At 41.3% G+C, this 121896-nt stretch overlaps 2 protein-coding genes across 5 annotated transcripts in view; one reads left to right on the forward strand and one right to left on the reverse strand.

Annotated features, from left to right (window-relative positions):
• Nucleotides 1–12398, reverse strand: part of nyap2b (neuronal tyrosine-phosphorylated phosphoinositide-3-kinase adaptor 2b) — a 17132-nt gene extending 4734 nt beyond the window's left edge. The window contains exons 1-4 of one of the 2 annotated variants that reach the window (XM_010731184.3): nt 11453–12398; nt 8943–9145; nt 4834–5150; nt 478–1551 (exon numbers count right to left, since the gene is read on the reverse strand). In XM_010731184.3, the coding sequence (XP_010729486.2) occupies nt 478–1551; nt 4834–5150; nt 8943–9121 (1570 nt within the window). In that variant the 5' untranslated portion in view covers nt 9122–9145; nt 11453–12398. Of the gene's footprint in view, nt 1–477; nt 1555–4833; nt 5151–8942; nt 9146–11452 lie in introns of both variants that reach the window. The other variant, XM_019262118.2, reaches the window with a different exon arrangement.
• A 5288-nt stretch (nt 12399–17686) lies between these two features.
• On the forward strand, nt 17687–119251 carry gpc5c (glypican 5c). Of its 3 annotated transcripts, XM_027285683.1 has the most exons (10): nt 17687–17855; nt 18757–18819; nt 30859–31020; nt 44922–45625; nt 59641–59804; nt 60956–61012; nt 61713–61835; nt 85667–85787; nt 100579–100714; nt 116980–119251. In XM_027285683.1, exons 3-10 carry the CDS (start codon nt 30870–30872, stop codon nt 117165–117167), a joined length of 1644 nt encoding a protein of 547 aa, XP_027141484.1. In that variant the 5' UTR covers nt 17687–17855; nt 18757–18819; nt 30859–30869; the 3' UTR covers nt 117168–119251. The 3 variants fall into 3 exon arrangements, with proteins under 3 accessions (XP_027141484.1, XP_019117850.1, XP_010729477.1); XM_019262305.2 differs by lacking the exons at nt 17687–17855; nt 18757–18819 and adding an exon at nt 21158–21661; XM_010731175.3 differs by lacking the exons at nt 17687–17855; nt 18757–18819; nt 60956–61012 and adding an exon at nt 21158–21661.
• Nucleotides 119252–121896: the final 2645 nt, after the last annotated feature.

Here is a 121896-nt window from a genome sequence, read left to right on the forward strand (position 1 = left end):
ATTAAATCATACGATCTGTATCAGACTTGGCTCGCTGGGCCTAGATTAAACAAATGGAAGGTTGCAGAGAGTGACACAAACACCATGCATGGCAAAAGTGATGCATTCTCTGCACAGCTTCATAATTTAGCAGGGTTAAACTGGGTAACCCAAAACAGGGATAAATGACACTATTACTGATTAGGGAACTGAAGACTACTTATTTATGTTTGCTAGAGACAGATCATTTAGACAGTGACATATTCCATAGACACTCTGGAATGTTACTTGTTATTCTGAGACTTAATGCTAATAGTGTGGTCAAGGTACAATCTCTTATAAAATGTACTGACACAATAGGATTTTACAAAAGAAGGTGCAGTTATAACCTGCCTATGCTTTGTAGTAATCAATGAGACATTAATAAATATGATCATGTTTGTACCATTTGCTTCACTACGTTCCAAAATGATCTGACAAATTTATGAAGTGACTCACTCTCTCCGGGTTCTTTAGACTTCCTGCCACTGGAATTTTTCTTCAGCATGTTCCTGCCTGTGGTGAACAGGTTGGTAAGTTCGTCCAGCGGGCTTGTGGGTGTCCGAGAACGCCCTGTTGATACGTTCTGCATAGAGCCATGGAGTCGACCCACACCATCTTGAGGTGGCGAGCCTTTGCCGTGAGGGGTGGCGGAGGCACTCCGCGGCAGCCCCCCAGGGAATGGCATTGGAGTGTCAAAGGGAGGTGTACGCATGAGGCTGAGAGGGGTGAGACAGCGACCCATGCTGACCGGTGATGGACAAGCAGAGTGGCTTCGCTGATAGGAGGATGAAGAGGAGGATTTGTAGAGGGTACAGGGTAGAGGTGGCGCAGAGGAGCGGCCAGATACGGTGAGGGTTGGGGTGGCAGTGAGCTCCCTGCGGATGTGTGCAGAAGAAGGTGGCTCGGTGGAGGATGTTGGGGATTTGCTGTAGGATTGGTTCTCCAGCATGGGCAATTTGGTTACATCTAGAGGGGTGAGGGGAGACTCGTCTGAGTTGGGCGAGCACTGGGCTGGAGCTGGTGGGAACACCAGCAGCGGAGGCCGATGGGTAAGTAAATTAGGAAAGGGTGCAGGAATATCACACAGGGGAATGTTTCGAGGTGTGGAGCAGCGACTGAGAGGTTCAGGGTCATAGGGCGCTGGGGTCGGGCATGCGGAGCGACATCCCACAGGGTCAGTGCGGTACTCCATATCATCAAGAGCTGGGTACTTCATCTCTTCGTACACAGATTCACCCGGCTCCTCGTCCTCACTCTTCAGGGGTTCTCGTGCTCCGACGTCAATCCCGCCCATCTCTATATAGACAGGTTCATCTTCACAGTCATCTGTGGGGCTCTCATCACTCTGTGGAGGCGAGGGGTTGCGTTCACAGGGGGAAGTGACGTAATGGAGTGGTTTGGAGGGGCAAATGCTGCCGCCTCCGTGGCTCTTGATGTAGGACTCATCGAAGGAAACACTCAGTTGTGTGTTGGGGTTCCTCTTAGGTTTGGGTGGCGGCACCCGCCTGCAGTCCTCGCTGCATCCTTGAGCTGCTAAAGGATAGAGAGAAAGAACGTCTGAACACAAATCCATTGAGAAAAATCACATTCACAAGCATGACCTGATAACACACAAATATACACTATATTATTTGTGTTCTGGTTTATTCATTCTTTGTTTGTCATGCTGACCTTTTGTGGTACTATTCCCATTACTCTTCTGTTGCAATCACACATACACACTACTGAATTTGACAAAGCTCTATTTTTGTGAATTATTTATCATTAATAAGTGGACCATTCTTATTAATATAAAGCCTACTGCAGTTTTGTGGGTCAGATGTAGGTCAATGTGTACAGCTTTGAGCAATATCTTGAGTCAGAAATGTGGGAATAGTTGGGGCATATGCATGTTTCTAGGTCACATATACGGCAGTGGAGCAGTATGTGAATATAGTATCTAGGTCACACACACTGTGGAGCTTCTTTCTGATAGTCGTGACGTAGCATTGCAGTGTGAATCTCTTTAGATGTGGTGCAGTGAGGCTATGGTACAGTGTTCACATTGACCAGATACTACAGTACAGATATAATACTACTCATAGTAGACAGCGCTCTATAGTACTAAGTTGAGCAAGGTGTATTTCTAGGTCAGAGGCTGAGATGTTTGGACAGGAGTGTCCTTTCCTTGGGGGGGTGGAGGGGATAGGAGGGGGGGGGGGGGGGGGATAAGTGTAGTTAAGAGCTGGACCATGTCTGAAATCTCCAAACTGCAGATTTTACACCTTTAATAATTCAGATGCCAGATGGCTCAGACACACACATACTTCCCATAACTGTATGACTCACCACCAACACTACATGCACACATGCATGCACGCACTGCACATGCCTACACATCCACAGAAGGAAATTAGGGCAGGCATGTACACATTTTAAAGCACATAGTCTCACAGGGCTATGAATTCAATCTTTCCGGAAAATGGAAAGTTTTCTCTTGCATCTGTTGCAGATATGTTGCAGAAACAGGTTGATATTAGATGATAAACAGGTATTAATAGAAAGATAAAAAAATAATAAATTATTTTATTGTTATTTTATTTATGTTTAAGTTTATTTAAGAACAACAAGAGAATGAATCCAAAGTCAAGAAAAATCCAGTGTGTGGAAGGAAGCAAAAATCAAATGAGAACCTTTTTTTTTTATTATGATTATAATGATATTAAAGATATTTGTGCATGCATGCATTTTCCCAGGTTGATGTTGATGAAGCTAATTTGAACTTAGGCTGAAAACAGGCCTTTTGGTTCCGCATTTTCTCCTCATTAACACTAATTAACAAGGTGTTAATAGAAGACTGGGTTCATCCCAGACGTGTTTCTGGCATGTGTTTAATTGGACTGACATGATCCTCACATTGTTGCGTACTCTCTTTCTCTCTCTCTCTCTCTCTTTCTTTGTGTGAATATGTGCACACAGTGGTGTAACCATGCCTTTTTTTTTAACAATAACCAATCACCGGTTTGCATGGTGGATCTTAAGATCTGTTTCAGCATTGATGATGAATCCATCCTTCCAAACATGTCTTACTCCCTTCATTATTCCTCCCTCTTCTCTCCCTCCCCCTGTAGCGGATGTGTTTACCCCCTCCCTCCTCCTGGGGAAAACGAATCTAGGTCAATCGCTCCTCCTGAATGAATTCTACTCTGACAAGCTCCTCCTCTTCCCGCTACAGTGCCAGCTACAGAGCACGCAACCCTCCCCTCAGCCAGGGACACCCCCACACTCTCACTGTGATTGGCTCACACGCCTCAGACTTCGGCATCTCTAGAGCCCCATTGGCTTGTGCTGCTCAGTGATTCTGCGATTGGCTGGGCTGCAGGGGGTCTTGTTTCTGTGGGATGGTTGCCGTGGTGCCCAGGAAGATCTGTGTGCACATAGAGAGATCCCCACCAATCTGAGCCAGGCTCGACGACTCCCTAAACATCACGTTGGCAACGAAGCATCCAAACTGAAATGGAGTCAAAGCTTCCTGCAACCTCTAAATCTTTTTTTGCTCTCACAGCCACCTGCCTCAAAGACTACTATTATACTCTAAATGTCACTTTAATTTTGCAGTGCTTCTTTGTTTGTTTTGTGCTCAGCACATGTACTGATTTTTTCCTAATAAAACTAATGAACAATGTGCATTGTGCATTTGCCACAGTAATGATTGTATCTGTGGTGTGTTGAGGGAAACATTGCTTTAGCTCAATTACTATTCCGTCCTATTCGTTAAAGCTTTTCTTACACCGAGTTGATGTACCATAATTATGTCCTCTTTTTCATTCATGGCCAAGCAAGCATATTGTGTTTATTTATTTTGCTTCAGAAACTGAATGACATTGCTGCAGGGTGCTCTTCTACTCGATCTTAATTAAGGCATCTCTAGATGTTGGCCTTGCCAGTTATAACTGGAAGAAAATTTGTTTGATCTATATTGATAATTTGCCTTGCAGAAATATTTAAGTATGCCAGTTTTAAATGGAGTAATAGGACTGTCAATGACCTTCTGCCATCTTTATGTGCATTCAGAACATCTTTGACAATTGACTGTGTGACCAGTAATCTTCTGTAAACCTGCACCAGGACTCATCCATCTACTGGGGTGAAGTTACTGGAGCTTCAACAGAGTACACATATACTATATCAATTATATTATGCTCTCAGCAATAGAAACTGCGATAGTCAGGGCGGATAACAACTGGTGATTACATGCACAAGGATCTATATGAATGTAGCACTCATTCATATAAATCACAACATGTTAGTACACATTTCTGAATGTTATACTAATCTGATGGGGCAAGTGAGAAATGTGCAAATTCGTTTATCTGACAGTAACAGAAAATACAAGAGCACAATGGAAAAACAAAACAAATTAATATTAGTTTTTCCAACTTTTCTTCATAGATTTTGGCATCTGCAAATGTGCTAGCCTGTGTACTCAGTTATATTGTATGTAGTGTACGCTGCTACAGTGATTTCACATAACAAATAACGTTGTTTTTTTTTCACAAAATAATCAAGATTTCCAGACTAATAACTGTAGCATAGTACAAAGCTCTTTTTCTTTCCTTCTAGTGCAACCTGAATGTTGAACCATGTTTTAACCTCACTGTACTTATAGCTCATTCATTTTATTTTTATATCAATTGCCCACTATGGTACTTAAAGTGAAGTATGCAGTGAACAGCTAGATGTCATTGTAGGAAAACCAGTTTTGAGGAGGGCACTGCAGAGAGCAGCTATATATAGCGCAGCAGTTTGGTGTGAAGTGCCACCACCACTCACCGTCACATCTCTCCCCACGGCAGGTGGACATGGGACTGTGGTCCACCGCCTCAGATGACATGCTCAGCTTGGTGGCCGGATCCCTCCTGGGCTTGGGTGGGGGCTGCTTCCTAGAGGTCGGGCTTCCCACTTCCTCCTCTCCTCCGCCCCCGCTGTTCCCACCACCGACAGAGTGGAGGGACTGGGAGCGTACGGAGAAGCCCTGCCCACAGGCGAGGGCATGCGGGTGGGGCATGGGCATGCGTTCCTGGGGGTCTGGCATGGTAATGGAGCCCATACGCAAGTGCTTGCCTTCAGTTGCTATGTCTTCACCCGTCCTGTACCAGGGAGAGAGGATAGAAAGGTCAAGGGAACAGAAATATTTATGTAAATATCAATGAATGACCTATGAAATATCATATTGGTTCACATCATTGCATAAAAATCTTGACCCAAGTCCCCACATCATCCCTGGAAGCTGTTCCTGGTCAGGAGACAAAATGTGAGCATTTATGTAAGCATATATGTGTGTGTGCATGACTTCCTGTGCCACTGGCTTAAATGATGAGAGCACTAAGTTAATAATACCAGACATGTTAGTGCCAGTGAGAACAGGGTCTCGTCAGGGCAAAGCATTGATTTGAGCTTAACCCTGGATATGACCGATGTCGCTCACACAACCACAGACATAATGACACCACAGCCTGTACACAATCAATCCTATAAATGGATGATTGGCCTGAATGGAGCATTAATGATGTCTGAGTGTTGTGTTGTAATGGGGGAAAGGAGGGCTGTGTGTGTGTGTATGTGACAGAATAAATGAGCTTGAGATCTGACTGTGTTTAGGGAAAACGATTTGTACAAAAGACATGATAAATTTGCAACGTATACACACTGGATCTCTGCACATGACGTGTTTATTTGTTCTCACATCAGAGAGTCGCAACTAAGCTTGGAGATTTGTTTAAAACAAATGGCATAAAACAGGATGAATTTGCATGTGCGCCTCCACAAATCTCCATCTTGCGTCAGTGTGTGCACGCATGTGGTTGTGTGTGTATGTGCGTCTGTGCGTGTGTGACCCCTCAGTGTGTGACTTTGCTGACTCTGACTCCCTCCAGGGCAGCTGCTGAACAGAAGGTGCTTGATGCGGTGGGTTCATTGGTCAGGGGCTTAACTTTGCCTAGCAACAGGGTACCCATAGAAACCAGACACAAAACCAGCTGCCGGCGCACAATAATAATAAAGCGCACGTGCACATCATGTGCATATCATGACCACATCACAGTTTGTTTGAAGATGACAGTGGTGATACGAGAGAAACGTGCCTGCAGAAACCTGTGGAGTGGAGACATGTTTAAACACATGTCAAGTGGATAATTATTAATATTCTGTGTAGAAAAACTAATCATCCACGTTTGGGCTGAAACGTCCCTGAAAGAAGTAGGAAATCTTCGTCTGCTGCATTCAGCCACAGGTGTCAGCAGCACAGTATCAACAGTCTCTCCCTCTTTTATGTTTTCAGTGTGACTGTGTGCACGCACACCCAAATACATGGGTTGCATGTGTGTGGGTGGGTGTGACTGGAGTAGTGGTGACTGGATTATTTATAGGATATTTGCCCAGTGATTGGCTGGAGGACAGACCACAGGTGCACTTGGACCAGTTGGAGTTGACTTGTCGTCGGGCAGCTCTGGTTCTCTCACTGTGACACCATGCGACAGAAAAAAACATCACAGAAAAAAAAAAAAAACAACAAAGAAAGAAAACAAGGAGAAAGGAGGAAGAGAAACGATATGTGTCTATGTGTGAATGCAAGCACATCACAAGGGGTAAAGAAAGAGGGAAGCAGCCGTTTGGAATTTGCAAACGTATGTAAATATAAGTAAATGTAAGTGTGTTTTTATGTGGCTGTGGGATGTGTGTGTGTGTGTATTTTTTAATACATTTGCATGTTTAAGTAAATTTGTGGCCATCTGTGTGTGTGTGTGCATGTATGTGTGCGTGACACTGCGAATGACTTCTTCTGATGAAATACAATAAAAGAAACCCAGAGCCAGATAGCAGCAGGCAGGAAGGCCCGCCTCACTCAAACCTAACGTGCTGATCTGATTGGCCTATGGCTGTTCCAGCTGTCACCAGGCAGAACACATCTCCTGCAACCCAGCTCACACTTAATCTCTCTCTAACAGGTTTTTTTTTTCCTTCTTCTTTTCACCCCACTCTTAAACACATTTGCTCTAACAAGCTCCTTCACCCTCACACAATCACGCAAGCCATTTGTTCTTTTCTAACCTCTCTCACACACTAATATATTCTATTTTCCTGTTGTTTCCAGTCCATGCATGCACATAGGCACAAGTACGTGCACATGCAAATTAAAGCGAGCACACATGAATCCTCACACTCTCTCTCACTCTCAGTCAGTTACTGTAAAAATGGGTCGTCTCATTGACCTACTTATAGGCCTCATGAAAAATCCAGTTATTTTTTTTTAGGCTTTTCCTCCAGTGACTGTGTATTAATATTTTAGCTATAGCAACAGCTGAGAGACTACAGAAGGATAGCAGGACAGAAGAGGCATCGCCCTGTCCCATTCACCAAGTTACTATACATGACTGCATCAGACTAATAATAAGAATGGAAGAGGGAAAGACCACAGAACTGTAACTTAGATGTCTTTCTGATGCCCGAGGTATAAAGTTGAATACAGCTTTGATCATGCGAGTGATCTACAGTATGCAAGGCACTAATATTCACAGTGGCAGGGGAGAAACAGCTCCTTTTGAAGCGCATGCTCCTTTGACCGAAATGTGGCAGGGTTCAAAGTGGTCCTGAATCAATCAGTTAAGAAGAACCACATCTGGTCACATATGAATGCTCATCTTTCAAAACCACATCAATGTAATCATCTGATGCACAGCTAAAGCTCTGAGCAGCTGCTAAAATACTTTGTACTGTGTCAGTCAGACCGACTGACTACACACAAATGATTTTTAGATCCATCGTCGGACAGTATTTTCAACGAGCCTTTCCACTGCAAACTGATGTTTATTTAGCATGATGCATCATTAGATGAATTCTTTCACTATCAAAGTCTTTAAGTCTTTAAGAAAAAGACAGCATAATTGTAAGTGAATATTCCTTGTTGTTTCTTGATCTTGCATGAGTCATCAGTCCTAAGACTTGATGAAAACACATTATTCTATATTAGAGCATAACAAAAGAAAACAGAAACAATAAGTCAACACAGTGACTATTGGTGTCACTTTTACTACCGTATACTGCTCTCAAATTTTTTTGGGAAACAAAGCAACATGCAATGTCCATGTCGTCGCACAAACACATTTCAGTGTTCGCTATTCTACCCCACAACACAAGCACGCCGTAGCCACGTGCTTGTCACGTTGTAAGTGTGCGCCTCTTATTCGCTCAAGTTTTCGGGATGCCATGCAGTGGTGTGGAACTGCGCAGTGGAACTGCTTTAACTGCTTGCTCATCACAACATGTGAAACAGGGGTACAGTGGCACATGTGACTGATTGTTGTTGAGGTCAATCGGAGAAAACAGATTTTCTTTAATGGATGTTACAAAAACTGCTTGACAATGAGACCACTTCTTCACAACAGGACATTTTCTTCCGTTTCTTAATGTGCCTCACATGCTAACACACTTTCTGTCACAGCCCATCCCATTCCTTCTTAATTCGAAATGCTCTCCATCTCAAAAATGGAGCAGCGATGACCTCCATCCAAGGACAAGTCCCAAATAAGTCTAAATGTGAAAAATTAATTATCCTCCATAGATCATGGGGTGCATCAGTCCACACTAGCAATCCCCCAAAATATGGCAACCTGCCATTGCCACAGGGACCCTCTGGCCACTTGTCCCAATTCCTTACAACCTCTCCCTGAAGTGAACCCAGTGACATCCTTGAATTTACAAAGCAGAATGCTATCACCAAGATCTGTGAGTCTGCTTCATAAGATTCTGGACATTCTACAGCTATCCCATCCTATCTGAACCGGACTATGAATGTAAAAAATTTTTACAGTCATCTCTGTGCAAAGTTTTTATCAATGAGTCTGTTGTATTTCTTTGTGTGAAGCACTTTGCTTTCTTCCTACCTCCTTATGGCTTCCTCCTGTTTTCTCTTCTTGTCGTTTTTCTCCTGCAGGAATGTCCTATTTCTCTCATTCCTGGCGTGGTCCAAGTTCTGAGCTATCAGGCCGTTGTAGGCTCTCAGCCCATTCTCCTCAACATATTGGAAAAAACGGAGAGTTTCTTCCTCTTTGGAGCTCATCATTCTTCAAGTGTTTCCCACAGCATTCTGATGAAGACATAAAGAAATGTCAGTAACAATTATATACTAATAATAATATGGACTAATAAGGGAACATTTATGAGTATAGTTTAAATGCAAAACAAGCAAGTGGTTACGCCGGTAATCATCCTCTTAACCTTCATTTTTCAGCCATGTGAGATGAAAACCCGATGAAGGAAGACTGCATTTACGTCATAATCATGTCACACAACTGAGTTTGTGTTATGTTACTATTGTTTTTAATGTCCCTGACTGCTGCTGTGCTTTTCATAGCCAATGAAAGATTCATAGACTTTTATCACGCCTGTATCCACAAGTGTAAACATTTTCCCTGGAGTGTTGCAACATCTTTCACTGTCGTTCATTGTATACACACACATACACAAACACGCACACAAAACGCTCACATGCACATGTAAATATGCATATAACACTCAAGGGACTCATCATCTACCTACTGTTACTCACATTCTTCAGTTTCAGTTTTCTGATTGGCTGTGGATCAGTAGCAGCTTCCCATTTTCTCAGTTGTGTTTGCACATTTTCTGGCTGAAATTATTGGCTGTAACCATGTGAGTGTCTGAATGAAACTGAAAAAAAAAGGCTTTCATCTTCTGCAGTTGTAATATGTGCGGGCCTCAGATGTGAAAATATTGTACTCCTGGGACACACCACACAGAATAAATGAAGCAATCTTACTAGAATGTGATGCATAGTTTTGCATATGCGGGAATCAGCAGCAATTTTATGTTTAAGATCTAAAACTTGAGTTGTTCCTCGCTGCCTTTTGATTCTGTAAAAAGACAGTCACTGACAGCATCATTGCCTTAAGAAAGAGTGTGGATGGTTCAACGAGAAAAAGACTCTCTCCCTGTGATTCAGCGTGCATGAACGTACAGCATGCATTCGCCTTTGCATGTGCAACTGCATGCAATATGGCAGATACTATGTGCAACAGCCGGACGTGAATTTGGAGAGGCCAATGGTGGAAGAGTAGAAGACAGTGCATGCTTTTATGTAGGTCAATGTTTTCAGATCAGCCTAAGACTCATGCTTGTTTATGTGTGTGAGAAGAGCACTGAGTGTGCGTGGGGGGAGGGGGAGGGGGCTTGTGATAACTGTATGTATGTTTGTGTGCTTATGTGCGTGTAGGCAGGCAAGAGCAGCGAGGGGGTGAGGGCGGGGGGCTTGCCAGATGGAGATTGCAGGGCCAAATGAGAAACTGGCCATTGTCTGGCCATCCTCAGCATCCCTCTAACTCGTGTCTGTCTATCACTAAGTCCAGCATGGGGCCTAGGTCAGTGGGTTTATCTGCCGGTTCGACTCCCCTATGATGTATTCTCGCTTAGCATAAGGTTTTACAGGCACAAGGAGAGGGCTGATAAGAGCCGATGAAACAGACAAATTCATCATCTCGGAGCAGAGTTCTTGGGCACAGAATCCTGGTGTCAAGTGGTTGTACAGATTTTTTTTTTTTGCTCCTTGATTATCAGGTCTTATCAGTGATGCACAGGCAGAGATCTGACGCTGTACAAAGGAAATAAATCTTGGTTTTCTGAGAAAAAAACGAGGTGTGCCAGTTAGTTATGTCAAGGATGCAGCAGTAGGATGGCACAGTTCAAACAGTGTTTGAGCTGAATTAAGCCTGCCTGCTTAATCCCTGTAAGCCTGCAGCAGCACTATGCACTGGAATCAGCTTGTTTATCACACTGTTTTTACCAACCAAGCCTTTCACATTGGATTGTCCTCCCATAACTCATTGATGTAAAATGCTATTCTTATCTGCTAATCTCTATAAGACCTGTCAATTTTATATATTTTACAGTCAACCAAGCTTTATTTTCCTTTCCCCTTCTCTTGATGCATTTTTTTTCTTTTTCTCTATCACATCCTTTCCCTCCATCTTTGCCCCAATTGACATGGGCTGCAACAGTTGGAACACAGAGGTGCACAGTGCTTTTTAAAGTAAATCAAAGTGGCACACCGTTTCTGTTTCCAGGCAACCATGTCAAGGGAGAAGGGCAGCATGGATATTCTAGAGACACAATGTCAAAAAGATTGCAAGGCCAATTGTCATGCGTGGGCGCTTGTGCACGCGCACACACATCAGTGCAGTACAGTGGACCAAGAAAAGATTAACCTGTAAACCCTGACACACGGATGCTACACAGAGGCAGCTCGTTTTGGAGATTTTTATGCAGACTTGATTAAAGAAAAACACTTTTGCATGCACTATGATGTAACATGAGCATTTATCTTTGTGGGTTTGTGGGTCATTGTTGTGTATAAACAAGTCTTCCAATGCATACTTACAATGGGGCTGTGTCCCTGCTGGTTTGTGGACCAACGTGTCTTCTGTTCTCCCCTGAGAAGTCCAGTGCACGCTAGTGAACTCTGACCTACGCTGGAGCACCAGTGCACTATTCCACTTAGATCCACATAGACTTCCATCCATTGTATGGCCCAACTGACTGATTTGCTAGAAGGAGTCCCTGTGACCCAGGATAAGGCTGGTGCTAGAGGGGAGGTAGGCCATTGGGTGCCCAGCCCAATGCTCCCTCCCCTGGGCACAAAAGGGAGATGCAACCCCTCCAGTCCAGATGGTGCCAAACTCCAAGCCAGGTGCCAGCTTCACTGCTTCACACATCTGCACATGCTAGAGACAGAGGGAAGACGCAGCGTAGCAACAGACCGCACCCGCAACCATGTCACAAATACACACTGACACACTCTCACATCAAACTCCTCTTGCAGTTGCAGACCAGGCACTCTTTCTAATGCTTCTTTCCCAGAATGTCTCTCCTTCTGCTTTAATATGCCAGAATGTCTCAGAGTGTCGCACAGATGAAAGAAATCCTCATCCACGGGGCCATGAAGGTTAAGCAGAGTGGTATGCGCTTCCAGTCATGGCATTCCCTGCCAGCTCTCTCCGTCCTGCTTGTCCACACACCGGTCTGTATAGTCGGTCTGTGCTTAAGCAGATGACACCGGGCTTCCCAACTATAGATCACAACAAGAAGAACACGCCCACTGCCTACTGTATCCACCTTCTACTAGAGCGTCATCCACTCTCCCTCTCCTTTTCTTTTCCTACACCCCTAGTTCTCTGGCTGTGTGCCTTTCATCCTCACAAGCACTCATACTCCAGTCTCTTTCTCCAAGGATTCGTTTTATGTTTTTGTCTCGTGTGTGCCGCCTGCCTTCCCTTTGCAGCTGCACTGTAACTGGAGCCTGGATGTGTTTTTCTGCTTTCAGCACCACGGAGAGCTCTCTCTGTCAGAGGGTGAGGAGGGGGGTGGGGGGCTGAGTGGGTGGGCACACTCGGAAGGGGCCAAGTCGAGAGATGTGTGGAGGGGGGGGGTGAGTGGGAGGAGTCACTGGGTTGCCAGGGTGTGACCTCATTAGACACAACCTCCTCTTCCCCCGGCAACCACAGCGCTAACCCTCCCCGACACCACCCCCGCCTCCCTTCCCTCTCTCTTACAGCTCGTAAACAAGACCACGACACAAAAACACTTGCAGTGAATACACCGTCTTGCTCTCAAGTGCATTCATTACACGTACTGTGACCAAAACAAAAGCCAGAACAAAACAAAAGGGGTGCAAATGCATAAAAGCAAAAGGGAAAACAGTACTTTGCAATAATTTATTAATATACACACATTGACCTGCTGATGCAAGATTAAAAATATGTTTGCATAAACAAACAAAAGCAAGCAATCCAGAATACAGACTTGTTCCCAGTGGCCACAAAGATGAACAGAATGAAAGCAGGGACAGAGTTGAGCTTGAGTTGCATCTTTGTCAGGGGGCTACTGCGCCTGCCGTTTACTTCTGCCTGACTGTCTGGGGGATGAGTATTGGTTTCAGTAGTGCTGTCGGTTGTTTATGTGGTGGGAGTGCCTGGAATATGGTGCAGAAGCAGGGGTTGAGGGAGGGTGAGCGGTTCGGGTGGAGTAGGGTGGTGTGTGCGTGTGTGTGTATGTGTGTGGTGTGTGGGGGGGGGGGGGGGGGGTTCGCTCAAATGGATTAACACCGTCGACACAAAAGGATTAGGGAGCAGAGATCTGTTGTTTTCATCAACCCTTCCCTCCATTTCTCTTAACCCCCCCGTCCTTCTGCCCCTCACTTTCCCCCTCCCTCTATCCCTGATTCTGTCTCGCACTTTTTCAAGAGGGGGTGGGGTACTAAAATCAGTTTTTACAAACATGTGGTGGTCAGTTTAGAAGAGAGAATGGGGATTGTGGGGTTGTTAAAAATAAAGCAAAAGGGGGGGGGAGCCAAAAAGAGCAATAACACACTGGTGAGTTCAGCAGGGCTAGGGGATGAACCACTGCACTGGATTGCACTTGATTATTAAAATAGGCACCTGTTTTGGAGTGAAGAAAGGAAAGGGAAAAATTAGTTCAAACACCAGTTCAAACACGCCCCTCATAGCAGCATGCCACATGCCATAAACAGCCAATTGCTATGATCTCACTAAGATAAAATGCCATGTCAAAAAGGTAGTCACCCCCTTTTTCTGCCTATTGTGAGAGATGTGGTCGACTGGTCACGCACAAAGCAAGTCACTCTATCCAGACCAAACTCAGCACACGCACCCATGCACATACACATATACACAAAAGCGCCGGTCTTTGACCTCATGTGTCCATGTGTACAATCTCAAAGGAAGTATTTAGATCCTATCAGAGCTCAATGAACACAGACAGTGAGGGAATCTCAGGGGTGAATGGGTTAAACACATTTTTCCACCTATGTGCACAACAGTACTTTTGTTTTGTGAACAGTGGAGGACACTCCCTCAGGGACAGAATGAAGGGTGAAATAAGATACAAAGCCTGCTGTAACTTTTCGGTTCACACACGCTTACAGACACAAAGACTTGCATACAGAGAGAAAGGCATCCAAACTACCTGAATATATTATTAAATTCATGGTTTACCGTAATTCAAAATAACTTGTAGCTGGATTTTGATAATAAAATAATTTTTTTTGTAACTGTTACTACTAATTTTATTATATTTGGTGTTATTACATAGACTGCAATCGGCCAATGAGCACTTAGCAGATATAAAGGTGTAATGCTAGAACTTAGAAGCAAGCCTCACACCTTCTAGTGACCATATAAGACACAGATCATTAGGCAAGAGATGACTTCAACAGCAGGCACAGCACATCACAGCACATCTGATCAATTTTGTGGTTAGATAATATCTCCCTCTTTCATTTACTAACAAGCCACTAACATGTAGTCAACAGATCAGTCTGACAAAGAAACCTAGTTCATGCATGTATTCAAACATTGTGACATTAATGACTGTTTACAATACAGACCAATGTGCCCTGGAGCAAGCGCCTGGTACTCCGTTCAATCATGCATGTAATGATGTTGTATTGATCCACTGCTGTAACAGGCTAATGAAGAGTCTATAAAAACCATTATACCAATCAATTAAATGCCACGGAGGAAACAGAGTCATTAGGAATAGAGCAAGGACTCCGCTTTGTTAAGTGCAATTGACACGTGGTGCTACTGTAAATGGTTTCTGACTCTTAAAAGTGTCTGTGAGGCTTAGTGACATTCTCTGTTTTCTGTCCTCCCTGGGAGTGCCATGCAGGTGAGGAAGATAAAGGCACTGGCCGGACAGATAGTGAGACAGAGGCACTGAATATGTCAGACTCTCATTAATGATGCAGCACGCCTTACTTCCACTCCTCACATCTCTGCCCAAGAGAAATGGAGCATAAGGTTCTTGCTCTGACCAGCAATGTGCAGACATATGACCACTCTACTGTACGTTTCATGTATATATATATGCACATACAGTAAATTGGTGCACCCCTTTCCTACACAGTGCACAACATACTCTATTTAGGGATATTGGAATGCAAGATGATTCATTACCCCCCCCCCCCCCAAAAAAAAAAAAAAAGTGTTTCCTAGAAGTGAGCTGCACACCATTAGGTAATGTTCTACTTAATCAAGCTTCTCAACACTCATTTACCACCACTTCCTCCCACCAGAGATGTCAAGCTGAGGCATGTCTCTAACGACCACCCTCTACACTTCCCGCTGTTCCACCAAGACAGAGAGGTGAAAATGAGAGACTGAATAGTGTAATCTCTCAAACAGGCGGTTGAGGGCTCAGATCTTGGGGGTTTAGCCCCCTGAAAGCCCCTTAAATCCCCAGTTTAGAGGGCCAGAACTGATGGGCTGAAACCCCCAGAGATTGTCTACTAACCACAGGACTACAGAAACAGCATGAGATCACAGAATGAAGGATGGGCTTAATTGGCATCAGAGATGCCACAGCTACACTCCTGATCATAATCATATTGTTGGAAGAAGGTCAGCATGAGGATGGTTTTCGGATTATGGTGCAAATACTGATGGATATTGTTCTTCAGTGGTAGTAAGTTTATGTTGTTTTATAAGGATGATAGTGGTGACTGATGACCTACTGCCAACCATTACCAAGGAATACAGAAGATTATTTTAGTTCAAATAAGCTGTGGCTTTGTTGTAAGGTCTATACTGGCTGGAGGGAAAACAGTGACGTCCTGTCACCTCAGACAGAGAAAAATGATTATCACCTCCTATTGACCTTATTATCAGCTCCTATTGACCTTATTTTGAACTATATTAATGGTACTTGGCACAGAAAACTTAACCTGCATAAATGAGCATCAGGCGTGTGTGGGGACTGAAATTTAGGGATACTGGCGCCATCTGCTGACCAAGTTCACCAACACTTGAAGTGCAGCTATTTCAGACGCACATCAGTTAAAAACATAAACTCCCTCACATAGTTTCTACATGTATTTGTGTAGAGAAAGATGTTTGACTATGCTACTGCTGGTAATCAAATGCTTTCACTTTCCCTAAAATAGTCCCACTGGATCCTAACGGATAGGCCTTAGTTGCAAATATGATAAAAGGCAAACAGAATTCGCAAATCACTTTTTCTTTTTGTCTGTAAATGAGTATTGTAACTAATAGTTACCTAAACACATATACATAAACACATACATATGCATAGCTGTGTGGCATTTGAGGTTTCAAGAAAGTTAATATTTGCTATTGACAATTTACTGCATTATAATGTTCATGATGATGCTTGTACTGTGGTGCAAGAAAGAAGCTGTGATAACAACACATAATCACAATGTCAATGTACATCTTACTTTGGGCCTGTCGGCTGATTCAAGTCCACTGTAAACAAAAAACAACAACATGTTAGCTCTAATCATTCTAATCATATACAATGCCAAACAATGTTAAGCACACCAAAACTCAAATAGCAAGTGGTCAAATGAAAATATGCCATTTATATGGTATTTTAAAAGTTCTGAACTTCACCCATGCAAACAATCACACTGCAAGTACATTGTCTCAAGCCCTCAAGGAATAGCTGAGGCGACTAGAAAAAATAAATGATGACCTTAATTCAATCCAATAGAGCATCCCTGCAATAAACAAGCTGTAAATTTTGTAGCTTTAACATTTTTGTTGAGACAGTTTCAGAGATATAGAAATACAGTAAGTTATGTAGCAAGGATTTTTTTTCCAGTCATGGCCTTTATTTTCATGAGTTATGGGCAGAATTACTGCATCAGGGCTGGACCATATATTAATAGCTAGACTTATTCAAGTTCAAAACCAGCATTTTGAGTTGTATTCTTTTAACTGGACACCAGTGTTCCTGCAACCTTTTTGTAGAGTAGGACACTTATTACCCCCACTCACCTTCTGTCATTGTGGATGCTCATTGAGGTAACTTGGCAACACCTGTAGCCAGTAGTGGAATAACTATTTAGATCCTTTGCTTAAGTAAAAGTACGTATACCTTACTGTGAAAATACTCGAAAAAAGTAAAAGTCCTGTATTCAAAACCTTACTTAAAGTATCTTTATGCAGAAAAAAAAAATGGTAAAAGTTAGAGAGTAATGGTGCATTAATATATATGCTGCTTTTACTGTTTTTATTCAAACTACTTTATTGCATAGTGTAATCTACAGAAAAAACTTCATAATGAATAAGATAATCAGATTACATTTGTATTTTCCTGAGAGAAATCAGACACACACACAAAAATGGAGATGGCTTTCACTGGACAGGTAGAGTTTGAAAAATTGTAAATGTAGTTGAGTAATAAACACACAATATTTGACCCTGAGATGTAACATTAGTGGACTTGAAGTGTAAACTTACAGAAAATGGTAACACAGTAAAGTACAAGTGGCTCAAATTTGTACTTTGCATTATGTACAGTAACGTTACTTGAGTAAATGTTAAGTCTCTAGTGCTGCGTAAAGACGTCTGACGGTGGCGTCCGACCATATGAAGGAGACAGCTCCTTACATACCTGCAGACAATACCTTACCAACAATACCTTTGTTGCAGGCCGTTCATTTCAGATAGTTATTGTTGTTATTTCGAGATAATACCTGGAGAAACCAAATAAAAATGAACTCGTTGTCACGAGGAAACGGTGGAAATAAAAGGTATGACTGCGCAGGGCTTCCGTAAGTTAGCACCATTACCTGTTCTTCTCCGTCCTTGGCCAGGTGTAACTCAATACTGGTCCGTATCATGCGCTAACCTTATTGTACAGCATCAGTAACGTGGCATTGCTGTGCCAGCACAAGAGTCATGCACTTTATACCGTGATATCATTTCTGCCTTTTAATTTAATTTGACCGGTAATACCAGGTGAGAAACGTCACAGTTCACTTGACCTTTCTTCCTAACCACCACAGTCAATGTGACCTAGGTGAATTGTTTATTTCCGTCGCCCATGGTGGACCTGAAGCAACATTCGAGACTGCAGAGTCAATTCATGACACAATTGTGTGTGTGTAAAATTGAACCAAACCTAATCTTTTGAAAGTAATCTTCCAAAGGTTAGACTACCCAATCGTTCCTGAAGGGTGTTGGACTGAGTGCGACATGTTATATTCACAAATAAATGTATTGTTAAGTCATCCATCATGGTGGTGTCTGTGGTCAACCAGGTAAATTGCTACTCCTGGGTTCATCAATGACCAAATATTTTTTTTTTTTTTTTGACAAACATTTCGCCCATGTTTATGATTTGATGTTTTAATCCTTATTATAACAGATGCAACTGTGCGTTACTTTTATTTACTCTTTAATGTCTTTTCCATTCATGTCGAGAGTGTGAGAGAGGAAATTGGGGCATATAAATTCACAAGAAATGAAGTGTCTGACACTTCAGTTCTCATGGGTGAGCAATCCCTGCTTGATTTGTGTCCCTTGTGAATGACACTGGTGGCAAGGCGACCCTTATTTTTCCACACTGAAGGTAGCAACCCTGATCAGATCAGATGTTCTCCTGTTTAAATCTTCATCTCTTAGTCCTGCTGAAGCGATGCATAGTATACCTATTTAGTCTGACAGCAACTTTAGTTACCCAGATAGTTTTTCTGCCAAGTTCATGTCCATTATAATTTAGAGACACAATATTCAATTCTGACACTGACCCAAGCTTTAGGTCTTACTAAGACTGCCTGGATCTTGATAATTCATTTGATTTGGTGATTGTCAACATAAAACATGTTGAAGACTAATTAAGAACATTCTTGCCTTGCAGGAATCCAACCTCAGGAACTTCAGCACATCTAAATGCTGTAACCTCTGCAAGGGCATCCTTCAGGTAAGTGGAATCTGAGCCCAGAGGTAGTACATCATCTGGAGAGGATACAGCAGGAGGAGATAAGCAGTAGTGCAATCACCTGCATAAATCAGAATAACCTGTGATCAGGTCAACATTCAGCCTATACTTAACTCAAGAGCGCAGTCTACTGGGATACTTTAAAAAATGTAAATAAAGTATAAATACTAGTAGACGGAAACTTTTAAAGTGTAAAGGCAATTCCAAGATTTATTTCAAAATACATTAAATATGTCGGAAAATAGTTGCTGAAAACATGTAAAAAGATTTTGTACGATACATTTATAAAATGTGGAGTTAGAGGTTAAAACACCAGTTTGTCAGTACCCCCAGTGGACATGCCCCCACAGTCCTGGAGCTGAGAATACTGCTCATTTTTACCTGATTTTGACACCTAATTTCCTAAACTTGTTGATATTTTTAATTATTCAAATTTGGCTGGATGTACTTACAGACGTTGTTATAGTCACTCCCAAATAAAGGCCTTTGAGTTTTAATATCTACGTATATAGTTATAAAGACTATAGATTTAGTCCGTGTTTTATGAGTCATATCTCCACAAAGATCAACCGCTGTGGTCCTGCGTACCTCCTTTAAAACTTGTCTAAGACACAGTGGTCACACCATTTAAACCCCTAGACAAGACAAACCCATGGAGACTACCTTGTAAGCTCTGACTTTTTCTTCCCTGTTGCATGCACAAAGTGAGCTGCATTGTTTGTTGTCCTTGTGGTAATCCTGATTCACGTGGAGTCACTTTGTGAACTCATTTATTCCGAAGAGATCACTTCTGAACCCTGGCTTCTATCACTACCAAAGCACTGGAAGGAGAGCTAATGTCTGTCTCCGTGCTGTTAAAGTTCTTAAAGCGTATATTGTTGCATCAGCTGTTTGTGTGTTTTGGACGCTCAGGCTTACACACTCAAGGGTGTGCAAGAGCATCAGCTGTTATTTGATCAGGACACCAAGTTTTGGCCTGCTCTGTAAGGATTCAGTGTTTCAGTGGGTGACATTTTGACTTACTTGGCTATCTTGACCTACCGTGATTGAGTTTTGAGGGACAGGACCAGTCTTGGCCAGAGTGTGTCATTTGTATTGATAATTTATTTATATAGCAAATTGCTTGGAACAGATAACTCTTTGTACCCTATTAGTTGGCAGCTGACCACTGGTGCAGTACCGTGTTTATCCAGGAGAGTATTTAACCTAAAATGTGTAAAAGTGAACTTAAAAAAGTAACTGGACAGGGTTACATTTCAAAAAGAGGTGACAAACTGTCAAAAAGAATGCAGAACATTTGAATGTGTTATACTAATATGACCCTACCATGCTGCATGAGAAGTCAACTTTTGTGTCGTAAACTAATTACAGTTATACAATGGTGTGCCCAGGTTAGTTATATATGTGCGGTAGCTTCATAATCTGGATTTGCTGCAACCAAAATGGAAAAAACATATCTTTAAAACAGGGTAACAGCAATTAAATTGATGAATAATATTTTTTGATTATGTGTTTTAACTCTTTAAGCCCTCTGAATAAAACTTGACATCAAAGGCTGCAAAACTTACAAGGAGCATCATACTGTGACAGACAAATCAGTCTGTAAAAAAATCTTATGTGGGTACTTTTTTCATTAAAACATTTTTCGCCAGTAGATGGCAGTGATGTAAAAGTATTGGTATACAGGCTCCAGCAACAGGACACACAGGATTGTCCCTATTGCAGGGAGAATTGGTTGCCACAATTATTATACTCTAAACTAAATAAAAACTCAATAAAATACAGTGTCCTGTTTAACCCATTTAACACATTTGAGATGAGAAATCAAAGTGTATTAGCCCAAAAGCCATTTGCTTATCATTCTAGGTCTTGTTAAGAGGTGGGAGAACCAGATGGCAACTTAGTGCCCTTTTAACATTTTTATTATTTAATACTTGTATCTCTCTTAGTTTAAAATTAGTGTGTTACAAACAAACAAACAAAAACATTAAGGGTAAGGTAGGTTATATTTTAATTTCATGTTGTTGTTGTTTTTTTTTTTTTACTTGATCAGTAGTAGTGGAATTGAAATATGAATTAAAATGATGCTTAATTTTGTGTAATAGTGTTCTGTTCTGTTTTGTATTAAAAGCTTGGATCATGTTCAGAAGGACGCAAAAAGAAAAAAAAAAAAACAATTATGATACAAATGCTTTGTTTTGTTTTATGATACCACAAGAAATTGTTTAGTTGTAGGGATTTAAAATATTGGATCCTGACACTGCAAGTCCCTGTAGGGATATTGTAGTGAGTTTTAGTCGGGGCACTTAGCTGAAGTAAACAGAAAGGGAGGGGAGTGTGCGCAAGGCTTTGGAAACAGGCATGCAGACAGCCGACCACTGCAAAGTGTTGAGCGCGGGACACACTGGCTTTAGCCCACACCACTCTCTCCCTCTGTCCAAGAGAAGACCCCAAACCTCTGCTGTGAGGCGCTCACACTCATCCCAACCAATAATGTGAAAATCAGACGGAAACGTTTGTCAGATGTTCAAACTCATCGTCGCTTCATTGTACTCCAGTGTCGTCTCTTTTCAACAGTGTCACACAGTTTGCAGTCAGGCTACAGTAGGCTATCCACAAGGATACCTGGTGTGAGATGCGGCAATGTCCCGAGGAATATGCCCACGCGTAAACTCTTGCGGATCCTTTTGGATTTTGTCAGCGGTCATATTTTTTGCGGCGACTGTGATCGACGTGGACGCGTACAGCTGTCATGAAGTGAGGACCGCTTTCCAGATGCGTCAGGTCGGCCCGCTGCACCGCGTACCGGAGACACCTGTCCCAGGTGAGCCAGTGGGTTTGGCATCTCAGAGTGAAGGAGCACTTTGGCTGAAGCGCACTGTAAACATCGGGGATTTTACTAAGGCATCCGCAGACAAGTTAAACATTTCGCTAAAACTACAATCATGGCGATTTCAGCAAATGTGTACGTCTCTTTATAAAATAGTCTTTAATTCATGTCCAGTACTTTTAGCTTGTCTTTGCTTCTGTCAAAAGCACACGTGGGTCTGTACACATGCACTGTGAGTGGTCTCCTAAAAGCAAAAAAAGCCCATTCAAGTGACAGCAGAAAGAGGCTGAATGGCTTAGAGACAGAGTAGATCATGTTTTTTCTCTCTTTGTTTTTGTCATATTCTCTCTCCTTTAATTAGTCATGTCAGTTAAAGAGGCTTTTAAAGAGCTTTGACCATAAAATATCTGTCTGATGCTGATTATAGGGGAAGCTATTGGTTATAATGTGCTGAATAATAAACGATATTGCATTCTGCCAAATCTGAAAGTAAGTGAAATATTGTTCTATCCATTTTCATTAAATGCTAGGCGTCGCAATTTCCCAGCATTGTACGTCCTGAACACCCTGAGATTTTTTTTCCCCTTCCAAAAACATGTATCTGTGTATTAGTATCTAATATTACATGTTTAAGTTACCCAGAATATGTGCCCCATCTGATCTTTCTGGTTTAAAGCACCGCAGCATCTCGATTTTCTCCACAATTTGCAGCTTCGCATACCACCCAGCTGCTTATCACACGCAGGCTATTTGGAGAGATTAAACAATTATTTTGCAAATTTCTTTTGGCAGAAAGCCTTTCGAGCACATTCACAAACTGCTGAGACGGGAGTTTTGAGCCAGAATAAGTCTAGTGTGATGTGGAGGTCTTGTATGGTTTACTCTCTGTGCATAAACAGGCTACAATATTGTGTCAACAATAGAGGGAGTGATTGATTTGCAGTTTTCAGATTCTTGATTTGACAGTCTTCAGATTCAGTCAGCCACCACCAGCATTTGAGCAGGAGCCACAGTTTATGACAGCAGATTGTCCCGACTCCAACGGGCCTTTAGATTCTTTTGGCACCTCTGCTGACATGGTTCCCAAATTTCTCCTGTCTTCTGTTACATTTTTGTCAGTGTGATGCTTGAAAGCAGCTTCATATGCCTTGAAGGTTTTGTGGTATGTGCTTTCCTCCTGCACACTGAGGAAAAGTTATTTTATGAGGATAAACATTGGTTCCAAATCTGTTTTGGAGGCAAAACACATTTTGAGCGGCTTTAGGCTTTGGTTCAACTATGCTAGTTTTGCTCGAAAGTTATTCTGCAAGCATTGTAAGAGACACAATCACTTGTCAGCTATTATGTCATATTCCTTCTATGTAGGGTCATTTCAGTTGTGTAATTCAGGGTGTATACTCCAGTCTTTTAAATCTTAGTAATAGTTGCTGTAAAACTCTTTTAGTCTTTAAGCATCAGGAGTCTCTAAGATTGAAATGCCCTTTCCCTTGTAAATACTCAAATACCTGTAGATGTGCGGCGTGTCTGCAGACCAGAATTCTTGCTGCAATGGTGTCACATGGAGGTTGGTGGCAGCTTAAGTATCACCCAGTCTGAGACTGCAAGCTGTAATAGAGAGAAGAGCAATAGATAGCTGAGTGGGAAACATACCTAGAGGTGCATCCAAACCACTTGATATGTTTGTTTAGCAGGGTGTCACTACTAGCAACAGAAGATGTCGATTTCATTGCAAGCAGTAGTTTAGGGTTAGCTCTTAAAGACAACGGAAGGACCTTGGTCTTCTGAGGATGTCAGCAGTCTGGGGCACGGCTTGCGTGTCTAGCTTTTACAGTCTGCAGTGCATTGGCAGAAGCCACATTATGAGTATCTCTGTCTGCAATTGCAGCTGTTGATGAGCATTTTACCTGACAGTGAACAAACAGACAGTGTAGTGTGATATGCGATTGTTTTTCCTGTTAATGAATTAGATTTCCCCGCTTCTAACCTCCCCCAGTATGATATTTTTTTTTTTTCTGAGACAAATCTGTCTATCAGGAAAAATGGGGCTAATATGATCCAGATACAAACTCTGGCTCCTTGGTCTGGACTATTAATTGATATAAATATTTATGTTTGTTTACAAGGTGTGGTAAACTGCATTTTTTTGTGCATTTACACTCCCACACTTCTCTGCTGTCCCTTCCCCTCACAGCTAATCAAACATTGCTGGAGCTTCACAAGTACATTTTTGGGCTTCGATCTTATTTTGCTTTTTATTTGTACATGTCCTAGAGAGGTTGTTTTGGGTCAGACAGGAGCGATCTTGTCTTCAAAGCGCTGACCAATGAACGGGGGTGTTAGAGTGGGAGATTTGGGGTGTATGTATGTGTGTACACAATTATGCTACTCTGCTTCAGTTCTCAGATCAAATGCCAACAAAAGCAACGCTTGAAATTTGAAGTGGCAAAACTTCGGCCCCTTTTCACAGTCTGATGTTTGTTTTAGGATACAGTGCTGCATTTCATTCATGTGAGGTGAACAGATTTCTCACCGAGCACCAGGAGTGTGTGGCAGCAGGGAACTGAAGAACCGGCCAATTGGATAGATCTTATATAAAACAATTGCACATTTACTGTACATATATTTTGCAGCATTTTTTTTTTTCATTTTTGTTTCCAAAGAAAGCAGGAAGTGCAATAAGTAGTGATAAAGCCTAATGATCAAGAGCACTATAATTTCATAAAGCAGTAGTAAAAGTAAAAGTACTAGAATTTTTACCTAAGAAAATAGGAATTACTTAAATGTAGGAATAGCAATATAAGTCTTGTCCGAATAGATCCCTACTATAACTTTACTTTCATTCCACTTAGTAGGAATAGTAGGATAAGCTGTGTCAATAAATGTAAAGGACTCTGGACTGTTTTACCAATACTGTATGTCTTTGTGCTGAATTATTTCAGACCAAATTATTTGCTTTGCTTTCAGTAAGTGTTTGTTCCCTGGGCCACACTTTATAAAGAGAGACTTTATCTCCATGCCAGATTCGGCATCACAGGAATTTAGATAATGACTGACATGAAGTTGCTTATCCTGTGATTATTTTGAAGAGTTATGACCACTTTGGTACGGTGGTACACAGCCAAACACTCCATACTGAGATTACTACGGGGTGCTGATATAGCCCTTTGGAGATAGGTCATTTAGAAAGCAGACAGTAAGCAGCGCTGTTCACAGACACGCTACTTCTACTGTAGGCTTCCCGGATAATGTCCTCAGATATGATCAACCTATTTTACAGCTCAGTTACGATTATCTGATTGAGCAGGGCTAATCTGATTGTGTACATACCACACACAGAAGCCTCTTTTTTTCCAACTTGTTACTCTGTTGCCATTCTCTAATTTACTGAGTCATTAAGTGAAAGAGAAAGTGGGTTATATCTTTAATAAAAGGCGTGCAGGGTCATGTGTTAATAGAAACAGAATGGGAACACAGTCTGTTATCATATGTCGCCACATCCTTAACCAGTTACAGTCAAAGGCCTTGGCAAGCTCTCAAAGCTCAATATGGTCTTTGATTGGCTGTAGTTATTTTGATTCCCTTTTTAACTCGGCCTTTCTCATTGAGAGAGAGCAACACATGGTGCACACCTACTCTACACACACTTAAAATCATTGAGCATCTGTGTTTTCTTTTCCTGGCCATCCCTCAACTACACGTCTAATGTGATCTCCAGCTAGTTTTGTAAAATAAAGCTACTGTGGTGGTACACAACAATCAAAAAACAACAAAATCTCAACAATGTAAGCAATGTAAAGACACCGTAAAGATTATTGAACTGTCATGCACCTCAGATGCTCTTTCTCCACTCCACCCCAAACATACCAGCCGTACCAGTTCAGCCCCAGTCTGAAGCTGATTATTCTGTCTGCTTGTACACAGCATCTCTGATTGGATTTCAGCCTAAGTCTGTCTTGCATTTTAGTGGAGTGTGTGCAAACTTACACTACTCGATTTCTACTGCGTTAGAGGTGGATGCAGTTTTATAAGGTTATCAGACTGCTGAGTATATCATCCACCTCTCCAGTACAGCCATCTAGAAAAGATTAACCTTCTTGCTCTCTAGGAATAGAAATAGTACATGAGAGGAGAGCTTGTTTCTGCAAAGGAGCGTTCAACAGATTATCTTAAATGTTAACATAATTACTCTGCCAGTCTGTGGCTAAGCACCCCTCTGATATAATGCTGCTTCACCAGGCCTGCATCCATCTGCCCACCAGCCTTCCACTTCTCTCTTTAAGCTCTGTCAGTCCAACCTATGCCCTCTGGCTTGGCTTTGGACCCTGTGCCAATTGCTGTAGGCAGTTCCAGCTTGGGGTCTGGGAAATCTAAACATTCCTGTTGAGTTTCAAGGGTGTCCAAAAATGCAGGTATGCGGCAAAGACCCTTTGAGATGTGTTTTCATTCAACGCGGTCCATCCAAAACACAGCAAATCTGTATTGGGTAAATATCCTGTACGTTCAGTGGATCTGAGAACTTCAAAGTTAACTGGCTTCCTGAGGCAGGAGCAGGGTAACTGCATTAATTGCCTACTTTCTAACAAAGTTATTCTTGTTCTCGGAAAAATATCAAAACAGCAGCATCAGGAAACCACAAACCCTCCCGGTCATCAACACATTTCAAATCAAAACAAAGTTTCCATACCATATTGAGGAGATGTGAGCTGCATATAAATAATTTAATGAGTGCAGTAATTTATATGTGTGTTTGAAAAGGGTGGTAATAACATCATCATCTTCTCAGCAGTATTAGTACTGTATTTTGCCCTGCTACTGTAGTACTACATATTGAGAATGGCATGTGTGCAAGCTAGGCAATACAGTCATAGATTCTCCACTCAGGAGTTTTGACTTGTGCAATGAAGGGCACTGAGGTGTTGCTGAAGGGATTGTGACTAACAAGTCAAGACCCCTGAGCCGTGGCTTTAATACGGCAAATTACTCCAGAGGTATTTGTCACCTGAGGACGATTAAACGAATTAGGATTCAGAGTTGACACCCAGTCTGGAGAGCAAAGCATGTTCGTCCAGGCAGAATGAGTAGCAGACACACTGTGCACTAATTAGGACCTGTGGAGTTCAGTCTTCTTGGACCATTGGAGTCCATTTTAAGTCACATTAAAGCCAGGAGTTGTTTGAAACAAGAACAATAGCTCCAGTGTGTAGACATGACATTTATCACATTCATGAATATTATAGTCATATTTTTTAAATTGTAAAATACCACAACAAATGCTGATATTAATACATACTGTACCATGTTACATTGCCAACTAGCTGCATTTGTCATATTCATTATATCTTTGGCTGGTTTTAGAACTCAGTTCTTATATAAAACTCACAAAAATTGCGTATGTTTTCACACTAATGGAACACCTTAATCATTGCTGGCACAACCCGACTGCCCTTAGAAGGGCGTGATAGTTGAGAAAAAAAATCACTGTTGAGATAAACTCCACAACAAGGTCGTTCAAAAGTACAAAAGAGTTAGGTGGTAGCGTACGAGAAAACTTCCAAGGACTCAAAGGCACAGGAAGGTAAACCAAGAAAAAAAATTAGTCAAATGCCACAGAAGTTGCTGAGCAGAGATGTAGTGAGCGAGGCCACCGAGACACCTGTGTAGCTGCAGTGTTCCATGGCAGAGATTGGAGGGAACGGCTGTAGCCATTGACTGTAGTTGCATTGCGTTTGTTTGCTGTATTGCTGATTAGCAAAGTAAAGTCAAAATAAACTGAAATGACAACAAGCCCAAACCTAAAGCCAAGCGTATGCACCAATGTCTTGAAAGCAATAATGTTGTTTTCCTGTTGTAGTCACGTCAGAGGCCATTCCAATCGAACAATTGAAGCAGGGCTTGAAAACTGTTGTTGAGTCATGCTCCCTAAACAATTTGTCAGAGCTTAAGTAGTTTTGCAAAGAATAATAAGAGGAAATTGCAGTGTCCAGATGTTCAAACTTGTTACTTTTGCCAAAGGTGCCTACTATTTTTTGGCTGGAAGAGGATGAGAATCTGTGCAGATATTTAGAGTTTGTAGATATTTTACATTGAATTTAAATATCCTGTTAAACACCAAATGATTTAATATCATGCAACAAAGAATGAAATAATTCAAGGAGTATGGTTAAAAAAAATACATGTGTTCCTCAAAAACAAGGCAGTCAGATATTAATAGATATGTCCTACATTGCAGACTTCAATGTCTCTTAGAGTCCTTGGAAGACTGCTGCCCTGAGACCTCAATACATATTTTAGTTTACCCTTCAGGGAGCAGCCACTAAAATGATTTTTGTTAATATGCTTCACGTAAAAAATATTTTCAAAGATGCAAAAGAGCGCAGTCAGCAATAAGTTTGCTGTTGGACATATAAGCAGTGACATGGCCTCTAATGATTCCAGAAAGTGGCCTGGTATATTCGTGACACAGTCAGCCTGTCCTGACTGCTGTGGTGGCTTTAACAGCCAAAGTCTTTCTGAGTATCACTTACTCCATGCAGCTACTCACAAGGGACGGAGAGGCCAGGCTGGATTCCACTGTGAGTCCCTGGATATTAGTTTCATATCACAGATAACACACAAACACAAAGGAGAGAAAGAGCCAGCCAGTGAGGAGAACAGGGTCAGGGACAGAAGGGGAGATAGGACAGGCACCAAATACGGTGAAATGACAACACTGAAACAGAATTAAAACAATATATCATGCTTTCAACAAGCAATTCATATTTGACAGCAGGGAAACCTTTCCCACGTGTATTTTGTCAATACCTATTCAGCTTAGAGAACAAAGTTGAGCTTGTTGTTATAGATAATATGTTCCATGCTTTACACTTTTCTGGTAGTTTAATTGAAGTTTTGATATTGATAAGACAATTGGTGGTTTTAAGTACCAAAAAACATCTCAATTTTACATCTCCTCTCTCACACTTCTCTCCAGTGCTTCGGGAAGAAGAAGGCATTTTGTGTTGTCTCATTAATATTAATGAGCCTCTCTTCTGATTGGCTTACTGTTTTCTGAGTGACGACTGGCCAGGACAACCACTGGTAATGGATTGTAGGGCCATGCTGGGGGCATGTAGGGCCATGTTAGGGGCATTACAACCTTATGGAAATCCTGACAGCTCTAAATGGCACAGTTTCTGAACATGAGGGATTGAGCATTGTGATACTGTTTACAGTATTGATATAGCACTTAGACTTGTTTTATCATCAGACAACGTAAATTTCACTTTTGACAATTAGGACCCACCCACTGATATTTAATGAGTGATTGGTAAACATTTTCTTATTTTCTTTAGTAGTTGGTGGACATCTAAAGAATGTGAATTGTTGGATTGCTACATGCTACATAGTAGCACTTGACAAGTAAAAAAGTAGTTGAAATATGTTCTTGACTTATTTTGGTTTTTGAGGTGGGTCTGCTTTCACCAAAATACTCTAATACACTAATCCATCTTAAAAAGCTAGTGTCATTAAATATTTTACGGTTAAGGATTTGATGACATTTAACCAAAAAATGAGGTAGACTGTCAGCCATGTTCGCTCATTCTTGTGTCTCAGTGATTGAGACTGAATACATAAACTGACCAACATACCATTATTTGCTCTCAGCTCAATAGTTAGACTCAACTAGCTTTTGGAAAATGTCATAAATATGGCTGCTGATTCGTTTAAGAGTTCATGTAAATGTATGTTTACACCTGTAAATATTCAGTTTGTATTTTAAAAATTCTTTAAAAAATTTGCAATAGAATACTATTAAGCCTGGTAGGTGGTACTTTGATATGTAGGTACATGTGAGTCCAAAACAAGTGCATTTCATTAGAATAATGGTGTTCCTCAACACAAACACACACACAAATACAGGATTGGATTCTGCAGAAACAGTGTTAACAGAGAAACTCGGTCAACAGAGACACAGTGTCAACATAAAAAGAGTGGACTGCTACAGAGATGGAGATAATGAGCTGGAAGGGGCAGGACAGCCAGTTATGACTTCACTCGCCTGGCTCTGGGATGGGAACAAATGGAGCCTCGCTGGGTAATTAAGAGACACCCGGGCCTCACTAGGATATGCCAGGCAAATGGGAGAGAGGGAGCAGAAAGGGAAAGAGGGATTGAGAATGCAACCCTATTGTGTTTCATGGAGGGATTTGGACAGTGAGGCACTGGTCTTGCGGTCTGTCCTAAGGCCATGCTTTAGGCTCTGGTTACAACACCTGCCTCCAGCCACCCCCGTCCTACCCTCCCCCCTGTAAAATGAGTTATCATATCAGACTTCTGCATTATGGAATTGTCCCTGTCCGAAGGAAATGTGTGGGAAAGGACAGTTTTAATAGCCCCATGCTAATTGTGACCAGTCTCAGTGATGTCATTGCTGTGTCTATATGTGTAGCAATGGTGAGAAGCAGGTGACACTGGCAGGGCAGGGTGGACTCCGTTTCAGCTGATGTAATTGTGCTTGATTGAGCTGTTCTCTGGATCATAGTATTTGCAGTTAGGTCATTGCCTTCATGTGGTTGTAATGAACTGCAGCATTATGGGTAATGACTGTTTAGTTCTTGGGGTGATTTCACACAAATTGCTGTGTGTGTGTGTGCGTGCGTGCGTAAGTGACGGCAAATTTAGCATGTTTGCATTGCACAATGTCAGTGCATGCATGTATTTTTGTACTTTTATGGGACACACAGTATACATGCATGCACAAATGTATGTCTTGACGACGTGTGCGCAATTGTATGAGTCAAAGATATTTATATATTTAGCAGAGACAGTATTTATAGCAGGAAACGTGGATGAATTCTTGGTCTACTTTCTCACCCTCCCATGGTGCCTCCTCTGTCTCCCAGTGGAGTTATGGCCTGTCTATCTATGTGCATACTCAGGACACTATACATATACTCACACATATTTGCACAGCACAGTGTGGAATCATATATGTATATATATCTCATGAGATAAAACAAATGTACTGTATATTCTGTGCATTCATTTGCAGTAAGTTGTTAACTCATCCAAAGTTAGGTACCACAATTCTTGCCTATGATATGCTCAGCTGTATGTGTTAGCACTAAGTTGAAAAAAAAAGAAAAGAAAGGATGAATGTTGATTTGAAAAAATAAAATAAAAACATGTCAATTTCTGCTTGATTTTCCTAGAGACGGATCTGATGGTTTGTAAGCACCAGGGTCCGTCCTGCTGCAACAGGAAGATGGAGGAGAGCTACCAGTTTGCTGTAAAAAGAGACACCCTCCACAACATTCACTCCTACAGCTATGAGCTTGAACACCTCATCTCCGGCCACTCGGATGCCTTCCAGGGTAAGTGTTTGGACAAAAGGGCCAAGCTTGTGGCTGGATGTGATTGGCCGGAGATACTGGCTTGTTGTTGATGGATGGGAAAGAGATGTTCCAATTCAGTGTTTGGGTAGTTACCTAACCACCCACTGCATGGGACTGATACTTCAGGATGATATCTTCTGCAAAGTATTTAATAAAAAAAAAAAAAAAACCTGACCCAACTTTGGCTGACCTCTAGCTTATTCCACGAATTCCACAATAAAAACAAAATAAGTTTGTGTTTATTTTCTTGCTTGCAAAATATATTTATTTGCCCACTATTCAGAGAGTTTTTACTCAGTTCCCCAGGGTCACAGTAGTTTACGTACAGGCTTGTGTGCAATCCAGAAAATGGGCATGGCTTCACTTTTCCCCCTCTTCCCTTCTTCTGTGGATTTGGCAGCAACATTACTGTGGAGAAGGATCAGTTAGGGTAAACGGGAAAAAGAGGGTACAGAGGCCCTTTTCTCAGACTTTAGTGTTTGGTGGAAGATGGTCTGCTTTGTCATTATCTCATCTTGCTTTCAGGACAGCAAAACAATTACTGGAAACAATCTGTGCACAGTAATTATTTTTGTTTGTTTGTCTGGTGCTTGTTTTTTGGATATAATTTTATTTATGTATTTATTTTTTTGCAATTCCTCTTTGGTAACCTGGTCAGTTCAGATGTCTGAGTTCCGGATAAACAAGCCACTGCTCTAGATACAAAGCCTGTTTCAGGTTTTGCCTGCCAAAAGGGTTTTGTACTACGCCCAACTGAATCAAGCAGTGCACCAGTTGCCCAAGCTTGTCCTTCCACTTCCTCTCGTAATTGCAGTGTCATTTAAATTTAAACATTTCCGAAACGGATCAATCTTTTTCCTCCTCAAAACCTCCAACACAGTCCCACAGGGTGGGAGACCTGCTCTGGATGTTGTTAGTGTTAGAGGAATTTTGGTACCATGCAATTAGTTTTATAAGACAATGGGCTGCTTAGACACTATGTTGGCCATGTTCCATTCTGTGATGGATGTAAGAACTCGACTGGTGTCGGCGTCCAATATGGAAAACTCATATCTTATGTTAAAAGAAGAATGAAACTGGTTAGGGAACACTTTCAGACATGAACTTGGAAGTGATTGGAAGTGATTACCGTCATGTTTAATTTGTAAATGTCATCTGGACAGCATATATTACTGTCATATAGTGTTCAATGTACTAAAACAACACCAAGATATGAAATCCCCTTCAACATATTACTATGTAGGTCTTCACAGAGTGCCTGGGGATAAGCCCCTATTATAGTTGTTTTACAAGCAAGTTGGTTATATGAATAAGAAGTAAATGTGTTCAAATTGTGCTCCTGGTATTTGTCCTTTTCATCATTAAGATCTTTCCCTCCTTACCTCATGTCTGAGCCTGTCTGGAGAATGATCAGGTGTTCCACATGTCTAGAAAAGGCCAAGATGGAAAATAACAATGGAATAACAATAGAAACTAAGTATGGTTGTGCTGAAAATGATGATGTCACTAACTCTCAATTTGCAAGGCCTTCTAAGGACAGTCTCTGTGCTGTCTGAGTGCCTCGAGTGGAATGTGAAGTAGCAAGTGGCTCATATACCGCATGAAGTAATTAGAATATGATTTTGGCTGATACCATTGGTACTGTTATTCACACTCTGGATGGTGGGAAATTGTTTCGGGCTAGCGTTCTTCTCCTACGCCTTTTTGTTTGTGCTGTATCCATCCGTTTGCACCACATGCAGTCCACGGCAGAGCCAGTTGTCTGCAGGCAAAAACTTTGCTCTTCTGCTATTAATCCGATGTGTTTATTTGATAATTCTTTCATGACGTGGCCACTATTTTCTGTTACAGCTTTCCATCTGTCTGTCATTCGAATCATACCATTAATCTTATATATCTAGAGACCTCTATGTGTTTTCTTTCTACACTATTGTTTCAACTCAGAATCACTCCTGCTGATTGCTAAAGTTTAGCCAAAAGGACATGCCCATTAAAAAAAGGAGATGGTGTGTGTGTGTGTGTGTGTGTGTGTGTACGTGTCTGTGTGTTTTCGTTGGCCTGCCTTTGTTTTGACAGGCCTAAAGGCCCTACTGTGCTTTGTCATGTGTGGGAGTTGCCATGTCATGAGTATGACCCCATAAACACAAACCACATTTATGAATGCTTAGAGGTTTTTTTCCTCTCAACTGTTTCTAATACTATAGCATCAATATGAAGGAATATGTGCACAGATTTGCTGCAATAATAACAAAGCTTTCTCATGAAACAGAATCAGTAATATTTTTTGGCCTTCACTTTTACCCTGCGCCTACCACACCCTAAATCACACATGCAGGTTGTATCTTTTTACTTATCAACCTCCTTCCCTGTGTTGTAGCCTCTGCTCCATCTTCCGTTCTTCCATACATCCAGGCCAACCCCCCCCCCCCCCAGTCGCCCCTCTCCCCTCGCCAACACACAAACAGAGAGATTCTCCTAATCCATACCATCGTTGATAGGTAATGAGTGTTGGGGTCTGATGGTCGGTAGGTGTCAACCACAGGGCCCAGTCTAAGCTGGCACAGCTTAGAGCTCCCAACAAAGGGCTTTGGCCTGTCAGCCTGTCTGGAGTAATCTTACTGGCTGGACACCCCACTGTGGACTCCTGATTGGCTGAGAGTAGGTAAAACAGATAAAATGGCCATTAGAATCTGTATGTCTGTAGAATTGTTGGTTCAGAGCTTTACCCTCAGTTAGTTCCAACAAGCTTTCATATAAATCAAGTGTTCAGTTCAATATGCAGCAATCTCTTGTTGGCAAATCGCTGTGCAGGCAGTCCAATTTGTGTGTGTGTGTGTGTGTGTGTACGTGTATGACAGGTGGAAATGATGAGCAAGAGAGCAAGTGTCTATGTATACTGTATACTCACACTGCTGGGGAGCAGATGTCAAGAAAATGCTGACACTTTTGATCACTAGTGTCACCGATATGAGGGGGACGTGGCCCACAGCAAAAGGCCATGACATCTGTGTTTGTGCATATGCGTGTGTGGGTGTCGCAGCATTTTGTACATGTGTATCTTGATCATTGTGTGTGTGTGTGTGTGTGTGTGTGTGTGTGTGCATGCATATACATGCGTACGAAAGACATGTGAGCATGTACAATATTTACCACCCATCCAAGTCACCATGACCATCTCAGGGCTCAAGTTCTCCTCACAGGAGTTGTCAAATGCTTTTCAGAGAAATGCATTCTCCTGGCCTAGATAGCTCTGTATCATCAATTAAAGTGCATCGCATTTAAAACTTTAGGTGCCCTTCAAAGAAGGGACGAGGAGTTCATTTGAGAAAGTGCGAGAGAGAGAGAGAGAGACAGAGAGTGGGAGAGAGAGAGAGAGAGAGAAGAGAGAAAGAGGCCGTGGCAAGGACGGTGCCTTTCCTCACAGAGGCGACATAATTAGCTGATCCTTGTCTCATCATCCAGGAACTCATCCAGACCCCCCTGTCCTGGAAGACACCGTGAATGTTTGCAAGAGACAAAGTGATCAAAACCACGACCTGAGGCACAGGGATACTTGAAAGCCTCGAGTGTTAATGGCAGAACGCAGAATAAAAGGACTCAGAGAAGTGAGGAGTGAAGTGAGAAACACTCCGTCTCCCCCTGCGACTGTTTGTCCCCCCCCAGGCTTTTACAGGTGGCTGATTTCAACCTATTGTAATTGTCTCGCTGCCCCTTTGGGAATTTGCAGCCTCCCTGATTGCCTGCTTGGAGACAGTAGACAGTATTTTCCATATCTGTCTTCTGTTCTTTCTCACCCCTACCTCCCAGTGTTCCTCATTCCCCTCCAGGTTTAGACAGACAGAAAGACAGCAATATCTAGCCTAAAGCCTTTTTGAAAATCCCTGCGCATTCCTCACTTTGACTGTCAAGATCATCCTGGGTGGCTTACACAACACAACATACGCAAAGGGCACTGTCTTTTTTTTTATTCAATAGTGATGATTTATGTACTATAAAATGTGGGGCATGTGTGTCTACATGTCTATATACTGTATGATGAATCATATCTTCATGCTTTCATTAGACATAAGTCCCTCTATCTATATTGCAATCTCTCTGCGTTTGTCTGGAAGTTCTCTCACTCGTTTTTGTCTGTGATCTTTTTAGTCCGCCCTCTCTCACATCGTTTTTTTTTTTTTTCTTCTCTCACTTCATGTCTGCATGTATTTTTCGCTGCAGATGTTTTGACCGACAAGGTTATTGCTCTAGAGGCTGATGCTTGGACACAGGATGACATTGCGCTGGACCATGAGCTCATGCTCAAATTAGGGAGGATATCCGGAATCCATCCCTACACGTCTCATTTAATCATACAGGGTGGAGGGGAAACATGTTTATGAACCTAATAGTGGTGAGAATACATTATGTATTTGAGCTTGAATGTGTTTTTGTGCGTGTGTACTAAGCATGTTTGTGTTTTAACTACGCCTTTCTGGTCTCTTGAGCAGACATGACACATAAGGGCAGGATGCGTTTCGGGAGTTTGCAGGACTCGGACTCACTTGGGGAAAGGAGGAAAGAACAAAGGGAAGGTGGGGGGAGAGAGGGGGGAAGCTCAAAGCCTCTAGCAGTCATAAAGTCACACTCGAAGCTTCCCTAATTACCTCTGCTTTTCATCTGCCCCTCTCACCTCGGCATGAATGTGCGAAAACCCAGAGGAGCAGGGAGTTAGGCCTACAAAGTGAGGAGGGAAAAAAAAAATGAGATGGAGGAAGGGGCCGGTGGGTAAAGCAAAGTCTCAGTGAAAGTGTGCACAGGTGTGTTTGAATGTGGTTCTATCAGGTGTGTGTTGTGGTCTGCCTTTAAAGGTTGTTGAATCAACAGGCATTTGCCCTGTAGATTCACTGTGTACTGCTGATCTCTAAAGACTGTCTCCCTCTTTCTTCCTGGGTGTCTCTCTCCCTCTGTGGTCCATGCTCTGTCAGCACTAGTTGCCTAACAAGAGCGTGCTGGGTCTAGGTGGGCACCATGCCAAATGCATGCTTGATGGCATATGTGCTGCAGGGAACCCTCATGTCTCAAAGATAACCTAGCTGCCAAAAGTTTGCACTCCACAGAATGAAACCATAAACACAAAATTCTTCCCCATCTTCTTCTTCAGCCCAAAAGTTTCCTATCATCATTGTTTTTCTGCCCCAGTCTTCCTCACCGACCATCCATGTTCTCCAACATTACATCCAATGCCTAAACAAATATAAGGTCTGTGTAGATTAGCCTGCCGCCAGTCTCCACAGCAATAATTTGACATATTAGCTTGAAATGAATCTGAGATAAACACCCCTTTATTTCTCGCCAACACAAACTCTTCTTGCCAACACAATCTCTTTTTTGATACTACTTCACAAATAGTTCTTCTGACACTGCCTCTCAGCTAGTCTGAACAAACACCCTGGGTGTAGACTAAGCTTCATCAGGCTTACTTTTATCATATGAGCACAATAAGCTTGATGTCCAGGACGTTTTTTGGTAATCAGACAAAGTCGCATCTCCCGGGGCTTGTTCTCTGTCCAAGAGAATTTGGCTTTTCTGGAACACAATCTGTCTAACTGGCTGATGGGATTTGTACTCTACTGCTGCTGATTGGTCCAGCCTGGCCTTTTCCTGTGTCCTGTCTGACTCTGCTGCACCCGTCATTCACAAACTGATCCCTCGAGCCATAAAGTGTGTGTGTATGTGTGTGTGTGTGTGTGTGTGTGTGTAAGTCTGAGATATAGATCTGCATGTGCACAGATGTCCGTGGACTGCTGATAGTCACAATATTTTTCAGAAAATATCTGATAACTAACAAACTTGGCAGACTTTTTTTTTGGGGGGGGGGTGAAATTTCCTCACATCTACCTTTTTTTCAGTTTAATGAAAGGAGATTTTAAAGAAGAGAAGAAAAAACGATGGTGGATTTTGACCAAAATAAGGTCATGCACAGAGAAATGAGGGAGTATTGGTAAAACATAGCCCGAGGGAACGAGGGGTTGAACATCGCAACAATTCGCCAGACTTGCATGCCTGTAGGGGAGAGCTGCTTCCATCTGATGCCTGTGGGAGATCAGGGTGTGTGCTTAATATGTACTTTTAATGCATAAGCATTAAAAGCATGCATCGTGATGTACATGGCTATGGTTTGTGACTCACACTGTTAATTCAGCCCAAAGTACATTGGATTTGGCTGTCCTTCTCCGAGCTTTCACCACCAGTTCACTTCATCACTCCCCCCTTTCAAGTCAATGCACTTTCTTCATTACGCCCTGTGTTGGACACTCCTCTGCTTCTCCTCCTCCTTCGTCCTCGCCTCTGTGGCTCCTAGCGCACCATTAAGGAGTCCCCACGGTGGGCTTTATTCACTGATCCTGCAGTCATTCATCCGTTGTATTCCAGAGAAGGAGGTACAATAAATGAGACAAATGGGCAGACAAAAAAAAAATACAAATGTTGTTCTGACCCTGCCCAGCCATGTCCTGTTTGCATGATCCATGATGGATTATGATATCTGCTGTACTGTCTGCCAAAATGAACTGTGGGTTTACATGGATCTGCTCTCAAATCAACCACAACATAGTATATCACCGGCAAACTCTTTTAATACTTCATTTGGTTTCATGATTTGTCCTTCACAAATATTTTTATACATTTATCATGATTATTTAGTATTTTCCTCTGATTTATTTCAGCTCACAAAAATGTATTGAAGACTTTTTGTAATGTTTTTAATGGCATAAGCACAATGGTTTTGGCCTAATGAAAGGGTAGTTTTGGCCCATAATTGAAACAATGCATAAGTGACCCTCTACGCTGGATTCATAATAAAGCTGAAAAATGAAAACAGGGGCCACACCTGCCAAAAAGAAAAGTGGAAAATTCTTCATTAAACACCCTTTCATCTGGATTCCGTTCACACCTCAGAGTTGGTTCAAGGGACTGTTTCATGTTAATCTGATGTCAGCCTAAATGTTTCCTTTCCCTTTTTATGAAAATCTGGAGTCCAGTTTCTTTCTCCACTGTAGCCATCATCAGTTTCCACTTATGTAACGGCTTATTAGCATGACGAGGTTGTTTTGTTTATCATAAAACCACAAGCTGTCATTAATATATCCCAAGTTTTGGGGAAATGCCTCCATTCTATTAGGTTCACCTCTTAATGTTCCGTGCTGCAAAGTAATAAGCTACTGGCAGCTGATTTGCTGTTGCATGGAAACTACTTGTTCTTATAATTCTTTCTTTCCTGCACTTTTTTTTTGGATGTGCATGTTCTACTTTTCTCCAATCTGTACATTAAAACAGCATTGCACAACTAAATCTCTTAAAACATGTATGTAGCTGCTCATCTCGGATGTAAAAAAAGAATTAACATACTGTGTGTGCAGTAATGTTTCTCATGCTGTATTCAGTAGTCAGAAGTCAGGCATACTTGTGTATAATTGTGGCATAATTAGTTATCAATGAATGCAAATGCTTTTTGTCTATGACACTCTGTGCTGCTCCTTAGCACTGCACGATATCAAACGAGACACTGTGATTTATATGGCAATAAACAAAAGAGAAATGGGGGGTCTCTAAAGGCCTGTGGCCCCCTTAATGCTTAGGACCAGAGGTGCTGTCCATCAGCCTGTCAACAGGCTGCCCCTTCATATCTCCCCTTTATGGTATTAGCCATTTGAACAACCCTTCCTCCCTCCCCCGTGCTTCCCTCAGCCCCTCACCCACTTCCCCTGTGCTCTCACTCCTCTGTCCCTGTCCTTCTCTCGTCTGCTCATTCCCCTGCCTTCGATCATGTTTCCCTACTTTGGCCAGAGCAGAGAGCAGTGATCTAGCCCCCTCCACCCTCCTCCATCACATTATAGCCCAGTGCACCCTGAATGCCCCTGGCATCTGTGGAATTGTTTATGTTTCAGAGTTTTGATATAGCTTGGCTGCCTTTTTAATTAGCGGAATGCTGATGGAGCGATGAGGAACTTGTCCCCCACACCCGTCCTCCTCCTGTTCCTCCTCCTCCACCACTTCCTTCTACCCTCCCTCTCAAGCTCATTATCCCACCTGTTAGCCCCCTGATAGGACAAGACAAGCAAATTAGGATTTGAGGCCAGGGTTCACGGAAATTCATGCGCACACACTTGTGAATGCATATGTAGGTTTTCTGAGAGGCTTGTGGAGTCACAGTGATCTTGGCGAGAGTGCAGCACCCCAGTTCGTGCAGGTCAAATTTGCACAGACAGCATGTCTGCGCGTGTTGTCTGACAGATGAGTCATGCTCCCACTTTAGACTTTAGATGTGTGATTTTGCCACACAAGTATGATGAATCAACGGATTGATTCATTGACTTATTAATAGTTTATTACCATTAAACAGTTTGTTGAAAGGTTAGAGGCTGGGAGATTGTATGACATTGCGGCTCTCCCCTGTAACCTAAGATGACCAGTGCTGAGTGGGAGATGGCCCTACGTACAGTATTTCTACTAATTAAAACAAGGATATGTAATCTACACATGTGTCACTATGTCATATATCTGTGTGGTGACCTGTCTGAAACCTAAGCCTGTCGTAGGATTAAAATGCTTTGCCTGAGAAGACGGTTGGTCAGGTTCAGTTGGGACTGATTGCCAAGATAGGAAGGGCTCACAGCTCCATGGTATGAGAACAGTGTCTCCTACCTCATTATCACAATATTACCGCATCTTAAACCACTCGTGAGCATACGCACGAATGCGCACACACCTCCAGAGGCTTACATGCATGTACTTAAAAATACAGACCTGCATGCACTTAATAAAAGATGCTGTCTCTTGTTTATGACACAGAAATAGTTAAACCCTCTAACCCAGGGGTATATACTGATTTGTAATAAAGAAAACTTCCACTCAATTTTTTTAATCAAAATATTTGCATAGACATAAATCAAGAAGCTTAAATTTCCTTATTAAATAAATTCCTTACAACAGTGTTTTCACAGATACCTATTATTTTTTTCAGTTTACATCCATTTAATTATTAATAATTATTTGTTAATGGTACTATTTTCTTAAAAAGTAATAATGACTAAATTACACTAAAAACAGACAGGGATTTGCAGGAGTAGCAACGCAGACAAGACATTTTCCTTTCCTTTTGGTTAAAGGCTAAATATTGTAAGAGTTATGTTTTTTGTCGTACGCGTGTTTCTAATTGAGCTTGGCATACTAAAATTAGCTGATTCTGGGGAGTTACGATTAGGGATTTCAGCAATGCTTCATTCTTGGTCTTCAGGAAACGCTTTGTCAAGTAAATATGGACTTTCTCACTTTTATTGACTATATTCCACTGAATTATTACATACACTCTGGGAGCCCTGGGGGATAAACACTGCACACATCTGTAACTGACGTAACCTTGCAGTTGCTTTGCATCGTTGTCTGCAATGGTGTCATCACTAGTACTAGTAGCTAAAGTCAGAATTCCTGTGCTAGTGCTAAATACACACAGGGCGCTTTAAAGCTTAGTGGTTAATGCATTTTAAAACCATTTTTGTTGAAGTTCTCTTTACATCGCAACAGCAATCAGTGATTCAAATGCTCTGAATAATATAATAAGCCAGGCCTGTAATAAGCCATATTTCATTCCCAAATCAAATGACTAACTGGACTACCTGTCTAGTTTCTACAATATTACCGACCTTAGCTTTAAATATTAAGTACTGCAACAACAGCAACTATTATTACTAGAACTACTGCTACTACTGGTCACACAGTATAATCAGTGTGTCCAACCCCTGTATACACACTAACTATGCTGGTCTGTGGTGACTGCCTGATGCCACATGTCTTGTGCTGATTTATAGCAACCCAGCTTTGATGCCTTGGCCTTAAATACCTACTCAAACCGTGACAGTATGGCTCAGTTAGACCAAGCACACATGCATCTTGCTCAGTGTGAAAGTGGCTTAGAAATTAGCAACACTGTAGTTGTGACTTAAATGCTAGAGCTTCCACTGTGCATGTTTTGACTCAGTTATTGTGGCAGCTTCACCATGGTGACACATGAGCCTTAATTGTGCCAGTAAAACACTGGGTTGCCATGCAGAATGTAAAGTGGAAATAGCTTCTTATGATTAAACCCAGTGATCTCAGAGAGTGGCCTTGGCATGGCATTGGTGGAAAGATATGGTATAACATCTCATCCCAGAGACATAAATACATATTTAGTGTAGGCCACTGCAGAACAAAGGCCTCCCATGCTTTGCCACTGCTGCTTTTTTATCCATTTAATACCTTGTTTATTCCAAGCAGAGAGCATGTCAGATTAGCCCCACAGGGCCACAGACAAAGCAGGCCTGTTCATTTGTTTCTGTGTAGTTAGTTTGACAATTATGTGTTTTGAATTTTGGACTTCCGTGGAAATTAAAGATAATTGCTTCATGCAAAATAGCTTCAATCCAGCCAAACTTAATTTCCTAAGAAGCCTACTGATGGGAGACTGTGACATGGTAATGATAGCCACCCACGACTGTGTGTCTGAATGAAGTGTGGTCAAATCCAGATTCAGACACAGCGGTCAGACAGAACAATCAAACCCATTTGACTGTCATGCAATGGTAGTTAGGACTTAAAAAGCGGCTGGTTTCTTGTTTTTTTGTTATCACCCTGTTTCCCAGTGCTGGAAAGTGCAGAGAAACCCACAACGATTGCACTTGATTTATCACAGAATGAAAAACAGGATCCATTTTAGTGTGGGAGACATCTTGATGGAGAACAGAAAATGAAAATGAATGAATCATGGGATCCAGTTTTTTTTTTTTTTTCCTTTTTTGTCAGAGGGAGTGTGGCGAGGAAGAAAGGTGGACTCTTGCCCCTCTTATATACATTCAGAGAAGGACATGTTTGAAGTAACAGCCATGTAGAGGCAGGGAAGTGTTTCGGACCCAGGGGCCAAATGAATCCAGATGTCAGTGCATGTTCACAAGGTGGAGTCCACTTGTACAGTAGTTGTTTTTCCTTGTTCAAAAGTTCATTCGCTTCTTTTTATTCCATTTTTCCTGGCGGTCTCCCACTCTCTTCCCTTTTTTCCTCCTTCGTGTTCTCTCTGTGTCACTGTCTTGGCAAATAAAAATAAGCTTTTTTAACAAGTACGGAATGTCTTAAGGATTTAATGATCCTGCCATAAACCCCCTGAAAGATGTGCATTCAGTCATGGTGCTCTTGAGAAGAATCTTTTTTTTTTTTTTACATTTCACCTCTTGTCTTGTTGAGAAAACTTGATTGTCTTGTTATGTAGACTGATCTAGCATCGGTTTGCCCCCACCACGCCTCACAGACAGTAAGATTAAACCGTGGTATTTCTGAGCATGGTAATTTTATAATAACATTATGTAATGCCGTGTAACCTAAGCCTATGGGTACATCTTGTGGTGTAAATTTCTTGTGGCTATTGAGCCTTGTGGCTTGACTGGCAGGCAAGCAGGCAGACCTCACACTGGCATCAACTATGCAGCCCCATGGGCTTAGGAGACACTGAATTGGAACCTAAACTGTAACTTTACAACTTCTCTGCCAATTTAATGCTATTTTTGCTCATTCCCTTTCTCTTTGCATTTCTCATTTTGTTGCTCCTCTTGGTTTGTCTCTATCCAGACATCTCTGGAGTTCTTTCTGACTGCTTTCAGCCTGCAGTCAGACTCCCAACTCGTCACCCTTCACTTTACAGTAATAATCCCCAACAGACCATTACTTGTCATGTCTGTCTGCTTTATTTCTGTCACACGCAGAGTCACGCTCTCCAAAACGCAATAGGCAACAATATTAAATGTAATGCGTGCGGGAGCAGCTCTGATTATGACGATGGTGTTTTCTGGTGTTGTACAAATGAGTTGTGCCTTTTACTGGCCAGTGGGGAGTCCCCGTGTGTCACAGACAGCGGTCATATTAGTGCAGCTGTTGAGGAGGACATGACTGTTGTTATCCTTCTGTCTGTGAGCTGGGAGGGGCTGGAAACACACAGGCACACACACCAACACACACATACACTCTTTTGGTAACAATCACTGTAATGACATTGTGTAGTGACTAGTCTTATGAATGAATATACAAGTGTGTACATCAAACAAACAGATTTGTAGCGTAACATGAGCCCGTATACATGATTCAAAATACTTGGTTGGCACTCAGTAGAAAATGTAGTATTGTGATAGATAGACAGATTGTTTGTTGCTTATGTTTGTGTATGTGTGTGTATGCGTGTGTATTGATAAGAATTTATTGATAGCAATGCCATTATTGATTCTACTTATCAGCCCAATTCTTTATTGATCCCCATAGTGATTCCTGAACTATTATAATTCCTCCTTAGTCTGAACACAGTAGTAGAAACAGAGTAAAAAAAAAAAAGGTACCCATGTGAGTAAAAGCTCCACTTTTCTTTTTTTTTAGTCAAAGACAAAAAAATCCTCTCAGCCTGCCTGCACGGCGTTAATGTTATTGTAGCAGGATATTTACCCTCGGTGATAGACATGCTGCTTGGTTGGGAAGCAGTGGCACTCGTGCGTAGAGTGTCAAATACATGGAATTCCTGAAATTTAAGCCCACGTTGTGTAGAAAGATGTTTCCAACTTTACATGTCAGAGATACAGAGATTAGCACTGCTGTCATCTTTCTTTGTGAAATGAAACCACGCTTTAGACCACTTCCTCCTCTCCGCTATGATTGTATACATGTGTGTGTGTTGTAGACCCATGACATTGATATCATTGTCAGTCAGAAAAAGAAAAAAAAAATGCCAGTATTGATGAGCTCAGAGACATGGGATTCTAGTGGATTGGACAATTTGGAGCTGGTTCCCAACTTGAACCCCTTCTCGATTCCCGTCCCTAATGGTGTGCTGGTGGTCGTGGGGTGGGTGGGGGCCAGTGTTGGCACCCTCCTTCGCCTGTCTCAATTTCTGTACAGTTGCTACTGCTCCTTCATGTCCTGGCATGCTTTTAAGCTGACATCACACCCCAGAGGAGAGTGTTGTGCCCAGGACATGCATACACAAACACACGCACACGCACACGCACACACACACACACACACACACACACACACACACACACACGCATAGACATAGCATACATATACATGTACATACAGTCCCACACAGTTGCATAGAGAAGAGAATATGTGGAAAAGTTGCACTGCAGTAGAGGTGACTTTATGTATTTTTTTTTTTTTAATCAAATTCATATTTAGATAATTTTCTAGTAGTTACTGTATAGTATAATTATTCAACAATAAACCCTGAGCATGTAAATGGAGAGATGTGAAGGGGAGAAAGGGGAGAGGAAAATGAACAGAGACAAGCTGTTTTTCTAAATTTCACATCTTTTTTTCTCTCCCTTGCTTTACCCTCTGTCACTCTGTCTCTTTACTCTGTAACAGCACCCTGTTCAACAAGAAGTGGCACTTCACTGGCACTAATCAGCCTCTGCACTGACATCATTGATTGCTTTACAGCTTCACTTTCTCACCAGGAAATGACATAAGAACTGGATGACTCTCTCTCTCTCTCTCTTTACAGACAGAGAGAGAGAGAGAGAGACAGGCTGTCTACTTAAGACATAGTTATTGGGGTGATGACTTCATACACAATGATATCCAGCCGCATTATAGGGAAACTTGACACTGGTTTCTCAACCCAACCTACTGAAACACACAAGCCAAGCTTAGCTGGTTAGGAGCCAGGGTTTGGATATGAGTTTGCATTTTGAATGCCTTACCCATTTCCTGGAGAGCTTATATATCATGTCATCAAAGATATATGATTCCTCTCATATAAAATGTCATCTGCCCTTGTCTTTCCTTCCATCTCTTATCTCTGTGTTTCTTTTTTGCTCTCCTTGCAGACATGTTCCAGTACCTTCTGTCCTTCTCTCAGGGCCACCTGAGTTCTCTGTTGGAGGGAACCTACACATCCCTGTCCCGCCATGCCCTACCCCATGTTAACCAACTCTTCTCCTCGCTCTCCCACTACCTCCGTGGGGCCAACGTCTCTGTGGAGGCATCGGTTCACCAGTTTTTTAACAACCTCTTCCCACTCGTCTACACACGGCTCATCAACCCAGGCATTGAGGGCAGCATGATGATGGGCAGTGAAATGGCCGATTGTCTCCGTATGATCAGGCAGGATGTCAACCCTTTTGGTCCTCATCCAGCCGTCATGGCCCAAGAGCTGGCGGGGGCGCTGGGAGCTGGCCGACAACTGGGCCTGGCCCTGGAGGAAGGTTTAGAGGTTATGAATGCCACTGAACATCTCAGCCTGAGCAAAGAATGTGTGAAGGGCCTGGTGAAGATGGTGTACTGCTCCCACTGCAGGGGCTTGACGCTGATCAAGCCCTGCATGGGCTATTGTCTGAATGTAATGCGAGGCTGCTTGGCCAGCGTGTCTGAGCTGGATCAGCCTTGGAGGAGGTACACCAGCTTGTTGGAGCAACTAACCCACACCATGGCTGGGCACCATAGTCTGGAACTAGCCTTGCTAGGGGTCAGGGGCCACGTTAATGAGGCCTTGATGTACGCGCAGCTCCACGGTCCACTCATCACTGCCACAGTGAGTACACACTACATCTGTAGCTTTAATGGCACATGCAAAAAGCCTTCAAATCTTTTTGTTTAACATTTTTGTTTTATACATATACCTTGGCAATGTTCGGTGTATTGATTGGAAAGCTTTTGCAGGTTTCTTCTGGGTTATGAGCTATTTTTTCCACCAGTGCAACAAAGAACCCCACACACTGCATTAATGTTGGCACAGTGTTGAAACTATAATAATGTTTATACAAAAAAAGCCTCCTTGTAAGAAATGCAGGCAGAGCTCAAGCTAGAAAATGACTAAATTTCCAAAATGGCAAGGCAGCTAAAGATCAACATTGTTGTTTAGGTTTTGACTGTAGGGGGAATATTATAAATTCCTCATTGACTGTGATGTAAATGAGAAAAGTCATGGATAAAATAGGTATTTGGTGCACTTGCTTGATGTGAGTACTCCCATATGCCTTATGGTAAATGCGGTTTTACGTTGAATATTCATATTCGTTGAATATTCATATTCATATTCATAATATCCAGCTTGAAGACAGTTCCATGAATGACTGCCAGACATTTGTTCAAATTAATACTACAATAATATTATTATTATTAATAATAATAATAATACAATGCAGTTCTACAAAATTGTCCTTTTGTTTAACAATTCTTCTCAGATTTGTTTATGTTCAAAGCAAGAGTTGTGGTTAATACTAGAAAAAAACTGGCCATTGTGTTGAATTTCTCAACTTAAAACAATGTACTGTAGCTGTCAAACTGTGGTTACATCTCTGTCATCTTACACATATCCCCTCATATATAGTACACATCAGATCAGATGTGATACACTGGAGAGTAGTTCTGTTTGTCATTAATTTGCTTTATTCCAGATACCATCTAAAACCAGCTTGGTCAGTACATACAGAACACTGTAGTCTTTAGCTTCACATATTAAACCACGCCCAAATTTTGTCTATAACTAAATGAAAAGGTGGAGGCATGCATGTGGGTGTAAGGTAACATGAGTCATACACCAAGGAGCATAAGGTGATTAGCGGAGATTTATGTACATCATCAAGAGGAACGTAATTAAATTCTCACTAACGTGTCAGTCCCCATTGCATCTCCCTCTCTCTCCTCTAAATGTCACATTGTTGTCTCAGCATGTGTGTTTATTCAGTGTTTTTAAATGAATCTATAAGACCTCTTAGAAATGTGTGTCCCCTGGGCATGAGCTGGAGCGTTCTGGACATCATACTTCCTTTAGTGGCCTCTTTTACTGAGTAGGTGGCTGGACTTGACTTCAGCGAGTTCGGGGAATAGTCTGATATTTCTGGTTATTCTCTCTCTCTCTCTCTCTCTCTCTCTCTCTCTCTCTCTCTTATCATCATCTCTACCTCTCTCCATCTCATTAGTTGGCTGTGACTGGTTACAGATATGAGTTTTTGTGATTCATAGCCTGTCAACGCCTTGAATTACTCGGGCGGACAAAAGGTTTCTATGATATGTCGAATATGGGACTATAGAAAGGAAGAACAATGCTTTAAATGTCTACAGGGTTATGTAGGGTGCAGTTGTTCTCTAATATCTTTAATGGGAGCACTTGTGGACAAGTCTACACTGGAACTGTTCCCAGAACTGAACTGGAACTGTAAAACGACACCATAGAAGCCATAAGGAGCAAGCAGTTTGTGGATTAATCTTTGACTTGGCTATTTTCTTTGTCTTAATGTTCAGTTGCAATGATTGTTAACTAGAAATACAGATTAATGATTACTGTGGTGACTAAGTGAAGAAAAAGTATGCTGACCAGGTCTTAAAGGAGCAAACCAGTTGGTTCTGCATGTTTTAGCCCATTAACTATTTACGGATTTACCATCAGGTGTATTTTTGTTCTTTTGGCAGAGACCAGCTGCCTCCCCCACTTAACTTCTGCGATCTCAGCTAACAAGTCCTAACCGGGGTCTGCACTGAATGCACAGACACAATTTATATCATCCCTCCATCCAATTCTTGGCAAGCAAACAAAGCAGCCAAAATGCCAACTAACAGAGCATTACTGGAATTAGTTACTGTAATGTAATTGCTGAATTCCAAGTCGTAATCCCGAACATTACTCATTAATGAAAAAAGTGTGTTGTAACACTTGTCTGCCAGACGACTTCCAAAATATGGTGTATGTTAGCTTTTAAAGTATTTTGACAAACTCTATATAAGAATCAAATAATCACCTGATAACTTGTGTATCGTCTCGTTCATAACGATCATTAACTTCATTGCTTTGTAAATACAGATTACAGTGCAGCGCCATTACATTGTTATTGTTTGTTCAGTTTCCTGACAAAAAGTGTATGACTGTAAGCCAACGTTTTGTTCATCACAGCTTCACTTGAGCACACTAAGGCAGTATGGAGACAGATTTTCCAAAAAGATTTACTCTTTTGAACAATAATGTAGTGATCAACACGCAACAATGAAACAGCAAAATATATTATATTTATGACATGGTGTGTGCACTGTCACATTATTTTTGCCAAGTGAATAAATACTCCCTGCAAGTAAAAGGCCGTAGTGTACCAGAATGAGCCAAAATGAATGTCCGCCAGGAAGGTGGAAAAACACATTGAACATGTATACCAATTCTACTGGAAAATGGTTGGCAGTAACATAAAATGCAAGCAATTTGTAGTTAATGGGCTTAAACATGCAAAACCACTGGTATGTCCCTTTTTTTTAACAGTTGTAAAGGAACATCACAGAGGCTGAATGATTCTAAATTAAACACTCACATTAAACCCACACACGCATCCAGATCCATAGACACTTACTGTATACACAAATGCACGTGCAGACAGATGAGCGCTGGTTGCCAGGCTTAAAGACTGACCTAATACAACTATGCAGAGAGAGACCCAGCTTGTATTTTGTGTGTGTGTGTGTGCATGTATGCCTGCTTGGTATTCATGGTGTGGCAGGCAATCGTGGAGCAGGGAGTCCAACATGGGGACAAGTGGGACAGAATTGAAAGGGTTCCAGCTAGGCCATACAAACTAGACGCAGCCATCTGGAAAAAAAAAAAAAAAGAGCTAAGAGAATTGTTGCTGATAAAGGAGGTAGCCCCACGATCGGACACTGGTGGCTCCCATTTTTTTTGTGCTCTCATTGCTCCATGCAGGCAGACGCCCAGACTAGAGTGCAAACATGATCACATACGTACTCATTCCCGTACGTGCACACGCACTTACCCGCACACAGAATAACACACAGCTCTATTACCATGTATTACCTAGAAGCCATGGCCTTTTTAAATCACAGTATGTTTTTATAAAGCCACAGTGGCCTGTCAAGGAAAACTGTTAAGTCTCCAGTGCACAACTACTGTGTCAGTGTAGCCACCTTCACCCCTCCAGATACACCCCTCCACCCCCACCCACCCCCTGCCAGATGCACCCCCAATTTTAAACACCTATTATCATTACTATCTTACTGCAAAGCAAATAAAGTGCAAATACCTCGCTCAACCTACTGCTGACTTTTATAACTTATGCTGTACGTGTGAAGTCAAGCACAAAGAAGTAACTCTTTTTTTTTTTTTTTTTTTTTTTTTTTGCCGAGTCAGAATATTATATGAAGTTGTTATTAAAGGAATTATTGTGACTGTGTGGTTTTACACTGGGATGTTATCCCAAACCATTTTGTGGTTGCTCTCTCTCTCACTTAGAGAGCTGCAGACTACACAGAGTCTGCACTATATGTTGCAATACGTCATTGGGTAGGACCCAGAGTCAGAGCACACATATTGTACATATGCACACACATCACCACACTATGTGCAGGTATCAGGTTTTTAGAAGTCCTGTAAGGAGCCTAGATGTGCGGCCCACCCTGTGACAATACCAGCAGCGCACGTGAGACTGAAAGGGAGCTATTGATAGTTCTGTGGAGCAGCAGAAGGGCAGATTGCATTTTAACACATTCCTGCTCTTATTGAGATGGAGCGTGAACGTGGGTCAAAGGGAAGTGGTTATGGTTATGGATATTGAGGGAGCCTGGTGCTGGATTATGTCGAGTAGACACAATTAGGAGAAAATTGGAAAATATCCAGTAAAAGTGGCTACTCTTATTGGGCCCCAGTGGAAATGGTAGCTCCAATGTTTAGGGAGGTTTTCTCCCTCTGAATGCTGCCCTGTTGAGTTTATCTTAGAGTTTCTCCCTCCAGAGTCAACTGTGCTTGAGAGGCCTCAGACTGCTGTTTATTGACAGGACCATAAAAATGATATGGCTCATATGACCCAGAGGGGAACTTTATGTCTTCTACTTGCTAAAGATGAGTAAAACTTTAAGATAATACTTAACACAGAGGAGCATTTATTCACTCACACATTCATTCACTCACTCACTCACTCACTCACTCACTGACTCACTGACTCACTCACTCACTCACTTACTGAAAGCTTTGTTGCTTTGTCTGTTTATAAGAAAATAGTAGCAGTCGTCCAGATTAGAGCAGTTTATATGCAGGTCTACCTTATCCGCTTGTTGGTTTTACCCCAGCTTCTCATTACAGTCTTATGGAGGAATGATAATAGCAGCCTGGGCCTTTAGATAATGGAAACAAGGGCCAGTGGGATGGCTGGAAGGTTTCCATTCACCACGGCGGCACCTCAACAGACTGCAGTGGCTTACATTGCAAGTGCTTTTTCTTTTACTCTAACCCACAATAAAATAAAGGAATATCATTTGCGCAAAAACAAACTTTGTTGTTATCACAGTTTCTTATTTTACTTTCCTCTGCCACCCTGTATTTTTATGGTCTCAGCATAGGACTGGAGAGTGTAATGATATATATTGTGTGTACCCTCGGCTATTTTGCCATATTGTGGTACAATATGTATCAGGCCACTGTGGGCGATGTGGAAAATCAATGAGCAGAATTGATTTCATGGCATTAGCGGATATTTATGTGGATGATATTTCATCTGTAAACTAATTTGTCAACATGTTTTCAGGAATATTGAGTAAATATTAGCAGTGGTACTTAAAGTAAATCTATCTGCACTGTAAAAGTTAATTGCAATTAAAAGAAGAATAACTAAATATGCAGGTGAGAATAGAAAGACAGGATTCTTTTTAAACTTTTTGAGCCGCGTCAGCTGCTGGAGGTCACCTTTTATATAAAAGGATTAGCTGCTCGGGCTTTTGTATACAATTTCTATATCTCATATTTGAGACTGTTAGCAGAATGATAGCTGACGCAAAATGCGCTCATGGCCAATCTATAAGCTTTACCCATCTTTCTAAGTTGTGTACGCCTTTGGCACTCTGTCTAACCCTCAAGCTGACTGGCTGACTTACTCAGCAGTCCATTAGCTAATGATGGTGGGTGCAGTCTCTCTTTTCCTCAGCCACCCTCGCACATCTTTTCCCGCTCTCCTCTTCCCCTTTTGAGTGTTTGCCTTGCTGCTGATAATATGCAGTAGCCCTCAACACCACAAACGAAAAAAAAAAAATCAAACAAAAAAAAATCCTGCATTTTCTCTCCTCTGTATGAAATATGCTGTTGTAACAGTGGGCAGTCGTCATGTGATTGATGGCTGGGCCATTAAATTTAATTTGAACATAAAGCAGTGGTCTGAGTATATTATTTTTCCTCTGTGGCCCATGACATAGATTGGTGAAATCATATAATTTAAGAAATCATGTAGTTTCTTGAATGTGTAGTTGATTATAAGTTGATGAAATGTTCACAAAGGCAAGACTAAATGATGTGGGGCTTTCCCTCAGAGCCTGAGGTCTGCTCCTCAGATGGACTGTTTCACACAGAACAATAAATGACAAGAGAGAGAGATGACAAAAACAAGGAAGAGGGGTTGACAGGCACACAAATATGTCAATGTCATCATTTACGAGACCAACAAATATGAGCACCAGAGCTCATATGCATAGGTATTCACTACACTCGTCACTGTGCCAATCAAAGTCTTGATTTGATTTGGGCCATAAGTTTAAATTGTGACAGAGATATTACAGTGACATAACACAAGAGTTTGTGGCTCCACTTTGTCCAATACCTAGTGAATCGGGACACCTCAGCATGTAATATTGCTATATCTGTCTGCTATAAAGTGTTTTGATATCATACTGCAACTGCAAAAAAAAACACTTTTTGCTGATGAGCTCCTTTTTGACCGTTTGGTTCTAGAGAATTGCCTCTAGATTTAATGTGGTGAACCACTGTAGATATCACCACAACATAATATCCTAGTAAAACATACCACCTTTGGGCTTTCTCTACTTGTTCTCACTGTGGTGTCTCAAACCATGGCGTCAGCACCCCTGGCCACAAGGCCTTTTTATCCTTTTGTAAGCCCTCTTACTCCTTCACATCTCCCATTCACTCTCCGACACCATTTAAATATCGCCTTCTATCCTTGTATGTGTCTTCGTACACCTAATGTCCTTAGCTGATTCCTTGGAGCCCACTGATCTGGTGTTTGAGTGTCTTTAAACTTGAACTAGCTGGCATATTAATGTCATGCAGCTGCTGCTGTGAACTTACAGTTGAATGCCTGCTGCATCTGTGTTATGATTTTAGTGGCAATTGCTGGTTCATTGGAAGGCTTCAAATGGACACGTGGATTTCTACCCACTAGCTTATTTTCTTTGCTTGCTTGCACGTATGTTCCAGTGTATCACAGACGAGATGAACTCACTTGAACTTCTTCAGTCTTTTTTTTCCCCCCCTGCCCCTTGTCCTGCATGTCTGTGGTGTAACACCACTTGAATCCTCGGAGACATCTTGCCACATTTAGTGTCTCCTAAATTTGTTTACAAAGATGGACAAAAAGTTGTCAACAATTTCCGAAGTGACACCCATATTTACAAGGGGGTTGAAAAATAGAGCCTCTCATTTTTAGATCATCTGTGAGTGATTTAATCAAGGGTAAACAAGCCTCAGTGCGGAGAGAGAAGCTCAATGTTCTCTATACTGATTGGAATCTCAAGGACTTCTCCCTGTGATATACGAGGGACTGAGTCTCTCTTTAATTAGCACTGACATCATTCGGATAAGAGAGAGGGGGAAAAAAAAGGGAGGGTGGGCTGATTGACAGAGACTGCAGAGTGAAGACTAAAGAGAAAGATGGAGACAAAGTGATTTAGACAAAATGAAGAGAGACCTAAAAAAGATGGCAATAAAGAATTGGCGGGAGAGAGAGAGAGAAAAGAAGGCGAGGGGAGAAGAACATTGTTGTAAATCATCTCTACTCTCTCACTCGAAGCTTTCTGGGAGAGGCCAAGTGAAAAGCACAATTGTCACAATTAGCCCACGAGTGGTTCAGGGGGTGTTGTATGTGCTGAATGTTTTTACGCTGAAACAGGCTGAAGACAATTTTAGCTTTTGGCTTAAAGCTGCAACACATTATTCTCTCCAGAATACATAATGTTTAGGGAGGGAGCCAAAACGATAAATTGATGATGTTTGCTTTCTTTTGTTTCCAATAATTCATTGATTTTGAATTTTACAGTTATCACACACACATCTGTCTTTTGCTGCCTGCTCTTATAGTCCCCAGCTGTAATCTTTCTTTGCCTAAAAAAGTATTACCTGACACACGTGTTACAGAATCACCTTAACATTTTTAGATAGCAGTTACTAGTCTTATCGACGAGTCTGTAGCACAAGCTCACAGTTTCCAGGGGGGGAGTCCTAGGCCTTTTCTGTACCTTCCTTGAGTTTTACAAATGCTGCTTTCAGTCTGTCACTCAAGACTTCTTCACTGTCATCAACAAGTCTAATCATAGAAAACCGTCTCTACCCGTACATCATTAAATTACATGTAAATTCATCATAAATCTTAACCAGCAAACAACATTTCATCCTGAGACATGCAGCTATATATAAGAAACTCATCTGTCAACTGGCTCTACAGACAGCTATCCTCATCATTTATGCTATAACCCTCTCATTGTAGATAATCAGCATTTGATAGAATCTCTGCCTGCTCCACCCAGAACCACTTTACATAATCTTTGGAAACCCACATGTGTTATTTGTTCGCAGTTACCTTGCTGTCTGTTCTATTGATGGAAAATGAAAGTAGACTTCCCTAGTCCTGGATTGACCGCTGTTTGAGGCCATAATGGTCTGATTAAACTCAACACCTTAAAGCTTACATCTGTCTCTTTGTGTGGTTAAACGTAAAACACAGCCTAACTGTGTTGTTGAGGGAGGAGAGAGACTTCCTTATTCCCCTAACCCACCCAGATTTTCCCAGATGGTCCTGGGTTTGAACTGGCAGCTTTCCAGTCTCAAGCTTGCTTCCTTAACCTCAAGGCCTCCACCACAACACTGCTAGTCCTGCGAAATTCAAGTAGTCACCTTAATGCACAAATAAAGGGGAAATGTTTTGTTTTTTTTTGCATCTGGCTGGGTTATTGCGATACATATATGTATGGTTATTCTTGGATGGCCCTATATTGTGATAACAAACTGTTACACATAGGATCCAGTGTTGATCCTCAACAAGTCATGTAATTGTGTCTTTTCTTTGGTCGTTTGGATGGGACAAAACCACATGCCTGAAAGACTGCTTTCCTTATAAAGTATATTGAGCCTAAAACAGCAGGTCTAAAGTTGTCGATGATTTCTCTTATGTTATCTTGATGAAAAATGCACTGTGAAAATAGAAATGGAAACCTGCACTAGTAGTGGGCCCTCCCTTTCTATTTTCATATGTGTTGCAATTAGGGATGGAAATTGTTACTTGTTTAAACACAATTATCATGATGCTTGACGGCATTTGGAATAAAATTGATGCTTTGGGTTTTCTTTGGAGAAAACATTGTAAATAAACATGTTGCCAAAGTAACAAGGATCTTCCTGTGCGGTGGAAAATGGAGCCCACCAGTATTTGGACCAGTGGCCTGGCGTTCTCTTTACGTTCCTGCTAATCATGCGGCTACTTGGCTACTGATTGCATTTTTTCACTTTTTTTTTTCTCTTTTAGTTTGTAACCGCAGAGAAACAAATACCAAATAAAGTTAATTATGTTTGCTCTCATTCAGGCGCTTTTTCTAGTCTGGTGGTTGGTTGCTTAACTCTCACTGAAACATTCATATTGATTCCAGAGGTGGCCCACGTGGTATTGAACAGGGGCTTCTGTTTATCTGGTATGTCTCTCCTCTGTCTGTGTCACTACATCATGTATTTAAATTAAATTAGTAGGAGAGCACGGTTGCCACTGTTGATTCCTGTCTTTGAGAGTTTTCCTGTTCCTTACAGGAATGTAATTTTATTTCCTAATTTTTACTGGTTAGTGAATATTTTATGGTTATGCAGAGAAAAAAAATGCTTTAGGAGTGTCCAATTTCTTGAGATGACGGTGACTGTGGTTTGGATAATGGATGTAAGCATCAGTCCCAAGAGCCATTCTCAGAGATATGAATGAAAACAAAGACAATTTTAAGTTTTGAGCTTCCTACCATAATCAGTCATAATGTCTGCAAATATGCATGCACACTTATACAAATGTACACTACTGAGACAGCAAACTAATGGCACAGCACCAGTGGTATGTAGTTCTATGAGCTGATGTTCCAATGAGGCCATTCATCCCTACAATATAACAGTGATAAATGAATACAATCCCTAAGGCTTAGCTGCAAAGTGGATATTGTTGTAACCATCCCTGACCTAACTAAAACAATATCCACTTTTCATATCGTATAACACGATTCTCAGTATGTGACTGTTTTTTGTCATTTCAATACACTTTGCCAACTGCTGTAGATCTGTGTACCTTTGTTGTAAATGGTAAGAATTTCTGAGCTTTATTAGAAATTGTATTTGGTCATTGTTCACTTTGGCAGAGATGACAAGCACAGTGCTTTTCCTGAAGTTAAACAGTCAGTAGTATTAGGCGACGAGACTGTGTGTGTATGGGTGTGCATTTAGCTCACAAACTATGGAAAATTGGCCGGGGGGGGTCTTAACTGACTGAACTAGCCCTCTCCATCCCACAGTGCAATGCGCTTGGGGTGAGAGGGGGCTGAGAAAGTTCCCCTGGCTTTACTGGGTAATCCCTTGATAAATAAACTGGGAAGTCAAGACCACCGCTGCTATCTGTAAGCCAATACTCCCCTAGAGAAGGGATGGCCCTGGGCTTGGCTAGCTCAGAGCTGCACTCTTCTTATACTCACTTGCTTCGGGATGATATTTGCATTTGCAAGGCACAGATACACACACATACACATATCAATTTTGAGTTGAATTGTAACAGATCCTACCTTTTTGTGAGGTAAAAATATGTTATTTCGTTTGAGTGGATTGTGGATTGACATGCAAAAAAAAAAAAAAAAAAAAAAAAAAAAAAAACCCATCCTGCCTACAGCAGTAGAAATCAGCTTTCAGAATACATCCCTTATATTTCCCTAAAGTCCTCCCATGTTGACAACATGCATCCCACCAATCTGCCCCCTCCACCAGTCTCTCACCTCAGGCAATCATATAAGGAATGTTTCCCAAAATAGCTGAAATTGTGAAGGTATAACAAGGACAAACACGTGTGCACACACACATACACATAAAACCAAGTACTCATGCTGGTCCCAAATGGGATTTTCATTCTCACGCCATCATCAGGTCAGCAGATAATTGATTTATGGCCGTGTTCTAGCCCATGGCATTATTCAAACCTGTCATCTGATTGGCCTTCAGGATAATGCGGTCATAAGATCCATCCAATAAGATCATGTTCTCATTTCTCAAGGATCCGTAATGAGGATGCTGTTTATTTTCTCTGCAATGACTTTCTGTTCTGTTTATACTGTCGTATGCTTAGTTAGGCATGAGAATGATTTGTGTCTGAGTTTTTGTTTTGAATTGCAGGCATCTTTGAACCTCTTTCTTTGTGGTTTGGTTGTAAAAATAATGGGGTAATACAAACAGAACTGTGAGTGACCTCCTCTTGATGTTCATATTTTATACGGATGTTTACATTTTTGTCTCTGAGAATAGCAAAGTGTCATACAAAGGCAGGTGAGAAATTGCACTGGATTTAAAATTAGTCCGCCTCTTTGAAATAGTTCACATTGACAGGATTAGATCCTGTCTTAATCCTTCATTTATCACCACTGCAGAGAAATTATTACCTGTAGCCCTGACCTTTTTTGGTTGTTTTTCATGTGCTGAGTTATATGTATCGCCTTTGGTCTCATAAAGTGTAATTTTAAACTTTTGGGAGGTACGAGGCTGCCTATCACGGCCAAACATTTACAACCCAGTACTTATTTCCCTGCTCTTTTAAACTATTGGTGTCATACTATATCAATGCCAGAGTGGATATTTTACTTTATACAGGGTATAGGTATGTTATAGTGTGTTTGGTAAAGTGCATTAAGCAGGTAGTTTTTATTTTACAATACAAGTATGTAACTAGGATGGTCTTTTGAGATTGGAATAAGAAAAAAAAAAAAAACACAAGATCAAGAGTTAAAGAGAGACATTAAACACACTGTTTCCTTAACAAAAAAAAAACTAACTATTGTTTCTGACCAGTCTTGGTTCTGCAAAGCTTTTTGCACACCTGCCCCTTGCACAGCCTGCCAGCTTCACCACATTCATACAAACACACACACACACACACGCACACACACACACACACACACTCTCTCTCTCTCTCTCTCGCTCTCTCTCTCTCTCTCTCTCGCTCTCTCTCTTTCACACGAACAGACCTCCCAAATGCTGTAGTCAGGACATGATGTCATGGGGCTGTATGTTGCCTGAAATATGTGTGAATCTCTGGAATGTATTTAATTGGAATGTGTTTTATTTGCTAAATAAGGAAGGGACATATGGTTCACTTCAGCTACATCTGCTATATTGGCTAAGTACTTCAAGTATTTATACATATTGTTTATAAACAGGTTCAAGCAAGTTTGCATGATAAAATGAATCAGCCTTGACATTTATAGCTTTACTGCTTCTTGGAATTAACAGTGTTTTAACTGAGTCATTTTATTTGTTGCTACAAACACTAGTGTACTTGCCAGTACTGATAATTCTGGCCTGAGCAATGTTGAAAGCTCTGGGCTAATAAACAAAATATGACTGTAAATTTTAGAATGTCCTTGTTAGCCATTACTCTTGCTCAGATTCTCTTATTTGCCAAAGTTTGTTTCATAAAAAAATCAGTTTAAGTTAAAAATGTACAAGTGCTCTAATAAGTGTCATTACACATTGTGATGTGCAGACGGTATGAAAATGAATTAAACAGTAATTGTCCGCAGGAGCATTTGCAGCACATGCAAAGAGCGTTTTGGCTTAGTGTGTCGATAAGCTACATGGCCAAAACAGTTGCTCCGTTCTATCTTTTCTCACCGCCACAATGAATGTGTGCATGTGTGGCTATGTGCGTGTGTGGCTGTGAGCCGCTCCACCACATATGAGCATGTTTTATTGGTCCAGAGGGAGTTAAGGTTAATGCAATAAAACAACCATCCCCGTGCCCAGCGTCTGGCTCAGCAGGATTTAAGACCAGAATGTAGTTGAACTAAAGTAGGAAAAAAAAAAAGGCCAGAGTGAAGTGCAAACAGTGCAATGAAGATGACAAATGTTCAGGTAGTTACTGTAGTTATGCTGTTAGAAAGCGTCCCTTGGATTCCTGAGTCACTGACAACCCCACTGCTCAGGAATAGCTATAGCTGCTATGTAAAACTCCATTTATAAGGCACACAAGATGACGGATCTGTCTCACCCTGGAGGGAAAGTGTATTTTTAGCAGCCTGGCAAGACACATTTTGTGACCGTTAACACATATTTCAGCTGCTTCCAGACTTACTTATCCAAACTCTTCACAGCATGTGGATACACCCCTTCAGCCAACCATTTAAACACAGATGCTTGCCAGTTCTTCCCAAATTAAGTTTATGTATTTGTTTGTGCATTCCATTGTTTTGAGCCCTTAAACACTTTGCGATGCTGTGGCAAAGTCTGCACAAAGGCTTTGATGGTTTCGCTAGTAGAGATGTCCAAAACAAATATGCAGGATTAGTGTCAGAGATGATCTCTTTTTAATAAGTTGGTGTTGGTAACATGCCATTATACTCTGGATGTGCTAGTTGTTAACCTTATGTACAAAACACCTGAAGGTTTTAAACTAAACGTAATTTGGCCCTAAAGTAGTACTTTAGTCAAGGAAGAAATGTAATCATGTATCTGTTCTGGGAAAAGACTCTTTACTCCATCACCAAGAATGACGAGGCAACATTTCTTCTTACTGTAAGGCTCCCTTTTCCAAATCAGCAATGAATAAGTACTGCTGCTACATATTACATAGTCCTGCTGGACGCCCCTTCACGGTAGAATGACTCATCCCTCTAGACAAAGCAGTGTATATGCATTGATCACTCGAGTTACCCTGTCCAGCATGCAAGAGCCATTTCACTTTCTCTATCTGGCTAATTGAGCACCACTTAATAACACTGGCCAGAGGCTTTTAAGCCAATGAGTTGTCATTGATTTTACCTCTTGGTTTGAAGCACACGCCCCTTCATTCTCATGACCCTGCTGTCTCCTCCTCTCCACTGGCTTTAATTGCCCACTGGAGATACGCGCCATCACCGCCAACTGTGCGCACGTACATTCACCTCAATGAGGTAGTGGAATGTTCAACATTTACTGTCAGCCCTCCAGGGCAATAATTCACTCATCACGCCATTTTCTTTCATCACATCGCTCACTTCACGCCCACACCGTTTTCCCATGTTGTCAGTTACTCTGAAATTCTCATGTCCCATAATTCTTTTCGACTCCCTTCACCCTGCAATCATGCATCTGAGATGTAGGCATTCCCCATTCAAAAATGATGGCGTTCACTTTGAAAACTTCTTTGCATTTATATGCTTTCAACTGTGCATGTGCCAACTGGCAGTTTATAGAAGTTGCCTTGCAGCTCCACCCATGCTGTTACAGTTGTATATGTTTTCCTAGCTTAACAGGTGTGTGTGTGTGTGTGTGTCTTTGCTCTGTCCTCCCCACAGGTGGACAAGGTGTGTGGCCTGTCTACAGGGGAACCTACAAGCATGCAACCTACTAGCCCAGAGGTCACATCCTTTACCGTGACCTCATCTTCTCCACTTCCATCTGCCGCCCCCTCCAAACCTCTACCAGAGCAGTGGCTGGGGCAGTTAGCCCACTTGAGGAGGTAACACAAGGCAATGGACTGTGAAGTTTACTGGTGCCTTCTGTAAATCACCTCTTTTATTTCTGGCAAATATTCAGCTGCACTTTTTTCCCCCTTTAGTATTAGTTAGGCTGCTATGTAGTCAGCTAGATGGAAATTTTTATATTGATTGAAAAAAGGTCAGTATGACGTAGCCTGAGGAGATGGCCAATGTCTGTTCACAGCTGCCATCACTTCTCTCTTTCTTCATATGGTTCGATGGATACAACACTCATCCACACACATACACACATAGTAAATGTAGTGTCTGGCACTAAAGTCCATGCCCTCCACCTGGCCTCTGAGGCAGCCACCCCATGCCCGCAGCAGCTGGCAGCGATGTGTCAGGAAAGGGGGAGTGCGGGTAAGATTAATCTTGACGGACCAACAATTTCCTGTTTACCCAGACGGCCATACCACCAACTCTGCACACCAGCCGGCCTCAGCTTAAATAGCATCACACACAGAAACACGCACACAAAACACACACTTGTAGCATTGCCTGCCTGACCTTGTCCCAAACCATGAATCACTGCACTGATGCCAGCCTAGCTGACAGGTCTGGCCTGGCACTGCCACCGCCATTCATGGCAATACAATCCGGCTCCCTGCCTGCTGCCAGCCCTTACCAGAGCACATGTGAGCACTGACCACTTCAGAGACATGGCAGCTCCCACTTGTATATAAGGAGAACAGTCTATGCTTAAAAATATGAAACATGATAGAGTGAAGCAACGCTTACATTTTGTTTTAACGGGAAAACATATGACTCGAGAGGCTTAGCCAAACTTTCTTTGGTTTTCTTGTAAATATATAACTTCACGTCTGCAGATGTTTGCTTGGGTGTTTGTTTTCTGACTTAACATATGCATTAAATACCTGTATCTGTTTTAAGTGTCGGTGTGGTTTGGGGAAAGAAATGGTTATTGATTTACATGTGGTGTGGTCATTCTCTGCATGTGCATGATTAATCACTCTCTTTCAGGGTCAACTGACTGTCTTTTCTCCCTCCTCCCTCCTTGTCTTGTCATGTCATCCTTTTTGTTTCTCCTCCTCCCCCCTCCACCTCCCTCCGTTTCACATGCCTGCATCCTCCTTGCTTGCAACAATCTCCCTCGGACTCCAACTCCCAGCTCGTTCCCCTTGAAACCCTCCAAGAACAATAAACATAGTCTGAGAACACTGTCTAGGTAAGCATGAACACAAGCGTCTTATTTCTGTCAATCTCTCACACACTTTAATTAGCAGCTCATAATGTGACACCTGTGATACTTGATGTACGTTAACAGTTGATTATTTTTTTGTCTTTTGGGTGATGCATTTACAAAATCCTCTGTCTTCATATCATCTGTTGTTCTTCAAAAGTGATTCCTGACACTGACTGACTCAGCACATAACCTCTCATGACCTCTCATGTTTGTTTTTGTTTTTTTTTTTGCTTTGCTTTGCTCTGCCTCATGGGTGGCAACAATGTGCGTCCGATCAAAATATGATGCCATTGTTTTTCTCAAGATGACAGCGTCTATATCGATGACATGTGTTTGCAGATCTGATGAAGCAAGCACTTTTACCGCAAGGCATAATTGAGGAAAATGTGCTGACTCAATGAAGTGGTCACATTCACTCATTTTCTGCCACAGTCAATATCATCACGCGTGTTTATCCCATGCATGTATTGTAGAATGTAATACAGATACTGTTCGTCGTCGGTGGTGTCGTACCAACATACTGAGGAGTTGTCCACCAACCGCACCAAAAATGTAGCCGCAATAACACATTACATTCCCCAATTCCTGTATGTCTTCTAACATGGCTGGTGATTTAGGAAGATGTATGGTTTGTATGAAAATCGCACTACGCCCTTTTCCCATGTGTCTGTTTTTTCCTTAGGGAGTTCTTGATGTACCTGCAGCGCTACAAGTCTTTCTTTGCAGCGTTGCCAGAGATGCTGTGCGAAGGGGAGAATGTAGTGGACGACTCCACATGCTGGAGCGGAGATGATGTCGTGGAGAGGTAAGAGAACCTCCCTTGAGACTGTCTTGAGAAAAGATATGAGACATTCATTCCTTCCTGGACAATCACATTACTGATGTTACATTCTGATCGAAACAACAGATTAAACTAGATTTGTCTGCAAACCTGATATTTTTGTTTTGATGGAGACTGCTGTGAAGAGCCCCAGAAAGTTGTTTTTTAAAAGTAAAAAATGTGAGATTATCATTCCCTTCAGCTGACCCCTTATTGACATACAGGCCAAAAATCTATCATTCTTTTCAGATGTAATAAGAGAGGTGGACATTGATTAATTTTGGAATTTAGACTTGTGGTGCTGTGAGAGTTCCTCATGATTAGGCAATGGTTTGTATCTTGTTACACAGATTTGCTATGGCCAATTTATTTTGCATAAATATGTTTTTTTGGCAGCGCTGGAGTTTGGAATATTAAAATAATAAAAATTTCATTTTGTCCGAATGACACGACACTACAAGCCCTCGTGTGCATTCGTTTGTGTGCTTGTGTAGCATAATGTCAGTCTCAGAGACTGTGTGGCTGGCTGTTGTTAATCAATGTGGAAATAAGGAAAGCATTAAATCCATCTCCACACTGAGTGAACGCAGGCAGAACAAATAGTTGCTAGACACTCCTTCTTTGTATGAGAGTCTGTTTAATAAGTTGTTATCGGTGCCTTTCTCTCTTTTTCAACTGCATTCTTTTTTTTATTTGATGCTGATTTATAGGTGTGGCCCTGGAACCCTTTTTCTGCTTATGGTTTTGGGTGAATCTCTCAGAGACAGAAGTACTTACTCTGTGTATGTGTGTGTCTGTGTGTGTCTGTGTGTATGTGCATGTCTGTGTGTGTGTGGTTATGTGCTTTCTCAGTCAGCATGAGAAGAACAGAGAACTGATGCAGATTACTGAGCCAGTATGCGTCTGTAACTGATTCCTCCTGCTGGATCTGTTTCTTAAACGCTCTCGAAACTCAGTCCACAATTATGACAAGGTTATGCTCCCCTTCTTCTGCGGTGGCCCTAGACTGGCTCCCATAACCATGGCAACCTCAGCTTTTGGCACTGTCAGTATTGGCCTTGACAGAGGAAAACAGAGGTCCGGGGATGCCTTTTCCCCATGATCTGCCCCATAAGTGTTTGTCAGATGATTTGGCCCTTCTCCGTTTTGCTTGGATTATGCCATACTTTATGCTTTACATGAGTACATGGGAAGACATTAGGCACATGGACAGATGTATCGGATTCCGAAAAGACCCTTTTATTATCCTCAGGGGTTTGCAAAGGCATTTTGTCTGAGAGTTTCATGAATAAGTTAGGCTTTGGTTACCTTAATTGTTAGCATTCAAAATCTAATTATTGTTTTAGTTTGGACAAAGTCTTCTCTTCTCTTCTCTTCTCGTCCTGGCCCAGTACTTGCCTACTCTTCTAAAGTACAGAGCGTCTGCCAATAAGTGAGACATATTGAGCAGACCACCCATTCATCAGGGGCCATGACAGCGTGTCAGCGCACAAAGTACAGTAGTAGCCAATGTATGTGTGTGCCATGACCAAGAGTAGGAGCGTATGAGTCAGTAAACACAGAGCAAGGCAACCATTCAGCATCTAAAACACAAGAAACAAGAACAAGTAATCTCTAATCTTGTCAAGATCCGGCTTCTTTGTCTGTGTTCAAAGCCAGTTCTTGTGAGTCACTTTTACTACCAAGGGCACAGGTTTTTCAACAACAGCTCTAATGGGTTGTAACGGTGTGTTATCACACACTCCCTGGTGAGAGCCAGGTTGTTGCTTGTGGTGTCAAGTGTTCTTGGGTTGAATAAGAAAACAGTACCCTACTGAAACATTTGGCACCACTCATACTCTGCTCAGATCGGCCTTTGGCTATTCAGCAAACCTCTCTCACTGTATCTGACTCTGTTGGCATGTCTTACAGAGAGAAAGAGGGGACAGGGCATGAAAAGGGTTGGCGTTTTGGTGCCGTGGTGCCCCCTGTGCCTCCCTGTGCCCCTGAGGAGGGAAGCATGATGGAGTGATATGGGGGAGGGGGGCCTTGGCAGCATAAAGACCCATTGTGGAGTCAGTGGAGTGGGGCACAGCCTTGCCGTGGGGACCCCCAAAGCCTGGAGGGGAAACAAAGACCCTCCTATGAGGCTGCATGGGAAAGACTTGGACATCGCTGCCACTACTACTGCCACTGCCCGTACCATGCCTGGGAAAGTTGCATGAGAACAGCAAAGGAGATGACAGAAGGGCAGATAGTGAGAGGCAAAGATGAGAAAATATGAGATGAGGAGACACAAATAGTGTGTTCGAAAACAGACATGCTAAATTGTCGTGGTGTTAGTCATATGCCGTAGACTGACTTCCTGTGTGGTGGGCAAACAAAGCCTCTGAGGGCTTGGTGGGTTTCCCCCTCCACACACAGGAGGACAGAGACACACAAACGCACACACACTCACATATCAATCCACCCGGGATCCACATGTTGTTCAACAGCTGGAGGGGATATTCATTCAGACACAATGTTACTGTGCTGCGGCAGGAGACACACACACACGCGCGCGCACACACACACACACACCCTCCACCCACGCCCCCCTCACACACACTTGCACTGTATGTTGTAATACTTCAAAGCACATCAAAGGCATCGGGGATTGAAATTCCCTTCCTCTCTTTATTCAGCATCTGATGACAGAGGGGCGAGCGGGGGGCAAGCAGTTGTACTTACAACCAAAAGTGCGTGTTGGCATGTGTTCAAACATCTCTGAACATTTACAGCATCACATGTGTGAATACTTTGCACCATCTTTTCCGGAAAGATAAGATCAACCAAAATGACCGCATTCTTTATTTAGATTAGCGCATTACTGTGTGGCAGTCTTATCACAAACTGTAATAATTCATCGCTATCTGTCTTCACTATAATTACGTTAATTACCATCCCTGTGTTTTTATTGCCTTTTTGAAGAAATTTTGACACATACTTAGTGTAGCATATAGCGTGTGCGGGTTATGAAACAATGCTCCGGGCTATAGCCAGTGTTATGGCATCATAAAGACCTTGATTAGACCCTTGACTAAAAACACATGAGGAGGTAACCTCAATGTTTCATTAGACAACAACTTATTGTTAAATTTCTCCCAGACATAACCAGACCAAATATACTCTAATTGGGTATGGATGGCAAATCGAGGGGAAATAATTGATTGGTTCCTGTCTGGGTTATTAAGAGTAGGGGTAACTCTAGGGTAAAGCCAGACTGAAAACATTTTTTTTTTTTTTTTTTATGAGAAGCAACAAATCAGGTGCTCAACAGGTGACAAAAGAAAGCTGGGTTGAGCAGAGGCCACAGTTTAAACGAGTAAATTGCGACCTGGAAAGGGTGAAAACTAATGGCATGTTAACCAATCACAGCTGTCTGTTGTGTTTTTAATCTAAATGAAGATTGCAACATGTCACTTTATTGCTGGGATTAGACTTGAGCTCATGCAGCGATCTGTTCCAACAGTGAAAGTTAACTGCAACAACCATTAACATCATTTTTGTTGAAAAAAATTACGGTTCGGCTCTCAAGCTGGAGATTCTGTGTGGCATTGCTGGTGCGTGGCGGACCTGCTGCATTCGGCCTTGCTGTAAACTTAGGCTTACTTTATCAAACGTTGTGAAGGAGTCGCCACTTACTTTCTAAGCTGATGGTACAATAAAAAGAAGTAAAAGGAATAGGAGCGAGTGAGTCTTCCTGTTCAAACTCTCTACACTCTACAGTGCATGTGTTAGGGGATGATTTAGATGAACCCTGGCTATTCATCAGCATTTTATGACCTATAAAATTTCTAGGGATTCACTTTGTAATGATTTACACACTCTATACAGGCGAAGTGTATACTCTGTAGGAATGGAAGAGGAATGGATGAGATCGTAACATGGGTGTGTGTATGGACATGTAGGTGTGTAGTGCACTTTTGTATAAGTTCTTTAATAAGAGTGGAAACTAAAAACTCATCAGAAACTGATGAGTTATTAGTCTGAAGTCTTGGATTAGCTGAAAGGAATGGACCAAAGATAATACACCCGTACGAGTGCTTCTGAATGCCTTGCATATTTATATGGTTATGATAATCCATTTGTTTATCATTTTGACATCTGGAATCTATTCTGCTATTGCAGGGAGAAGCAGGGAGAGCACAGTACCATGCAAAGCCCTCACCCTTCATGCTCCCTTTCACTCATTCTTCCAGTCCCATCAACTTCTTTTTTTTTTTTTCTTTTCTTTTCTTCCTTGTCCTCCTTCTCTGTGTCGGTCTCTTGGGCCAGAGGAGCTCAGCTTGAAAAATGCAAGGGAATTGGATAATAGCAGAGAGGACAATAAATTAATTACTATATGTAGAGGAAGGACATTCCCTGCTGTGTGCCTGTATGTGCTGTGCATGTGTGGTTAAGGGCTTTTGTTATACTGTAGCAGCGAAAGACCAGCAGAAGTCAGCTCAGTCTGTTATGTGCGTTCTTTTTGCGGACATGAAGACATGATGGAATAGTAGAGTCATGAGAACAGTCGCCATCGGAGAAATAATGAGGTGTTATTGAAATACAGACTTAATTCTTTTTTTTTTTCTCTTGCACCTACCCTTTCACCTCTTCCATTAGCATTTGGCATTTGCGACAAACGTCTCAGTCCTTCTCTGTCTCTCCCACAATCCCTCTCTTCTATTTCCCCTTAGCTCTAATTCGCTGGCCCATCCCTTTCCCATAACCCTGGGCTGCTGCCTGGGACCTCAGCATGACCCGCTCTACATTTCTACACTGCTTAGACTTTTTCTCTCTGTGCGTCCGCATCTTTGGGTTGCGTGTGTGCATGTGAGAGAAAGAGAAAACAACAGTGATCATATTGCAGTAACGGAGTTATTTATTCTCTCTGCTGAAATGCTTGGATTGTGAGAGTTTGGCGTTATGGTGTTTCTAAATCTGTAGCTGTGCACGAGGAATAGGAGGAAAAGTGTCCGATCGTTTGTGTAGATGGTGTGTAAGCAAATGTGATTTTGTTGGCCTCACTCTACAATTATTTGCCAATTTGGGACTTAACATGCCTCTGAGTGAAGAGTGTTTATATGTTTCGGCCCCCTCAAGTTTAGATTTTATGGTGTGCCTTGCGCACATTGTATATATGTGAAATTTCCTCCCAAGTCCTTTCAGTCTTTATTATCATCACTTTTATAGAAGGGACACAGTTTTACAACTCCTCCCTTCTGTTGTGTGTCCAGCCAGTTGAGTGGGTTGAGCTAATATAATTAAAGTGCCACAATAGACTGGCATGTTTTACTGGAGCAGTTCCTACTGGGCGAGGTAGACATAGTGTACCCACTAACCTCTGTGCTTGCCCATTGGCAAGGCATCAAACTCATAGCAGGAGAGGAGGATGAGAAATAGAGGAACAGACATGCTGGGGAAAAGGGAAAGGAAGTGTGGATGAAAAAAAACAATGGGTAGGAGAGATGAATTGATGGATGGATGAAGGGAGAAAAATGAGAGATGTAGGTCAGTGGCAGCAGGAAGCAGTGGCTTTAGGAGAGCCCTCTGTCTTTGTGGCTTAATTGCCTCTATGAGCCCGTTTGAAGTCCTCACTGCTAGCGTGTCTGGGTGCCAGCCAATAGTGGTCTGTGTGGTCCGTGTGTGTGCGCATGTGTTTGAGAGGCTCGCGTTGCGCCTTTTCTGAATGCATTTCTGTATCTGAGACACGCATTTGAATGCACCGTGCCAGTAAACAAAAGAACAAAACCCTAAATGTACCTTCCTTGATGTCAGAGCCACTGATTATATGCAATTGCGCACATAAACACAACACCGCCCAAAATATTACATGCAAAACGACAGAGTCAAGGATGAGTCCTCTAGTACGAACCCTGCATTTTAGAGGCAATTTTATCTTGTGTCATAAAATTGCTCTTGGGAGAGGCCACAGCTATGCAAAAAAAAAAGTGCTCACTGTTTCTCAGCACCACTCTCTGTGACGCTTACTGTGGTGTCGCAATGTTAGAGCTGTCTCTGCTTGTGTCAACAGTCTGGTTCCTAGTATATGATGTTATACAAAAAAGTAGAAATTATGCTGAAAGTCTTTTTATAACGTAATATACAAAATCAAGGGTTGCAATATATATTTCTATACATATTTCTATACTTTTTAGCCTCTTTTGACCTTTGTGGGAGTATGAGTGTGGGCACATAACCCAAACCTCAGTGTGCCTACCAAAGGAAGTCACACATTTGCTGCTTGTTGAAGTGGTGAAGTGTGACTTTTAGTGCAATTAAAACAACGAAAAATAAAACTCGCTCACAGGTAGCGAGTGGTACTGTGTGAGAACGATCTTTTTTTTCATTCTGACTCACTCAGTCGTGTGTGTGCTTTTTAACACTCTTCAAAGACAGAGAAAATCCACTTTCAAACCTCTGCTTTGATCCAAACACGCAGCTTGTACTGAAGCCGTGCGGACACGGGATTACGGCCTTACAGACCATCACACTATTTCTGTGTGCCGTAGCGCACACTCTCTACACAACACATTCACACAGCAAACACACATCAACACGGCATGATCACATCTGACTTGCAGAGCTGAACCTCACTCTGTCGTTACTATATTTAGGACACTGTTATCCTTTTTTCCCCAGAGGATACAGCAGACTTTACAAATGTCAGTGAGAGCTTGATTGGGTGTAAGTTTTCTGTCTGAATTTGAACTGAATTTTGGATGATGCAGTTTAAACCTGTAAGTCTGAATTTGCGAGCCAATTTGCGAGCATTGGCAAGATTCCCTGTAGAGTTTTAGTGTGAATGTGTGTGCCAGTTGAAGTTTTCAGCGTGTGGTATTTACCATCAGAGTGAGATTCTGAAGAAGACGTCTGGTTTGAATCCAGTTGCAAGTTAAAGTGTTAGTCCAAGTTGTTGTCCAACCCCATGGATAAGTATGTGAGTTTAGAATTAATATGAATGACAGGCATGGGAGGAGAGAGGGAAAGCTAACAAAACCAACTCTGTACAAACAACAAAAGTACAGTACACTACTGTGGAGGGTGTTGTGTGTATGCCTGTGATCTGTGCTCAGTGTGTGTATGTGGTAACCTGAAACCACAGGGAAAACGTTCCTAGAATTCCGGGTGGGTTTGGTGTCGTGGCTCGCTCACTGGAGCCCCCCTGAGTGGTACTGGGAATGCGGCCTCCGCACGAAAGAGCCGCAGAATGAAGGGAAAGTCCCCCTTCCCTCCGCCCTACCTTCATACACCCATATACACTTCACCCTGCTGCCAAACAAACCAACTAATCAATTGCATATATAGACTAAATATAGGTGCAGGACAGCACTCATGAAGATGCCTTCAAGAACTGATCTTGGGTTAAATACTGTTCATGAAGTTATGAAAGATAGCAATTCAAATTCAAGTCTAGCGCTGTATGGGTATCTCATAAGGTCAGCCTTATTGTGATAGAGTGATGATGCACAGAAGGACCAAATATAGGTGATCCGACCTCATATATAGCTCCTGGATTTGGCTAGACTTTGAAGGTTGCAGACTCGGAGCATTTCAGATTAGAATCTGCTTCATTTAGCTGCAATATTGCAACTTTTGACCAGTCTGGAAGGGTTTGGGAATTTAAATGAAGATACATAAATAATACATTGCAAAAAATGTTAATTAATATATATTGTTTTAATTCTAAATATACATTGTCATGGTTTGTCAGATGACATGCCACATACACTGCAACCCCTTAAAGTTTTATAGACTGCACATGTGATGGTAAAATGCACTGTACACAGGGTTGTCATTGTACTAAAATTGCCAATATTATGAATATTATCTGTAGATGTGATGGAGAGCACACTGCTCAATGCAGTGCATGGTTATAATTCAATACTTGTAACCAAAACAGGCCATAAAAGTGGATTTATGTGCATTTTTTATATTGAAATCATTCAAAATTTCCTAAAACCCCAAATTTGTGAGCTGAACTAACTCTTGGAAATTTACCAAACCCTCTACGAATCTAATAAGAGCATGTAAACATCTCAGCACACAAGTCAATGTCTGAATAGTTTGTTTCCTGAATTATATGTAAACTAGATTAATACAAGTTAAGATAAAATCATTTAATAATTGAGAATTGGGAATTCTAGACCTTCATTTTGCAGTGTAAGTGTAAGTGTACTCTGTGTACTTGAGGGGGAGAGGGACAGAGACACACATTTATTGATGCCAGTAAGCTTTTTAACATGAGACATGCACCCAAGGCTACAGCAATAACAAGTAAAGTTGTTTAGCACAACAAAAAGGCAATAAATAAAAAGTCAAATGACGCATTTTTCCAATCATTTCTTGCTGTTTTGTACACGAAAGGCCACACCGAGTGGAGAGCAGTTGTGTAGTATATCTGGAAAGTGTTTATGACTAATGCGACTTCAGATTCAAACTAGAAAACACAGATGAAAAAAAACAAACAAGGGACAACAGGGAAGTGCTTAAAATGTTGGATGGCATTTTCCCAGAGGTGATGACAAGGCCACGGACATTATGTCACTTTCTTATAGGTTCAAGGTATCACCAGCTCCGTAAATAATCCCTTTCAAAGAGAAGCCTGGCAAAATCACAGATGCACTAGACACACAGTATAGGGCTTCAGAATATATAGAATATACTAGAGAGGGACTAATCTTATTTTAAAAAAATACCGTGATACTGTCAATGACCCTGGACTCTAGGGACAGATTTGCTCAGCTACGGTCCAAACCTCTTAACCCAAACCCGGACTTCTCAGATTCAGCTTACTGATGATGTGTCCAATTCCAACCTGTGGCTGATTGACAGATAAGCCTGATCATGACAAACATGATAGTTATGGCTGGGATTTCTGCCAACAAAGCCATTTTGGCCATGTGTTTGTCAATGCTACCATCTGCCTGACTTAATTTGGATAATAGCTTTCTAACCTTTGCCCTTATTTTCTCTGCCTGTATTGCAGACACTCTCCCTAACTCTCTTGACACATCATGTGCAAACTGTTCCATTATGTGCTGTATATAATCCTATGTAAGTTATTCTGGTGTCAAGTACCTGTAAGAATTGCCTCCCTACCACTCTACCTACAATATGTTCTCAAATGTCCATCTTTCCGAGTGTCTGGGGACTGCTTCTGCTTGTGTGTGGGCTTATATTCTGATTGTATATAAGCATATAAATGTTCTGCGCGGTTGTCTGTGTGTGTCCCATGTGTGTGCGTATGTATTCATGGCAGGCGATGGGTGTGAGTTGAGCTCCCACGTGCCCTTTGCAGCAGCAGAGAGTCTGATCCCTGACCCCCTCACTCAACACCCTTGCAAGCCCTCTCCACTTTTTATGTGGGTATGTCTGAGTATGCGGATGCCTGTGTATGTTTGTTGCCTCGAGTGAAACGTACTGTACGTTTGAGCTGAAACTGGACTGTTTGCGCTGAGCGCTCTTTGCTTACACAGGCAGCATATACAGTAGAGTCCAGATGTGACTTTCTGCCGCCTTCTTTCTGTGTTTTTCCATGTTTGTACACACTGAGCCATTCTGTGATTGCTAAACCAGATAGGAGGTACAGAGTGTATTTATCATTAAGTACATAAAATTGTGAAGTATAGTATATTTAGTTTCATCCATGTGAAACCCCCTTGACTGGTTATAAGTTTACACTGGACCTGTCAAACTTAAGCACAAGATCACGCCATTCTAGCCAGGATCAGACAGACAGACAGACAGACAGACAAACAGGTGGTCGAACCACACCAGAGGATCATGGTCCACTCCACCCGTCTGTGCTCCGGGGCATAGTTTACTCTCCTGGCTCAGCCCCTGCCTGCCCTTGTCTGCCTTCCACACACCAACTGCCCCTCCAGCTCCCCCCAGACCTCTAACCTCAGTTATCCATGCCCTCCTCGGCATGTTGGCATGTGGCTGGAAGAGGAGATAGATTCATTGCTTTGGGTCTTGTAACGTTTATCATTTGTTCTTTCCTTTTTCTTTCTGTCTTTCTTTCTTCTTTGTTTGTCATCCTTTTTCTTTCTTTCTTTCTTTCTTTCTTTCTTTCTTTCTTTCTTTCTTTCTTTCTTTCTTTCTAGAGCCATTTCTGTCTGTAAGCAAATTTGTTGCCTGTGTTGTCTGTGGGGTGCAATGTCTTTTTGTCTTCCCTTCTCTGTCTCCATCTCTTACATACATCCTATGTCCCGTTGTTCCTAATACATGCACAATATGGTTTAAAATCAGTCAGTCCTTTGGTGGAACTTTGTGGTATTTAAATTGGCCAATGCTGCCACCTACTGGGTATCCGTGTCATTGATCTAGCTATAATGCTTAATTAGTCAGCATAAGAAGTTATGAGGTTTTAAAATGTATTTGAGAAGTGAGTGCAAAACAGCTGTGGATGGAAACAAATATTACTCTAATCTTGTTAACTTGATAATTTTTTAAATTGTATGTTCAGTAACTCACTTACACTGAAAGCTGAATTTGAAAAATCTGAAAAAAGATATGTAGCATTTGATGATGGCACAATATGGCAGTATTAAGTAGGGTATAGGCAGTTCACCCACTTATTTTTCAGTGGGCATTGGCTATAGGCACTTCTAAATCACTTCTAACGTGCATCACTCAGTACTGTTCTGTGTGCTTTGTTTCCTAGGATGATGGAGGCACCACATAGTGGTCCACTTTTTTGTGAGTGGATAGAATAAGTAGTAAAAATGCTAAATTATGCAGTTGTCTCACCTGTCTGAGAGCCAGTATTTATGGCAAAATGTGCACCTTTTCTGCAGCTAATGTTGATTTCATAATGATCCTTGCTCCCAGGGTCAAGTAGCAGAAGTAAAGTGACAATGTGCAAATACTACTGGTCCATTTTTGGGGTGAAATATGGGGCTAAATATGCAAAAGTAGTCTTACATGTCAGTGTGTATAACATGGCGTTTTTTCTTTACTGGATGGGCTGCTTTAAAAAGGAGCATAATGGAAGTGTACCCACTTGTCCAGGCAGCACTACATCACAGGCTAGGACTATAGGTTGCCCTACACTTTACTGTAAGCTCAGTCTTATATGCAGCACTATTTTATACAGTATATATCGTTGGGGGTCCCTGCTCCTGCATCTCTCTATCAGCTACAGAGTCCTTGGCCTGAAAAGTGTTGAAGACCCCTGGGGTTAACCATTACTAGTTTTAAATTAATATCACAGTGCAGCTGTGTGCTCTAATTAAATTCAGCTCTAGCAATGGGTTCACTGTCAGTCACGATTATTGCAAAGAGTAGCAGCAAATTACACATCCTCTTTTTATCTGTGACTTTTAATTTCCTTATCTAAAAGACAGTTAAATCTGAAAAATCATACAAAGAAGAGACTATTTGTGCATGTTTGTGAGCAATACAGAAAGGAAGGAGGTGTGTGTGACCGTGTGAGTGTGTGAGGGCACACATGAGAAATTGTTGTCTTTGTCAGGAAATGATGCTTGTCTGCATGTGATTTGCGTGTGTGGGCAAAAACCAGCATGACTTGCTCTTGTTGCTCCTATCGAATTAAGCTGCACGGTCTTTTCCCAGATGTCTGTGCGGTCTGTTGACTCAGCCTTCAGTACGTCTGCTGGTACGACGGCACAGGCGACACAGAGAGGTGGGGAACAGTTACACCCAGTGACAGACAGAGTCGGGACAGTCAGGCCTGGGAATGTCCTCAAAAGCAAACCACGGGCCAATTACAGTTGTAATCTCTGTAACTGCAACCGGAGACTATTAAAGCTTTAAATGCTATAGTCATATTGAGACAGAAAAGTGGAAGCTCATTTGCATTGTGTAATTTGTTTAACCTTCATGTAACCAAGTAGTAACATTGATTTGTAGCTGTGGGTGGGAAGTGTGGGTAGTGGCTCTTCCTTGTTTCCTGTGAGAAAAGTGTATTTAGTTAGTTAAAAAATAAAACTTGTAAATTGTTCATCTATAATAAATAATGCCTGTCAAAAGACACTTTCAAAGAACAGATAAGACAACTTCTTGACACACGGCATATGTATATATATATATTGTGTGAACAGCAGTTTTTCAATACCAGCTGACATTTCACTCGTCATTCATCATTTCACCAGACCATTTGTCTTTTCTGCAGATTGTCACTTTTATAAGAATTAGAAACACATTATCATCGCATAATCTACACATATGGCTTTAAGTGAACCGATTTGATGATCCGGGAGGCTTAGCAAGCTTAGCTTTCTTACTTTGAAAGGTTTTAACAGTCAAGCTTTGTTTGAGACTAATATCAGAGAGATATGCCTGTAAGCTTTGCCAAATCTTTCACTGAAAATACAAGCTTAAAATGAGCTGATGCTGTTGAAAGTGTATTAGCATCAAACAGTGAATACTTTCAGTACATAATTTTGGCCACAAGGGTGCAGTGTGGAAGCATATTTTACTGCCCCCATATGGCCTTTGTAATATTTGTCATTATGTCAGTGTTTGGAGGTAGGACAAAGTACAGAGAGCACATGACAGATCTGGTGGATTCATACAAAGAGTATATACTGTGCTGCAACTTTGCTTTGATTTGCTTATGTTAGGACTTTCTTACACAGCCACAGGGATGAGCGAAATGAAGAGAGAGAGAGATAATTTGTGTGTGCGAGAGAGAGAAGGAGAACGTGACAGAGAGCAGTTTGTTGGCAAGCGCGAGTCACTTACACCAAATTAATTCAGCTCTTTGCAGTTGCTGTGATTGTTAGATAAATCGATACCTGTTCATTAGCCCGGAGTAGCATTGAAATGAAGCATGCTTGGCTGTGGGTAGGCTTATAATGGGGTAATGATGAGCCAAACTAGATATTGTAGACATCACATAGCCTGCGGAAGGAAATAGAAAGAGACGGGTAGAATAGCCGTAATGATGAGTATCAAACACCTCCTGGGTACAAAGTAATCACAATATGTGATTATCTATAAGTGTATGCGCATGCTGAGTGAATCACTGTGACTAGTCATAGATCATTTTCCCATCCATGTTTTTCTCTTTTTAACCGCCCCTCCCTCTTGCTCTGTGTCTGTTCCAACTCTCTGACTCTCTTACGGGTTGGCCCAGGTCACAGTGACCTGGGTAGCATACTAAGTCAGGATGGGCTAAACCCCGAAGGGTACGCAAAGTTCTTGTTGTGGTAGCCTACAACCGGGCTGCCACGAATAGGGACTCTTAACTTAAGGAAAACCTTAATTTAAACTTTTAGGCTTGATGTATTGAGGAAGTGTGAGTGCAAATGTGGCCAGCAGTGCAAAAACAAATTAACTAAAACATGTTAATTTCCCTCTAGAAAACACCAGTTGTTGTTTTTTAAACTTTGTTTTGTTAATATTAATTTGGTGCTGAGCATTTTGGAAATCCCAATTCTAAAGGAGTTCCAACCTGCCATTAGCAATGGGCCGCATCTCCACAAGACCATGGTCTACTGGCTCAGAGGGTGACCTGGGGTCGGCTTTTATCTCCATCCACTCAACAATCTGATAACACACATCCAGTCAACAGCTATCATGCTACTGCGCTGAATACATAAACAAACATAGAGACAAGCAAACATCCAGACCGACTGCTTTGCTCCACCACATAGAGCTCTGGTCACTGTGAAAAGAGAGCAATGTGCATGAAACAAATAAAAGGAAATCTGAGTTTAATAATTGTGTATGAAAGCTAGATTCCCCACAGGAGCACTCAGTGAAAGAGATAAGTGTTGGCAGTGATGGGCCAATTGAAAACAGGATGGGGGAGAAATATTGATTGGATATTTGACCTGACCTAATAAAGGCCATGTTCATGTATTTGATAGCATTAAAAAAGGATATAGAAAACAAACATACCGTATGAAGGGAGCCATTCATAAGTGCAGTAACACCTTTTATTGCACTGTAGAGGACGCTGCTTTCAGTGCTTAATAGCCATGAGTAATCTGAGCCATTGGACCTTCAACCATCTAGCTGTTACAAAACAACCACTCAATAAAGCAGCCTGGTCTTGGTAAAATCACCCTGGGACTTCTTAAGAAGTGGCAATGCAGTTGAGACCAACATAGTGGTGTGTAATTCCAATCCAACCACACAGCCATAAACAGCCATATTTCACCGGTCCAAAGCACCACAAAGACAGATATATGGCCAGCTCAGCACAGGTGTCGTGCCTCAGGTGAAGTACCAAGACAAAAACTGTAAAGATTCATTAACGTAAACGTCCTGGACAAAAATGTTTGATCTTGGCTGAAATGACATGACCCCGCAGTAGCTGTAACTGGAGTTAGAAACAGCCTGTGGATTGTTTATGTTTGAATGTAGACCCCTTCATCATTAATAGCGAAAGGACATGTCTTCTGCACTTACTGCAATTACTCAAGGTCAGTGGTTTTCAGCCTGGGGGGGGGCAGGACTCCCAAAGAGGTTGTAAGATGATTAACGGGATAGGAAAGTAAAACAACAACTAGATTTTTTTTCTTGTAAATTTCTTTAAAAGTCATGGTTTGGTTGAGTTGAATACAACTAGGAGATGTATTCAACATGTGACAAAATGTTGCAAGAAGTCACATGTCAAAAAGGTTGGGAACCATTGCTGTAGGCAATATACTATAAGTTCAAGTCAATCTTTACCATCTCCATAAGTGCACAGTTTTATGAATGATTATGTAGGCAAAAAAGTTTAAATAGTTCCACACTTTCATAAGTCATGCAGACATTTCCCAAAACAAGGAGCAGAAGCTAGTCAGTATGAAATCACCAATCATCAAAACAGCTTCAAACTAACTTCAAAACAAGAGAGTAGAGATTGCTGGGTTCAGCAGCTGACTCTGTTTTTGATCTTGTACAGAGTTGCCAACATGACTGCTGTGCCTGTGCTGCTCTTTATATTTCTGACCCACCCTGACTCTGCCTACATGTCTGACTCATCACTCAATATAGAAGCTTTGCCAGAAGCATGACAGAGAGCCCACAGGGCTACTGGCCAGGTCCACAAAATCACATGGCACCCTTGACTCAGCTCTCTAAGAGATTAACTGGAAGCCTTGCAAAATTTGGAGAGATATCAGAACTAGAGTCAAAAGTTAGACTTTCAGCAGTGGAAACCAGAAATCAAATAGTTAATGAAACAGAACAGTTACAGTACATTTAACCAGCCTTTCCTTTTTTTGTAGTAGTTGAACTTAGAATAACTTTTCTCAAAGTGAACCTCATCATCCAAGGTGTCACGGTGTTTCTGAACAACCATTAGGTCGGTGTCTCACTGAGACAAGTCTTGCCGTAGGACTATTTCATTTCCAAATCCCCCAGCTGCCAGCTGGAATAAGGAAGAGGTGAGGTCAAAAGATAGGAGGACACAGATAAAGAGGGGAAAAACACAGAGCTGGAAAATAAAATGAAAATGTAGCCAAGACTGCATACCCCAGGTAGGCCGACTGCTGAAGCTTCCAAGTGACTGGAGCTACTGGTGGCGTTCAGCATGTTCATGTGGTAAGCAGCTGGGTTACAAAGGACAGCAATGAGAACAAAGAGAAAGAAAGCAGATTTAATGGAGCTTGTGGTAGTGGGAAGAGAAATCAAGTGGAAGAGAAAAGATGACTCGAACTAAAGACATGGCCTCTTGGTAGACTTTGAGAGATTGTTCAAGAACACAAAATAATAGGTAGTGGGGATTGGAAATAGAGCATAGAAAGAAAAGCGCACTGTCTGAGCATGCCTGCCCTGCCGATGACCTCTCCTGATTTGCTTGCTATTTTTCCTTGCACATTTTATGATCTGAGTATTTCCTCTTTAATAATGTTGTCTTTGAAGCACATCAAGTTACAGTACATATTGCTAGCAGTTTGGACATGTTCTCGAAGAGCAGCCAAACATTTTACCAGCACTTAATTTTGTATATAACTTGACAGCTTGAAATATTTATTTTCACTGTGTTTATCACTGGGAACCTATGATAAACTCAGACAGACTTACCACAAGGGTGTGTATGTTCACATTGCATACGGGGCACAGGCTTGCGAAACATTTGTATGCGTTAGCACATGTTCATGTTTACCGTCCAAGGGACAGCATGTGCACATATGTCATGTTGATTAAATGTTTGCAAAGTGGCATTTGACCAGTTGTCTGTTCATGTGCTTAGTGTTAGTACAGTGAATGGCTGCTAAGCTCACAGTGTGTGTGAGAACAGTCTGGCCTTTCAGAACAAAACCTGCTGCTCAGAGTATTTCAACATGTCCAAGCACTGCTCGTAAAGTTAGCTGGCTACAAAACATCTACTCAACCCCTCCCATGCTCTCTCCACTGGCCTCACTCGTGACTTCAGGTCGTCCTGTTCCAAGGAAGAGAAAGTTGTTGTTGCCATGATGTATTTGACAATGTTACCGGCTTAGTGTGATTGTGAGCACTAAGGCGAGTTTGAAATATACAAAATACAGGAATCTACTAGTGAGGGTAGTACAGTATGTGATATAAACACTGTCTTGAAAAAAAAAGATGTTAGCATGTTTCAATAGATTAGACTCAGTCTATTCTTTGTAAAGTCCTTGTTTTATATGTCATACCTCTTTGTTTTGGTGTATTTATGTAGCAGCAATGTTAAAATTTTACAAAATTTTACAGACCATACAGAGTTGCAGAGCATTTGAACTCCTTTAGTTGTTGTCTACACATTGCAGGATAAATGGATAGTGTGTGGTAATTGCCACACAAAGCGTAATGACACTACTTGAGATATCCTGTTTCATTTCATAGAAGGAGAAAAGAAAACAAAAAACACCCAGATGTCACAAAGAGTACCAAACCTCAAAGATGACATCTTTAAAAACTACAGCTGGCACGACCCAGTGTGTATTAATCACAGGACTCAACACATGTTCAATCATGTATACCCAGAACAGACGGGAGGGTGGGGAGAGGCTTTATTAATCACGATGAACCAACAATTTGCTGGTTACCCTGACAGCAGTACCACCAGCACTAATCCAATGCCTTCCTCAGCTGAAATAGTACCACCCACAGCCACAAAAACACACACACTCACTCACATAAAAACACCCTCATGCTCTCTTAATCATTACTTATTAACGCTTTTCACCTCCTCAGTTTACTCTCATTCAGCCTGAAGTTTGTTTCGGAGGAATCATTAATCGAAATGAATTTTCATGTTTGGATACACAGAAGAAGCTTTAGTCCAATTAATCAAACAATTATGAATTAGTCTGTATTGGCCTGTATTTTTTAAAGTTTAAATTGTGGAAAAGTATTCATGTGAATAGTTAGTACAGGTGCACATTTGAAGGAAGCATGATGACAGAAAATCCATCATGGTTTATAATTTTTGTCAGTCGCAGTCGGTTTGTAGTTCAGTTTAAAGGCACTGATTACCTTTTCTCATTACTTAAATGTCATGCTTTTTGATTGTAATGACACCTTGCTGACAGACACACACACCCACCCACCCACACTAACACACACACACACACACACACACACACACACACACATACACATACTAGTTTTTCGACACCTTCCATCTTGCCAGACACTCTGTGTCAAGTTGACTTTTCTTGGAAGACAATTTTTCGTTTGAATTCTTGTTATTCGTGATGTGAGTTCTGCAATGTATTAACACATTTTACTAACACAACTCTAGGGTTTGGTTTGGACCAGCAGAGTTTACTGTGTATGGTCTACCTTGATTCCTCATAATGCCACCGTATCATGCAGGGTCTTCAATGATCTATTAGGACCTGTTTAGTCTTATTAGACTGCCAATGGAAAATAATATTAATGTCTGCAAGTGAGATTTTAAGAGCTATAGCACATTGTGTTTCTATATTATTCAATGCTGATCCCATTGACACACTGCATCAGAGCACTGATCTAATAAACCTGAAGATTTCACGAAATGTCCTGCCTTTAAGCTACTATGATTATTGATGATTATTGATTTGTAATTATTGAAACAGATGAACAGCGTATTCATTTGGCACAAAATGTCAATCCTTGAGGCTTGTCAAAAATACCAACAAAACTGCCTAATCATCTCAGAGATCATGTGCAATCGTTTCCCTTCCTGGCAGATACTAGTAGCTGATCTCATTAACCGTTGGGATCCTGGCAAAGATCTCAACAGACAGCTTGCGGTATGAATGCAATTAAGCAATTACTGTAGACAAATTACAATCTAACAGGCTTACCCACCGTGTGTTTATTTTATAGCATCTATGGGTCATCTTATAAGTCTCCAGTACAGTAATTATGGTACAGTATGTTAAACTTTGAGAGGCAAAAATAAAAAAGCCATGCTGAATTGTCTAGAATTGCCTTAAAATTGTCAAATCACAAACATTTGACTTTGGGAACAACTGGGAATTGACCTTGCAGTTCTCCACTGTAACCACTGCACCATTAAATACAATAATTGTGGTCAGAGGACTGCGTAAGGTTCAAATGTCAGTTGAAGTTTAAGATATGTGCATCTGCGGTTATGTGTATATTTTCATTACTTTAGCTGTTGTGTTGACGCAGCATGTTTTAGTTAGTGTGAATGATTCAGCAGTGTGCTACACACTAGCATTTACCCAGGGGTGTCAGACTCATTTACTTCAAGGGCTACCTTGCGCACATAGACCATATCAGAAAAACATTGCAAATGTCACGTAGTAATGAAAACTATAATTTGAAAATGTTCACAATTAATGAACCAGCCTTTTACAAAACAGATAAACACCTCGAATCTTAAGACAATCCACAGCTGCATCGCTGATTTTTTGGAGCAGACTGTCACCAATTATTTTATTTCCTTTGTTCTCAGTTCTTGCATTCTTCACAGAGACAAGTCTGATAGTGCCATCAAATAGTATATTCCTTTAGCACTAAAAAACAACAACAATTTTGTTAGGGATGATGGGTAGTTGAGTGATGTGAGTATAGGGAGAAAAACACCATACCAGTAGTTTGAATCCTGATGCTGGGAATCATTATGATCATTATGTGGCAGTTCATAGTTAATTATAATGCACTCATGATGCTTCATGAACACTGATGAACACATAATGGTTTCTGATGCTCTAGAAACAGTAATAAGATTTCATAAATGTAACTTGGCTAAATCATAGAGTGTGTTCTGGTGTCTCATGGATACTCTTGATTGAGTTATAAAGTATAATGTTGACTGATGAGGCTTATAATACATCATAACTACAAATACGCACGTCAACAAACTCAAGTAAGGACTCAAAATTACAGTCCATTCAGTATCATAAGTTAGCATTGTATTTGTTAAACATTTGTACAGTGCATGTTAATGAAACTATAATTGTCATCATAACCTTTTATTGTTAGTATGGTGTAATGCATTTTCATGCATTTAAAAGAATCTACAGTACCAGCCAGGCAGAATTGCTGCTGCCAGCCGGCTGCCAGCACGATATATGTATTCATTTTATTCAGATAAGCGAGGGCCTGTCATGGAACTGTCATGGACCTGTCATAGACCAGCCAGCAATTCTAGACAGCTGCATCATAAGGGATTATTACAGTATGTGAAATGCCAATATACACAGGATTGCAAGTGAAAATCTTCACTCAGTCTGCTCCAAGAATGAAACCATACCGCTGGAAAAACGGTTACTTACGAAAAAAAATAAAAGCAACATTTTCCAGCCACATTTTGCAAGAGAATTTCTATGAAACTTCAGTAACAGTCAATTTTTCAACTCTTTTTGTGTGCACTGTTTCAAATCTACATCAAATAGTTATCATTGAGACAATTTGTATTTTAACAAATAAAACAAAATAAAAATTGAAAACCAAATATCATAATGTTAACATTCAATCATTTATCTTTTATAACTAGTTCTTAGTATTACCAACTTCTTGGAAGTAAATGTAATTATTGTTTAAACCATATTAGAGGATAACAACGTCTCAGACATTGGTAAAAGAACATTGTTCCCAGTTACAGACGAATTTCAAAATTACAAAGTGTCTTTGTAACATATGAATTGAATAATATGAAGCTTTGTGGTTTTGTCGGTAGCAATGAACGAGAGATCACTTTACCAAAATCAAACGATTGATTTAAATATTTACAAGATCAAATGAACTATTTACATATTTACTAGCTATAGGATTACAGAGAGAAAGAGTGAAAGTGTCTGCCCACAAACCTGCCCACAGCAGACATCAAACCTGCTGCCTGTGAAACACAACGTAAGAGGAGAGGGACAGACCCCAGCGCTGTTGAAAGAAGAGCTGTGCAGCATGCAAGTGAATGAATTACAACATAATATTTAAAATATAGTTTTTTCTCCTTTTCCCTAATGATGTAATTAAGTTGCTAAATGGCAAATGTGGTTACAACTTGGCTTAAACTTGGTTGGTCTTGTAAAGCATAATCCCCGCACAACTGACTCCAATAAGAAACTGCACTTTCATGGAGTTTTGTGGACTCAATTTTTTTTTTTTTTTTTTTTTTAAGCATTTTATGAAACACAATTTAAAGCCAGGAAATAATAAGTTGTTGAAATCTTGACCCTTTTTTAATTATGTTTGTGTTGTATAAAAAAATACAAACACACATATTCTAGCTGAAAATCTTCCCTCTTGATTTTTTTTCTGTGGCTGAAAGCTTGCAGAAATAAAAGTCGACCAAAAATAATTAACTAAATATATGATTAATTTTACCACAAAAGGGCATGTATGATAAAATGACGACTCTTTACCTGTATTTAAAGAGAAATGCGCACATACATAAGGGTACATAAATATTTAAGCTAACTGAATCACTAGTGGGTGTTGTGGGGTCACTGAATCTTCTATTCAGACTTCAGTGATCAGTCAAGAACTGAGTACAGATCAAAGAAAACCAGAATCTACTTTACCTTGGGCCAATCTACTAGACACCCCCTCACTCTGGTTATGGCAAACTTTCACTATACCCTTCATCAAATGTTTACATATCCTTGAAATGTTATTATTCATGCTACAGTCTAGCCTTGTTTACAGCATATGCACTGAAATATTAAGACATATGAGTACACTGAACATTTTTTTTCTGTTATCTCCCTGTGCACCTTGATAGATGAATATTTAATTTTTGTTTTCTGCCTTGCAACCCACACGCATTCCTGCAGGCCTCCAAAAGATCAAGACAGTTCGGCTTGCGGTCAGCATCAGGGAGTTGGAGGTCACTTCTCGTATGTGCTCCAGGCAGAAGGGAAGATGAGAACAGACAAAGCTGCCTTTAGGAAAGTGCATCAATTGGGCATTCACAGGGGGGAATGAGTCAGTTCCATAAAAAATAGTCAAAGGGCCATGACTCTGAACCCATACATGTGTAGGTAGTCATTTTGAATTTTTGTTTAGGTCGAATGTTTGAGACCACCAGAGGAGAACGTGGACTGTTGATTGCTGAGAGCTGTTATTCATTTATTAGCCACACTAGAGAGAGTTGTCATTTCGGTGCTGCAGTCTTTTATTTTTCATCTTTCTTTCTTCTTAATTCACTGGGACATAAGGCTGTATTGAGAACGTTTTTGAAACAGCACATTATTGCTATTGGAAGAAGTCTTATCATAACATCTGATGTCTGCACTAGGTCCGTCCAAAAATGTGCTGCATTAACTAGTCTTGTCTATCAGGTAAAAGGCTCGGGGATGTCCTGCTGTGTCAGTTGTCACTTCCCCTAAATAATATCAAACATACCCCGCAATGAAACGTTCCAGACCTAGCATACTGCCAAACTCACCCTGACACTTCCCTTTCATTAGCATCCCATCTGATGAGCTCATTTCCGCGCCAACACTGTTATCCCAAGCCAAGACTGGAGACACACACATATGCTCCCTAACACACAGGCCCACACTTTCAACCACTGATTAGGGAGTTGTTAGATTCCTCAATTTATCATTTATGTCAAAGTAGGGGGGGTTGAAAGTCCAAGAGCGATCGATTGTTTTCATCTTGACAAGACAAGATTCAGAGGCGCTGGCAATTAAGAACTTCAGTTGTTGTCAAAGCAGACAGTGGTTTGTGTGTGCGGTGGAGTGGGGTTGGGGGAAGATCTGCTTTGCAAATACACTAAAGTGAAACAAGCAACTGAAGGAGGAAGAGGAAATAAACAAGAAGAGGATGTAAAGTAATGTGTAGTGGCGGAGGGTTAAGCGAGAATTTTTTTTTTTTTTGCATTTTTATGGGCTGATCCGCAAAGCGCTGTTTCAGCAAGCTGCAGGAGCACAGACCTTATCGGGACATTGCTTAGATCACAGGCCTGAGATTCTCAAGTTCAGCACTTTTATGATTGCCTCCGCTCATATTCACATGAACACGTGCAATTGCGCAGCCACATTCCCATAAAGGCATCCATATAAACACATTTGCTTACACAATCCATAATGACTTTATCAGCCTTGTACCACCAGTGGAAGCATCAATCGATTTGATGCCAGTACATGCCATTCCTCATGCGTGGAAGATTAGCATCAGCATATCAAATTAATTTAGATAATGGTATAAAGGCTCACAAACCTTATGTATATAAGGCTTTAAAAGTCTGTGTATCTGCCAACATATATGATTAAGAGCTTTAAGGTTTTAAGTGCTAACCAAGATGATACAATCAGTGATACTAATGAGTTTCCTTCATAGGTGTTTAGTGGACTGTACAGACGGTTAAACACCAATAGAGTGAATTTCTAAAAATAAACAAAATAGCTGTGTGTGTGTTAATGCTACACTGTTTTTCCTAGCTCGACTGTTAATCAAACACAACCTTTAAGCGTAAGCTTGCTTTAAATACAGTGGTACAACTGCCCAGACTTTATCATCAATTGCCCATTCAAAACAACAAACAGCAATGTTATCATATTCAAGGTTTAAAGATTTGAAATGTTACAAATATGAAATGTTAAATCAATTCATTCCTCAGCCCTAACTGTGTGATTCGATGTGTCGTGATACTTGTTTGTATCGGCCAAAACAACTTTTGCGTCTCTCATACACAATTTAAACTCCCTTCCCACTGCACCAGGCAGTTGTTCGAAATGTTAGGCTCCCTGACATCAGCTCAACAACAGCCCTGACAAAATCAACAGCTATAATCCCCGCCGAGCTGAGCTGCAAGCCCACGAAGCATGCCAGGGATTAAACAGTCTAGCTCACTGTGTCTCTCGGTTTCATTTTTACATGGCTGTGCTCAGTCATATTTTCATTGATTTAGTATTTCCAGTCACTCGAGATCATAAAAGCAGCATTAAGTGATTTTTAACCACTTTTGACTTTGGCTTTGATTTGGTGATTTTAGATTTTTTCTTTTTTTGCACAATATATTTTTTTAATGTTTTTTTTTTTTTTGTGCACCATGCTTCATGTTTTGTCTTTGACAAATGAGGCCCTAATGGTTTTTAGATTATGTTGAAGAAGTGCTGTGGTACACTTGGTAGACTTCTAAATAAAGTCTGTAGACATTGATGGACTACATGATGATGATGTTTCTGTTTGGTTTAAGGTTTAGTTTATTTGACAGTAGAAGGAAAATTACATCTCCAAGTCCAAGACTTAATTCCATTGTGGTATTTGATATAGTATAATTACACATTGTTACACACAGTAATGAAAGATCAACAATTAAGAGTCCCACAATAACAAATACATACAGTAGTGCATATTAACAATGAGAATAAAGCAGAAACTCGTGTTTCTACTAAGTAACTGGGTATCTGCATCTATTTGACACCAATATTCTCTAGTCTTTCTCTAAATATCTTACTCCCCCTTTCTTTTTCTCACAGCTATTCTGGCAGAGTTGTAGGAAATGGACTCCATGCCCAGAGGCAAAACCCAGAGGTGAAAGTTCGCAGCCCGAACCCCACACTGGCTGAGGTCAAGGAGAGGTTGGAGCGCTTCAACCAGGTAAAATGACACATGTACTGTTGTATACAGATATACACATATGTGTCTGTGTTTCAGCATGTTGCAAAAACATAGTTATTACCCTAAGGGTGCCACTGAATCATTTGTGTTTTCACCCATATGTCACAAGTCATATTTGAGACACCACTGAATGCCACGGGGCTTGCTACAATTACTGAGTATGTCCAAACAAGGAGAGATAACTGACTGATTACACTGGGGAACACATTTTTTGTTGAGTTAGGTCTGACAGCTGTTTTTAACAAATTTTTGGGTGTGGAATCCAAAACTGACCTCAGTTTTTTTCTATCATGTCAAGTTTTGGAACTGTAGGATCCCCATTTTCTTAAAAAAATATGAAAAATGCTGTACTTAACAGATATGTGCTTGTTTACACTAAACAAAAGTAACAGTCTGTCCAATGATCCTTTTGCTTTCGCCAAACCATGAGGATATCAAATGCCAACTTTTCACATGTTCCTTTGGTCCACATCCGTAAACTCTCGACGCACTGCTTGCACACTTTGTGAGGGGCCCATGGCTTGTCTTGATCACTGAGTTTTACTTTAAAATATGCAAAATATGCTTATTTGACAAATGCTCTGTTGTTTGCTTTCCTCTGACTTGGAATGGTGAAACTACCACAAATATAGCAAAAAGGAGTCAGGGTTGTTTAGGCATTTAGGACGAGAAGTAGCAGGGGCAGACATGATCTGGAACAAAGGAAATTTATACCCATGTAAAAAAACATTAAGATGGAATAGTTACAAGCTTTGAAAACTACAAAAACAGGATAAAACGAAATAGAACTTAAAATAGTATGCCCATGGTTACAAGGTTAAGAGAAAAGCCAACACAAATCCTCTCATGGTTACAAGGTTAAGAGAAAAGCCAACACAAATCCTCTTAATTCCTACTATGCTATCTGCTTTCTGTTTGCAGATATTGATAGTACTGACCTATTGGGAGCTGCACACACCTCTCACCGCACTGTCTCAATTGTGACTGCACAAACAAGTTGCCACGTATCTGTAGATGAGTCCAATCGTGATCAGCTGGCAAGTCTTACTACAGCTAATCAGTGGAAAATAACTGACTGCAATTTTGGAATCAGCATGCCAATTTTAATTTTAATCAGCATAAAAATCTAACTCAACAAAAAAAAAAAAATCTAGTTTTAGTAGTTTTCTAGCTATATTCATATAAGAACATTTTTTTTTCCAGAATTAAAAATATTACAGGTCAAAACTTATGAGTCAACTGAAGTGTTATAACCAATAACATAAGTCTTAATTGGGCTTTTGTCTAATTAGTACACCTCAAACAATATAACATTTTGGAAGAACTGCTAAAACCATTTTTCTCATATCCAAAGACTTGTTTGGAGCGCAGAGGCAGATATCAAAGATAAATGAAAAGGATGGAGCGTGAAAGGGAGGCGGTAACAAAAAAAGTGAATTACTCTGGAAAGAAGAAGAAAAAAAAAAGAAAGATGAGAGGCAGGAGCAAAAGGTCAGGAATGAGTGACAGATAGGCAGAGATGACACAAGCAGCTTCAAAGTAACACTGTTTGTCATGTAGATGGGGTTTAGTGCTGAAAAGGACCAAGAAGAAAGGGGCCATTTCACACAGTCCCTAGAGGCCATTTGAGGAGACAAACGGACCAGGATTCGGTTCCCCTCTGCCTGTCTGCCCTTTTGTTGCCCTGAAAATTATGCCCACAGATAGCACACCAGCCATCTCTCACTTTCTATCTCTATATCCCTCTTTCTTCTCCCTGTTTTTACCCTTTCCCCCTAATGCACCTAGAAAACTTTTCTGCCATTTTTCTTGTGTGCTTCTCCGTTAATGCCTTTCTCTTATTCTCTTATGTCACTCTGTACTATGCTCTCATGACACTTCTTTATCATTATCTGCACACATTCTCTTACCCTCATCTCCTTCTTTCTTTACTCTCCCATCCATAGATTTATTTTTCATCTCTGATCACATGTATCTCGTGTCTCACATATACCTCCCAAGCCAGCCTGTCCACCTGTCTGCCGCTGACAACTCAAGATCATTTCTGTCACGCTGAAACATCCCATTGTGCATGGTCGCTGTCAAGTGCCATGTCGTCATGGTAACTATGCAGAGTTTAGCGGATGCCCTGTTGACATTTACAGGCCTGAAAAGCCTACCTTGAATCTAGCCGAGATGGCAGAGCTTGGTTGAGCTTTGTGTCTGTGCCAGATAACAGCTATGGACCACAGAGTGTTAAATCGCATAATGTGTCAGGTTTTGCGAGGTATATTCAGAGCAGTGCACGAATATATTTCACATGTGGCAACACACCTGCACACTGACAGCTTTATATAGTTGCAGTATATGTGTCAGACACCTTTAGATCTAGTTCATATGACACTCACCTGTGACAGCTATCAAACCTGGTTACTATCCAAACTGATTCTTATAGATCAAAGTTGTTTTGTTCAGAATTAGATCATTTGCCAACAGCCATAATAGGCTAATACCATTTGATAGCACACACAAATTTCTTCCCACCTCACTGCTCAGTTCAAGTTCTTAAAGTCATGTCCTTGTATGTAGTCTGAGATGTTCAAGTTAGATAATTCTCATTTAAACGTCATTAAAACTCGATGAAATCACAACCCTGTTAGAAATGTTTAAAATATCAGCATAATGATGTCACCTGTCTTGTTTACTTTTTTCCCTGGCTCTTTCTATCCTTGCTAGAGAGCCCTCCAACAGATGTTTGGAGACAGGGCCATTATATAAGAATCTTCCAGGTGGGCGAGTCAGGCCAGAAAATAAGTTCCTTTTCAGATTGATTTTGGCAAGCCCATCTGGATCCCTCTCCAAATTGCAGACTTTACAGGACACCCTTGGTGCCTTTTAGGCTGTAAAGTTAATTGCAGTTCAATCAGGAGGGAGTAGTTAACAGATATAAAGCTATGTTGAATCATGCAGCTTAGATTTGTTTGTGTAGGCTCCCTAGTTAGGCATCGACTTTAGCTTATGAGCTCCATAATCAGTCAGTAATATAACAATACAATTATCATAACTCTGATTCTAGATTGGGTTTTGGATGCTGGTGCTTGCTGCATGTTGGTTTCAAGGCCAGGAGTTGGAAGCAGCTCACAAAAATTCCAGATAGCTGGATGATAGAGCACTAGTGATTAGCAATCACTGAGTAGATACTGTGTGGATAAGTGAGAGGAGTAGTTTTTGGCTTATTGAACCAAAAAAGAATCTCCACCCTCCTACACTTTAAAGTTGTGCAGTAATGTAGGAAGGGAGGGGAAAGTAAAAGTTTTAAGGCTTCAAAGTTTTTCAGAGTTCTAAGATCCCTCCCTGTTTCAATGTTACACTGCTCTTCTCTTGGATTTTTGAGAAATAAAACCTGCACGGTAGCAGTTCAGGAGTGCTTGAAATATGGAGCATTCCCAGCAAATACACAAAGCCAGCCTGGCTCTGTCTATTTAGAAAGTTTCAAATCTTTGCAGCCACTGAGGCAACAGCAAAGCGCTTGGCATTGATCAGCAACACCTGCAGGCCCCTGCTAATATATTACGGCCATTTGGTTGAAGGATCCAGTGAAGTATTACTGATTACATCTTTAAGTAAATATATTCCTTCAAACATCTGATCTGTTGCTATTAAACAGCAGGATAATTTCAAAGTCTGGCAACTCACCGAGTATAAAAAACCTGACCTTGACAGGAAGAAAAATCTTAACAGAAAGAAACATTGTTAAATTATGCATTTGCTGAGATGTCTCCCATGGACTAGATATAATCAGACTAATATCGCTACGGTTATTAATTGTGGTGTGTGTCCGTGTACTTTTATCTTTTGCTAGAACCACTTTGAGTTTCAGACGTTCACAGCGAGGAGATTTTTGCAAAATTTGGCCCTTTGAAGTAGTGCAGACTGAAATTATTTGAACGTTGTGTTTGTGTTAGAAGTACAGTTAGACATGTCTGTGTGTTTGTCTACTTTCATCCTCGGAGCTAGTTTGTTAGTTTTGAGTGAAAATAAATCATTCGACTTTTAAATCGCTCTGTTTAAAAAGCTATTGCAGGTATTTCAATGAATCTCTAATCTGAGCTTTTCCAAATTTGAATAACCTCCATTTCCAGGATTAGCGAGGTTAAGATGTGTATATTTTTAACATCGGAGAGTAGTCAGACACAGACCACTGTGACACTAAGAGGATTGGGAAACGGCTGCTGATGTATCACACTCTCTGACCCCTCATCTACCCGTGAGATTCTCCTCTTAAAGCACTCAGAGCTGCATGCAGAATGAATTTGTGTTTGTGGGCGTGTGCATTTGTTGGTGCGTGCACATACAGAGCGCTTGTTTGTGTTCACACATAAACATACAACCTGCAAGAGGACTGAGGTACTGTGAATCATATACAGTTGCAGATATCTCCATGCAGAATCAACTACGTAAAAAGCTTGAAATACCACACAAACACACACAGGAAAAGCCTAATCTCTTGACCTCATATAAAATGGTCCATTAAGTGAGTAGGCCAAGTTATGGTTCTCCCCCGTGTATCTCCTCTGACTATCCTCTTTCTCGCTCTCTTTCTCTCTGCCTGTAAATATTGCTAATGTGGACAATAAATGTTTCAAAGTGAATTTTTGATTCCCGGCCATCAGGCCAGCTGTTCTTGGGTGGGGATTCTTTTACAATGGTCTATCTGTTTCCATGTGAGTATCAGGGCCAGATCATTTGTCAGTTTGTCAATTTGCACTATAGTAAATGCTCACTCTCATACTAATTCTTTAGCCTTTATTTTAAGTCTTATTTAAGTCTTTATTTTTTTCCCCTACACACACACACACACGCACACACACACACACACACACACACACACACACACACACACACACACACACACACACATATACACACAAACACAGACAGAATCATTAGAAATATTGAAAGCTGTGGTTGATGGAGAGTTGGAAAGGCTCCGGCATAAGAATCCAGTACAGAGAGGTCAGTCGTTTGTGTGATTGATGAGATTGACTACTTCTTCGCGGTCTGGTTTGGCCAGTGGCCCGGCCAGGTTCCACATCAGAGAAGCCTAACTTGTGTTTAACACACACTCAGCACATACCCGCCGTCGATCCAGATGATCCATGGATCTAATAGCTACTGCAGGAACGTAACATCCTCTCCTGTTAGTGACTATATACTGTCTACAAGTAGAGAAGTAAAGCAGTAAAGTAAAATATTTTAACTTGACTCCTAAGAAGCATATAGGTTTCATTGTATCAGACAAGCCCAGTTGGATTTGTGACTTTGATATACTTTCACAGTATATGCCTCTTTTATGTTTTACCGATGCCTGTAGCAGTTTGAAAAGTTAGAGCTTTAAAGAATAAGTAGAGTCCAGGGATGAAGAAAGAGCTGGGGCTGAGCTGGCAACCCGTCACAGGGAGGGGACAGATTCTTTCCACTTGAAGAAGATGATGGAGCTGGCCTTCAGAGGAGCTGTGCTGCTCCTTGCTGCTGCTGTGGCAACGACACAGCAACAAGTCTCACTGCCCAGGGCTTTCTGTTAGCTTGGCAACCAACATTCACGAACCCAGACTCTAATTTAAGCATGACATTTTTTTTTTGCCATCATAATTAGATGCAAAGCTCACACAAATCCAGTGAACTGTGACTGTTTTTCCACATTGGATCATGTTTATTCTCCTTGTGGGTTTAAGTTCCATGAAGAGAGTGATTCTTGTCATATGGAGAAAATATGTGACCTGTTTCTGTTTCCGTCACAGTTATGAAAATCCCCCTTTTCAATGTAATGCTGTGGGTTTGTTCAAACCAAGTCGAAGCACCATGTTCCAAAGGTTATCTGCACCATGGATTACAGACTCCTGTGGTTTCACATACAGTATTATTGAAGGAAGGAGCAGGATGAGTGAAAATATTCCATTCAGGGTAATGGACTAGAAGAATGTTCTCAATTAGGGCTTGATATTGGCACTCCTGATTTGATTCAATTTTGACTCTGGGAGTCCCAGTTTGATTCAATTTGATTCAGTTCTTTAAAAGAATTTACATCAAATAAATGCATAAACATGAAAGTACTTCTCAGTATTTATCCTGGGAGTTTAAGTTTCTTTTTTTATTCCACAACTAAGCAGCTTTCATTTACAAAAATGTGGAGTTTTTGCTTAATATTCATAATGCACACTGCAGATCACTAACTGTACCCTTTATAACAATATATTTGCTTGCAAAGACTGACCTTGGGATTTTAAGATTGATACAGTGTCACTTAACTAAAAATCACAATTACAACTGTGTTCAATGAATAGATAGATAGGTAGATGGATAGTCAGAAAAAGTAGGACGCTATCTCATTCCTCTTGTTCTCTGTCTCATATGCACTGTATTAAAGTTGCATGGTCTGTTGAAGCTGCTATTGGTTAATGCAGTATGAGGATAGATGGTGACTGTAATGATGGATTTTCATGGGGAGTGACCTGGAGGTGTACCATATCAACCTTTTGTGCCTGCTGCCTTATCAGGACTTCTGTAGCCCAGTTTGAAGTCTAGAAGGTCTCTTCTTCCCAGCAGCCTTCACTGCCTGTTGACCCTCACATCGAACTCAACAGACTGTTCCTTCAGCTAGGTAGCTGTTGGAACATGCTCTCAGAAAATCGCTGTCGTCATTCAAACTGTCATACATTTTTTAACAACATCTCCATGACTCGCCTGACAGAAGCCAGAGTTTATTCACTCGTACATGCGTTACACAGACACACAATCTGCCTGTACCTGACAGGAGCAGGGTGTGACAGCCCAACGACATGCTGGGTTGTTGTGATTGACTCATGAGGGTTACATGAGGTCATGGCCAATAAAATGTCACTAACGGTTAAAAGCAGAGTCTGCTTGTACGAGCTTGCAGTGCAGGGGTGTGTGACTCTGCTATTGTTTAAAAAAAAAAAAATGTTTAAAGTATTACTCAGCCCTGTTGGGAAATTTGCTTGTTTATTTTCAAAAGGACGAGTGGGTTTTTAGATTTTATACAGATTGCATGAAATCTGGTGGAAAGATAGAACTGATTTTGTTTTTGTTGCAGAAAACACAACCATGTGGCCACTTAAAACAAATTTTGATTTAGCTGATAACTCCTGAGACGCAGGAGCAGTGTTTTCTTGCATTCCTTGGTTCAAGACAAATATTTGAGTATTTATCCAAGAACATTTATGCCTAAATAAATAGTAAGCCAGTATTCTCCACCTAAAAAATTATGTTCAACCTGTATTTTGCAATTGAAATCAAACCTAAACGACTATTGTGTAATTTTACTCAAGAAATCTGCTACAGACATTAAATTAATTAATTAATTGAAGTGGCATAACTCAGAAATCATCTGATTGAATTTTTTAGAGACGGGACTTCAAATATTACTTCAGAAAAAAACATGGTTGCCATCAGTCAACATGTATGATTGCTGCTATCGTACATTGATGCAGATCCAGGCGCAGAAATATAAAACTTTTTATATCATCAAAATAACATAGTGGAGGTTTGTGTGGCCTTGGCAGAGGTATGTGTGGTAAGTCAGTGTGTCCATAACAGATTTTTTATTTTATTTTTTATTTTTTGCCTGCACTGATATGTTGTCGGCACTCGGGTGGTCAGCGATCTATCGAGAACTAAGCTTTTCGTAGTCTTCAGTGCGATATGGATTTCACATCTAAAAGTCAACAAGGCAAAAAGCTGGCTGTCAGCATTAGATAAAGGGTTTATATTGGCCTCATCTTTAACCATGGAAAAAGGACAACAGCAGAAAGCTTCTTGGCTCACTATGTTGTCACGCGTTTGATTTTTTTAATACACTTTTGAATCAGTTTCATTTTCCATGTTGTAGATGGCAGTGCAGGCCTTTGCTAAAGTCCAGACTCTGACAGCTACCTTTGCGGTCCAGTCCTGAACTTTGATAAACCTGCCAGTCAAAGGCTCTTTATTAATTAAGAACTGTCTGGAAACTGGTTGGCCATAACAGGCGCCGTTAAACCACGCACACAGTATGTCCTGCTCCAGAATCAGCAGATATGGATGGCTGAGCAGTGCAGCCATCTACTGTTTTGTTTGTTTGCAGCTTTTCATTCTTTCTAGAAGGCTCCGTCTCTCTCTCTCTCTCTCTCTCTCTCTCTCTCTCTCTCTCTCTCTCCTCCTGTCACACTCACACTTGAGAAATATACTTATTTTTTCCCTCATTCAGCTCCCTTTCTTGGTCAGGCAATATGAGATGTAGAGAGAATTGCAGCGATTTCCTCTGAAGCCAGTAACTATTGCAGACACACACACACACACACACACACACACACACACACACACACACACACACACACACACACACACACACACACACACACAGATGCAGTACACACTTATTTTGTCTCTCAGCTGATGTTTGTTTTTGCACAAAAGCATTATAAGTCGGTATAATATGTGAGAGAATGGAGAGCATTTTAATTTAAAAGTTGGGAGGACTTCTGCAGACTTTTAGCGATTACCACTGTCATTTTTTCCTTCAGTCTCCCTCAGCTTTTCCTTCCCTTCTCCTTTCCTCTGTCCACATATGCAGTTTTACCACAACTGCCCTCAATGAGGTGATACTGTTTCAAATTGTCAGGGAAGAAAAAGAGCGCACGTCTCGATGTGGGCATACAAAGGTTATGACTTATGATCCTGGTTCACTGGTTTGACAGCAGTATCCCACATGGGTCACATGAACAGACGTGTGCACACACAAACGCACACACACTTACACAATTACCGCGACAGTGGCAGTATTTATATCCCATCTTCTGTAGCCACATTTCACATTTTTACATTTCATAATCAGATTTTTTCCACATAAAACTGGAATGTGAATCCACAGCAGTCTCCTGGTTAAGCTGCACAAACACACATGCACTCTCTTTCAGTCTTGCATGTCTTCCAGACTCCTTCAGAAAGTGATTGGTTACTCCTGGCAGTACAGATTTTAGTGGGACTAGGATGCAGTCAAATACATGCAGGAATTTAGCCCTTGATGCTCTCAAACATACCCCATCATCTTTTGACTGAAGAATGCTTTTGAAAAGAAAGAGAGAGGAGAATGAGTTGGCAGGGTGAAAAGAGAACTTGAAAATATTTCATGATTTAGGATTTTATTCAAAGCCTTACAGGAATACCTGATTTGTCCTCGGATGCCAGGGTAATTTCAAGGCAAGCCTTGAGTATAAAGGCTGGCATAGTTTTTCAACCCCTCCACCTGCTTGCACAGCTACAAGCTCAGTCTTCATTTTTCCCTCAAATTCTCCCCTCATATATCTCTCCGGTTTCCCCTTTCTCTATTTGTCTCTCTGTCGTTCGTTCTTTCATCCTGTCACTATCTGTTTGTTTTACTTAGCATGTGCAGCTGCAAATCTTAGCTAGACGATCTGAAGTTTCAACACTTCAACTGATTGTTCCTGTTTCTCATCCCTCTTATTTTCTTCATCCAGTCATTATAATGTTTGCATCCACTAAAGGGCCCCACTCAAGTTTCATGATTCAGGGTGTCCATGAATATTACGTCATCTTGGCGTGATATTTAAAGCTTTTCTATGTAACATTCAGAAAACCCTAGTTTAATGTTAATGGGCATTTAGCGTCATGTTGCTTGCACTCTGTAGCTGCAAGCAAGCTTCATCCTGGGCATCGTCCAAAAGTGACATACACATTCACGTGAGTTTAGCCACCTGAGTTTGCTCCCCTTTAGAAGACCAGCAGCAGGTCCTGAATCTACTGACTCTTATTAGAGAAGTGAATGTGAGCAGAGAGTCTGAGCGATTATTTTACCTAATAGTCACTGAAGTAAATATTGGACTCATTTTTCACAAGCCACATATCTTCTGAACATTCTGACACTAAAATGGTGTTTTTCAGACAGACAAATCAGACAGAGAAAATTAACTTGAGACCAGCCGCTGTCACAGCAGCAACACACTCTGCCAATGAAGATATTTCTTCCCTCTGTTGGTGCTGAATCATGCGTAAGGTTTCATCTAAGATGATCTATAACAACTTAACTAAAACTTGAATAACTTTCTGAAACATCTATGGCACAACCAGTGTGCTTTTATCTATCTACACAATGTTCACAACACTTCCATATGAGGTTTTGAGATCTGGGGTGAGGAGTCTATGCCCATGTAAGATACAGGAAGTGTATACTATTTCATATCATTGGCACAGATTGGAACGTGTTATCTTCTGTTATAGGAAATCTTTGTTTGGCGATCGAGAAAGCACTCATTTTTCAAAGTCTGTGTAAAGGCAATTCTGAGATTTCTTTCAAAATTTATTCTGTATGTTGGAAAATAGTCGCTGAAAACATGTGAAAAGACTTTGAATGCTATATTATTGAAATGTGGAGTTAGAGGTTAAAACAGTTTTTCACTAGTTTTCAGTCTGGGATTTTGTGGGCGGTCCTAAAGGGTGGCTCGATGACACGCTGAGGCCACCCTGAGCATACCCCTGCACCCCTAGCAGAGAGATAGAGATGAATTAATCTCGCTCAGAGTGTTTCAAAGTTAGTCATTTTCTGAACTCATCTGACACGTTTCAGTCGCTTCAGAATTGCTGCTTGATTTTGATTTTGACACCTCATTTCATAAATTTAGCTGGGTGGTTAATAAGACTTTCTTTTTCGGTCTGACAAACTCAGAACACATATTTATTCTTACTTTACACGGACATTAAGTAATATTACAATCTGTTTACTGATTAGCAATAAAAAGTAATGAAAACATAAAATTAATAATTAAAATGCCCTAGAATCTTACATCACACAAGCCTGTACTCACCATTATAAGGCTGTTTTGAAACAGCAAAGCTCTATATTATTCAACAGTACAGTGATATCCAGCATTGTTTTACATGTCAGGGAGTGAAGGCCGAGTCATACGAGAACAAAGATATCCGTCGCTCTAGGGTTAAATTTCTGCTTTTTACGTTATATAAAGGCTTCTGTTGAAATATTCTGCCCACTTGCTCACATTAATGATACAGTGCAATGTGACAAATGAAAAGCCTTTGAAAGGTTGTTTTTGATGACACAAATAGACCACAGCTGTGTTGCTGTATTGCTCATCTATGGGTCCTGAGTTATTTCATACTAGAAAATATTGTTTTTATAGTTGCATCATTATTTTTATTTGAAACTTACACAGCTTAGTATATAATATGTGAGAACTCTCCCCTGGTGTGATGACTGCTTCTACTTTAAAGAATATAGAAGAAAAAAAGCCATTTTGAGAAACTGCTCAGGACCTCATTGAAACCCAGAGCTGGTTTTCAGTGCAGTAACATTATTTTTCTGTCAGAAAGCAGATAGGGGGAGAGAGAGACTATTGGCTGAATATTATGCATTCAACAATCCTTAAGAACTCATATTGGAATATTGTACATCTCTCTCTCTCTTTAGCTTCAAGGACAAGAAAGAAATTAGTTTCTTCACTGTGTTGTTGGAATACCACAACTGAATTGCCCGTGTGTTACTTAAAATAACCCACAGTAGAGTTGAAATTTGAAAGAAATAGCAGAAATCTCTGGCAGTCTTGCAGCCCAGACAGTCAAAACAAACCAACAAACTGCATTGGACAGCAGCCAACCAACAATTCTACAACGGCCTGACTGTGGTTTCCACAGCAACAGTTCCTTAATTGATTCCTTCCCTAATTAACATGCTTTAAGGACAAGCAGCATTGTGTTAAATGTTCCCTGAACGGCACGGTTATTAGCTTAATACCCAAATGGTTATCAGGATGGTGTTGGTACAAAACACTGCTGTTCTGCATAGCATTTCTTCATGAACTCTTGGAATGTGCATTGAATTTATTTGGTTGCATTACATAAATAAAGGTTAATTAGTTCATTAAAGTTGCTGTACAGAACTAAGGAATATGTTTTCTCTCTCTATTATCCCTCACTTGTGGATTCTAACTTACTCTAGTGTACCCAAACCATTGTACTTCTTCCTGTGTTTCACAGCAACAGAATATTTTCCTCAAGATGTATTTGAGTACCATGGTATATGAGCCCCCTAAGCAAAGTTTCTCCTTTCTAACACAGCATATCACATTGCAGCTTCAAAACAGGTGGAACAAGTATAAGACACACAAAGATCCTGTCAACAGCTTGTAATGTGAACCAATCCATAACCATAAAACGCACATCTGTAACCTGTGTGCAATATTGTTCATATGGTTTCTAAGTGATCCTCTTGTACCTAACTGTCCAACTGTGAAAATTGAGCCACACAGCTATTGCCAAAGGCTTTCATTTTTGCGGTGAGCATAAGTGATATGTTTTACCTGCGTCCACTAAAGGGCCCCACTCGAGTTTCTTGAAAAAATTATAGTTGTAGATGTCTCATTTCGTTTACTCAGGCCTGAATGAGAGGGGGCACATTTGCATGAAGTAGAAATGGGATACTTGACAGATATAATGACTTGCAATATTAAAAGTATACGAGCTAGTGTCAGCCTCCAATTGCACTCCCAGCTGTGGACTGTAGCTACACTGATAAGAAAGACTAACAAGACAAAATACCAATATGCCTGTAACTGCTCTTCTGATGACTTTGACACTAGTTGAGGCTACAGGCATTTATATGTCATCATCATCTAAGCTTCGTATGGCTTCAGCATTACTTGCCTCTTTATTTCTACTTGCCAGTGTAAGGCCTTGACTGTCTGGGCATCTACTCTTTTATATAAATCTCTTTTAACTTAGAAACGTCTAGATGAAAATATCTCGTCAACAGCTGAATGAATTGCCATGAACTTTTGGAGCAATAATATGGGTTCCCTGAGGATAAATCTTCATGACAGTGGTGATCCACCGACTTTTCTTTGAACATCACCAAGAGGTTGATATTTTGTGGTTTTGTGTGCAATAACTTGACAACTATTGGATGGATTGTCATGTCCCCAGACAATGTGTCCTCTTGACTTTGGTGCTCATATGACTTCATTTACTGCCATCACATTACATTCCCATCAACCATAGTGCTAATTATGATAGCATGATAAGATGGTTAACAAGGTAAATGTCATACATGCGATGTTAACATCGTCATCTTGTTTCAGAATTGTACTTTACATTTGGCATTTATTTATACATTTCTTTTGTAAGCAGTATATATATACACTTGTCTTCTTTCATTAAATGTTTCTTTTTGTTTTGCTGAAGGCTTAGAGGACACCTGGTTAAAGGTCACCTTTCCTGTCAGATGTGCTGAGTCTGGTGTCAGTGGAAAGGATATTAGTCATCCCTTCACCCCAAGCCCCACCTACATTCCTCCCACCCACCTCTCAACATGTCTTTAGTGGTTGTTCCCTCCATATGAAGTTCAGCTGTGTACTAGGATTGATCTTGTCAGCTTTCTCATGAATGTTTAATATGTGTGTGTGTGTGTGTGTGTGTAGGTGCGTGTGTAGGTGCGTGTGTGGGTGCGTGTGTGGGTGCGTGCACGAGCGTGTGTATGCATACACAACCTAAAGGCTAAAGGATGGTCAAAAAAAGTTTACTGTCTGTGTGTGTGTGTGTGTGCCTTTATAGCCCAACATGCTCTGTGAGTTTGGTATTCATGCCACTTTCTTTGCCTCACACTCCAAAGGATCATTTGTTGTTGTGTCATCCAGGAGAGCTCCTTGTCAGACATGGCGCGATGGAACAAAGACCACCTTGATGATGGTGGACAGCAGGTGGTCCAATTAGTTGGCCTCATGCTGCGAGGGAGGAACATCATAAAGAGTAGCATTTCACACTCCAGGCTGAAAACATCTTCATGCAGAACTGCAGCCATGGTGCTATGTGATATGGTTTAAATAGGTCTAGTTGTCAAACACCGTTAGATGCAAGAGTGAAGTGAAAATACAGATGATCTACTCTATCGATCGAAGCAGTCTTCAATCAGTTCTGACAGAAAGATTCATAACCTAATGGATATGTGTGGTACATGAAAAGTATGTATGTGTGTAAGTGTATTTTAGCTGACACTGGGGAAATAAAAAGATGTCATTTGCAGATGTTCAACATTTTAATGGCCATACAAATAAAGCATGACTAGTATTACAGTATTGGGTAATTGATCTGGTTTCTCGTAAGCTCTACCAATGGTAGAGTCAATTGAGCGTCATAAAAAAAATCTATACTTTGTTGTCTGAAGGAAATAGAACATAGTTATAAAACTGCCTTTTGTTTTTTGGGTTCTTTTCTCAGCTTTGTAATCAATGCTCCACTTAAAATGTGGTTGCACTTAAATGGAACACGTCATCTTACCACCCAGGGCCCTCACTTTACACCACCCACACTGCTCTTCTGTTCCCCCAAGATGCTATGTATCATCCATTGTGCCCTTGCTGACATTTACAGGAATTGATATGTCAGAACAAGAGATGAGACATAGGGGGGACACAAGGAACCACAATATTCCACTGAAAAACACTCTGCTACTTACTGGTTGCAAGATCTTTAACCAGCCAAGTGAATGTATAGTGTTATATGAATATTTCACATAAACAAAAGGCTTATGATAATTGAAGAAGACTTGAACTAGCATTGAACTGGTGTGAGAATCAGGTTGGCCTTCCATTCCATTACTCAGTCGATTACTTTCTGTAAAGATTGGCTTAAATTATAGGAAGATAGTAAAATTAATGTTATACATAAACCATTGTGTAATAAACCTTGTATTACTGTGTTTGTGGCCCAGGAGACCCAGGAGAGGTTTCCAAAACTGGGCCAGATGGAGGCCTGGGATGAGTTGGGCAGTGGGGAAGAGGGCAGCAGCGAGGACTGTGATGATGAAGATGGATGTCAAGCCTCAGGAGACGATCAAGGCCAGACACGTGAGTAAAACATGCCTACCTTCACATGCGTAGACCGTTACATATATACACAAATCCACTTTCAAAAATAATGAGCCCTAATATTGTGCTAGCATCCTCCACTCATACATAAGAATCTTACTCCTACAGTATCACCCACCCACGTGATCTCCACGCCAATCATTGTGATGATTAACAATGTCACTGCTGTATTTTTAATTGTGCTCTACCTATCAGCAGGCAAGGGAAAATCTCTTTAAAACACCTTTTAACACTCTACCTATGCCTAATGTCTGCTTCAGGCTGCAGCAAAGGTTGCGGCACAGAAGATCCTTCAGATCCCCAGACAACAAACCAGTTTACTTCAGTGGGCACACATACACATAAACACACACACAAGGTAGTGAGGAGGTGTTTGGGCTTGTGTTAGCTTTGATGAGAATCATTTTATCTCCTGCAGAAGCTTCTTGTTAATCATCCTTAATTATCATGTTGGCTTTTTCCACCTACACAGTTAAACAAAGGAATCTAGTATGAAACATTGTCTTACTAGCATAGAAGGAGCAGAGAGGAATATGGAGGTGCAAATATGCACTTGCCCATGTGCTTAATATCAGCAGGTATAAAGGTTTTTTTTTCATGTGGCTGGTAAAGAGGCTGTCAAGACACAGTGAAGAAAGGACTAGTGATAGCAAATCTTCTGCAAGACTGCAGAAATGCCAGATGCTGATTCATCAGCATCTTTGTAGAATGTTTGCTCAGTCCAACACAAATGCACATTTTGCACGGAGGGCTAATCACATACATTAAGAGGTGCCTTATGATGTGTACCCAGTTAAACACAACAGACATTGGGGTATCCTGGCCTAGGTGGTTAATATTCTGGCCATGTAGTTGCAACGTCGCCATTTCGATTTTGAATGTTCATTGCCTCGCTGCTCCCAATTATCGAATTAAAGGGAAAAAAAGCCCCCAAATATCCTTGAAATAGATACAAAAACATTTAGCAGTTGTTTCACATAATAACAAACCTTTTATCTTTTTTGAGTAACTTAAAAATTTTTTGGTTCAGAAAATGTGCTTTTGAACAAACAAAACCTAGCTTTGATCTCAGCTGTGAGTATCTTTTGTGACTTTGGGGGTTAGGACAATTCCAAGGGCCCACGACTGACAGGGGCCCCAAAAAATAGGTAAACACCAATATAAAATTATTAAACCAAATTTTGTCATGGGGCCCAAAATTTCTGGCGGCACCCCTGCTTGCATGTTTAGTCCAGAAAGTGACAATATTAATGCAAATTAGTTCACATTGTGAGGTAGTAGCCATTACAATATGTATATGAGCAAAATAATACACACAGCCTGTAGGTCAAGATACAGCAGATGACAATAGACAGAGTGGCTAAGTGTGGTACTGTATCAGCACAGCTCTCACTGGTCTAGTTTTACCAAAGGGTAGTAGAACTATGCACACCACAATACAGCTAATAAATCAATCAATAGCCATTACACACAGATCTGGGCAGGTCCTTTCTATGCCCTGCTCCTAGTTGTGATGTGAATAGAACATGCTAGGCTTTCTTAGAGTTCTTACAGCAGCAGCAGTGTCCCAATAGTAAGGCATAATCAATCAAAACCACTGTCTGAGATTTACAGAACAAAACACATTAGTTTGTTCTCAAAGTATAAATCCATATCCTAGTAAACCCTGTTTCCTGTGAACTCTCTTTAGGTTACAAAACAATATGTGTTATCTAGTAACCATATCACACTGTTTGGAAGGTGATTGGTGATTGGTATCTATAAAAAACAAAAAAAAAACAAATTACAGCATTGGGCCTAATTTAAGATAACTTTGACTCAGTCATTTGCTTGTGATGCCTGATGCCAAGAAGCTGGGCAACACTTGTCCAATGACGCATGGACAGTCCATTTTTTGGCAACCAGCTAAGCCTGGCTTTGATCTCAGCTGTGAGTATGTTCAGCTATTCAGGCAATTTTCAAAGCGTTCAGGTGGTTAACGGCTGTGGTAATAGGCATTCTTTAATTCCGTTTTTCAGTTGTGCTGTTTTCTCACACTCCCCTGTCAAACTCTTTGAAGTGACCAGTTTGGAGTTTTGAGAATTTTGACGAATTTATGACATGTGGCTCACTAATCATAAAGTTATATTTGAAAGTTGGCATCTCAATGCAGTCTTAACTTTTTATCATTATTACTATATCATTTTGATTTATTACTCATTTTCCAATGACAAATATTATTTAAACTTGTGTTGATTATCCAAACATCAACTTTGGCAAGGCATTCTTTAGTTGGGTGAAGCTGTAATACATTAAAAGAGTAGGAGGCATATTTTAACTTCCATCTGTCTGTGCATTTGTTTGCCTTTGTGTAGCCGTGGCAGAGCTCCCAAGGTCCATGTTAAAAGGGGGCATGACCGCCCACTGTTCTGCTAAGGGAGACTTCATCACGAAGCTAATGAACAGCACTAATCTGCAGAGAACAGACTCGCTGTCTCTATCATCACTCAGATGTGATGGAACTGCTGCAAGTCTTGCTGAGGAAATAGGACGCGTGCATACGGCCTCTTGCATACTGAGAGTTTGCTTAAAAAAGTGACAAATACAGATGCTTCATACACACAGCGATTGCAAAGACCAAAAGATTATCGGCAACCATATAAAGCTATAAATTATCTTAAGCTACTATTTGACAGTATCCAGATAAAAAAAGGGTTGAAAACTACAGACGAGATTTGGAAAAGTCACATTCTTTTCACATACTCCAATTAGCTTTCCACCACTAAAAAGAACTAAAAGTGCAGTCTGATTGCATGATGTCATGCCTGTTTGATCTCTTCTCGGATCCTTCTCCCCTAGCCTGGAGACATGCTAGTGTACTTTGTGTGCCAACTAAACAAGGCTTGGTCATGTACGAACTGCCATGACCACAGCCATGAACAGGAGAATAAATCAGTGAATCTTTAATGAACCGTATCATTCCTCTTCCCTGCAGCTATGAGAGCCTCTTCTGTGGTACATTTTGTGGCGTGACTATGGCTTATTAACTGTATTAGTCCGGGCTGCTCCGTCCAAAAGGAGCTATTCATTTGTAGCTAGCTCATTAACGTATTAATCTCTAAAAGACCCACAGTGGGACATTAGACCACTATCTCTCCATTAGGAAGAGAGATGAGACTCCAAATGTATGTGCATCAAAAGGTAGAACAGTACTTTATTTGTCTGTCTCCTTCGGTGCATCCAGCAGCCTTGTCTGAGGAAGCAGCCTTTTATTTTCTGGCCTTTTGTGCAGATCTGGAAAAACAAACTGAGCAAATTGAGGAGAAGAGATATTTCTGATATTAAATGTGCAGGAGTATATGCAGTAGAAATTTTCTTTCAGTTTTTAGTTTTAGGAAATCTTGAAGGACTTCACGATGGAACTTGGGAGATTTATAAAAAACAAAAACATATCCTTTTTTTAACCTTTTCAATTTGACTGCAGTTTAGTGTTGTTTGCTGTTGAGGCAATCTTCCTCACAAAGATGTGGGAAGTCATAAGAACTAAAGGGGGAGAAAGCAGGTTATCCATCTCAAAAAAGGAGGAGGAGAAGTAAACGCATGGATAAACACTTCCAATGATTGAGCCGGAGAGATGTGTAGCTCAAAAGTGTGAATCGTACAGCCATGAAAGTACAATTCTCTTTTGGTAACAAACACCATCTGTCTGGAACACTGGTGAGCTCATCAAGAAAGCGAAGACACCCCTGGCATTGCTCACAGATTCTGCACTTCAGTGGCTAAACCTGTCTATTAGCATGAAGCCACTGGCGATGATTGTTCTGTTTTGCTTTGCCATGCTGTCAGAGGACATAATTATCTAAATGTGACAAGGTGGAAATGATTTAAGAGTGGATCAGTGTGCCTCTTTTCCTGAATAGGAGGACAAATTTATTAACTTTCCTTGTCACTCCTTCATACGGAAGGAAACAGCTGGCTGTGAATGTGTGTGAAACTGACCCCAAGGGAAGTAAACTCTGAACACTATTCTAAATGTACAGCTGCTAGTTTTGTGGACATTTTTCAAAATTGAGTGTGGTGTACGCTTTTTTTTCTTACTCTACGTTTAAACACACAAACTTTCAAAGACATGGAGAGGTGGGTCTGTATGGCAGGAGAAGGCTCCAATCAGCACATTTTGAATTTGAGACTGAAGGACACAGGAGCACAATCTGCACTCCCCATCTATCAATGTCTACTGTAATATGCAGTTTATATTTTGCTTTCCACAGCTGTATAAAACATTTCTTTAGAGATCTTGCTTCTACCACTTGAATGTTCAGAAGGCTATATAGTATTGTGTAGATAATGACCTTGAACTTGGCCTTGGTCCAATGTTTCAACTTTGACGTATCAGCCTCATAATGTTCTTGCTGTTGTGTTCGTACCTGAATGTCAAAGGCATGGAGAGAACTTCTCTCCAAAGCCTATAAGGCTATAAAGGTGTGCAGCAGCTGTTCGCCCTGGCAGGAAAAGCACATTCCTAAAATGAACGGCTGCTTGGGCAGGATATGGCCAACCTACACCAGCGTTAGCAGGATTACACTGGATCGGCCCCAAGCCCACTACAGCCTGCTGTTGCCCTCGACCTAACATACACCGGCCTTTCATGTTAAAAACTTGCACGATGGAGAAAATAGTGGTGATTAAGGGTAAAGTGCTGAAAGTTGGAGTCTGAGATGAGGACACAAGGTCAGAGGTTAAAACTTAAAACAATGGAGGGGTAATGCCATTGGGCTATATGATGTGATGTTACAGGACAAGAATTAACACAGGCATGGAAATACAGCTAACATGAGAATAAAATGTTCAGAAGTTCAGAAAAGACAATTGCAACATACAAACCTATGATTCAGTGTACCATGTGAGAGGGGTTATGAAGGTGAGTGGGTGGGTTGGGGATTTGGTGTGTGCATTCTCTTCCAAGCCGGGTAGAACCAATCCACCCCTTGATCTTCCCATCCCAGGTCCTAAGGACTGGCGTGCGTAGAAGCCGGCTGGCCAGCAGATGTAGTGACTGTGTCCCGGTACGGATATTACCAGTAGGACTCCCATTTCCTTTGGCCTTTCATGTGGAGCTCAAGGGGCTGAGAATGAGCTCCGCAGGGCAGAGTAGGGTTGGAGAAGAGGGAACAAGAGGATCAGTGATGGCTTTGGCTGGGCAGGACAATAGTCTGGTTTGCGAATGGATCTGGGAGGAGTGAGTCATGTTTCCTCTCAGATATGCAGAGTCATCTATTTGTTTTATCTGACTTTGTAACATTGCACAATTCTCCTAAAACGTGTCTTCTTAAACGTATGAATGATTCTGAGAAATTACAGAATCATTCTCTATGAAATTATTAACAACTTTCCGACAGAACAATTAGGGAACAATACTTTAGACTAAGACTATACTCAAGACATTTATTAGAACCTAAATCCTTCCATCTATCCTTTATCTGTACTTACTCATTAGTCTCATGATGGGGCTGGACCCTATCCCATCTGACTTTGGGGTCGAGAGACAGTGTACACCCTGGAGTTACCAGTTAACCTATTAAGTGTCTTTGGACTGTGTGAGGAAGCTGGAGTACCTGGACAGAACAGACATAAATGGGGAGAACATGCAAACTCCACTCAGAAAGGCCTCAGCCAAGATTCGAACTGGGTACCTTCTTGACAGTGCTAACCACTGCAGCACTGTGCTGGCCAACTTTAATACTTGACAGATATTTTGCTTTTTTATAATCACCCTATAACACAATTTTTCATGTTTTTTGTTTTCTGCTGTCCCCATCCACCCGTTTTTCACACTGTCTTCCACCTTTCCTTTCAATGCTCTCCTTTTTCTTCTTAGCTGGCATATTCTGCCCTGCAGTTTTTATAGCACTTTGAGAGCATATTAACTTGAAGGGCTCCCTAGGCGTGCGGTCATCAGAGGAGAATGGTTCTCATTAGCCAGCATCATCATTTCCTTTCTAAGCAGTATCAGTGAAGCCTTTATGATTGAGCCTCTCCACCACACCTCGTGGACCTTCATTGGGAAACACTAAGAATCTCTGGTGGGGCAACAGGTTTCAAACTAAAGGAAGTGGTGGGAGTTATTACCTCGGAAGTTAGTGAAAATGATACATACAATTTAACATTTTGTATGGTTCCCATGAAGTTTATAGCAGCGCAGCAAGGAATGCTAGTGACTCAATGCTCTGATACCGTAGCCACATAAAACTCTTAACTGCAGTATCACAGAAGGATCTGTTAATCTCTAATACTACAAGGAACCTTACAACATGTGCAGGTTTGCAAGCAGTAAATGGTATTTTCAAGATGTTTAAAGATGGTGTCCAGACTCATAAAGTGTTCTTTATTGAAAGCTGCAAATGCATTGGATATGACTTTTATGGTGTGCAAAACACCCTTGCGCACCACCTCTCCACTCCAGGCCCCCAGCCAGGCTCTGACTAAACTTTTGGGTTGTCACTGGGACCAGATTTAATCAGTACTTAATTAATTTGTGGAAATATTTTGCTGCTGGCTACTTACACAACAGATGGACCTACAGCTGAGGCGACTTACTGATGGCCCTAGTTTATTTGGGCTGCTTTATTAATGCTTTCACCTAGGCTTCACTGCTGGTGGTTGGGATGGGGATTGGATGGAAGAGTAGGAAAGGGGGGGGGTAACCCCCCTGACTTTCTTGACTTGCCTGAAGCCCAGCCCCGGCTACTAACACATAAACTTGCATTCCTGCTGTAACACAACACTGAGCAAATAAAGGCAGACATTCCATTGATATTGAAAAATACAGTAGAAGGATAAGCAGGGATGAGTCTGATCCTCTCTGTCTCAGCTCAGCCTGGTATGTAGGGGGAAATACAGTCTAGGTGAGGGGAGATGGAGAGAAAGCATAGAAGGACTTGGGGAGGGATTTTCCCATTGAGGCAAGTATTTCTATTTCAACTCAAGGCTCGAAAGATGCAAACTTTTGCTTTAAAACAAACACACAATCACAGTATCTGCTTCAGATAGCAGAAGTGCATTAGCATTGCATGAGAGGTCAGATAATGTAGTTTTGTAGCGATGAGCCGGTTTTTGTATTGACAAGCTGCAGTGCAAGTCTATGGGTGGCTTTATATGTGTGTATGCATCAAAGGGGACGCAAGACACGTCATTAAAGGCCTATCCTATTGACCAGTGATGAGAGCGACAAAGCCCCTCTCCCTTATCCATAATTGATCTGGCAATTAGATCTGAACCTAGAACAGACTGTCAGGCCTGAGGGCTGGGAGGGGGCTGACCTCTCACTGGTTTAGCTACAGATTACAGATCAGATACAGATATTGTCAGTATACTTATTGCACGTTCTAAGTAATTTGATTCTAAAACTGCAGTCAGTTATGCAACCGAGAGTTTACATCAAAGTATTTCACTCACCCCCACAAAATCAAACATTTATAACATCACAGCACAACTCTTTTTTTTTTTTTCTAACCCACACAGATTTCTGAAAAGACTTTGAAGTTGAAAAGGCACTTAGATCACATGGTGCAACAGAAGGCTGCATTATATTCTCTGTATCTAACATTTGTGTGGGCACTGCTGCTGCTACATGGTGTCACTGAAGAGACACCAGAGTAACACCCTAATGACAGTAAAACCTCTTTTACAATTTTCAGCCCTCATAGTGTCACTTGAACATCAACAGCAAGCTCAAACGGTTGAACGTGTCATTGGATTTTCAATACTCAGGGAAAGACTACACACAAAATCACAGAGAAGCAGTGTCAGGACAGGTGAAAGCAAGCAACTCGAGACTTCTGCAATGCTTGGCTGATTCCAGCAGGCAGGGGGAGGGATCCATTTGTGAAATGTTATGTCAGGAGACACGCACATTGACAGTGTCTCTTGAGTGCTACCTGATGTGCACTTCCTCTCGACTATAATGGATGACGATCAAGTGTGTGTGTATGTGTGAGAGAGACCAGATGAGTATGAATACGAGTTTATCCTTCACGCTTGTCTGTCTACAAGGACAACCTGACACCTGTCAGTGCAATGAGGCATCTGGTGTTTGAGAGCATGCAGGTGTAGTGTCAGGTGTTCGTGTGACGCTGCTATCATTCCTTTTTCCTGGTGTGGGAATCTGAAGAGTTGAACTGGGTCTTTAATGTCTGTCTTGCAAAGAGGCTGCTTTCTCCTCAAGACTCCCCTCCATCTTGAGAATCTGTCACGTTGACTGGTGGAGGTCACTGTCCTCCCAGGGCCCCTTTTGCCTATTTGTTTCTGTGTGTATGTGTTTGTGTGTGTGTAAGGGAGTAAATCTTAATCTTGCCAGGGAGCTTAATAGTCTAGTACAGCCAAGAATTGCACTGGGCAGATTCCATTGCACTGATCCCTGTTCTGGGGTTGCCATGCTGCTATGCTCGTTGCTAGGTTAGCTGTAGGCTGAGATGTGTACCCCACTGGTGCCCCTGTATTTTTGCCCCTTTAGCCCCTTGAGTGGCCTGCCAGAGACCCTGTACCAGTCCTGGATTCCCTATATAGGTTGCCTATGAACCAGAGGGACAGTTCCCAGAGAAGTAATTTGTGTGTGTGCGTGCATGTGTGTGAAAATTCAGTGTCTTACTCAGAATACGGAATAGAGAGATTAGTTTGACGGGGCACAGAGCCCCTGGCTGACATGGCACCACATAAAGAGTGAGTCGTGGACAAAAACAGCGCAGAGATGGATGGCCAGTAATGAACTGCGTGAATGCATTGCCCCCTTCTTTCCACCCTCTAACCTTACCACTCTTTGTAAGAATGTGTGTGTGAAAAGAGATAAGGAAATGTTGTTTTATATGTTGTGAGTGCTTAGAAAGGTACATGTCTGTGTGTAAGACAAGGAAAGTCATAGTGACCTCAGAGAGTTTTAGCATTCTCCAGCTGCACCAAACAATGTCAAGACATCCATGATCCATAGCCACCAAGAGCAGCATCAGTCTTTTATTGGTGTCCAAAGGTCTGATCGGATGCAAACCGATAGGTCTGTGTCTCTGTAATGCTGGCTTCACTCAGAAATAAAAAGAGACTATACACAATACACTTGCTGTGCATGGGACTTGGTGTGTGAAAATCATGATAATGTTGCAACCCAGGAGTAACAATGGTCGCTAAATGGATGTGTGGTTTAACTCCTCTGTGTATCAGTATTGCATAACTTAATACTGTAAAAGCCCAAATGAGGTTGGGTCATGGTGGCAACAGGTTTAGTAGGGCGCTCCAGATATCCTTCTCCCCACCAACGCATTCCAGCATCTCCTGGGGGATCCTGAGGCATTCTTAGGCTAGATGGGCTATGTAGTCCCTCCAACAAGTTCTGGGTCTGTCCCAGGGTCTCCTCCCAGTTGTACATGCCCAGAACACAAAAGAAGGCACCCAAAGGGCATCCTAATCAGATGTCCGAACCACCTAAGCTCGCTCCTTTCAACACAAAGGAGCAGCGGCTCTACTCCAAGCTCCCTCTGGATGTCCGAGCTCCTTACCATATCTCTAAGGCAGCCCCCCGGCAGAGGAAGCTAATTTTGGCCATTTGTATCCACAATCTCATTCTTTTGGTCATCACCCTAAGACCATAAGCATAGGTGAGGGTTGGAATGTGGAAAGACGGGAAAATCAAAAGCTTTGCTCTCCTTTTCAACTCCCTCTTCCCCACAACAGTCTGGTAACAGTGGTCAGCAGTACTGCAGATGCCGCACCAACCTGATGGTCCATCTCGCGCTCCATTTTCTTATAACTTGTGAACAAGACCCTGCACCCAACCAAAGCAATCAATAACTAGGGGTAAAATCCTCAATCTCAAAACTTATTTGGAATATGTGCTTATAACAGGGTGTCCGCAGGGTATTAAAAAGTATTAAAAGGTAGTCAATCAACTTAGTGAAAATTAAGGCCCTTAAAAAGTATTAAAAAGTATTAAATGTCTGATTGCGTGGTATTATTATTATTATTTTTTTTTAAATAGCACATGGTTTGTTGTAAGTTTGTTTGTTAAAAGTTTGCCAGAATTTATTACATAGACTGTACAGTAGACCGATTTGATGTCTTTATTTGAGAACATGGTTTATGTGTGGAGTGGTGCTGAAATCTTATGCAATGTGTCATTTCTTTAGCAGATGTCAAGTAGTCTAACTTGTAACATGTCGCAAATGGGGAATATGACTTGGCTGCAGCTCAAATTATGTAGTTGATCTATCATCAGTGTTCAGTTGACTGACAACTTGATGGGAGAGCAGCCATTAATATCAAATTTATGTGCTGCTAGTATGCTCAGTACACTGCTCCAACTGGGTCCCACCACCAGTCAAACTTCCACTGCAGCCATCGCATCTTCTGCTAGGCCTGGACGGTGATGGCCACAACACCATCTGTTTCCTGATTCAGAAATAGCAAAAACATTTGCATGTGGGAAATACAAAACTAGTTAGGGTTACTAGTTACGTGATGAGGTTTTCAAGAGGGGGCTTGTTGACTGGAGTGATAAATGGGAGTGCATTCACACTATTGCATGACAATGACTAAGGGATTGACAGTAACAGTGCGCTTGCCCTCCCATTTATCGATTCTGTTTTTGGTATATGACTAGAGGCAAGTTACGTTGAGGTTTTAAAAAAATATTTAGAAAGTATTAGTATAGTATAGTTTTTATTGGTATAGTATTAAAAAGGTATTGAATGGTATTTAATTTAACCTTAGGATTCCTGCATAAACTCTGTTATACTAAACCAGAGTAGAGGAACATTGTACCACATCTTGCTCCAAAGGGGCGGCAGGTAGCAAATGTCTGGCAAAGGTCAAACTTCAGGTTGGATCAGAGGAGAATGCTCTGTCCCTGTTAATGATAGAGTCTATTGGTACAAATCATTTTTACTGACTTCATCACATTTGAAAAATGGTGAGCTGGTGCCCACACTTCAAACAGGTAATAGCTACTGCATAAAGGTCTTGTTTTACAGCAAATAAGAATTGATCCAGCAAATCACTAGTGTCATTATGCAGCTGCTGGGCTGTCACAGGAACAGTTGAATAAACTGCACTCCTTTTGTCTCTGTTTCTAAGTTGTGAATGTATGCTGGAGACAGGTGAACCACTAATTACATATTACTGCTAATGCAAACACCATGTCCGTTAGCCTGTGTGCATGTGCCATGAGAATGTGTAAATCTTTATGGCAGTGTGCATGCTTACATTTATGTGTCTGCCTGTGTGAGTGGGTAAAAAAAAAAAAAAAAAAATGGGTCAGGGGTCACCTCTCTTAATGAAACATCGCCATGAGGCAGGTCCAGTGGCCTTGTCAAAACCCAGACCCGTGAGCTGCTTTCTTTACAACGCCCCCTCCCTCCCTGCATCCGTCTCAACCGCTTACCAGGGAGAAGACCCTCAAGGTCATGGCACGGGTGTGAGCCTAAAGAGGGGGAGATGGTGAAAAGGAGAGAGGGGAGGAGGAAGGTACTGACCTCCTCCCACCTCCAACACTCTCCCTCCATGTACCATAAATCAAACCTCCACCTTTTGACCGTCTTTATAATTGTACGCAGGGGCGGAGGAGTGAAAACTGCCACAGGTGCTTGATAGCTCCTGATAGAACAGGTTAAAATCCTCTATTTCCACACATGAAACCACTCTGTGGGGTTAAGTTACACTGGACAACAGTAGGTCATAGATTCAACAACAGTTCTGACAACAAAAAATGAACATTTGAATGAACAATAGAACTGAATAGAAAGCAAATCTATCTTTATAATGGCTACAAGTTAGTGTTGAGTCTGGAAAAGGTGCCTTGTCATCTTGATAGCATATAGTGTGACAACTTGCTAAGCCCCAGTATACAGTAGCACCATTCCTCACTGGATTACAGCTCTTCAGCTTGTGCTCAGCCAGGGCCGCGTGCAGTCTTGCAGAACACATCAGACACACGCACTCACAGCTATGCACAACACATATGGATTAGTTTTCTAGGTTAACTCATTGGATTTATCCCTTCAACTCTTTACATTGCTGCACCAGTACTGTTTCATTGTATAAGTGTATGTTTTTATGTGTTGCGTGCATTCATGCGGGCTGCACGTGCACGTTCTTGTCTTACAGTATGTATGACATGCCGAGAGAAAAGAGAGACTAAATCTTATCAGTTGATGACAGAGGGAGGATTGTTTGAGAACAGTTCGCTTCCTCTCTTTGCAAAGGTTTGAGGATTTAATCTGTGTGCTGACAAACCCAAAGAAACACAGAGGAGAAGAGAGAAGGAAAGAGAGAGAAGAAAAGCAATAGAAAACTGACATGGTTGCCCAGAGAACCAAAGAAATGATGGCCGAGGCATTTGTTATTCCTCCCACTCACCTTCCAGCTCTTATTCCTCCTTTCCTCTCACCCCTCCCCTCCCATCCCTCCTTCCTCTTGGCAAGAGCCTGGGGTCCACCTCTTCTTCAGTGCTGCGGCCAGGCTTGTTAGAAGCAGCTGTTGTTGCTCCCTTGGCCAGTGGGAAATGGAGGCTCCTACAAACACACAAGCTGCCCATCTGGAGAGGCATTAGTGGCAAAGGACACTATGAACCATTTCTCACACACTTAGCCAACACAGAGGTCAGCAAGGTGGCAGAAGACAGAACATCCCTCCTTAACAAGCTATGGGCTTGGGGTGCTTCCTTGTACTGGATGTGTAGGGATAAAGGTAACATCGCTATACATCAGAGTGTTGGATGTTCAGGTGTACAGAAGTGACATAATCCTCTTCCTTCCCATGACCTTGTCTACTGCAAGCTTTAATGACAAATGGAAGCTACCACAATCCATTCTTTATGCTAGTATAGTGCCCCACACACATACATACTCATATTTATTTTATTTTATTTCATTTGTTTGTGGTCTTGTACAGACCTCTTAAAACTCAATTTCTATTTGTCTCTTGGGCTTTCCTTTTTTTCTTTGTCACTCTCCGTAGCCCATAATATAAAGCTTTTTTACCAATCACATCACATTTGTCTTTTACTGGTGGGGAACATGTGTCATTGACTGTTGCTGTAATGGGAGAAGCATGTCAATGTGCCATTGCATAGCCTTGAAGTCACTTAAGGTGATTGATTCCATCTGCCTTTGTACGAGTGACTATGGATCTTCATGCTCATGCTGAAAAGCCAAACTAACTGTTTTCCTCTAACACTCTACGTCATCTTTCACCCCCACCCACCCATATGTCTCTGTCTTGCTTGTTATGACCCCCCCCCCCCCCCCCCCAACCATATTTGGGGGATTTGCACATGATCCAGCTTATGAAGCACGGCTTATCTGCTAACATTGTCTCATTATGGCAACAACATTGCATTCCATTATGTTGTTGCCTTCCTGGTTTTTCAGTCCTTTGTACCTTGTGTTGTTGCTTGCTTTTAGTGACTTTTAAGACACCTCTTTTTCCTCATGGGTTTTCTACTTCTGTTATCTCACTTCATTAGTTAAAGAATTCTTTTCAACTCTTGCTAGGGTATAATGATAATCGTTTCCATATTAAAATGTAAATATTATCATCACAAGCTTGTGGGGCAGAAGGCTCTTCTTTTTTTTTTTTTTCTTTGACCTGAAAAAGTTTGAGGGTTTCTCCACATGTTTGAGAACCTTCTCAGTGCCAAAAACAATACATGTTGGGAATTGTTTAAAGATTTTGTATTGTTTAAGAAAGTCATTTCTCTCTGCAAAATAAATATGACAGAATGAATTATTACATTTCAGTATAAAATGATAACTATGCTGTAAAATTTTACTGCATCTGTAAATGGCAGAGCTGTATTTCGGAGCACTCCATTGTTCCCTTTTCGCAAAAGAGTTTCATCTGTTTTCAAGACGTCAAACCACTTGACAATTTTGCCAACAATGTCATCTTTTTTTTTGTTTAAGAATTCTTTAAATCTGTTTAGAAAACATATTCTCTGTGCATTTCAAACTGATCCACCCATCAAATCTTGGCAAATGATGTGGGTCCAGGTCACAACAGCAGAACATGAGAACAGCTTAGGCTTACTTTTCCCCTGCCATGTCCTCCATCTTACTGTGACAGGCACTATAGAACATTCTCTGGTTGGGATACATAATCTCTTGTACATGTTGTGGGTCTTTTTCAGGGTCTCAACTGGGACTAATGAGCTTAGGCCAAGTGTAGAGTATGTGAGCTTTGGTTTATTTATAAATGAATTTGCCACATCTTGCAATATTGAACGGCATCTGAAAGGAAATGAGGCATAATAGAAATTACACAAACATTTTTTTTTTTTTAATTTCTATTTTATGCCTCTCCCAGCTGGTGACACTCCAGGCAGTCACCTAGTTTGGTTTCCCCTTAAAGAGACCTGGTGGACCTGGACCATAGATGATTAGTTTAATGGGTATTGACTCTCAGCCTTGTAACTTCATTTTATTGCATCCAATTTCATTTTATTTGACAAAGCATTCCAATACCATGCATTCCAAAATGCCTACCTTGTATAAAAAAACACACGTTAACTAGTTGGCAGTACTGATGTCTATGCCATAATTGGTTGTTCTGGCAAAGAACTGCTGCATTAATTAGCCAGTTGGTTAGCCTGCAGTGGAGTAGTGTTAGTGTTGTGTTGGCCCATTCAAAGCCTGTTTTTCTGACTTCTCCCCGATGAGATGCAGCCCATTTCCATTGAAACAATAACAGCAATCTGATTTGGTATAAATGATGTCTTTGTCTATTGTCTACTGGAACAACAAAAACCATTGGCACGGGAAACACTTCTCTCTCTAGAGCCCTTCCCAGCCCTATTCATGCATACATATGCACACACACAAACCCAAGTGCACAGTAGGGATGGGTTGATGATGCATTCTTAGTTCTACAAAACAAGGTATTCTTTAGATTTACACATTCGACCATGCCTGGTTTGAAAGTTATAATTCTTACCGGATGACAGTTAAAAAGGAGCAATGAATTTTTGTTTTTTTATGTCACTGAAGAAGTGATTGTGTGTATTCAAAGTTCTTGTGTGCAGTGCTGTGAAGTTTTACATTGTATATGGGTGTAATATCTGATAACATATCACATAGCCAGCTGCCAAGTTGCTTGACATCCATGTCACCATAAAGGAGAGGATGTAACTGTATAAAATTAGACAACTGAATTTGAGACAGATCAGTTTATCATCACACACTGAATTCTGGTCTCACACACTTATGAAAGTGACAACTTAAAAATACAATGTGACACTGGGCTTTGACACTGTCACTAGTCTGATACCGAGCTTACTCCCTATCACAGTAAACAGTCATGTCACTCTTTCTCTCTCTCTCTAGTCGCACGAAAGCCTTTAACCCCAGAACAAAGGTACAAACTAAATGTAAGACACTTGTAAGGTCTGTAGTTGCCAACTGGGATTGTGTGGTGGACTTTGCTGTGCTCATGGTGGTAATCTTCTCTGAACCTGTGCGTAGCTTATGCTGGATTGTAGATGAACAGAAATCAGGATGGGTAATGAGCAGATGGAATCAGTTACCTTTCAGTTGTAGAAATACCAACACACTTTACATCCCAAAGGGAAACAAGAGGAGCGGTGATACTGTATGAGGATAGAAGTGATTGAGTTTAATGAAGACTGGAGGAATATCAAGGTGTAGGGACATGAGTTAAATCCTCTTTCAAGAACATTGGGATTTCACCAATATCAGGAGGAAGGTGTTTGTGAGTGTAACTTTATGTGTGTTTTTGGGGGCAGCGATGCCCTGCCATCATCACACTGGTTCAGCTCTGAATAGCTGTGATCACAATGAGGGCTGTCAATCAACCTTCTCCCATGGGTAACGAAAACAGTATACAGCTGCCCAGGTTTTTGTTTGTGAAACAAAATGATTATAAAATAATTTTGTCGCTAAATAGTTACTCTCTGTAAATGCATTTTTGAAATGTTTTAAATCACTCATCAGTATAAATTCGGGGTGCTTTTGACTTAAACAGCCACTTCTATGCTTCTTATGTTGCGTATGAACACACTTCAACTGTAACAGATATAATCATAAATCATTTTTATGTGATTGTTTTTGAAAACCCTTGGAATGAGGTTGATGAGCCTCTAATATGCAATTTTACAAGCCCAGAGTATGAAACATTAAAGCAGATTAACATGATTACCGTGATGAGCCAAGCCATTTATCTCTGTCTGTTTCTGTCTTCCCTCCTTTCTCTTTGTCCTTCTCTCACAGCACACACAGAAACCTTCAGTAAAGGGAAGCCCATTGCGGGACAGCCGGGAGGTGACAGCGCGTATGAGAACCCTTCCAAGCCCCCCTCGGTGAAGGTGATAGGGGGCTCGCCGTCTGCCAGCTGGGCACGACCCTGGAGCCTTGCACTGCTCTTTGCTGCACTTTGCTTGCAGTGGACCCTGTTCTGATGGAAGCTCCCTCTGTGAATCCGCCAACCCAACCCCGCCCCTCTAGGAACCACATACATGCACACAGACACTCATATCATATACATATCACGCATAATATTCTTTCTCCTGTCCTCAACGTACATGGATGGATGGTGATGGTAGAAAAATAAAAATGGAAAACAAGACAGGATGTGGAAGAGAAGAGGACGTCATTGTGGGAGACTGTAGACAAGGGGGGCGAGGGGGGGGTGGGCTCTGGCAGGAACTGCAACATCACCAGTTTGGGTGTTTGCACAAGCTAATCCCATGCACGCTCATCTACAAAGATTAGGCCTGCTGCTTCTTCTAGGCTGTTCTGGGGCTTGACGTTTGTGTATACAGACTACCAATACAGCCCTGCCCTTTGTGGTTCAGAACGGGACTGCATCACTCTGATTTTACTTAAAAAACGCTTACACATAATCAGACTCACATATACAGTACACATGCAGCTGTCTTCTTTTTTTTTCTGCTGCTGGTTTTTACTTATTCTTTCAGGCTCCAAAACCTCATCATGGCCACTGCACCATTTGCCAGACAGGCAGAAGAATTCAGCTCATTTGAAAACTCAACTCATTTTCTTTTTGGGGATTAAGGAATGCATGATAGATGGATAGATCAATCCCAGGTGCCTGGCCCAGAACGGCAGATTTGTTATACTCTAATGACTGTGTACCTTGGCAGGGATTAGATTGTAATAAGTTCACAGGTAGAGCACAGGCACACTTGCACGGTTGAACACATTGTGCAGACAAAATAGGTGTGTATAGTATGTAACTGTATATAGGTGGAGAGATTTGATGGGAGTGTATGAGGTTCTGATTCAACAAAAAGCTCTTAACTGATTGAGCTGGATGGGGTTTTCTTTACTTTGATGGACTGTGGTTATCTGCTCCATATTACACAGAAAATAAAAAAATAAAAACTATAGAGATATAATTTCTATGACAAATAAAGGAGGAATGCACATCATTTTCAAACTCAAGCCTGTGACATAAATGGACAAATTTTGGACATTTGAACAAAGTCTGTACATTATTGATTTTACTAATGTTTATTGTGCATACAAGTTTTGTGTGTTTGCTCGTTGAATTGCACATTGATGCATGTGTGTAACCTACCAAGTTATCAACGTTGTTATTGATAGGATCAGGCCCCTCTTCAGGAAGCATCAAAAACTTTATATTTTGTATTTCCCATTACATCTAGCTGATTTGAAGATTTCATCTTCCTCTCTCAAATGATGGTTTGGAACTTGAAAACAAGAGGACGGTCGGGCTGCAGATCCAACACATGCAGATTCAAACACACATGAAAAAAAACAAAACATGTAGAATATTTTTTACAAAGTGGTAGCCATTGTGTAAGCCGTTCTACATTGATTTATCATACATTTTGGCAAATAAGCTCTCTACCAACTCTTAAGCAGATCATTCCTTGGAATTCCAACAGAATAAAAGCAAATCCTTCTTTGTTTGACTTATTATTACTGACATCTATAATGGCTTCCTCTGTATACGTGCTTTCTCTTTTGTGTTGATGGTGATGGTTTACATACTGGTACAGAAGAGTACCTGTGTGAATGAGGATGAATGTAAGGTCAAAGCTATTCAGCTGCAGTATTAAACCTAATACCTAAAAGCTACACACGTACAGTATCTAAGCTAAATAGGTCTATACACTTACATGGGTCTATGTGCAGTGAAATACCTCTTCCATTACCTTCATTGTAAACAACTCTTCCTCCTCTTACTGAGAAGTATTTCTGTAATTATTTAACTAGCAATTCTCTGCCTAAAAGTTGAAAAAAGGACAACCCGCTTAACTACATACAAATATATCCAATCATACACGAAAGCCCTGCAGTTCATGAAGAATGGGAGATGACTACAGCGATGTAAGGTTAAAATGTGTCACATTTTGTGTTGTGTAACCATATTTGTTTAGCTCATATGATTTCCACCATGTAAGTTTTGTTCCTGACTGTCGATCATTGCACCTACGGATCACTTACAGCCCTTTACCCCTTGCATGTGTATAAATGTACATATTTTAAGTCACTTGCCATTTGTTTTGTGTCTCATTTCCTCTGTTTTGCATCCGTATGATACAGTGTAGCTGAGCTCTATTAAAGGTGCTCTGCTTTGTTTGCTTGTCTCGACATCCTCTCCATAAGGAATATCAGTCACTATAGAGATTGATGAACAACAGATATTTGCTTGGAAAAGATGTTTATTAAAGGCCTAACACACCTGAGGCACTCCCACCCAGGTGTTTTACTGTTTTTTTCCCTGACTAATCCTCTTCGTACATCTGTGTGGGCTTGTACTTGTACGTGCTTGATTGACATTTTCCTCTACACTCTCCAACTGCACCTGTTAGGGCAACTTACGTCTTTGTTTGTTTTATTTGTACGTTGAGTTAAGTGACCTTCAGTAATTCTCAGGAAAACCTTACCAAACTTTAATAACAGAAAAAGTTTAATCGGCCATAATAAGTGAAAACGCCTCCGTGGGTTTTCAGACTCTTAAACAGGCAGTTTCATGTTCACACCACTCACAGTTTTTCTTTATAATTGATGATCCAAGGACAGAGGGTGTGATAAGATGTAGAGATTTTAGAGCACCCGGAGGCAAATTAAGATTTGATTAATCCGAGGTGGCCACATTATGCACGTCCTACCTTCTGAGCTTTTTTAAAGTAATAATTTGACATTTTGGGAAGTTCATTTGCTTTCATGCCAGTGGCCTACTAGCACCACTAAAGCGCAACACGTTGGATCTCCATGTGAGATACAAGACTTAAGGATTAAGTCACTGCACCGAACCTCTGGTCACCAAGAAATGGTGAGAGCATGGAACTCCCTGTTAATCACAACACAAGACCAGCAGGTTAGCGAGATTTAGAGGTGATGAACGGTGTATTTTTGCTTTAAAGAGAGCTAGACTAGAGTTTTTGTTTACTTCCAGTCTATATGCAAAACTAATCGCCTCCTGGCTTGAGCTCCATAGTCCATAGTTCATAGCAGTGAGTGGCATTGATCTTCTCATCTGACTCTCAGCAAGAAAGTGAGTTAGGTATTTTCCCATAATGTTGAACTTTTCCTTCAACACTTGGTAACTATGACTAAATAGCTGGCTTCCCTCCTGTCCTCGCAAACACGTCATTGTTTTATTGACCATACTCTGCTGCTCGGTGAGCAGTGGAGGAGGACTGAGTTATGAGGGCGTAGGCAGGGCAAGCTGTCTTAGTCTGACCTTCTCTATTTGCATCCAGGAAGCCTCTTGCTAAACATATCATCCCATGTCTGCACCAGGAATAGAGGCAGAGGTGGGTGTGAGAGTGCAGAACACATGCAAAGGTTCGGTACTGGAAAGGGCCCCGGCAGTCGGCTGTGATGACAGCGGCGTCGACAGTGACAGTTTGCTCGCTCAGCTGATGTGTGGCTGACCTGTTGGCTGCTCCTGCAGGGGAACCTTTGCCTATTCATGGGCTATGTTTGCCTTGAATTACAGTAGTATGTGCTGGCAGCTGCACTACTATTGGACACATAAACACAAAGTTGAGGGTGCCACTGTTGGTAATAACACACAAACCACTAGAAAACCCATATTGATATGGAAATAGAATGAGGTTATGGCCTAAATCAGGTGTGTGTTATGTGGTATCAAAGTTTCATGCACTAGTTTAACATTACCAAATAATGCCAGATATGTCACAAAGACGTACTATAGGACTGAAGCAAAAATATGTAGAAGCAACGTTTATAATTGGTCTTCAGGGTAACACTGGCCATTTTTTCCTCCACAGTGATTATAAAAGTATTTGATGGCAATGTATCAGGCGACAGTGGCCCTCCAAGTCTCACCACACCTCCCACTGTTTTAGCCATCAGCCTGGGAGCACATAACTAATAGCACTTTCCTGGCTGAAGCCTACAATGTCCACGTGCCCTTTCTCACTTTCTTTGTCTTTCTCTCTCACACACACACACACACACACACATGCATGTGCACTTATACGAACACAGAAATCATCACAAACACACACAGATGAGCTCATTCACACGCCCTGTCCCACAGTTGTACACTTCCAATTGCACGCAGTCTGTATTTGATCCTCGGAGTCTATTTCATGCTTGTTGCTGTAAAAGTGAGTGTCTGGCTGGCTGCACACGAGAGCAGAGACAGTGCCCAGTCCAAGGATATCGTGCCTCCTCTTTGCCTGAGCTGTAATTGGACTGCATTGTCCCCGCCTGACAAAACCAAAGCCGTCTGTCGTCCTTTAATAACCTCCGCTGACTGACACAGAAAGCCATGGATTACTTTAAAATATGGACAATGATGGAAGCTCAGACACCGGGAGAGAGACAGTCTGAAAACGACTTTCAACTGAGCTCACTTTCTTGACTTTACACAGACAGTTTAATGTCTTTAAAATGGGTATGCAGGATTCAGTGTATTATACAGTAGGTACAGACACAGGCACGTACATTGCAAGGAGCAGTGTGGTCAGTGAGTGTAACTGAGAATTCGGGGGACCTGAGGTCACAGCTGCTAAGCTGTCTGTCTGGGCTATTTTAAACGGTAGCACACATCAGCGCTTCTGTCCCACTGGCTCGGCCAAGTCCACACCTAAACGTCCTCCCTCTCTCACACACACACACACACTAAAAATCATTCTTGCTTTAGTAGAGTAGAACTAACAG

This window comes from Larimichthys crocea, chromosome XII (genome assembly GCF_000972845.2).
Source record: "Larimichthys crocea isolate SSNF chromosome XII, L_crocea_2.0, whole genome shotgun sequence".
Taxonomy (NCBI): Eukaryota; Metazoa; Chordata; class Actinopteri; family Sciaenidae; genus Larimichthys; species Larimichthys crocea.

What these genes read in the sequence shown, in the direction of transcription:
- gpc5c (XM_019262305.2), top strand. Translation starts at nt 21,481, where the DNA reads ATGTCCCGAGGAATATGCCCACGCGTAAACTCTTGCGGATCCTTTTGG. An exon ending in CCACTCGGATGCCTTCCAGG is followed by an intron (nt 31,021 to 44,921) that starts GTAAGTGTTTGG and finishes CTCTCCTTGCAG; the next exon opens with ACATGTTCCAGTACCTTCTG. An exon ending in GGTTGGAGCGCTTCAACCAG is followed by an intron (nt 85,788 to 100,578) that starts GTAAAATGACAC and finishes TTTGTGGCCCAG; the next exon opens with GAGACCCAGGAGAGGTTTCC.